We start from the raw sequence: 144179 nt of genomic DNA on the forward strand, positions 1-144179 counted from the left end.
TCTGGCTCTTAATCACCCTGAAACTAGGGGCTGACTGAAATCCCTCCCTTTGGAACATTGTTAAATCTTGGCACACCCTTAACAACTGGGACTTATCAAGTATAAATCAGGCTGTTCAGATAGTCACAAAGGTTCAAGACAACTAAATGCTTGGACAGGGTTGAATGACAGGGGGTTTGGGAGGTATAAAAAAATGGATGAAACTTGCAATTACAAAATAAATAAGCCCTAGGGATGTAATAAATGACACATTAATAACTATAGGCAGTAATATTCGGGTATATGCTTGAAAGCTGCCAAGAGAGTAAATCTTAAAATTCTCATCACGAGAAAAAAAAGTGTAGTTTTTTTTGGTGATGGATGGTAATTAGACTTATTATAGTGATCATTTTGTAATATATAAAATATTGAAGCATTATACTGTACACCTGAAACTAATATAATGTTACATGTCAATTATACCACAATAAATAAATAAATAAATAAATAAATACTCCTTTGCTCAAATATATTTGAGAAATAATTCATCCTATCTTCTCCTCTCAGAAATTCATAATTAATCAATTAAAGATTCTTAATCCATGAGAGGCAATTGAATCATTAGAAGCTCAGAGAAGAAATCCTGTCATGTAGAACACTGATTAATTAACTGTTGATTTCCACATTCCCTGAAACTATGTTACTTCTAATCCCTCCCATCTTAAACATTAAATCCTATCAACATCCTTGGATTATCACTTGAGTAGCTGTGTGATCATGGGTGAGTCACTTAAATTCTTTGTACTGAAATTTCCTCACCTGAAAAATGGGATATCAGTCCCTATCTCATAGGTGTAGTGAGGTTGAAATGAGCTAACGTCTGTCATACACATAATAATAGTGCCTGGGACAGTGTGTTAGTTACTCTTGGAACTCATTTTGGAAAATGAAAAGCCTTCTTCCAATCATTCACTTAAGCAGAGGGAGACAAACCATAAATGACTCTTAATCTCACAAAACAAACTGGGGGTTGCTGGGGGGAGGTGGGATTGGGAGAGGGGGAGCGGGCTATGGACATTGGGGAGGGGAGGCGAACCATAAGAGACTATGGACTCTGAAAAACAACCTGAGGGTTTTGAAGGGTCAGGGGTGGGAGGTTGGGGGAACAGGTGGTGGGTGATGGGGAGGGCACGTTTTGCATGGAGCACTGGGTGTTGTGCAAAAAGAATGAATACTGTTACGCTGAAAAAATTAATAAAAAGGGAAAAAAAAAAAAGAAAAAAAAATAAAATTCCCCATACCAGAAAAAAAAAAAAAAAAAAAAAAGAAATTCAAGATGAATATTATTGTCTTTACATCCCTGGAAAATGAGAGGGTAGTGAGTGACTCTTAATGAAGAAGCTGCTCAAATGATCTGTACATGAAGCAATGCACAATGATGCTCTAGAGAGGAAATTAAACTTCTATTGATGCCCCAGCCCTCAGGTTTACTGACTCTGCAATCTGGGAAGTCATTTGATGTCTTTAGACCTCAGCTTACCTTCATCTTAATAGAAAGTGGCTGATAGAGGCAGAAAGCAGAGTAATGATTGTTCGGGGCTGACAAAATGGGGAGTGGAACTGTTCAGTGGGTACATGGTCTGTTTGGGGGAGGTGATGATAGTGATCAGGATCAGATAGTGGTATTGGTTGTACAACAATGTGAATGTACTAAATCCTGAATTCTACAATTTAAAATAAAATAGTAAATTTTGTTTTATGAGCTTTTTATCTCATTAAAAAATGTATGGTTGTATTAGATGATATTCAAGATCCCTTATAGTTTGTTCATTCATTCATTTAGTCAATAAATTTCTATTAAGCCTTCACTATATAAGAGGCAATATGTTCTACTCTGACGACACAATAATGAACAAAAGACCTATGAAAACTGTATCTTTAGGGGTTTTCTTCCTAAACATGACCCCAGTTTTGGATATTATGCTTTGTTCTCTTTATGTCAGTGGATAGTTTGAGAAGCTAGAAAGCTTGCTAAGGGTTTGATGCCATGACATGAGTTATTTGATATTATAGACAGAAAGATAAAAGGGAAGGGACTCCCATTTACTCAATGCCAAATGCTAACCACTGTGGACTTGGCTGGGTTTATCTCATTTAGTCTTTACAAGATTCATGTAAAGTAGGTCTTATCATGCATGTTGTACAGATAAACTAAGCCTTAAGGGAGTTAAGTGAATCTTGCTTCGATTGTAGATTTTATAAGTAGTATAGCAAGGAGTTGAAATGCATAACCCCACGGATTTCATATAATACTACATTTGCTCTCATAATATAATTTTATAAACCTAATATTATTTATATAAAATGTAAAGTACATGTGTCATTAAGATGTACAATGTTTCCTGTGAAGTTTTGCCTCACTTGACAAATGCCAGCAAACAGAGTTAATAAGGTGAAGAAAACTAATTAGAGGCTAAAGAGCCAGTGATGCCTAGAGAAATATTCTTTGTGCTATTTACATGTTCAAGATGATTGTTAATATTCAGAACCATTGTTTAGGGTGGGTTTTGTTGTTATTTGCTTCTAAGGAAGGGCAGTTGTTACAAAATTTCTTGTGCTACTCTTAAAAGGCTCTACTGATATAGAAGTCTCATGCTCATTGTACTCTTTAAACAGATACTGGGCATATTATAAGAAAAAGATGACCCTAAGAAGGCATGTCCCTGCAATCATTTACAGTATGCATGCACACATCAAGTAACTACTGAATGCAACTGCAAGAAAATCGAACACAGATTGGATTGTAAAAGATATTGAAGAAAACAAACAGAGACCATTTACTTTGGTTAGTAATTCATTAACAAACTATTGCCACATTTAAGTTGTATTATCAACTGGGGTGTTGGGTGCATTGAAATAGTTGCTTTAATTAGCATCTCAATTGATAGAAAAACTGGATTAATTCTTCTCAATACAATCAGCTGTTTAGTAGCCAAAAAGGAAATTTTGCAGGCAAAGCATCGACTGTTACTATTTTTACAATTCTTATTTCTTCTATTTTATTTTGAATTGTTTTGCTTCAGTTGCCATTATAATGTCAAATAATAGTGACATTAGAAAGCACATTGTTTCTGACTTTAAAGAAGTGCTTCTTATGTTTTAGTGCCACATAAGATATTTCTTTAGGTTTATTGAAAGAAACCCAAGTTTGCTAAGGAATTTTCCTGAATGAGTGTTAACTTTTATCTAACAACTTTATGATACTGAGATTTCTCTTTTATGGTTAAAAATTGTGTGTTATATTAATATAATTTTGGAGATCAAACCATCCTCACATTCCTGGTGTAATGCTGGCCCTCACTTATCTCTCCAATCTCACTTCTTGCCAATTACCTAATGATCACAACCAATAGTTTGTTCTATTTGAACCTCCTTCCATTCTTTGAATGAATTTACTTTCACACATCTACATATTTATTCTCTCCAGTGTGGCCTTCTGGACTTCACTCTCCCAATATGCCAACTTGGTTAAATTATTTTCTACTACTTTTAGCTTAAACAGCACTTTTTTGGAGAAAGTCTATCTTGAAACTTTCTGCTCTACCACTCCCTACCATAGCATTACTTGTTTTTTGATAACACTTTATTAAGTTGTAGTGATCTGTTTAATTTTCTTTCTTCCTAATATATGGGACACTGCATGGAAGAAGATACTAGGCAATTTTTTCATAAAACTACCTCTATGCCCCACAGAGGACCTGGAACAACATAAGAAATTAATAAATACTGAAAAGAGAGAGAGAGATAGTGGCGGTTGGGAGAGTGAGAAAATATCTTCAATTTTAACTATCTGAGGTGACTCAATGAATGAAAAAGCTTTTTTTCCCTTTAATTAGCCTCAAAGTTTTCTGTACATTCATTCAAATCATGCTGTATATATAGCAAAGCATGAAAAGAAAATGTGTTTTTGAGGCTATGGGCCACCATGAAGAAACAACGTTGATGGAGAATGGAGAAAAAGCAGGTCTGTGGAGAATATATATATCTTAATGTTCTCTCATGTAAAGAATTGCAAGACATTGATTCATGTTTCGGATTTGAAAAGTATCATTAATAAACCCTACCAGCTGTGATATACAAACACTTCAACTTGGGTATTCAGATATTGAAATGCCAGTGGCTCTGTGATTGCCACAGAAGGTTCCTAAGCAATAATAGGTCAAGGGGACAAAATGACAGAAGAGAAACGAACAGAACAATTAGTTCTAGGACAACCTTTGTGAGAGTAAAAACCAAGGTGTTAAAAGTAAGTAAAAGATCAAACGTAGATGAGCTTGATTTTTTTATCTTTTCTAGATTAATTGAATTCTATTTTAGTGCTGATTTCCTTTCCCTTTCCATTCCATTCTCACTTCTCACCTCTTGGTTTATACTTTCATCAGTTTATACCTCTGTCCTTGCCATCAATCTCTTGCTGTTCCCACCTATTCGTCTTTCTAGGAATACTGCTGTGTCCATTTATTTCCCCACTTCATTCAGATACATCTGTTTGTCATGCCTGTAATGCCATCAGGCTTGAGGGTCTGTCCATGACATAGCAGGAAGGATATCAAATATTCTTGGTTGAACCATTGCATTGCTTCAACTTCAGACTTCTTTCTTGCTAAGAAGAGGTGGGATTGAGAGTTGCCACATTCGTGTAGTCCAGTCTTCTTTCTGATCACATTGGGTCCACCTCCTTTCCTGGGTTTCTAAGTACCAGGCTAATCTCTGTGGATTTTCTGGGTCATCTCTATTCCTCCCACTCTTGCCATCTACCTGGTTACCAATGTAGTGACCAGATGTCAAATTTCCCTACCTGTTCATCACCTTGAACATGGAACTTAAATTATCCCAGTCTTTTCATTCATCCCAGAAATTGTCTTGACCTTATTTGTTTTGCAAACACCTTAATTTCTTTCAGCAATCAGGAAGGTCTTCAGAAATCAGAAAGTTCACATATAGATAAATAAATAAACAAGAGTCAATAAGGAGACAGAATGGGACAGACTCTGTTTCTATTGCATTCATGTTGATTCAGAGTTAAACTACTTGTTGTTGACTCTTACTTTCCTGACTGGAAAGTAAGGACCTTGACCCACATTTGACCTCCCAGCCACCTTTTCTTTTCTCTAGCTACCACTCACAGTCTGCAGCATCCATATGCATTTGTTGTCATAAAGACCTGCTTTTATCATTTTCTCTCCTCTCCACATAAGAATCTACAAAATTCATTGCTTACTGCATTGGCTCTCAAATTATGCTTCTTTCTCACTAGTGCCAGGTGTTCCATGGCAGACTACAAAGAATGGGAATATTTGTAGCAAAAAATTAAATGAATGGATTGAATTTTCTCATTTTAATGTCTTCTATTAGTCATAGTACACAGCAAAAGCCTAAACACTCAATAGACCAGTGAATAAATATTCGTTGATTTGACTTTACCAAGGTTTGTAGTTTGGAATTTATATGAAATTAAAAGTAGGTTCCTAAGGACTAAAGGGTTTTGGGGATTTTTATGGTTATACTGTGGTCTCTTGACAATTTGGGAATATGATGAAATTATGACATAACATGTCAAACAGATATCCACTATCCATATCTGTACTACATATCTACTATATTACATACATTATATATGATTACTCTAAGTATATTTGTACTTATGGTTATGTGTATATATATATGTATATATATATATACACACAAAGTAAAAATAAATATGTCCACACACATGCACATGCACACACTCACACACACACATACAGAGTTATCACTAATGGTGTGACTCCTGCTTGTAAATATCCAAAATGTTTTCCTTTGTAATGAAAGTGATAATATTCTCCATGTTTCCTTAATCCTTTTCCCTTTACCTCTTCTTGCTTTTTAGTTTTTGAAATATAAAGACTGTATGTTTCTGATTAAAATAAAAATTCTCTTTCTGTTAATAATCAGAATTAATTTCAGACAAAGCTAAGACTAGAGTTCCTTTGGAAATATGCCTAGGAGACCTCATGAGTGTCTGGTAACACTTAAACCTTCACCAAGTATCCTATTATATATTTATCATATAACATATCTGTTTATATCAAGCTTTACAATAACTCACTCTCATGCATTAGGCAGACATATGGATTATTTAATGACATTGGCATGTCTTCTGTCTCCAGAGCAGTTTCCTGCCATGGCATCCACACACTATAAGGAAATTATAGATGCATTTTTTTAAGCAAGAAATGAATTTTGGAATGACAGCCTGGCTCTGCTCCATGATCTAAAAAAAATGAGTGATAAAGCTTTTTCAAAAACTGTGGTTAAAAAAAATAATTCAAAAATACTGATTTACAAAGATCCCTGAATCTGCTTTAGTTACTGGAAATTTAGTAACACTGGTAACTTATTCTGGTAATCTAGATGACTCTCACTATTCTATTTGCTGCTTTTCTAAACCAGTAATCTGGGGAGACATTTATAATAACTGTTTTCCTTAATCCCCACTGCACTGATAAAGGTGATTTTCTGAAATTTCTGGAGGAAAAAGGCATTCCAAGTAATCACTGATGGACAGACTACAGATATCTAAAAATAGAAGGACACTGGTTCCCCTACTCTCACAAAAAGAATCTGATGTCAGCAGTGTCAGGAAATGCAACCTAACCAGAGTGAAAACACCCCATGGGGTTATATAACTCACCGGAGTCATTTTCAGATTCTGCATGTAAATTGTATAAAACTCCCAACAATATAATCCTCAGGATATGGGGATGATTGGCAGGCTGCAAAGCTTTTTCTTTAGACTCAAACAGTTCTTTGATACAAACAATATTTTTCATTTCAAAGGTAATTGTTGGTAGCCAATAGGCACTGATAGTCCCATGTGGGTAGCACAATAAGTACATTGCCTTTCAAAAAACAGTATTGCTTTTCATGTGATAGAGACCATTTGTGCAATTGAAAACCCATTCAGAAAGCACACTGATAGACAGACCCTTTAAAATTCCAAGATGTAAATGTATTGAAGTGCACTATCAGACAGGCTCTCACACAAAAGCTCCTTGAAAATAATTTAATATATATATTCAACCATCACTGTATTTACTTTTTTGGCAATAATTCCTTTCCCCTTATTTTCCACTACACTTAGCAGAAAACCTCAGCTGTGTCTCAGCTGAAACAAAGACAAGCCACAGTTCCAAATTTCAGTTTTTATCATTGTCTCAATTACTGTTTCCCACTGTCCCATTTTTGTTTCTTACCAGAAATTTATAAAACCTACAGGACTCAGAGATGATAAATGATTTCATAGCCTATCCATGCCCAAAAATGTCCAGGAAAGTAGATTTTTTCAAGTTAATCTTGTAAATTGTCTCTTTTTATCTCCTAGGGTGAGTTTATCTTATACCAAATAGCAAATCGTCTTTATCTTTTCATTTTATTTGAACTAATACTTTTCAGTCAGAGAACAGGACAGTGAAAGAGATCTTCAGGCTGTTTGATATTTGTACTTATTGACAGAGCTAGAGAAAACATGTCATAAGAGAGTGTAACAAAGTGAACTATTCGACAGAAAGCCAAGAATAAAAGATTCTGCATTACTATTCATCAAGAGATTAACCGTAATCCTATTAAGAAATCAAAGTACAGTTCTGAAAGATTTCCACATTCAAAATTCTGAGTGATCAGTTGTCTGAAAGAAAATTGATTCTTACATCAAGAACAATCTTTTATGAATCTCTACATAACTATTGATAGCATACAATTAAGATAATAAAAGTTCAGTGACAATCTTGAGTCATTATTTAATCAATTCCTAGGAAATGAAAAATGAAAAGCTTATTTAGCTGGGTCCTGCTCCCTGAGAAGAATTAGGTCACAATATAAAATTGGTATGGGAATCAAGAGACACAGTTCATCTTTTCTCTGCATTGAGTCACTGTGGAACCTTCAACCAGTTGCTTAATCCCTCTGTTTCGTTTTTACCTTGTGTGAATCAACAGAGATGCCAGAAGGACTGAAGACATTGTTTTCCTTAAAGTACCCATAGCCATTGTGAAACACAGATCCATACACTATAATTAAAAACCTATATTTCAAAGTCAGTGCTTTTACTGAACAACGCACTAGGAAGGCTGGATACTCTCTACCACAAATGTAGAGATTTCAAATGCTATTTTTTAATGAATGTCTTTAGGCTTTTTCAGTTTTTCTAGTATGGCTTGTAGCTAATCTAGGGTCTCCTGGGCTGTATTTGCTGTACCAAAGTCATCATCATCAAATATCAAGATTCTTTGGCAAAACTCCAGAATGCTTGTTAATGACAACGCTGATATATGTATACCGATTTGCACTTTACAGTCTAATTTACATAATGCTCTCTTGGTTAGTAAACAATTCTGTTTTAAGGGTGATGGTACAGTTACTAGGACTTTGGTCCTTTTGAAGTAGGGAGTTGGTGGTTTGTCATCCAGAGATGGGATATTTCTGGGATTTCGCCACTTAAGCCAAACTATATGATTCACCAGTGTGATCTTCATCACTGGATATGATAACACACATTTGGCTCTAGCAGGAAGTGAACACCAGTGCTCACAGGTCAAGATATGTAAAATGAGTCAAGGGATGCTGGTGTTGTTGAGACAGCAGGGAGGGCTAAAGGCTCTGTCCCGCTGGAGATTCAGTTCTGATAGCTGCCATGTGTCAACTCAAGCTCTGCAAAATGAAAGAAAAACATGAAATATGTAGAAAAACATAAAATCTGTAGACATCTGTGTAAGATATCCCAATTCTTAAAAATAGTAATCAAAGTGTTTTTGAGAACTCTGAGAGACACCTCTGTGCTATGACATCATAATTGTGCCCTTGGAAGTCTCGCATTATCACAAAGGTCATTATAAAAACAGTTGTTTCAACAGGAAATGGAGATTAAAGGTGTAAGACTTTCAGACTCTCTGTAACATGTCTTTATGATGTAGGAATTTCACAGGAATGTGATTTTTATCATTATGTACGTGTAGAGCTATAGTACCTAAACATCATGGAGTGTTGACTTCCTACACACTTTTGCGCAAGAGCAGACTCTTCTGCTCTTCTCACTGACACCACATTCTCACTGACACAGCACTTCTTACATTTCTGTCACTCTCCTCATCACTGTTAAGATAAACACGTCGTGAAATCACTCAAACAAAGAGATGGGTTATAAACACATCTACATTGGTCGCTTCTGATTTCTGTCTTATTAAAACCTAAAATATACGTACTATACTGTTCACCAAAAAAGTGGTCTTCTTGTGGTTATCTCACTCTGAGATACCCATTCCTGCAGGAAAAAAGTACTTCTAAGCTTGCCAGTTACAGTATCTCAGGCCCTTTCAGTTTAAAATCATTTCTTGGGGCGCCTGGGTGGCTCAGTGGGTTAAAGCCTCTGCCTTTGGCTCAGGTCATATTCTCAGGGTCCTGGGATCGAGCCCCGCATCGGGCTCTCTGCTTGGCAGGGAGCCTGCTTCCTCCTCTCTCTCTCTCTCTGCCTGCCTCTCTCCCTACTTGTGATCTCTATCTGTCAAATAAATAAATAAAATCTTTTTTTTTTTTTTTTTTTTTTTTTTTTTTTTTTTTTTTTAGATTTATTTATTTGACAGATAGAGACTACAAGTAGGCAGAGAGGCAGGCAGAGAGAGAGAGAGAGGAGGAAGCAGGCTCCTCGCTAAGCAGAGAGCCCGATGCGGGGCTCGATCCCAGGATCCTGGAATCATGACCCGAGCTGAAGGCAGAGGCTTTAAACCGCTGAGCCACCCAGGTGCCCCCAATAAATAAAATCTTTAAAAAAAAATAAAATCATTTCTTTTGGTTTGAATAGTCTTGTTTCAGAAATTATTAAGGCATCTCAAAATTCAATTCCAATTTAATTTTCTTCTTTCTTTCCACTCCCCAAGGCAGCTTCTGGTTTCAAGGCTTACTTCTCTATCCTGACAGTGGAGTAGTTGAGGTCCAGGGTCCTCATACTCTTTTCTGGCTCTCTATTGACCACTTGTGGTGGTCTGGTGCCCAATAACGAAGAGCTCACTTACTGAAATTCATAGTCTGTTCCTTTGGCATGTATGAAGCTTATTGAGTGTTCCACTGGGGAGTTAGCCATCACTCCCTGCTGACAAGGCCCTACATTTACGCCTATTATATTACTATCATCATCATCATCATCATCAATCTTATGGTAAAATACACATATCATAAAATTTACCATTTTAACCAAAGTGTACAGTCAGGTGGCATTAAGTATATTTATAATACTGTGCAACCATCACCACTCTCTAGGTTGGGAAGTTTTTCATCACCCCAAATGGAAACCACAGACTCAATAACCATTGCCTCTCCCCCACAGCTTCTCACAACAACCAATGTATTTCTGGTCTCTATGAAGAGAGAATAGACCGAATTTGTTCTGAATATATCAGATAATAGAATCATAAAACATGTGGTCTTTAGTGTCTGGATTATTTCACTCAGCATAATGTTCTCAAAATTCAGCTATACAGTTGCATGTGCTAATACTTCATTCCTTTTTTATGGCTGAATAATATTCCATTTTAATGGATATATCACGTTTTGTTCATCCATTTCTCTCTTAATGGAAATTTGGGTTATTTTTACCTTTTGGCCATAGTGAATAGAGCTGCTATAAATGATTGTGCACAGATTTCTATTTGAAGACTTGCTTATAATTCTTTTTGGTCTACAGCAAAGAATGGAGTTACTAGGTTATGTGGCAATTGTGTTTACCTTCTTCCACTCTTGCTGGCCAACAGGTCCTTTCATTCTCAGCCATGTCTTCACCTCACTCTTAGTTTCTACTCAGGGAACACTTTGCCTATTATTACAGAAACTCCTGGAAGGCCTGAAAGCTTGCAACTGAGCCTCCTGGATGGGGAAAAACACTCTGAATTCTGAATCCTTCATGTGCCACATATGCACAAATGAAACTCTGAGGCTCATCCCTCACATTCTCTCTTTTATGCCATTTTGCCACTCATGAGCCTTGTTGGAAGTGCTGGAAAAATGAAACATCTACTTGAAAACTTCTTCGCCCATCTCTCTTAGAATTTTAATAGGTAATTTTTTTGGTCTTATTACTCTCCTCCATCAGCCGTATACACACACACACACCCATAAACTGCCTGGGTGTTTCTATTCTTCCTGCCTGGTAGGTTGTTTCAGTTCTGAAGAGGACAGGACATTCCCTTCTACTTGTTATCCTTTCTTTTCAATCTCCTTCTCTCCTCCTGTAACTGGAAACACTTCCGCTTCTTGACTGGTGGGGACTTTCACTGCATCACATTTTATTCTTTCTTGGAACTATAATGGCAGAAGAGCTGCAGGGCAATATAATTAAGGGGGACATGAATACATATCAGTTTAGTATTCTTAATATTAAATTATCCTCTTCATGTCTAAAGCAGTCTATGTAATGAAACTCATATTCCTCAATTTTTTTATATTCACTCTTATTTTTAGAATTCATATACTATAAGAAAAAATTGTATGTAAATTTAGACATTTCTGGAAAATAAAGATCTTTGGGAAAATTTTCTCTGGGTCCACATGCCCCATACTCACAAACTCCAGGTTACTTATTCTTCCCATGGCTTCATTCTTGATGACTCCTTGATGAGTTCTCAGGACCTTTGACTACCATCCATTTGACTCTGTGGAAGACTCATCCCCCAAAGCTGTGCTTGAGCTCTGATTTTATCCAAGGTTTGCAGCCACAAGCTTATCCAGCAGTAACTCTCTAACTTGGCCTGGATCCCAAAATCTATGTATTACTTTGTTTGGAAGGTTGATAAAATGCCACCAAGAAAAGAGGGTGTGTGTCAAGGGTGGAGGAAGTTTTAAGAGGAAGAAACTATTAGTAACATTAAAAGCTGAAGTGAGTTCAGGTAAGATGAGGTAAGAAATGTGTCTTAGTGACTTAATGAGGAAAATTTCATCAGAGCAGCAGGTGAACAGCTGATAACTTCCAAAATGTTTCTTTACCCTTCTCTTCTTTGTAGCACTCATTCCAAATGTAATTCATTTTGTAAAGAGTAGTTTGGTGTCAGTTTTCCTCCATGATGATAAGCTCCACGAATAAAGAGACACATTGAACATAATTCTGGGCCCAGAGAAAATGCTGAATATATAATTGTAGAATTAAAGCAAATTCAGGACAAATGTAAAGACACAACATTTTTTAGATATTGAGGGTGTCAGTGAAAATTCCAGGAGGTGTGGGTTCTAGTTCCAGCCCTGTCATCAGTAAGCTTATCATTAAATTTCCCTCATTCTCAGTTTCCTCTTCTAATAAAGGGATTAGGTTTGCTGAGGATCTTTTCATGATTGGTGCCTTTTTACTAAATTCAGCCTTATTTTTCATTTGTGAAATGAAAAGTTTTAACTTTATCTTCTTTATAGCCATAGAATGTATTCATAGCTCCAGGCGATTTATTGCCTGAAATTTAGCTTGATTGAGTGAAGATATTGAGGAGCTATCATATTTGCTTTAACTTTTTGTCTCATTATCCAGTTTTAAGGATTCTAACTTGCTTCATTTTGCTCTCAAATTTAGGTCCCCTTCAGTCTTATTTATTTCTTCTTCTGGTTTCTGCTCACTTTTACCCCCTTCATGATAAGAGAAGAAACAAAAAGGGAAAACAGAGGAGGCCAAATGCTTTAGTCAGCAGTGTGATTCTTTCATGATGATATTTTTCCAATTAGGAAAGATTTATCCTCTAAGAACCACACTACCATTTTTTTATGTTCAAACAGCATTCATATATATACCTTATTAAGAACTCATTTGCACTAACTGGCTCTTTGTTGAACCTCTGTATGGATTTGCCTCTGTGTGTGTGTGTGTGTGTGTCTGTACCTGGGTTTGTGCCACAACTTCCACTTCCATAAAGGATGAACTCTTTTTTTCACTCTGACTCTACAAAAACATCAAAATTAAACACAAGCAATAACATTTAGGAAAAAAAAACAGAATCATGATCCAGATATACAATATCATTTCAGAGATAAATGGTTTCTAATATTTAAGTGTGGAGATTGATTTTATTTGATCATATCAGCGCATTGTGTACCATCATCCCCATGGTTTCTTAGCCACTAGAGAAACCCAATATCCAATAGGAACCAGATTCAAGAAGCTTAAAAGCAGGGTAAGCTTAATATGCAATCCAGTTTTCTAGTCTCCAATATAGGACATACATGAAATAAGGCTCTGAAAGGATTCAAATGGAAGATTCCAATTCTTATTAGAAAATCATGCAATTAGGGAAAAAGTGCGTTTAAGGAAAAAAAACCTTGAGCTGTTGTTAAATTAATTATGTGAATTGAATCAAAGAAGTTTGAGTTAAAATGATTTTTATAGCTTCAGTCTTCTTTCCTTGGATGGAAGCATTAGAAGGTTGTACGTGGGAAATCTGTAATAGAAGATAGGGAGAGATTTGCAAGGGAAGACATGCTTATTTTCTCCTTGTAGTTCCATAACTCTTAATTCTTTTAAGTTTTCCTGTAGGGGAACATTATTTTCCATTGTAAAAGTGCCCTAAGTTCTTGCCAATAAAAAGCCCCTATATTTTATAGTCTATTGAATCAAGACTGATATATGATAAGTAATTTACAGAGAGATGCATTGAGGCCAATCCCCAAAAGGCATGCTATCATTTCTTGCAAAAGTGACTCAAGAGTAAAATTAACTCTTAGAAATGTTATCCTTTCACTGGTCAACTCCTGTCATCCTATAGCTGGGACCTAAAGTTGATGGGCTCAAAGGTGGGAGGTTACTACTGGAGCTGTGTTTCTAAATATAGGGAGTTACTTTTCTTATAAATACTAAGAGGACATTCCAACATTTAAGCTTTTTCTTTGGGATTTTTGTCTGCATCAAAGAATTAAAGATACAACTTGTATTGAAATGAAACTGCTACCAGAGGGAATTCTCCCCCCCCCCAGATTTTTATTCATGAAATATTAAGAATTCCTCTATTTTTCTAAAATACAGTGATGGATGCATTTTGGCAAAGTGAAAATTTGAATGTAAAATGTTATGATGAATTATAAATACAGATATATTTCATTCTCTCATCTCAATACTTTGCATTAAATATGAGTGTTGTATTTCTTTCAAGTGACTGGGTTAATTTTGTCTGAGAAAATAATAAAAATGATCATTCATTTCAGAAAGGCCTTTTGGAAAAGTTTACACTCATTTCCTTTCTGTTTTTACATACATATATAACCTACTCTTGAAGAGCCAAGTAAATGCTTTACACATCTCATGAACTCCATCAAGTGGAAAAGAACTTAAAGCAAATATTGACATAGAGTAGTGACTTACCGCATTACCTGGTGAGGAGAAATTTAAATTAGCTTCTTGAAAGATGAATCAACAAAACTCAATGGTAAGTGAAGTCTGCATTGATCTTTGAGAAAGCTCGCACTCTGAAGTAGACCCTGGAAATTTTAGTGAAGCTGAAATGGAAAATGAGGTGAGAAGTAGTTTACAAATCATCCATGGTTATGTGAAAGTGGTGTGTGTGTGTGTACAGATAAAAGGTATATAGGGGAAACTGCAGAAATCAGAGTGTGTATCACTTATAACTTAATTTCAATAAATCCATGTGGTAAAGTAAAATAGTAATGAAATAAAATAATCAACAAAATAAAAGATGACACAAATGTAACAACACTGCAAACATGATATCTTCATGTTTCATGTTTCAATACAAGATATTCAGAAGAGTCAGAAAACTAGTTTTGCCTTTCATAGCCACTATATGTAAATGTGTAAATTTTCTCCTTGCGTGTTTGAGGATTCTATAAAGAATTCATAAAGGTGCTTATCCCGGTAAAAGTCACTAAGATTTTACAGTTCCCTACAGAGAACAGAATAGCTTATTGTTTTTTACTCTTCAAACTGTTCTGTCATGCAAATCTCTTCATATTTACAATCACAGAAGATAAATGATTGAAAGAATATTTTCTTAAAAAATCACTGGGTCAAATCATCATGTGTTCAAAAAATTTTTCACCAGTCATATTCCTGGAGGGTTTTAAGAAGTAAATTCAAGATTAAAAAAAATTAAGAGTAAATGGGGGCAAAAAATAACTAACAGTAAAGTAAAATTAAGCTAAGATTTAGATTAGTACTAACAACCCATACTATAGGGAAAGGACCACAGATCTGGCTCTGAATTTATTTTCTTTTTTTTAAGAGGAAGAAAACGAGAGTGAGAGTGAAAAGATAGAGGAAGGGCAGAAGGAGAGAGAGAGAGATCTTAAGTAGGCTTTAGCCCAGAGTGGAGCCTGACCTGTGTCTCCATCTCATGACCCTGAAATCATGCACGACCTGAGCCAAACTCAAGAGCTGACACTTAACCAACTGGGCCACCTAGGTTCCCCTGGCTCTGAAATTTCTAATTAATAGTTGAAAGAAAAAATAGGACAAATTAGATGATAATTCAAAAATGTCTATTATTTCCATTAGGAGAGAGGAAGGTCAAATCTTCCCAGTACTCAGACCCAGGAGAAGTTTCTCCCAAGACTTAAGGAGATGCACTCTATGATATGTTGTGAATGCAGTCTTCAACAGCATCTTGAGATGCTCCAATTTTAGTCTTAGAAAGCCATATGGAGATCATAGTGGCATGGTCCTGGAAGTGTCTTTTGCATTGATAAATATACTATTTAGGATAACTTCACTGATTGATTTTTGTTTATATGGGAAGGAATTTAAATTTATAGAAATGTATACAGTTTAATGGTACTATAACAAACACCTATGTTACAAGCCCTCAGTTTAATTATAGCTTAATATTTTTGCTATGCATGCATTATATTCTTTTAAAATGAAATAACACATAGACTTGAACTCTCCCCTCCCCCCACCAACTCCTCCCAAACCCATTACCACTCTCTTTCTCCAGAAGTAACCAAAACTAGGATTTTGATATTCATTATGCCCATGGATTAAGCAAATTTAATTGTTTAAATACAATTTAAATGCAATTCTACAATTGTGTAGAAGTGTATAAATGTCAAGTGTACAGCTCAATTAATTTTTACAAAGTGAAGAGGTTCATGTGAACACTTCCCAGTTTAGGAGGTAGAACATTAGCTCCCGAGTTGTCTACTCCCTGCCCAAATTTGTACCTCTTAACAACCACTGTCCCTTACCCTTCTTTTCAAAACCTAACCAGTATTCTGTCATCTACCACCATAAGTCAGTTCTGCCTGTTTTTGAACTTAATATGTTATCAAACTGTATGACACATTGTGTTTGGTTTCTTTTGCTCAAAATGATGTTTGTGATATTCATCTTGTTGCAAGTCACTTTGATTGCTCATTTTTGTTGCTTTGAAATTTTTGTACCAATATATTATATCAATTTTTCAACATACTAGAATTGATTCAATCACTCCATTGCTGATACCATTTGCATTGTGTCCAGTCTCCAAATATTAATAATGCTGCTATGCACATTCTTCTCCATAGAATTCTGTTTGGTATATATCCAAAAAAGGATATTGTGGAATTAATAGATAATGTCAGTTTCCAAAGCGATTTAATAAACTCTCCTAGCAACAGTGTATGAGCTTGCCATTGTTCTGCATCCTTGTCAGTATTTGGAACTATCAGTTTTTTCATTTAGCCATTTGATGAAGATTAAGTGTTATTGTGATTTTATTTGCATTTCCCTGATGACTAATAAGGTTCCACACTTTTCTGAAGTATAAGAAAAGTGGTCCATTTAGGTGATTTTTTATTCAGTGTCTTGTCCAATATTTGATTAGGTTGTCTGTTTTTTCTTTTATTGATTTGTAGAAATTCTTTATTATGTACATGAACCTTTTGGGAAATTATGTATGTTAGAAATATATTCCCTAACTTGACTTTTTCATTCATATAATTTTCTATTTGACAAATAGAAGTTCTTAATTTTAATGTGTACAATTTATATTTTCCTTTATGGATATGGCTTCTTTATATTACTTAAAAAATATTCCCCTCCTCAAAGTCATGAAGATATTCTCTCATGTTTTTTTCCAAAATCTCTATTGCTTTTCTTTTTACATTGAGATCTTCAAACTACTTAGAATTGATTTTTGTGTATGATGTGTGGTAGGAATATAATTTCATTTCCCCCCATTTGGTCATCTGGTGTTTTGATCAGTAACACTTATCAAAAAGGCCATTATTTAGCTAGTGCTTTTTAGTGTGTTTGTCAAAAATAATAGATGAGAAGACTTGCTTTCTTTATTCTGAACCATTTGTCTATCTTTTTGTTCATGCCACGTTGTTTAATTAGCTACTGTAGCCTTATACCTTGCAATCTTATAGCCTTGGGACCTGTGAGAGAGATTTCTTCATCTTATTTTTCTTGAACAAGAGAAAAAGATGGTGTACCTTACTCTTCATGAGTGTTTTGGCTATTCTTAGCACTTGGAATTTCTATATACATTTTAGACTATCCCTATCAATTTCCATACCTGCACCTCCCCCTCCATCTCCACCCCCCCCCAAATCTGTTAAAATTTCATTTGGAACAAATTGGTGTACTGAGGACAATTTAAATTTTTATAACACTGAGCATTCTAATTAATGATCGTGATACACTTTTATCCATTTAGGTCTTTAATTTTTCTAAAGTTTTCTGAATTTTCTGTGCACAGATATCTTACATATTTCATTAAGTTAGTACAGATGACTTCCATTTACTCCTCACCCAGATTTACCAATTGTTAGTACTTTTCAGACACACACACAGACATATGCATTTATGTGTAGTCTATCTGTTATCTCTAATCTTTCCTTCTCAGTGCATTACATCTGAAGGCACATGTTTAAGTTTTTCCCATTTTTGTAATGTTTACTTTGATCACTTGATCATCATTTATTTCTATTTATCATTGATTTCCATTTTTAGTTATATAAACTAAAGAGAGAGACTTCGAGATTAAGTAAATTTCCTATTCCTCTTTAAACATTCATCCAGAGGTTAAAATATTCATTCATGAGTCCTATGTAAATTAATGTATAGTCATTATACTATAAAAAAGAGCTTTCAATCTTCCTTTATGTAGTTGTTTACCTACTTTCAGCATGGACTCATGGATTATTATTTTATTCAGTGGTAATACTGTCATTGTTCATTTTGAGACTGAACCTGCCTCTAGTATGGCCAGCCTCATGGAGTTAGCTCTGTATCATTTTGACATGTCCTTTTCATTTTTGGAACTCTTCTTTATTTTTTGACATAACAAATGTTCCAGGCTCATCTTTTATTTTTATTGCAATGACTTTGGAGTTAGCCAAATTTTTAAGAAGATCTGTTTTCTTTTAACTTGTTAAATTCACTTTTTTTATTCTGACATCATTTTTTTTAAAGATTTTATTTATTTATTTGACACAGAGAGATCACAGGTAGATAGAGAGGCAGTCAGAGAGAGAGAGAGGGAAGCAGGCTCCCTGCTGAGCAGAGAGCCTGATGCGGGACTCGATCCCAGGACCCCGAGATCATGACCTGAGCCGAAGGCAGTGGCTTAACCCACTGAGCCACCCAGGCACCCCTTATTCTGACATAATTATAGATTCTTTTGGATTTTAATAAACATTAATCATGAAATCTGCTAATAAGTAACAGTGGTTTTATATATTTTTTACAATCCCTTTATCATTTTTTTCTCTTATGACATTGGGTAGGACTTCCCAATGCTAAATAAAAAAGTGATATTGGTCATCCTTGTCTCTTGTCTGATTTCAGAGAGAAAGCTTTCAACACCTCACTTTAAGGATGATGTTTATACTATACTCTTTGTAGATACCCTCTTAAGTTAATTCCTTTCTTTTCCTAATTGCTAAGCTTTTAAAAAAAATCCTAAATGATAATATATTAGTTTCATATTGCTGTTGTAACAAATTGTCACAGAGTAGTGGCTTAACAACAGTACAGATTGATTTTTTGCAGATCTAGAGGTTAGAAGCCCCAAATGGGTCAGCAAAGTTGCATTCCTTTTCAGGGCTCTATGGGAGATTGTGTTTCCTTATGTCTTCCAGTTTCCATAGGCTTTCCTCATTCCTTGGTTCTTGGCCATTCCAAACTCTGTTTTTGTTGTTGTTGTTTTGTTTTGTTTGGTAACATCTTCTCTGACACTGACTTCCTGCCTTGTTTTTATAAAGACTCTTGTGATTACCTTGGCCCAATCAGAGTAATCCAGGATAGTATGCCCATATCAGGATCCTTAGATTAATCACATGTACAAAGTCCCTCTTGTCATGTAAGGCATCATATTCATGGGTTCTGGTGACTAAGGCACATACATCTTTGGGGGGCAATTTTCAGCCTACCACAGATAATAAATGCTACTAAATAAATTTTCTGCATTGAGATGATCATAATATGTTCTCCTTTATGCTGTACATACAGTGACTTCACATCCAATGTTCCATGTTAAACAACCTTGCATTCCTGGAATAAGTCAGATTCTTTGTGATGTCCTTCATTTTTGTGTTGCCAGATTTCATTTGCATTCTAGCTTAAGTAAAACTGACCTGTATTTTTTTCTCTTTTGACATCTTAGTTGTTGTTTTGGTGGTGTTTTTTTTTTTACATTTTATTTATTTATTTTAGAGAGAGAGTGAGCCTGGGGGGAGGGACAGAGAGAGAGGGGGAAAAAGCAGGCTCCCTGCTGAGTGCAGAGTCTTATGTGGGGCTCAATCCCATGACTGAGATCATGAATTGAGCTAAAATCAATTAAGAGTTAGATGCTTAACTGACTGAGCCACCCAGAAGCCCAGTTTTTTGGGGTTTTTTGTTTGTTTGTTTTTGTTTTTGTTTTTTAGTTGCTGTGATTTGGGCCTCAAATAATGAGTTGAACAGTGCTTTTCTTTTTTCTGGTTTCATTAAAATTTCTGCTTTTGTCAATATTATTTCCTTTCTTGTGTTTTCTATAAATTTAGTTGTTCTAACTTCTTTAAATGGGTGTTTAGCTTATAGATGTTCACCTTTCTTTCTTTTCTGATATACATATTTAATGCTAAAAATGTTCCTCTGACATGACTTTAGTTGCAGCAAACAAGTTTTGATATACAATCTTTTTACTGTCATTAATTCAAAATATAGTAATATATTCTACTTTTCTTTTTGTTTTTTTTCTTTGACCCACAATATCTCACCTGCTCTTGTAAAAAATATATATACATACATACAGGTTTTTTCTGTGGGTGTATTTATCCAAATTGCTAGTTTGTCATTATCAACAGTGGTATTCTCTCTTTGACTATTTCTATGTATGCATGGATCCATAAACAGTGCATGCTATTTCTCTGTTTGCATCAAATTTGTATTTGTATATATAAATTTGTTTTTTTTTAATTTTTTTTCCATTTTATTTATTTTTTCAGCGTAACAGTATTCATTCTTTTTGCACAACACCCAGTGCTCCATGCAAAACGTGCCCTCCCCATTACCCACCACCTGTTCCCCCAACCTCCCACCCCTGACCCTTCAAAACCCTCAGGTTGTTTTTCAGAGTCCATAGTCTCTTATGGTTCGCCTCCCCTTCCAAATTTTGTTTTTTTTTTTTAATAAACATATAATGTATTTTTATCCCCAGGGGTACAGGTCTGTGAATCGCCAGGTTTACACACTTCACAGCACTCACTATAGCACTTACCCTCCCCAATGTCCATAGCCCCCTCCCCCTCTCCAAATTTGTATTTATAAAAATGCCATATAAACATTAACAAAAGGAAAACTGGTAGGGAATTATTAATATCTGTTAAAACAGAACTTAAGGCAAGAAGAACTGAATGGAGACAGAAAATAAAGATGAACTCACAAGAAATATTTAAGAACAGTGAGTGTTTGTGAAACTAAAAATATAGGTTTACCTGTATAAAACAAGACTGACAGAATTTAAATTTCACAAACTAACAATCATATGGTATATTTTAAGTCTATAAGACTCCATAGACCAAGTGGCCAAAAGTAAAGTAGTATGGATGTAGACAATTTAAAAAAAGATTTATGTATTTGAGAGAGTAGGAGGGAGGGACTGAGGGAGAAGGAGAGAGAGAATCTCAAGCAAACTCCCTGCTGAATATGGAACCTCTCATGGGGCTCTATCTCGGAACTCTGAGATCTTACCTGCAACCAAAATCAGAAGTTGGATCCCTAACCCACTGAGCCACCCAGGCTCCCCAGAATATAGACATTTTGAATGAAACACTTAGAAATTCAAAATGGGGGAGGGAGGGAAAAAGAATTTTATACCAAAGATGGAAAATACACCTTCATTTCAAATATACAAAAAACATTTATTAAAATTGAGCTCAAAAAACTCTGAATCTCACAAAACAAACTGAGGTCTGCCAGGAAGGAGGGGGAGGGAGAGGGTGGTTGGGTTGTGGACACTGGGGAAGGTATGTACTATGGTGAGTGCTATGAAGTGTGTAAACCTGGTGATTCACAGGCCTGTACCCCTGGGGCTAATAATATATTATATGTTAATAAAAAAATAAAAAATAAAAAAATGAGCTCAAACATTCCACAGTCTATCTGACTAAAATAAAAATAAATTAATAATTCAATAATAGGGATGCCTGGGTGGCTCAGTGGTTAAACGTCTTCAGCTCAGGTCATGATCCCAGTCCTGGGATTGAGTCTCACACTGGGCTCCTTGATCAGTGGGGAGCCTGCTTCTTCCTCTGCCCTTGGCTCCCCCTGTTTGTGCGTTCTCGTGCTCAATCTCTCTCTGAGAGATAAATAGAATCTTTTAAAAGAAAATTCAAAAATAAATTGATGACTTAAATTATAAAAACTAGAAATTCATGAAGACATTTCTAAATTTCTAATAGAAATTTTAAAATATTGAGATTCTTAGATACTATAAATTTTTAGTATTAAATAATAAAAATTTATAGTATCTAAGAATCTCAGAATAAATTTATAGTTTTAAGTTCCTTTATTAAAAACAAACAAGAATATTTGAGAATGAGTGTCACTTTCAACTCATGAAGCTAAGAAAGTCCCAAAGAACAGACTTTTAATTAGAGAGAAGAAAATTTCAAAAATAAGGCAAAAAATTAATGTAAAATGAATCAAAGAAACAAAAGAGATGAACAAAACATAAGTTCTTTAATGAACTAATAAAGTAGTCACATTTCAAACAAGAGGCATCAAGAAAAACAAAAAAACTTAAGATATTTGAAGTAAAGGGACACAATCACAGAAATTGTATTGATTTTTAAAACCATAAGAGAATATTATAACAAAAAATTTGAAAACATTGATTAAGTATAAATATTTCTAGAAAAATGTTGTACAATCTTTTAAAAAACAACAGAGAAGTGTGATAAACCAGTAGCTTTTAAATGAATTTAACTTATAATCAAAATTATTGTCTTCATTCTTATTATCCTTTCTTCTAAGAAAACACAAAACACACAAAAAAAAACACAAAAAACGGACAATTTTCAAGGTGAATTTTTCTAACCTTAAAAAACTAACAAATACATGCAAAACGTGCCCTCCCCATCACCCACCACCTGTTCCCCCAACCTCCCACCCCTGACCCTTCAAAACTGGGTGTTGTGCAAAAAGAATGAATACTGTTATGCTGAAAAAAAAAATATATTATTAGTATATTAAAAAAAAAAACAACTAACAAATACAAAATGACAAAATGAGAAAAGAGGGAAAGTCAGTCACAACTCATTTTATAAGACAAGTAATAATCTGAAAATCAAAACCAGACAAGGGCAGAAAAAGAAAGTGAAATTATGAACATAAATACAAAGTTTCTAAATAAAATACAAGACAAAGAAATTAAATGATTTAATATACATGTCATAGTCAATTAATATCTGTCCAATAAATCAAGAACAGTTCAGCTTTAAAAGAATTCCTTAGAAAATGGGGAAATAATCTGAAAAGTTAATGCACTAGAGAAAACCTAAAACGCAGTAATAGATATTAAACCTCACAACACCAAGACAAAAATGAAAGACATTGTTATAGGCATTGAGCTGGTAAAATTTAAGAAGTCTGACAATATTAATATTGACAAAAACAGAAAGAAGCTTGGAAAGTTTAGCATTTCCTTCTTGAGTGGGAGTATAAATTGCTACAACTACAAACCCTTTGTTTAGCAATTGGGTTACATCCAATACATGGACAAAGTGTATAGCTAATGATGCCACAATTCTTCTTTAGACATATCTGGAAAAAAATCTTGCAGAAATGTACAAAATGGCAGATGCAATGTATAAACTGTAGCATTGTTTCAAAGAGCCCTAAAATTAGAAATAACCTAAAAAGCTTTCTAAAATTGAATGGGTAAATTATTAGTTATTGCAGTTATTGTTAATATCAAACAATAGTGTATAAGTAGTAAGCATGGAAATTTAAATGAATGAGCTAGAGCTATATATGTCAAGGTTAATAAGTCCCTTTCACTGAAAAAATAAAATAAAGTTAAAAAAAGATTAAAAAGTCCCTAAAACATAAGGCTAAGTGAAAAAGTTATAGAATGGCACAATATTTTATATATATATATGATTTATAATTTATGAGTTACCTATCTTCTTATTTTTAATTTCTCAAGGTAGTTTTGTCTTAGATGAATTTTGTTTTCTAACCATAATTTAGTAAATCACAATCTTTCGGTAATTGTTAGCTTTGTTAAATGTTAAATCTCTTACATTTACTATATTTATTGTTCAATTTAGTCTTACTTCTATCATTTTATTTTGTGTTTTCTGTTTACATCTTTTTCTCTTGTTCCTTTTTCTCTTGTTTTCTTTTCAAATAACAAAAATTTTAATAGTCTTTTATTTTCCTATACAGTCTTAGAAGTGCTAATTGTATTATTATTTTACTAGGTGTTCTGGAATTTTATTTTTATTTTTATTTTATTTTTTTATTTATTTCTTTTCAGTGTAACAGAATTCATTGTTTATGCTGGAATTAAAAAAAACATATATAACAACTTTTATTTTTTTATTTTTTATTTTTTTATTCGTTTATTTGTTTATTTACAGCATAACAGTGTTCATTGTTTTGGCATCACACCCAGTGCTCCATGCAAAAGGTGCCCTCCCCATTACCCACCACCTGTTCCCCCCACCTGTTCCCCTTCAAAACCCTCAGGTTGCCCCAACCTCCCACCCCTGACCCTTCAAAACCCTCAGGTTGTTTTTCAGAGTCCATAGTCCCTTATGGTTCGCCTCCCCTCCCCAATGTCCATAGCCCGCTCCCCTTCTCCCAATCCCACCTCCCCCCAGGAACCCCCAGTTTGTTTTGTGAGATTAAGAGTCATTTATGGTTTGTCTCCCTCCCAATCCCATCTTGTTCCATTTATTCTTCTCCTATCCCCCTAACCCCCCATGTTGCTTCTCCATGTCCTCATATCAGGGAGATCATATGATAGTTGTCTTTCTCCAATTGACTTATTTCACTAAGCATGATACGCTCTAGTTCCATCCACGTCGTCGCAAATGGCAAGATTTCATTTTTGATGGCTGCATAGTATTCCATTGTGTATATATACCACATCTTCTTTATCCATTCATCTGTTGATGGACATCTAGGTTCTTTCCATAGTCTGGCTATTGTAGACATTGCTGCTATAAACATTCGGGTACACGTGCCCCTTCGGATCACTATGTTTGTATCTTTAGGGTAAATACCCAGTAGTGCAATTGCTGGGTCATAGGGTAGTTCTATTTTCAACATTTTGAGGAACCTCCATGCTGTTTTCCAGAGTGGTTGCACCAGCTTGCATTCCCACCAACAGTGGAGGAGGGTTCCCCTTTCTCCACATCCTCTCCAGCATCTGTCATTTCCTGACTTGTTAATTTTAGCCATTCTGACTGGTGTGAGGTGATATCTCATTGTGGTTTTGATTTGTATTTCCCTGATGCTGAGTGACGTGGAGCACTTTTTCATGTGTCTGTTGGTCATCTGGATGTCTTCTTTGCAGAAATGTCTGTTCATGTCCTCTGCCCATTTCTTGATTGGATTGTTTGTTCTTTGGGTGTTGAGTTTGCTAAGTTCCTTATAGATTTTGGATACTAGCCCTTTATCTGATATGTCATTTGCAAATATCTTCTCCCATTCTGTCAGTTGTCTTTTGGTTTTGTGAACTGTTTCCTTTGCTGTGCAAAAGCTTTGGATCTTGATGAAATCCCAATAGTTCATTTTTGCCCTTGCTTCCCTTGCCTTTGCCGTTGTTCCTAGGAAGATGTTGCTACGGCTGAGGTTGAACAACTTTTATTTTTAAACAAATTCTACAACTATGTGACATTTCCCCCCTTCTCTCATGCATAACACAGAATGTATCATACTACAACTATACATTAATCATTTTAATCTACCATCTCATTTTTTTCAGTAGAGTTATATTTTACATTTCCAAAAATATGTGAAGCTGTTAGTGGATTTTGCAGTCAGTAAACGACTAAATTTAGTGATATATTATCAATTTCTGAGTTTGCTTCTCCACTTGACAGTTTCTATTTTTTTCAAACAGATTATCTATAGTAGTTAACAGTCTTCATGTTTATATGCTTGAAAATGTTTTCATTTTGCTTTTACTCTTATAGTTTAACTGGGTATAAAATTCTAGCTCACAGTTATTGTCTTCAGCACCTTAAACATATAACTCCACTGTCTTCTGGGGTTTCTTATTGCTAAAGAGAAATCTGACTGTTTAAATGGCATTTTCTGCAGATAATATTTTACCTCCAGCTTTTAGGATTATTATTTAAGGTTAGGATTCTTAAATATTTCAGTTCTATCTTTATGCTTATCTTGCACACTCCTCAGAACTTAACAGTTTGCTACGAACATGTTTTTCTTACCTTCTGGAAAATTCACAATTATATCTGTTCCCATATTGTTTTTTCCCCACTCCTTCTATTCTCATATTCTGGAGCCTCTCAAATCAGCCATCCATATTTCTCACCTGCTTTTTGTTATTTTTTAAAAGTTTGTTTTGTTCTTTGTGATATATTCTTTGTGAATTCTTGGTATAACTGTCAAATTCATTAACTCTTTTTTTTTTCTATGCTGTTACTTCATCTTTAGCATTGTTTCATCTCATGGGTATTTTTTTAGTCTTTAATTTTAATGGTTATATTTTTCATTTCCAGTCTGTGGTGTAGTCTGTCTCATCTCCCCTTGGGCTTATATCATTTATGTATATTTATGTTTTATAGATTCTTGCTCTTGATATATAGGAATTATTCTTTCATTTGAGAGTGTGTCCTTGTCTTGTCCCCCATCATTCCTATATGCTATAGTTCCAGGTATAAGTCAACATTACTTGCCTGCTCCCCAGTTCCAAACCCAATGCACAGCCTTATTTTTTACAAGCAGGATCACTCTACCCTAGCCTCTATTTTCTGGTAATGATTCTCATTTTGGTACTAATATCTAGAATTCAAATTTTAACTTTCTGTCAGTAACTGCTACATACAACCTGAATCTGGACTCATGGATTCAGTTTTGCTTACCAATTTGCTTCTCTATTCTTTTTCTCATCTCTATGAGGATTTATCTTGGCAAACCTCAGTATGACATTTGTAATGCCTACTATTGTATTTTATCTCTTATTACTATGATTTTGGAACTCTTCATGTGGTAAAAATGGAAGCATGTTTCCTTTTGTGTGTATCTGGAAATTTGTAATTAGATTGAGTCATAACTATATACCTATTTCAAATATGGTAGAAAGTACATTGTGTCTCCAGATAAAGTAGTGGGGAATATCTCTGAGCAACTAACCAAGAATTCTTGGTAACAATGGCGTCATTTAGAATGGAAATAAGGAAACCTTATTGCCACTGAGATTTCTACAAGTGGAGTAAGCCAGTCTTGGAATGATACCTGTGACCCTCAAGTTATCTGTCAAATAGGATTTGTTGTAGATATATAAAATGAATAAATTTCAAACACTGTGGACTCAAAAATTCTGATTTAATATCTCTTATTTCTAAAATTATAGAATTCCATGGAATAAGAATATATTTTATAAAAATAAAACAAACTTTCTTTGATTAGATAAGCTTGATTTTTCTGGTTAAATAAGGGGAAGCAGGTTTGTTTACTACTAGAATTCTCAGAACTTTTAATGTGCTAATAGTTAGGAGTCTTCTTGAATGAGCCATCCATGCAACCTTTCAAATGTTGACCTTGACATGTAAAGTCAACAGGCAACATGCAAGTGTTAATCTAGAACCTTTCCCTCCTTTGTTTTTCAAGGATTCCTTTTTTGAGAATTGGCGCTCTATGAGACAAATGTTTAAAATTCAGTATCTGAATTTCTGTTTTTAAGTTAGAATGTGCTTTTAAGAAGAGAACTTATAAACTACAGCTGACCATCATCTTAATTTTGATGGAACTAATTGGGTCAAGGCATGAACTCATAGAACAACAACAATAGTGAAAAAAATCTGCCCAGAATTTCAGCCCATTATTTAACCTCATTAGCAACCTACTCTAACCACTTACAGAATTAAAGGTAAAAGGAAACTTGAATGGGACCTACCACATATTCAGGGTCAGGATCCTTAGGCTTGGAAAGAGAAAAATCAGCCAGCTAAGGAGAACAGCTTCATGGGACGATGCTAATGGGCCCTGAAGTGCTAGCTCCTGTTTTTATGGATGGCTACTCTAACCAGTTAATTAGGTTTGATGAAGCCAGGAACTCTATTTCTTAAAAGGGAACAGATGTCATTTGCCTATTTTTATCCAACATGATGATAAGTAACCTGGACTACAAAGAGTTTTCAAATAGCACTAGTCAGCAATCTCTGTAATTATAGGATTTGGGGAAAGATTTTTTAAATGGAAATGTACCAGATCAAAAATATGTGTATTAGTGAATATATATTTAGTCATAGAACAAGACACATTGTACAAAGCACTAATGAAGTGTAGTTAGTATATTTGCATATATATCTATCCTTGTAAACTGAGAGTGAGCATGGTAGTATTACTTAAATTAATATTTTTATGTCACTTGCATTTTTCTTATAAGCTTTTGTCTGGCTGGTCTCCTGAGTTCTATAATGCACTTTCCTGAAATTTGAAATCATTTCTGAGAAGCCCACTATTTGCTATGAAGTGAGCTCTAAGAACAAAGAGATGTTGCAACACAAGCTGAGACTTGAGTTATTAATTCCTCCTTTAGAGATACTTCCCCTCTGGCAATTCCTCAGACTAGAGAAAAAAAAAGCAAGGTCATAATATTGGAATTTTGCAACTGTTAGAAGCGACCCCAGAGTTCATTGACTTAATATTTATGCTTTCTGATTGTAATCCCTTAAAATTATTTCAAAGATGCTTATAGCATATATCATTATTTCTCATGACTTCTAAATACAACAAGCAATATCCTAATTAATTAATTTCCATAATATTTATATTCCTAGATTTTGCATCATTTCTCTCCAGACATCAGGAAATGGTGTTTAAAAAAAACCAAAAACCTCACAGTTGTATAAAGTCATTTATTTAGTTCTTAGTTGTTTGACGTGCTCTGCCCACTCCCGCCTTCTTCAAAAAAAAGAGGAACTTAAGTTGACTTAGGGAAGAATGGCTCCCTAACAAGAGCTAAATTAAGTTCACACATCAAGCCCCCATGATTGGGCTCTAGTCTACTCTTCCAACTTCAACTCTTATGATTTGTGGTATCAAAATTTATATTCATTCTAGCAACACTTAACCTAATGGGACGGGCTCATTGTTGTTTCTTATTGCTCCATCCAACAGGAATGATTGTCCTTCCTGCCCATGGTCTTCCTGTCCTCCTGGTGAAATTTTATTTTTCCTCTAAAACTCCCTAAGCAAGGCTTCACCAACTGTCTTGGATTGATCAGTGTCTTTTTTCTGGGCTTTCATTATATCTCATGCAAAAATTCGCCTTTGCAATTTCTATAATGTATTATGTGTATAGGTTCTCCATGCTTGAAGGGAATGGCTGCAGGTTGTTCTTTGTTTTACCAGTGTGTAGCACAGTTGGTGTCCAATTAGTGTTCACTGGGCTCCCGAGTGCCATGTGTGATATTTATACATTAAAATATTTTGAAGTTGGGTAGGTAAATCCCACAAAAATAAGGATTAAAAAACAAAGCTGCATAAAGTAATGAAGAAGGTTTGAAGGATTGACGACAGAAATTTCTGAGACTTTGGTGTGGGATAATTGCTCTCTTGCATTAATGAGGTATTGAAGTGTTCTATATAAATGAATTTATCATATATGACACAATGGATAAGTTACATGCAAGCAGGATTAGGTAGTTGGCTCTATTTTTGTGCTGTTTACACCAATCTGCATGCTTTCATGATTTTCAGCTGTATTCGTCATCACAAATATAGTTTCTTTTTGCTTGCATATATTTTCAGGGTATGCCCTGCTATGCAAATTCTCCGGCTTACACATTGGTTTGGAAAGTGGACATACTATAAGGATAAATTACATTCTGAATATGATGATGGAAAAGGACCAATGACAGATTTTGAAAATTTACCATTTTCTCTGAGTTGACCTTAGAAATAGGCCAGATTTCAGACTCTCTGCTCTAAGCCCCTTCATTGCAGGGACTGAGTTTTATTAGTCTTAGCCCTATTAGACTGTTCTCAGCATAAATGTTCAATGACTAATATGCTCATCCAACAATTCATACATCAAAGAATAATTTGTTAAATATTATTACAATGATCTCTATATTTTCTGACTCAGAAGTTCCAAGTGTTTCTAATAAACATATTTATAGATATAAAATGTTTTGCTGGTGATAGTATTTTGTTCAAAGATAAAAGTTATATTCATCCAAATTAATTACAGAAAACCAAGAGAGTCAAGTGGGGCTTTAAAAATTCTCTCACTTCCCTTCCAAACACTTTGGTATTAAAGTATAATGCCATCCATAATCATAATTTTTAATCCACCAAGTGAAAATATCAGTATTTTAGTAGGCTCATGTGGGAAGCACCTCTGGAGGTGAAAGGGAATTGGGGGATATAAGAAGGCAGGAATATAATCCGGATCTCCAGTCTAGAAGTCTCTCCAAACTCTCATGTTCAAGTCCTTACTTCTTACTTCACCTTTCTACTTAGATGTCTAATTGTTGTTAAAATTTTACCATATCTAAAATGAAACTCTTCTTCTTCCCCACTTCAATGGCTTCTGATCCTGTATCTTCGCTCAGCTCATCAGCAACAGCTCCATTGGTCTATTTGGCCAAAATCTTTACTCTTCCTTTACCTCCATCTTCTCTCAAAACCATTTCTAAACCATCAGCAAGCTCTGCAGCTTCTGCCTTCAAATCCAATGAAAATCTGGCCCTTTCTTATTCCTCTATAGCCATCGTTCTTAGCTGAGCCACCCAAACCCCTCCGCTGGACCACCGCAGTGGCTCCAGGAAAGTTTCCTTGCTTCACCTTTCCCTTGACTGTCTGTTCTCTATGCAGAATCCCAAGAATCCTTTCAAAATGGAAGTCAAATCATGCCAAGTCTCTCCTCAAAACCTCTATTAGTTTTCCACCTCACTCAGAGTAAAGTTAGAAGTCCTTACCATAGTATAACAGCCATTCCTGGATCCCATCTTCTACCATGTCACTCGGGTCTTCTTTCTGTTCCCCAGGTGCAATAAGTCCACACCTTCTCCTGGGCCTTTGCATTACTTTTATCTCTTCTGGAATGCTGTTCTTCAGATGGCTCCCTATCTCACTCCCTAATTTGCTTCATGTCTCAGATGTTAATACATTATTGAGGTTTTCTCTAACTAATCTACCTAAAATAACAACCCTTCACCTCCATCACTCCCTGTCACCTTTACACTGCTTTTAAAAATTTCCTTTTATCACCTGTCATACAATATATTTAATTGCATTTTAACTTTTCACTTTATATTTCCCTCCTCCAGAATATAAATTCCATTTGGCAATGCTTTATTTTTTTATTTATTTATTTATTTATTTATTTATTTATTTATTTACTCAGTGCTCTATTCTTATGTCTAAGGTAGTATCAGAAACATAGTGGAGCCCAGTAAACATCTGTTGGTCAAAGAAATGAGCTTGTAAGTCCTTAACAACAAAGAATATTATCATGAAATCACTTTTCCCTTCCACAAATCCATGATGATAGTGGGTCAGGAATTTTAGTTCCGTGGTAGAAAAATAAAAGTCAAGGCTTCAAGGAGTATTTTAGGACTCTTGTGGTCACAGGTAACAAAAATCTTAAAAAAAAAAGATAAAACTCTAGCACTAAGACATAGGAGGTCTCATAGAACCAGAAGGTAGGTGTGCAGGCAAATCTTAGGTATGATCTAAATGAAGACTGTGAGATAGAAATGCTGCCAAGATGACATTCCCTCCTTCCCTATGTTAGGTTAAGAAGCATTAAGATTCAGCTTTCCTTTCCTTATTTGTTCTTCTCTTCCTTTCTACCATGTTATTTTCTTCCTGCAGATAGCTTCTCCTGCTTTGTTCACATGGCAGAAAGGAGCTTTTCACAGCTTACCTTTTATCAGCTCTGCTGGGGGAGAAAATCTGATGAATAAAATCCAATTAGCTATAGATAAGAAATATGCAGACAAGACAGGCATGGCTTCCCAGAGAAGTGGGAACCATTTAGAGCTGGTCAGATACTCTTAAAACTATCTACTAAAAAGTAGGAAAGATATTTTCCCAAAGTAAGACATCTAAGGAGGGGCAGAGGTTGGGCTTGTCTAGGGTCTTTTGTTCTGTATCTTGGGCTTCTCAAATTTCCCCATACGTATGCTCTAGTCAGTTACCGTGAAGCTTTTATATCCCGTTGATGACTATAAGCAAGAGTAGTTACATTTAGAAAAAGGGTAAAATAAAATTAAAGGGGTTATGGGAAGAAATAAATCAGCATATAAAGAGGGGGACTTTGATGTACTGAGAATCCAACCCCATCCGCCATGCTGCTAGAAAGATGGCTGCTGCAGCCAGACAGTCTGCTCAGACTGTTGACTTATATATGTGGTACTGGAGAGTTTGGGGCTAGGGAAGAATTTGTTTCATATGTGGTTCCAGAAATTGTGCCCAGCAGAGCATCAAGGGCATTGATCTGGCATAATTCCACCACTGGTGAGCACGGGCCTGCTCTGTAAAATATTTATTTTGTCAAATTTATTTCAACTTCATTCCTTTCTGAAAAAGGAAGGGAGGTAGCTCAGTACTGCTATTGGCTTATAAAAAATGTAATTTACTTTTGCCCCATTGTGTCCTTGCCCCAAGTTCATGGAAATGTGACTTCACTACAGAAGAATCCATGTAAAGATTGTACATTATACTTTAATGTCGGAAAGGTGGATGAGTTGACATCATATAATGGAGAGTGTATCACCCTCTTACCAAGAGATGTAATAGCAGAAACAGTCTTGACTGTGGAACTGCCATAATAACTGCTATGCTCATTTTTTATTGATGATGGATAAAAATTCTCATAATACTGAAGCACACTAACTTGCTGGAATATAGCTTCAGGCTGCCCCTGGGGCAGACTTTATTTATGCATTCCTACTTTCACTATTTGTAATGATAATAATAATAATATTAATATTACTAATAATAAATATTAGTACTTTCTGAATTACAACAGGAAATAGAAGTTTCAGCTATTTCCCCCTCGACCTACCCTGCTGAATCTTCTTTTAAAGATGTAATGCACAAAAAACCATTATAACCCTCACCATTGTTCTAGTTATTAATAGACCTATGCTAGCAATTTGGAACAGAAAGTGAAATCTGCCCACTGTGGGTTTTGCTGGTTTTGCAACTATTATTGTAGGCTTTTTAAAAATTATTAATTTATAAAGTGCCCTGAGCCTTACAGAATATAAGCTACTGGCTTGGCAAATAAAGTTACACAAATCACTATTAAGTTAGTAGCACAAACCACAGTGACCCTATGATGGCTCAATATAGTAGCTTTGGGAGAAGAGGCACAATCAGGAATTTTCAAAATTTAAAAAAGAAAGTCCATTTCAAAATAAGTGTATTTGTCTGAATATTTATAATAGAGGTGTCAAATGGAAATTAATAAAGATTCCAAAGAATCCGGAAAAAATACAATCAGATCAGGATTGTGTATAAAATTCTTGTATACTTTGGTATTTTGATGACTCTAGATTTCTTCATGAAACAATCAAAATCTAGTCAACATAAAAAGGACAATGCATAATTGACAAAATGCTTTCCTGAGCTGGGCTTACCCAGACGGGAAATTCATCCCTGGATTTCTTGTTTGAACGCTGATGAGGAAAGCTGTTCAAAATACCGTGCACCAAGTAACTTTGACAGGCACAATGGGAGAAATTCCTGTCTGCTCTTAACACCAGAAACAGTGTACTTCCTCTGAGTAATGGGTTTGTTTTTCTCTAATGGGCCATCGGAGCTGTGTAACTGACCAGGCTTCCTTTGACAGAGAGCCAATTTCTCTTGTATAGTCTTCTTATGGCAATGCGTATGTCCTTCTAGGATATGTTTTGTTATCATTTCTGAATCCATCTTATGTTCCCATAAGGTTTTATCATATATTATATAACTGCAATATATTATAGTTAGTTAGCTTTATACATCCGGTTACCTGCCTTACCTAAATCCTTATTGGGAAAAATGTGAGGGGGTAGGGAGGAAAGAGAAATAGGAAGAAAATTGAATTGTTAGAACTTAGACATAAATATAATCTTCTAATGACAAATTACAAAATCTAATTTTTCTGTATTTGCAAAAGAGGTAACTATATTCCTCTTAAGAGATCCATATCCCTAATGCTAAGTAGCTCTGACAGTAAATAGTTTTAATTTGTATCATGTTCATGCAGGTAACCATATTAATCCATAATGAATATTACCTCATCATTTAATACTATGAGATCCCTGTTAGCTTTCTTAATCTCTCTTTCAATTTATTCATCTATAACATGGTGGTAATTGCACATACCTTGAACAAATATTAAACTTCTTCCACCTCAGTTTTCTCATCTGTCAAATGGGTATAAAATAGTACCTATATTACAAGTAGGTTGTGAAGATTAAATAAGCAGGTATATCTAACACATTAAGGAAAATTCTCTGCACAGTATAAATGTAATTATATTATTATTATTCCTCATATGTTTATTATACAAAGGTTTTATGATTATCCAATATTAATTTCCCCAACTTAAGGGCTGGAAATATAGGTTTACTGAAATCAGTACTATATCGGGCTGAAAATTACCATTAACAAAAATTCATGGTCTGCCATTGCCTCCATGGGGTTCTTTGTTCATATTGATCCTAAATACCACAAAAATTAGCTGCTATAGGGCAGTAGTTCTCAACCAGGTCATTTTGCACCCCCTCATCCCTGGGGACATTTGGCGTTGTCTAAAGTTATTTTTTGTTGTCACAGCTGGGGAGGAGTGTGCTAATGGCTTCTAGTGAATAGAGGCCAGAGAGGCTACTAAACATCCTATAATGCACAAGATAGGCCCTACAACAAAGAATGATATAGTCCCATTTGTACCCTGGTTGAAAAATCCTGGTATAGAGTTTCGTGACCAAAAGGGGATTAACAGAAGGAAATAAAAATCTTTTTTACTCAGTTACTGCTGTTTCTGTACATTTTTAAATTTTAGCTTTCACTTTTGTCAGAAGCTTAATAAATACGGTAAAAAAATGTGACATCATATAGTTTAAAGAGTCCCAGAGACTGTCATTACCCACCTGCCTTTAAATTCACAAATAATTCTATATTTTCAAAGTCACTTAGATCCAAACTAAGAATATCAAAGAAATCCATCAGAGTCTTCATCTAACATACATCCTAGAGAAACTTTTATGCAAATGAGTCTACAACATCATTGGTAATGGTAAAAATTAAGATACAATCTAAATACCCCTGGGAAAAAAGCTGGGGGGAGGTGGGATTGGGAGAGGGGGAGGGGGCTATGGACATTGGGGAGGGTAAGTGCTATCGTGAGTGCTGTGAAGTGTGTAAACCTGGCGATTCACAGACCTGTACCCCTGGGGATAAAAATACATTATATGTTTATTAAAAAAAAAATTTGGAAGGGGAGGCGAACCATAAGAGACTATGGACTCTGAAAAACAACCCGAGGGTTTTGAAGGGTCAGGGGTGGGAGGTTGGGGGAACAGGTGGTGGGTAATGGGGAGGGCACGTTTTGCATGGAGTACTGGGTGTTGTGCAAAAAGAATGAATACTGTTACGCTGAAAAAATAAATAAAATGGAAGATTGAAATTAAAAAATAAATAAATAAATAAATTTTAAAAAAAGTGGGTGGAAAAATAAATTTAAAAGTAAATAAACTATATTTATGTATCACGTGGATAAAGAGTGAACATAATTTGAGTGAAAAAAACAGATTGTTAAGGTAATATCATTTCTATAAAAATCTTAAAAACAAAATAATACATTAGCAGTTAAGATTGTGTTTGACTGCATTAAAAGAAATGTAATGACAGTGGCTTAACTAAAATGGCAGTTTATAATTTTGTCCTCTAAGAGTTCAGTTGAAGGTGATCCAGATGAAGTGGCTCCAAGGTGCCATCAGTCAAGTCCCACAAAGTGAGAGATAGGACACTTGTACAATTAACCAGGTCTGGTCCAAAAGGAGAACAGGCTATGTACATGTCTAAATACATTTAATTAGTCCATCTTTGCCGGAGGACTCAAAAAAATATTTTCAGAGGGGCTCAAACCTGAAGTCAGTGTCATTTTTTTCAAGGCTTGTTGCTCATTCTATCTCCCTCTCTTCCATTCCCAAGATGACGAGTGATAGCTTCCATGCCACACATTGCATCCATGCCTCAGAGCTGAGTCTGAATGTATCCTCTTTACCAAGAAAACAATGGTTTTCCTAGAAACCTCACTTTCTGACCTTCTGTGTAAAGCTTCTTGACCCAAAGTAGGTCACATTCTTTCCTACCTATCCCTTCACTCCTTAGCTACACCACAGACTAATGTGTGTGTGTGTGTGTGTGTGTGTGTGTACCTTCCTGACCCACTGCTTCCAGGCTTCTTGTAGAATGGTAGAAGGCAATGTGACAGTGATTAAGTGGACAGTTAGAATTATCTGCTTCATATATTATATCATATTTAAAGATACATATTAAAGATATAAAAATGTGGACTGGGAGATTATATCCCAAATTTATGAAAGCGTGTGCCTCTAGAGAGAGAGAGAAAGAAGAATGCAACTGAGTAGGAGTACAAAGAGGATTTTTATTTAATCGTCACTTTGTTTATATGTTTAACATGAGAAAATTGAAAGCAAATGTGGCAAAATATTAAAATTATTTTGTGCTAGATGCACACATCTTATCCTCAGTTGTTTTACGTGATTTTTCTAAATTAAGGAAAAATCTTAAAAAACTTTTGTTAACCTTCAATATACTGGGGTTAGTGGTCGATATTCTTTTGCCTTGGGAGAAGAGAGAAATGAAAGTATCTGGCCAAATAATGAAACAGGAGAGTTCTGAGATGAAATTTCTGGGGAACTACATTCCCACTGGCCACTAAGCTGGACAATTTTTGGAAGTTCCAATGCACAAACCCATATTGTATACAGCATCTCCCAGGTGCATATTCTGAAACAATTAAATGAGGATTCAAGCAGAACCATGGGGAAAGAATTTTAAGTATTCATGATTCATCTTGTTCTCACTGAAAGTCAGCATAAAAGCTTGCACGTACAGTGTTTCCAAATAGCTGACTGTCCTAACATTTTCTTTCATAAGAGATAGGTCATGCAGGATACTCATGCAAGAGGTGCTTTTATGAAGGGTACTTTATCCACCCCACCACCAAAAAAAAAAAAAAAAAAGTATAATGAATTATTTTCTAAAGCTGATGATTTCAGAGCATTCATTTTTATGAAAGTCAAAGTCACCCCCACTCAGTAATGAATTCCTTTTGGATGCAATTCAGACTTTCCAAGGTTACCAATACAAATTTTACAGAAAAAAAAAAAATCCTACCAGTCTGACAAGAGATATCCATGAGAGGCTGAGGGACAAAAAGTTAAGGAAGCCAAAAACAGGATGAGATGACTGGGCATTTAATGGGTACTTGAAGAACTTACTTTTATGCCAAAGGAAAGAAACCAGTTTAGGATGAGTTTTAATTTATGCAAATAAAGAAGTCAGAGAAAGAAAAGAAAGAAAGACTTACTGTTTCCTTTTACTTTTACCTGCTGTAGAGTCCTATCCTTGTGACCTAAAGTACTCTTGTGAAAGGGAAGAGCCTGGAAGGCGAGGGAAGGGAGAAGTCTGTCAAGGAAATGACAAAGGTCTTCTGTAAATGAACCCTACATCTTCCCTGTCACTATGCCTTTCCTTTATTATCTTACTTGTTTTAGAAAATATGGAAAGGGTTTCTGTGTGGGGAAAAGGAAAATTGAGTTTTATTTTTCCCAGCTCCGTTAAATATAGAAAAGGAGACAATCAAAAGAAAACATCAGACATAATTAATCCCAGTACCACAGAAACAACAACAACCGTTGTCTTTGAACGAATATACACAATACCAGTCTCTCTTTGGGAAGCGGCAGTCACATTACTTGAATACTCCTGAGGATGGAAGCTGCTGGGAGCAAACCAGTTTAGGGACTGAAGAAACAGAGTCACAATTTAATCCGTTCTGATTATGCTGACAGATATTGTCATCTATGGATGCATGGCTTTGGACCCACTCCCTGGGACATTAGAACAATATTGCTGGTCAAAGCTAGTTTTGGAAAATTTCAGACCAATTGGAAAAGCAAATCTATTAGATTTTTAAGTTGATTTATGGGCAGGGCTGCTTACTGTTGGAATAGAATCATTTCACAAAGCTTACTGGCCTGGGAATCAGAACCTTTGGATACGAGCCCCTGTGCAGACCCCAAATCCTGACCTTTGCAAGTGTTCTAGCCATTCTGACTGCTCATTTCCTCATTTGTTTAAGGCAAAAAAAAAAAAGTTTCTAGAGCAGTTGTGAGGTTCAAAACAACTGATGTGAAAACATTGTGTAAACTCTAAAATGTTGGGCAGGCAAGATTATGTTTAGGTTATTATAGATACTCAGTGTTATTAGATCACTAAACATGATTAATTTTTTGTTTTGTTGTATATTTTTGTTTGTATTTTGCTTTTTTTGTACAGGTCACTTTGATCTAAAATTTCCCATTCACTAGTGTATATATAGGACGACCCTGCTCTTCTTCCAGCTTTTATTTCTTCACTTTTTTTTTTTTCATTTCTTCACTTTCAAAGAAGTAAGGAGATCTAAGATCAGTTCAAGCTCAAACACTCCAAAGGTATGTGACTCAAAGCACAAATATAGAGCGGAATTTGTCTTGAGTAAAATCCTGTGTGGACAACATCTGAAAGGAAGTCAAAAGGATGACACTAAGTGAGGCACTTGAAACTAAAATATAGAACTTTTAATAGTTGGTGTTTGCTTTGGCTTCTCCAAGAAAGTTGGAGAAAAGAGGTCTGGATTCTTTGGAAGATTCTGATTGAAAACAGGATTTTTATTAAGTTTTAGAAAAGCCATAAGGCGAGGATGAATTCTCTGATAGCCGTTCAAATATTTCCTGAACATTATCCCTTTCGAGGGATTGGAGCTTTGATGAATGTGGCTGTCACCCCCAGAGATGACATGTATTGTATAATAAATGGATCCGCGCCTGGGTGTTTAGTCTTCTATGGAAGAACACAGAATACAAAGATTCGAGAGTAAGCTTATTTTGCTTGGTGCTGATTTTACATCTGTGAAGATAGGTGTGCAATTTTAAAACACAAATTACCAGGATGCTATAGATCTCCAGCAGTCGGGCCGTGAAGAGGCACATGTGTGCAGAAGAACCAGAGATGTCTGTGAGTTCAGTCAGGTCTGACTCAACAGTCTCAAAAGTAGAAGCTATAGCAGATCCAGAAATACCAGCCATTGCCCACTCATGGCTGCTGACTCTCAAGCCAAAATAAACTGGGCTGACTGAACTTTTTTGTCACATCTGATTCAGCAGCATGCAGCTTAATGGGCTGCTTCCCCCAAAGAGAAAAGTGGTGGACATCTGCTCTTAAAAATGACTGACATGTTCTCCAAGCTAGCATTTTCTCTAAGGCTTTCATGCCATGTATTGCTTCAGTAAAATTTAAAACTGTTTGAAAAGTATTTTTCAAAAACTTAAGAAGAGATTATGCTCTTCGAGTGTAGAGCAGGCATGTTTTCCTTCCAAGACTGTTTTTGCTGTAATTGGGATTGCTAGGATGTGATCGCCCCAAGTGTTCTTCCTTTCAGGCCAGTGGATGTATAAAAATAAACCTCTCTCCTCCCTTACATGTAACAAATGAGCATCTTCTGCCTTGGACATCTGCTAGGAATACACTTTAGATTATCCTGAAGGTCCACATGATGCTTTTAAGTCTCCCATGGTGCTTTCACATGAATGGTGTCCCACCACTTTGAGCCTAGAAATATGGCTGGGTTCAGACAGAAACCTCTGCAGAATGGCTGCATCCTGTGAAAAGAAGGCAGCAGATTACAGCCAAAATCATTATATGACCACGATGAGCTCTTGCAATGTTTGAGGGATCCCACGGTGGCCATCCTACAGTGATCAAGGGCCATGAAACTACAAAATATGTTTTCAGAAAACAAACAATGTTCATTCCTTTTAAGCCTGTTCTCTCAGATCTCCTCTCTTTTTTGCATCCACTTTCACATATCAAAGTGCATGTTGGGAGCAAGGCCAAGGACTTCAGGTTCTACACAAAACCCACAGAGAACCAAAAGGAACCCTTCACAGGCATGAAGATTGGTGGGAGGGAGTGAAGTTTATGGAGGTTATAGTGGCATTTTTTGGGAAAGATTATGGGTATAAATTTCCTCAATAGCAAGGGAAATGTCTTATTCATGTGTGTATCTCACACATAACTAGCAGTGGCTTGTGTATAGTAGGTATTAAAAGATATTTGTTGATGCCATTGATCATTCACAGAGCAAAAAATTGTTCCATGAGAGTCGCCATGGGGCATAAAAAGATGAATAAAATAAGGTCCCAATTCCAGAGTTTACCACAGGGCACCATTTGGTCCAGGCTTCAAATTCACGAAAGGCCTAAAGTGTGGACATTTTTCATTTTTGAACATAAGATTATATATGCCTTCCTAGAGGTAAAACTGACAAGACTGAGGACTGAAATTGTTCATCATACAGATTTAAATGAAGCCACAATTTTTTGCAACTCCTTCTATGGTTTTTATTTTAAAGATTTAATTAGCCTATTATCTTATTTATATAAACTTGTTTATGTATCCAAATATTGTCTATCATTTTTCTATCTGAAATAAAAGATTAACAGAAAGTTGGCTTTTATTAATGATGGCATTATTAATGGTGAACATTGTAGTTAGGGGGTTGCTGTACCTTGTGATTTTTACCTTCTTTTTTGTTTTCTAAACGTTTGAAACATTACATGGAACACATATGACTTATATAATCAGAGAAGAGCAATAAAATTATACTCCTTATGCAAAACAAAAAAAGATTCAGCAAATGTGTGAATGAGGAAAGTCAATCAAAGATGACAACTTAGTTCGAGCTAAAATGGCTGGAAGTATCATGGTTCTATTAACAGAAATAGAAAGTTCAAGAAAAGGAACTGATTTGGAAGAGGGCATGTTTTGATTCAATCATGGACATGTTGATCTGGAAATAGCAGAAGAGCATCTACATGGAAATGTGGAAGAGAAGCTTGGGGAAAAGCTGGCAATAGAGGCTTAAGGGATCATTGATGAGAGCAAAATTGCAAAGGTAGGGTTGAGCCCAGATGGACAAGATAGAGCTTATACATTTAGAGAGTGCAAGAACCAACAGACCCATGGATGAGAAGGAACAAACAATGAGAGAATATGAGACTCAGAGGTGGGGGTCTCACATCACAACAGGAGTGGAGGAAGCCACAAGGAAGCGGCATTCCACAACACCAAAGGCAAAGTGTCAAGGAGGAGGGTGGTTGGGAAAGCCTATGGTGGTTTCATTAGGTTTTTTTCCTTTCTTTCTTTTTTGTCTTTCTCTTTTTTAAAAGATTTTATTCATTTGTTTGAGAGAGGGAGAGAGCACAAGAATGGGGGATGGAGAGGGGCAGAGGGAGAGGGAGAAGCAGACTCCTGGCTGAGCAAGGAGCCCAATGTGGGGCTCCATTCCAGGATCTTGGCATCATGACCTGAGCCGAAGGCAGATACTTGACTGACTGAGCCACACAGGTGCCCTGGGTGATTAGGTTTTTTTCTACATTCACCGAGAGGAGTGGGTAAACATTATGTTCTCAAAGAATAGTTAACTTTAGGAAAAGCTCAAGAAATGATAATAAATGAACAAAGTAGAATGTATACATAAATTGTATGATTTTAGTTTCATAAAAGAATTAAAGATATAAATAAGCACAGAAAAAATAATGCACTCTACAGTAGTTTCTGAGCAGCTACTTACCATGTGCTAGCCTCTGGGACACAGAGGTGAACAAGACAGATACTTGACCTTTATATTTTCATTACAGGTAGGATAGACAGTAAATAAATTTATAAAGTAAAGATAATTTCACCTAGTGAAAAATGCTAGGAAAAAAATAAAAATTGATGTGATGGGGATGACTGAGGGAGGTAGAAAGTGATGGTCTCTTTGAGGACCTTGCATTTAAGCCGGAATCCAAATAAAAAGAAAGAGTCAGGGTGAGGGTTGCTGGAAGCACCAGCAAGAACTAAGTTCCCAAAACAGAAAAAAAACTTGTTGTCTGGGAACAGACAAAATTTCAGTATGTCTGGAGCTGTGTGGTTTTATGATAGACTATAAGAGATAGCCTACGCCCCCAAACAGCTCAGAGGCATGGGAGAGACAGACACATAAAGAAATCATTACATACATTATGATAAACACTGGGACAGAGGCAAGTACAAAGTGCTATGAATACACAGGAAGGAAGAGAGTCACTCCGTTCTGGAAGCTGTGAAGACGTGTGAAGAAAGGAGGAAAACATTCTGAGAGTCATTGGCCTGCTGCCTCTCCTATAACCTCTAGTCTGGGACCATGATAATTGATGAATCCCCCAGTTCTACACAGCGTTGTTTCTTTGTAGGAAACCCTAGAAATCAGAGACCTGAGACTAGAGCATTCTCTACTCTCCAATAATACTTGTGTTCACTCTCCTAGAGTTCCTACAGCATGCAGAACAATCTTGGCCAATGGGATTGTTTCTCCTCTCCTTAGCTATCAACTCTGGATGGTGAAATGGGTCACCCAAGAGAGATGAGGGCTGAGTAGACAAAGAATCACTAATAGACTAGTAGTAATGAAGTGCATCACTGAAAAGAGAAATAGCAAAGTGTGCCAACTTTACATTGTTATGTAAAAGATAATGACATGTTTAGGGGAGCATGAGTACTATGTTACAGCGGAAGGGGTGTGTGTGTGTGTGTGTGTGCACACGCATGTGTGTGCACACACACATACATGGTGATGGGAAACGAAGTTGAAAAGTCAAGTTAGGGTCAGCTTATGAAAGGTCTTCAGGGATTTTCCTGGGACTTTATATTTGATCCTGTTGGCAATGAGGCACCATCATTTTAAATAGAAGAGATACATGATCCATTGTGCATTTTGGAACAGCTCTAAATGCAATTTGAAATATTTATGGGGGATTAACCAGGAGGTTGGAGGGCCAGTCGGGAAATGACAACAGTCACTGATGCAAGAAATGATGAGATGCTAAAAGAGGACAGAAGCTGTTGAAAAAGAGAGGGCAGGTTAAAGATTTAACGAAATTATGAACAGCATAACTGAAAAAATGAAGCGATTACTTGGGTAGGAAAGATAAGAAGGAAGAGCAGAAGGTCAAGGATATCTCCAGATTTAGTGTGGGTGCCTGTGTGGCTGGTGATGCTGCTAGACATTACATGGAACATAGGGAAGAGAGTTTATTGGTAGTAGAGTGTGTCAGATATGTATTCTATATAGACTGAGTGTGAGATGCTTACAGAGCAGCTGAGGGAGATGCAAATCCAGGCATGGAGTTCAGGAAAGAGGTTGAAGTTAAATACCAAAAAATCCCACAAGTTACAGAAGTTAGTTGAAACCAAGAGAGCTGATGATATAATTATAGCTTTTGACCCAGCTGTTAGCTGTCATTCAGGTCATATGGGAACCTTTGAATAATAGGGAAGAACATTCTTTGCCAGAAGGTAGAAACAATCCCCAAGATCCCAGAACCACAACCATCTGAATTCTCCAGCTATGCACTTGGCAGACACTGAACAACAGCATCCACAGAGAAAACATATTTTGTCTTGTAGATTCAAATTTCCTTGCCCAAAATTCTTAGTTTGGATACAAAGACTATACGATATCTGACATATGGTTGGTTTAGGAATTTTTGTTTTCCTCAATAATGTGATCAGATTTGCATATGATCCATTTGATCACTTACACAATCAATTTTAAGTTTAGTAAATATTTGACAAAAATCTGAAAAGCTTATAGACACAAGTTAGATGGACTATGAATATGGACTTGAGGACAGATGCACAGATTCCTTCTGACTTCTCTTTCAGGGCTCCTTCAGCTCTCCGTCTCTCCTGGGAAAATCAGTTTGACTCTGTAATTCAATTGGGAAATTCCTCTGTGGTTTGTTTTGGTGGCTTCAAAAATGTAAGGAGGTGTGAAAGTATCAGACTGGCCATTGCAAAGTAGTCTTCGTGGTACCCATCAAGAACCAGTGAATCATTTTGGTCAGTTTGTTTTTTCTGTGGTCTTATAAGTCTATTCATTACTTAATTACCAAAGGTTTGATGCTTCATAAGGCAAGCAGAATCTGACATGGTTTTAACTGTCGATTCACCTAAAGAGTCTAAAGATTGTTCTTAGTTATAATGGCAAAGTCTATGTTTTCTTTAGTGAAAATGATTGATGTGCTTTTGCTCTATTTGCAAAATGATATCAGAGTGTCTGTACATGGCAAAAGGCTCTGTAAGTTGGTGAGGTTTCTTTTTATTAATAATTATTTTTAAAATCACTAAAGTAATGAATACTTAAGACTTTCAAACTATGAAAAGTATAAAAGCTTAAATAACTTCAGGAAAGGTGGGAATGTCTATGATCATCAGAAACTTGGGGATCATTTTCTACGTTTACCAGCCACTTGTAAAGGTATGAATAACATTTATAAAAATAGTGACATACTCACCTCATGGTTTGATCCCTTGATGTTACTTAACAAAATTTTAAAGTGGTTTTTCCTTATCAGCACTTACGGATCTACTTTATTCCCTTAAAAAGGTACACACTATTATGCAGTATGGATATTTCACAATTTAATAATGACCCTATGGATGGACACTGTGCTGCCGCTACAGAAAATACTGCTTTGATCAGTCTTTTTTTGTTTGTTTGTTTATTTTCAGCGTAACAGTGTTCATTGTTTTTGCACCACACCCAGTGCTCCATGCAGTACGTGCCCTCCCTATTACCCACCACCTGGTTCCTCGACCTCCCAGCGCCCCCCCCCCGCCCCTTCAAAACCCTCTGGTTGTTTTTCAGAGTTCATAGTCTCTCATGGTTCATCTCCCCTTCCAGTTTCCCTCAACTCCCTCTCCTCTCCATCTCCCCATGTCCACTGTGTTCTTTGTTATGCTCCACAAATAAGTGAGACCATATGATACTTGACTCTCTCTGCTTGACTTATTTCACTCAGCACAATCTCTTCCAGTCCCGTCCATGTTGCTACAAAAGTTAGGTATTCATCCTTTCTGATGGAGACATAATACTCCATTGTGTATATGGGCCACATCTTCCTTATCCATTCGTCCGTGAAGGGCATCTTGGTTCTTTCCACAGTTTGGCGACCGTGGCCATTGCTGCAATAAACATTGGGGTACAGATGGCTCTTCTTTTCACTACATCTGTATCTTTGGGGTAAATACCCAGCAGTGCAATTGCTTTCATCAGTCTTATACACACATTCTTGTGCACATTGTCTGTAGAATACTTCCTTAGAAGTTGAGTTGCTGGGTCAGATGACAAATGTATTTTTAATTCAGACTGTTACTGCCAAATCATCTTCCAAGTTATATCCTCACTAGCATTGAGTAAGAATTCCTACTTCCCTAGAGCCCCTCTAATGCAGCATCCTAAAACATTTTTGAATCTTTGCCAAGCTGATAATTGAAAAATGGTATCTTGTGGTTTCATCTGCATTTGAAAAATGGTATTTCATTGTGGTTTGATTTGCATTTCCTTGACTATTCCTTTCACATCGAACCATGTATCTTTGGCTTGTTTTTCCAAAGGATTTTTCTTTTTTCTTATTTGTAAGAGCTCTTTGCTCATTAAGAAAACTAATGCTTTGTTACATTTGTTGAAAGAGTAGTTACCCAGTTCATTGTTCAATTTTTGAATTCACTTATGGTATTTTCATGATGCTAAAACTTTTTAATTTTACAAGTTGAAATGTATTCATTGCCTATGGTTTCTGGTTTTGTATCTTGCTTAGAAAACGTTCTCATCATTGCAGTTATTTTTTTTTTAATTTGAGTGTTTAATTCTTTGGTCCATCTGGAAATATTTTGGACATAAATGTTGAGGTAGGTATTTAATTTGATATTTTAAAAACCTTAAGGCATTTACAATACTTTATCTCTCCCCACTCATGATTTATCATATATCAAAATCCCTATGTACTTCAGTTTATTTCTTGACCTTACTCTGTTCCATTTTCTGCCTGACAGAATTGAATTCTCTTGGTTATTGTAGATCTATAGTATATTTAAATATCCTTAAAGCTCTTTCTCATTTTTTTCTTTACTTTTAATATTTCCCAGGTATTCTTTCATGTTTATTTTGTCATAAAATCTTTAGAATTAACATGGTTCATCTTTAAAAATGAAAATCTTGTTGCTGTCATTGTGGAGATTGTGTTAAATTTGTAGATCAATTTAGGAGAAATTAATACTTTTAAAAATACCAAGGCATCTAACCATTCCCCAATAGAAATGTAACCTTCAGTTTGTTAAATTATCCACTGATGCTTTTCAAAATCATTTTGAAGTTTTTTTCACATGGATCTTGCACATTTACTAAGTCTATTCTTACATATTTTATGGTTCTAATTTATATTACAATGGAATTCTCTCCTTCAAATATCTTATGTAATCGTTGTTTATATATAGAAAAGCATTGATTTTGGCATGATTTTAGATTATTATTTTTAACAGTTTCTTATGTCTTTATGTGCTTTTCTTGGATGTTCAAGTTTCAATCTTCCACAATTAAGTGATAAATTTGACTCCTTTCTAACTTCTATAACTCTCATTTCTCTTGTATAACTGCACTGACACCATTCCCTGGAAAGGAGAGTAATAGATATATTTATGACACCTTTGGCCATTTAGAAATTTTAAACCTTTATGTAGGAAAATCTGTCTATCTTTTCTCTCAGAGCTTCTGGGTTTCACGTCTTGCTTTGGAAGATCTTTTCCATTCCCCGAATGCTAAAGACACATCCTGTATTTTCTTCTAATATTTTATAGTTTTCACTTTTATATTTAGTTCTTTAATCCATCTGGAATTTATTTCTATATATTGCGTGAGATAAAAATCTAACTTTATTTTTTCCAGATGGTTCACAAATTCCCCAACATCATTTATAAAGTTGGTCAGCCTTTCCTTGCTAGTTTGAAATGCCACTTTAGTCACATTCTAAATAGATCTGTTTTTTAAAATCAAAGCTTAAAAATGAAATGAAATGAATGACAGTAGAGAACAAAGACAAGAAATGCAGACAAAAAACAGACATCAAGATAATGTTGTACACAAACTCTTTAATGTATATAATAAAATACAAAGGTCATTCGTAGTAAAATAGTATTGATATAAATAATTTGGAGAAAATATTCTCACAAAATATTTTAGAAAGGACTTAGTGGATGGACATGCGTAAGATATAAGGCTGCAGCCGTTGATTATTTGAACACTGTTTAAAGTTCCTCCCATCATATGGAACGTTATTTGAAGCCTCAGGGCTATAAATGTCCTCCAGCTGCCGAGTTTTACCCCCAAATAGGATATTTGCGAGAGTGGATCAGAATGGCCCAAAGTACAAAGAAATTAGCAAAACCAAACCAAAACAAAAACCTCAAACAAAACAAAAAAGTAACAGTCTCTTCTTATAATTCAAGATTTTTTGTGTGTACATCGTTAAGTCTCTGCAATATATTTCAGCATTTCACTTTCCTGTCGCCAAAGCAGAGTGAAGATGGACAGACACTTGGCCTTCTACAATTCTCTCTCTCTTAACCAGAGAATAGATTAAGAATTGAAACTAAGTGCGAAAGGGAATAGATGTCAGTGCTGAAATCTGAAACCCTGGAGGAAACTTAAACCATGAGCACCTATAATGCATGCTTTTCCAGAACTTTGGAAGCTTTCTATTAAGTCACAAATCCACAATTAATATTACAGTAGAGAATCCCAATGCTTCTTGGTTGTGTTTTTCTGGTTTTACAGGGCCTGAAGTGCTGCGACATATTAGCGGAAGCACTACAGGTCCGACCGGTAAATTTGTGTAAGAGTCTTCATTTTGGAAGATTAGCTAGAATGTTATTGGTCAATACAAATTTTTATTTTCCTATGTTAGCAGTTCCAGCTGAAATAAAAATTCACAGAATAATGAAAGATAAAGACAGTTTAAGGATCTTGCAATGGGAAGTCATGTCCTTTGGGACTCATCTAGTCAGGGTCAAAAGAAAACCCATGCCATGGTTCTGTTTCCAAGCAACATCATTAAAACATGTACCCTGTAGTTCCATCCACGTCGTCGCAAATGGCAAGATTTCATTTCTTTTGATGGCTGCATAGTATTCCATTGTGTATATATACCACATCTTCTTTATCCATTCATCTGTTGATGGACATCTAGGTTCTTTCCATAGTCTGGCTATTGTAGACATTGCTGCTATAAACATTCGGGTACACGTGCCCCTTCGGATCACTATGTTTGTATCTTTAGGGTAAATACCCAGTAGTGCAATTGCTGGGTCATAGGGTAGTTCTATTTTCAACATTTTGAGGAACCTCCATGCTGTTTTCCAGAGTGGTTGCACCAGCTTGCATTCCCACCAACAGTGGAGGAGTGTTCCCCTTTCTCCACATCCTCGCCAGCATCTGTCATTTCCTGACTTGTTAATTTTAGCCATTCTGACTGGTGTGAGGTGATATCTCATTGTGGTTTTGATTTGTATTTCCCTGATGCCGAGTGACGTGGAGCACTTTTTCATGTGTCTGTTGGCCATCTGGATGTCTTCTTTGCAGAAATGTCTGTTCATGTCCTCTGCCCATTTCTTGATTGGATTGTTTGTTCTTTGGGTGTTGAGTTTGCTAAGTTCCTTATAGATTTTGGATACTAGCCCTTTATCTGATATGTCGTTTGCAAATATCTTCTCCCATTCTGTCAGCTGTCTTTTGGTTTTGTTAACTGTTTCCTTTGCTGTGCAAAAGCTTGTGATCTTGATGAAATCCCAATAGTTCATTTTTGCCCTTGCTTCCCTTGCCTTTGCCGTTGTTCCTAGGAAGATGTTGCTGCGGCTGAGGTCGAAGAGGTTGCTGCCTGCATTCTCCTCAAGGATTTTGATGGATTCCTTTCTCACATTGAGGTCCTTCATCCATTTGGAGTCTATTTTCGTGTGTGGTGTAAGGAAGTGGTCCAATTTCATTTTTCTGCATGTGGCTGTCCAATTTTCCCAGCACCATTTATTGAAGAGGCTGTCTTTTTTCCATTGGACATTCTTTCCTGCTTTGTCGAAGATGAGTTGGCCATAGAGTTGAGGGTCGATTTCTGGGCTCTCTATTCTGTTCCACTGATCTATGTGTCTGTTTTTGTGCCAGTACCATGCTGTCTTGATGATGACAGCTTTGTAATAGAGCTTGAAGTCCATGCTTAGTGAAATAAGTCAATCGGAGAAAGACAACTATCATATGATCTCCCTGATATGAGGACATGGAGAAGCAACATGGGGGGGTAGGGGGATAGGAGAAGAATAAATGAAACAAGATGGGATTGGGAGGGAGACAAACCATAAATGACTCTTAATCTCACAAAACAAACTGGGGGTTGCTGGGGGGAGGTGGGATTGGGAGAGGGGGAGCGGGCTATGGACATTGGGGAGGGGAGGCGAACCATAAGAGACTATGGACTCTGAAAAACAACCTGAGGGTTTTGAAGGGTCAGGGGTGGGAGGTTGGGGGAACAGGTGGTGGGTAATGGGGAGGGCACGTTTTGCATGGAGCACTGGGTGTTGTGCAAAAAGAATGAATACTGTTACGCTGAAAAAATAAATAAAATGGAAAAAAAAAAAAAAAAAAAAAAAAAAAAAAAAAAAAAAAAAAAAAAACATGTACCCTGTGTTTCCTCATGAGTAGAATGATATGTTTTTAGGAAAGACATTTCACTGAACTTCGATCAAGCAATTAGGTAACAACAACCACAACAATAACACCACCACCACAAAGGAGCCACTCTCCTCATTGGCTGGGGATTGGTGTGTTGTGGGTCTGTGAGGGATCGTAGAGAGGTATGGCTTGCGACATATCGTACAGATGATCTGAACAGTTATCAGCTTACACATACCACAGAAGCAGGTCCTGGGTTGTCAATCTACGCATGGTAACTGCTGCTCTAATCACTTTATAGGAAATGCTGGACTGTTTTCAAACACTACAACATTTAGCAATCTAGAATAAAAACAATTACTGAATACAAGTTTAACTCTTTCATCAGCGGTCTTAGATATACAACCTGGATTTAGATTTTGTTTTTAAATGAACTAAATGACTATAAAAATAGTCCATGAGAGTAGAGGTTCCCGCGGTTAACAAATGCTGCCCTTCACAGATTTTCCTGGAAAACCTTGTGGAGCGTGTGTCTATTTCTGCCACCATTCATTGCCGAGATGGTCCTCCATGCCCTTTGCCTTCCTGGAACGCTAAGTAAAGCCAGACTCTGGACTTCCCATTTCCCAGGCCTTTGGAGGAGTGCTAATTACAAAATACTTTACTGCAACTAGGAACTCATTCACGAAGCCAAGCCAAGTCTCAGATTTGAAAACGTTTAAAAATATCCTTGCAACAGCCGTACTACTTTATAGTTTATCTATTTTTAGATGCTCAATGTTTGTTTTGCTGGAAGAAAAAAATTAAAACATGAAAAGTATGCCATGAGCAAATCTGCAATAATAAGCAGCACATACATGTTGTAGAAGAAAACATTCAACATAAAATAGTCAACAGAAAAACAGATTCTGCTGAGGCGTTTTTATAAATAGTAACACTTATTATTTTGCTTCCAATTGCTAAGCATTTTAAATAACATGCCCTTAAAAGTTGTCAAGTTCTTTTCTTTATATAAATATAATTTCCTGATCTTAACGTTCATAAAATTATTATGAAAATTATAAATGTATTCCACTTGTCTCATGTGTAATTTTACAATCATCATACTGTTAAAATTAGAAACACAAGGAAGAAAAGGATGAAATAAAAACAGGCTATCAGGCACTGAAAAAGCCAAGGAGTGGAAAATATTAATTTCTCTGTATAAAAATAGAATTTGCCTATGAAACGTTGAATCAAATATTTTGAACAGATATCCTGTCACACAGATTTATAGATAAAATTGTCCCCAGTGGTTGTCAAACAGTCACACCCAATTTAAGGTCATACTCCAGTCTTATCTTTCATGTCCCTTTGAATTCCTCAGCATAACAACAAGGAGGAATTACGCTTTGAACCCTAAAAGAGCAGTTTCGTAACTGCTCGCCTCAAATGTAATCATTGCTATACAGTCAGGTAAATTTTCACACTGTATCTTTAAAAGCAAAAATCATTTAAAAATGTTCTGAATGACCTCCATCTGCAAAGTACAGAGGTGTGTAAGGGGAAAGAACGTCTATTTCAACACCGGGGAGGTGAATTCTTAATGCAGGCAAGAAAAGCAAATTTCCTGATTTCCACAACGCCGTGGCGTGGCATACTCTGCACCCGGTCACCAGTCAAGGGCTGCTGGCTGCGTGTCGGGCTGATGCAAGCCTCCATCCCCAACACCTTACCAAAGACCAAAGGCCAACTCAGGCTCCTATAGTGGCAGTTAGGAGGGGTTCCGTCTACCTCTGGCTGACTCCAGAAACTATGGTAACACTTAAAGGGCCTGAAACACCTTTACTCCCTGTTTCAGTGCTTCCTTGCATCAACCCACATAATTCGACTTGGCAATACAGAAAATGGCAACGTAGAGTTAAGAAAAATACTGACGAATACTGCAAATCATGTCTCAGAGTGGAAATTGTGACTTTGCTAGCATTACCAGTATTTCCTGCCTCACAACCGAAATGGCTTGCTGTGAATTTTGCAGTGCCCAAGCCAAAAGCAATAAAATTTCTGTAAGAGCATATGCACCATGACAGAATACCACATCAGCCCAGAAAAATGATTTTCCTGGGAAGGTCTGTGCAGCAATGGAGAGGGCTCTCAATGCTAGGGAAGCTGGGCAGAGATTTTCACTGCTTCCAGCTCACAGTGAGGTAATTTTAAAAGCACTTTTCCCTTCATTTGCTCTGCATTCACTGAATGTACATTTTTTTTTATGTCAGGGACGTTGCAGGAAAGATCAGATGAGATAGTCTGACAATGAAGCCGAAGTTCAAAGCTTCTCTATTTTCAGGTAACAGCCGTGACAGTTTGTCTGCACTAAATCTTTTGAGGGCATGTCACTGTAACCCTGTCCACAGCTTTTCAAACAGTTCAAGACAAACAAATCACTTAGTCGTTGAACAACGGTAACATCTGATACCATCGCACCGACGTTGTAGCGATAGCCACTAATCAAAGTTCTTTCCATTCAGTTGAAAAAAGAAAATTCCTCAGCTTTGGTTTAAGATCACTTTTTATGTTGTTCTTTTGAAAATTATTATATGCCAAAGTTAAAAAAGAGGGAGAGAGAGGAGATTCTGTCCGTAAGAAGGACCAGGAAGTCAAACGTTCTAGCGTCTGCCTTCTGTCAGTAAGGAGCTATGGGTGGCCTGAGAGTCCTCAGGGGTGACTGGCAAGGCCTGCAAGGGGACCCCCAAGTCGCCCTTAGAGCCGCTCTCTGGGTCTCCAGGTAAGATCCCACTTGCAGTGGGTTCACACGGGCAGTGGTGTTTTGCTTTCAGGCTTCCGGGCTGCTGTAGCAAGGATGCGCGGACATCCATCGCCAGCACCACCAGGCGGTAGAGCTGTAACACCACCACAAGGAAATTCTTGGCGGCAAAGAACACCAGCATCTGGTTTATGACTTTGAAGTAGGTCATCAGTATGAGACGCACGATGAGGAAGGGGCCGTCTTGTATGAAGATGCTGATCCCAATGTTCCAAAGATCAGCGCTGTATTGGCAAAAGAAGAAGCTGGGGAACCCCCTCATTGCTGTGGACAAGGGGCAGACCACATGCTGTACTGAGAACACAAGACAGACCAATTAGTGCACCTCTGAAATGTGTAAGACAGAATGAAATGGGGACAAGTCATCAACGATGGGGGCTGTACTACTTAACAGTTGGGACTGATTCTATAGTTTAATTCTAGGGGGAATGAGTGAGCTCACCCTTAACACTGAACACCACGTTTAGCCACCCCTTAACCACTTAACAGCCATGGTCATTTCATGTTTAAAATCAGTTGTCTGTTGTTATTTCAATAAAACACACAAAAGAAAGCCAGTCCTCAGCTTTGCATCCATATCACAAATTTTAGATCACCTTCTAGTCCCCATCCTGGGGACACCACACCACCTTTTCAGTCCCTAGGGTCTGCAGTGTTGAGAGACAGCACAGCAGGGCATTTTAGGCCTCAAGACAGATAGCCTGGCTGCCTTGGTTTTTTTCTTAGTAAGATCCAGCCAAGTTACTTAACCTTCCTGGCCCCAGTTTTTTCCTTAGAAAACCAAGGAAACAACGATGTCTGTGACGAGAGGGGCCCCTATCCCTTGGTTCTTTTTATTTCCATGAGAGTAACACCCTAGGCTCCTCTCTGATTTATCACTTCTCTCTTTCCCTTGGGATAATGAATGACTTAGCTGATGCTGAGTTTGGGATCCTTCTGCATCCTCCCTTTGGGATTTACCTGTTTCCTGGTTGACTCACTTAGCCACACGTGTAAATTATGTTGTGGAAATGCAAGTGTTTATAATTCAAATTCAAACCTAATTCATGTTAAACATATTTTCCTAATGGTGGGTGGACAAAAGCCCAAAATAAATGCCATTGTTATTTTATTTTGTCTAATGCCGTATGGTTTCATTTCACGGTTTATAAGAAACACTGGATATAATTACTGATTTTCCAGTTGAACAAAAGGAGGCCCAATCAACAGATGAACCTTTTTGTTTTAATTTCTAAAATGCTAATTTAATTCAAGGTCAAGGGCATAAAATAATCCTTTATAATAATGAAGCCTTCCATTTGGAATTTTCAAACAAAGAATGCCTTCGTCTACTGGAGCCTGCAAATATTATGAAGCTCCTTTGATATGGGTGAACATAATGTACTGTTTGTTGGAAAATACAATAGTGATTTAGTCAGAAGTAACATTTGGTCTTTGTTTTTCAAACAGCTGCATAACATTATCACCCCTGAAAGTTTATACAATTTCTTTCCCAAATAAAAATTTTCTTAGCAAGGCTATAAACCACAAGATATAGGAGGGTGAGGAGGAACAGTGTGATTAAAAAAAGAAAAACCAACATAAGATCAATAGTGGCCTCTCTCTCTTTTTTAAAAAAAGATTTATTTATCTCTTTTAGAGGGTGAGGGGAGAGGAGGAGAGAGATGGGGAGAGAGAATCTCAAGCAGACTCCCCCTGCTGAGGGCAAAACCTACACAGGGCTTGATCCACAACACTGAGATCATGACCTGAGCCGAAAACAAGAGTCAGATGCTTAACTGACTGAGCCACCCAGGTGCCCCAACAGTGGCTTCTCTTAAGAAGTTAGGGTCAGGAAATGGTTCCAAGGGGACCTCCTAAGAGTGTTCTTCAACATCTAAAGTGATGGTACCAAATATTCTGTCAGGAAATACCACCTGATCAAGAGGTATACCTTGGGCACATTACAACAAAATGTGTGTGTGTGTGTGTGTGTGTGTGTGTGTGTGTGTTATTAGCATATATTTGTTTGTAATTATTAACCGGTAATTAGATTTTGGGTATTTCTAAAAATCCACTCCCATTCTTTCCATCTATTTTGATGACAGTTTTGTTTCAGAGAGTGTTTGCTAAATTCTAAAATGGTCTCTGAAAACTCTGGGCCTATTAAAGTAAGCCAAAAGAAGATGCAGAAAGATTAAATATCTCTGTTTTAGATTAATTTTAATCCTGAGGCCATCGAGTAGGGTGCCATAAAAAAAAAAAAAGAAGTCAGGCTTAAGGAAAATGTAATTATTAAATCCTAGAATTTCTTCAGGGTAAAGTAGCATCCTGGAGAATTCTCAAGTCAGAATTCCAGGTATCTTTCCTGGATTACTAGGGGATGACTCCAGATGAATGTCGTCCAATTGACCTTCCTGTGATGATAAAAAATGTTCTGCCTAACGCCTTGCCTGCTACAGCAGCCATACGTGGTAGCTGAGCACTTGAATTGTGGCTAATGTGACTGAGGAACTGAACTTTTAATTTTATTTCATTTCAATTAATTTAAATTTAAACAGCCACATGTGGCTAGTGGATGCTGTATGGGACAAGCAGCTCTAGATCATCATTAGTACGATATGCTTGGTAAACAGTTTCTTCTTACAAAGTCTTAGGAGTTGATGCATTTATTAATATGACCAATGGAATTCTAAGGGTCACTACTGAGGAAAATTTTAATTTTCCTTGTGGCCCCAAAACTGCTCTTACTCCCTGTGATATTCTAAGATATGGGTCTGACAAAAGAATGAAAACGAGGCCTGAAAATATCAAGAGGTAACATTTGTATCCCAGCAACTGTGCTAAGTACTTCACAAACTCCATCTTATTTAGTCATCACAAGAAATTTCAACTCTAGTTACTAGGATTAACAGTCCCATTTCATTGGTGAAAATTGAGGCACAAAGGTCTTACGTAATTTGTGGGAGATTTTACAATGCACATGTGATGGAACCACTTTTTGAAGTGAGTGTAAAGCTGTGCTCCAGTACATGAAACTCTCACAGGATCACCAGGTCCCAGAATGGATCCACTAGCGGTTTTCCTGAGTGTCAGTCAACTTTTCTTCCAAACTGAACCAGAACTAACACTGGGATATCAAAATGATTAAAAATGATAATCTTCTCAAATGCCTCCTTGATTATAGCTTGTAATCAGGAGTTATAATTTTCTGTTTCTTTGAGCAAATATCGAGACATTTACCTGCCAGGTCGAGTGGAAACTGCAGCATGCTCCAGGTCCATATGACAAGGATGGCATAGACTAGGGCAGGACTATTCCTAGAACACAGACAAAATTTTAAATTAGTAATAAAAATATGATCATTTTTAAAGAAATATTTTCTCTTTTTCCTCATATTTGAGCATACCTTAATAAACCTCTCAGGAGTTGTCAAAATATCTTGGTGATATAAGAAACCCATGAAAAAAATCGATTCATGATTATAGTGGAGTAATGAAGAAGTAAGAAAACTCCGAGACTTAAAATTCAACTTCCACATGTGCCAACATCTGTGTAAATTATGGCAAAGCCTCTTTGTCCCAAATTGTCGTCTTTAGTTTTACAAAATCATGGAAACATTATTGGAGATAGATGCTAGGAAAAATGTTAGACTTTGACTCAGAAATTCAGAGGGCTGACTTCAAGAATTTTCAAGGAGAAAATTAAAAAAATTTTTTCCTAAGATCATGATACGCTAACCTAAAGATACATCTCAAGGGGCGCCTGGATGGCTCAGCGGGTTAAAGCCTCTGCCTTCAGCTCAGGTCATGATCCCAGAGTCCTGGGATCGAGCCCCGCGTAGGGCTCTCTGGGAGCCTGCTTCCTTCTCTCTCTCTGCCTGCCTCTCTGCCTAATTGTGATCTCTATCTGTCAAATAAATAAATCTTAAAAAAAAAAGATACATCTCAAAAGGACTACATGATGCCCAAAAATTAAAAGTTCAATACATAAAAGAAAACTACCTTCAGCCGGGAAAAGAAAGTGGGAAGATAAATCCAATAATAAAAAATTTACACCAATTACTAGGATATAAGTCAGGAAATATGACAGTTTCATTCACTATTGAATCCCCAATGCCTGGAACAGCAAATAACAGAACCTCAACAAATATTTATGGAAGAAATTACTGAATGTACAAAAGAAGGGCCATACTTGGCAAATATACAAATATACAAACGTCACTGACCTATGAGAATGGTCTTGAAGACTGAAGTCAGAAAGAACAGATGTTATAAAAATACAAAGGATATTAAAGAAATATCAAAATTAGCAAAAATACAAAGGAAGGTAGCTATTTGAGGTTAGTGGTATAATTGCAGATTTTATTGCCAACTTCTTTGTCAAGAGAGATTTTCAGATTGGAGGGGGATAGAAAGGCATCAGGTTGAAACCAAATATAAATGAGGTGGTTGCAAGAGATATCTTTAAATGCTTCAAGTATTGAGGTCTGGAAAAATTGGATCTCAAAAACTATGAGAGAAATTGTAAATGACATTTCTAAGCCTCATTATCTTGGCAGTTGGTGGCAGAGACAAGGGTGATGACAAAAAATAATAAATAAATAAAGTCTTAATTTTCAAAATGAAGCAGAAGTGTAGCTTAAAGTACAAAATGCACATTTACAATTAATCCCTAGTTAGGTTATATAAGTGGTTATTTAAAAGATTTCTGAAAGCCCTTATAGAAGACAATAATTACTAGGCATTAGCACGGGTTACTTGGAACAATTACACTCAGCATACTAAGATTTCCTCTCTCTGTCTCTCTCTCCAATAGAGTTAGGATTACCAAGCAAGTAATGCTATATAAATTAATAAAAGACATTTGGGTTTAAATAAGGCTTGTGAAAAGGCCTCCCACAGTGTTCTTATTAACAAGATTAAGAAATGTTCTGGGTATAAGCACAGTTAGGTGGATTCTTAACTGTGTAAATGACTCCCCAAAGGGAGCTCTCTAAGGGTTGCTGCAGGCTCTGCCTTTGATTCGATTCCACTTCACATTTCACCAATGACTTGGTTGCCACATTGACGGAAGGCTTCTCATATGCACACATGACATCGAGGCTGGGTAGATAACAATTACCCCAGAAGACACAATCAGGATCTCAAAAGATCCTGACAAGATATAACCAGATGACCTAGAACAGGATAGAAGAGGTAGCATTATACAGCAGCTGCCATAAAAAAAGGCTCAAGGATTTTCCCTTACTATTATCTAATTATAAGTCCACAGTATGACATGGATTTACGACTTTCCAAAATTAAATGTAATCATAGGTCATTTCATAAGAAGTATAAAGTCTAGAATTTTAAGTGGAGATATCTAGGGAATGGAGTCTATAACTTTATTCCATCTTTGCAATGTCAATGTCTATACATAATAGACCTTCAATAAGTAGCTGACTTATTAAATAATTTTACTTACAATTTCTGAACTCATACTGTTTCAGGAAGTTTCTAATGATTTAACTATGATCATACTTAATCTTCATACCAATTTCACAAAATAATTATACTTGTCCCTATTTGACTAGTGAGGAAACTGAGGCATAGAGTTGTAGAGACTCTAGTTGTCCAAAGTAATGTGGTTATTTTAAGTGTGGGAAGCAGAAGTCAGAATTGGATAGCTTGTTTCAGCATCCACACTTTTAACCATGGTACTACACTATTTCCATAAAGGAAACAGAAAGTTTTAGCCCTGCTGTATCTATAATGTTCAGAATATATCAGAAATATTATATATTGTGCCTAATGTTTTAGGAGGAAAATTTATAAAGTTTTTGGTCTAAGGGAGAGAGGCTAGGATGGTGAGAGATCTCAGAGTCATGTTATATGTGGGATAGCTCAAGAAATTTTATATATTTAAAAGGCTATCATATGGGGGCGCCTGAGTGGCTCAGTGGGTTAAAGCCTCTGCTCAGGTCATAATCTCAGGGTCCTGGGATAGAGTCTGGCATCAGGCTCTCTGCTCAGCGGGGAGCGTACTTCCCCCTCTCTGCCTGCATCTCTGCCTACTTGTGATCTCTCTCTCCCTGTCAAATAAATGAATAAAATCTTAAAAAAAAAAAAAAACCAGAGGCTATCATATGGAAAAGGAATTAAACATTTCTTGTGACTTCAGAAGGCCAATTCAGATTCAAAGAACTTTAGTGGTGCCTATAAGAATGCAAATTTTATCACAATAGAGAAAAGGACTCTCTAATAATACCAACTCAAAATGGAATGAGTTGCCCTGAGGTTTAGTGAAAATTTTCAAAGAAAGTCTGGACAAAAATTTGTTGAGAAAATTCTGGAGAGGATTTTGCAACAGATGTAAAATAGATTGTTCAATAGATGGCTACTTTTGAAGTTTCTTCTAATCCCAAACTTCAATAATTCTACCAGAAACCCACATGCAATTTGTCTGCAAGGCAGCAGGAAGCAATGGTAAAGAACAAGGTCTGGTGCTAGGTTGCTGGAGTTCAAATACCAGCTCCAACCCTCACTAGAGAGCTAGGATGTGGGCCTTCAGTCCCAGATCCATATTTACTGATACATGAACATGAACAAGTAATTTCACATCTATATGCTTTAGTTTATCCATATTCCATGTGAGGATAACGATAATAATTTAATAGGTACTAGATTTTATATGATAATTACATTAAGTATATTATAAAAATGTATTAAACATATAAAGCTCTTAGAACAACACTTCAAACAGACTAATTATGCAGGTTAGGTTTTATTTTTTATTACCATATAACCTTGAGACCTTCTCAACTTCTCTTGTCTGCCACAGTTCAACTTATGAAATGGTGATAATGACAGTATCTACCTCATAGTGTATTGTAAAGACTAAATAACTTATCATAACTAAAACCCTAGAACAGTACTTGGAGAGCAGAGAGAGACAAACATTACCTAGTAGTAGTAGCAAGCGACAGCGGCAGCAGCAATGTTAGCAGCAGTATTTTTATTATGTGAACATATCTCTTAAATTTTTTGTTTTAATTCTATCATTTTACAAAATAAGGATAAATAATAAACAAACACTAGCTCTTAGTAAGCCAAATTCTAACCCTACAGTATAAACATATATCTTTTGCATATGCAGTATCTGAGCACACACAAAATATAGGAAACTCTGAGTGTTGAGAAACATATTACTAAAATTATCAAAAATAACTCTGGAAAAAATGGCCAGAAAAATTTTAAAGCAAACAAATTTGTACTAAGTCAGATAGTAAACATTACTCAGGAAGGTAAAGGAAAGTAAATAAATCACTGAGCTTAAATGGCAATCACTCAAACTGTGAAGGAATTTTGGAGCAAATTTATTCAACATTATTTCCATTGTGTAACTGTCTCCCCTAATTGTCTCACCCCATTTTCTCATTTGTAATGTCTTCATAAATGTCAACTGAGAAGCATGTAAGCAGACAATGGGCTCTATTTATAAAGAGACAAAGATCTTGACAAATACAATTATATATGTGAGTATCACTTCTCTACTTGGAAAATTAGGAGGATAAAAGACTGGAATTTGGTAGGTCAGTGCGCCCGATTTTTGGGGTTTGTAAAGTAAAAATAAAGTCATACATTGTTAATTTGCTTAACTGTTTCTTTTTGGACATGTAAATGTTCCTATAGATAAGAGATAACCAGTGGATAGAATTCACCTCATTTTTACTTTTTACTTTACTTTTTAAAAAATATTTATTTATTTTAGAGAATATGTGTGTGAGTGTGGGGAGAGGGGCAGAGGGACAGAGAAATTCAAGCAGACTCCACACTGATTGCAGAGCCCCAACATAGGACTCAATCTCACAGCCGTGAAATAATGACCTGAGCTGAAACCAAGATTTGGAATTTTGATTGTGCCACTCAGACTCCCCTAATTCACCTAGTTTTAGAAAATCATCAACCTCTTCAGAAAAGGGAAAAAAATAAAGAGAAACAGTAAATGAGAAATGAAGTATTAACTGACCTTAGAAGAAAAGCAAAAAGAGTTAAATGAAAAGAAAATACAGTGTAAACATAGGAAAATTCTCCTTTGTGTGGTCAAATACAGTGAGATAACAGTAATGTTATGAGAACAGACTTTTTCCTCTTTAACAAATGATCTGTGTTCAAAAAAAGACTGCACATTAAAAATTATCTCCAAATGTGTAAATAACCAGTTAGCTCTTCCTGGCAATGATATTGACATTCAGAATTGTTAAAAGTGTTGGAGGATGGCTGTAGCAGAATGAGAAGTTCAAAAACCTCTCTGCAACAAACATACTTGACAAATTGTCAAAAATAAACACTTCAGATCTCTAAAAAATCAACCAAAGGCAAAAAACAAATTGAATAACATTTATTTATGAGAAACTGGTAGAACTTCAGTTAAGAAGAGTGGGAGTTTGAGGCATTCTTTTCCATGGGATATTTTCACACCCCTCCAGCTTGGCTATGTTAAAGAAAAATTGCATCAGACAGAATTAAACAGGCAAGGAAGAATTTATTGTAGATTATTGCAAAAGGAGAGAAATACTGAGTTCACCCCTACTGAAACAAAAGGCAAGAGAGGTTTTAAGCACTGGAGTGAGCTAGTGCAAAGCTACTAAAGGACATTAGAGGGGGAGATTGGTCACCAGGATTAGACCATTTTTTTCGTGTGTGTGTTTGCTAATTGGCACTGATGTAAGTTACTGTTCTAACATCACAAAGAGACAAGAGAGATAGGAGTTCTATCTTTCTTGATGATCACATTTCAAAAGGATGACTCTTTCATCCATTAGAAATATTTCTGGGTAGTAAAATAAGAAAAAGGTTGGAAGAAGACTTAGTCTTGAAGGGGCAGAGAAATAACTTATAATTGCAAATTTTCTAAAGTAAATGCTATAAGGAAAGGGAAGTCAAAGGTCTATACTCATTAATAGATCTTTTTTTAACTTTTAAAATTCTATACCACCATCCTCATTTTATTTAAAAACTTTAAAAAATACTTCATTTTTTATTTTTATTTTTCATAAAACTTTTCTTTTTTTATGTTCAGTTAGCCAACATATAGTACATCATTGATTTTTGATGTTTTGTTCCAATGATTCATTAGTTGCAACAGATCTTTTGAAAGTTTAGCCAAACTGAGAGGAATGTTAAGGCTGTCTTGGTAGAATAGTAGTTTTACCAGGGAGGGTTTGACAATGGAAACCAGAGGGCCCTCATGGCTATAGTGTGCTGATTTGGCTTGGAGTGGATTGTGAGATCTTATCCTTAGAGATGTGGTCAGCAAGAGTAATAAACTTTGTTGGAAATGAATGGGAGAGACCACAGCCTTGCTATTTTATGGTTGCAATTCCAGTTGGGTTGAATGGTAGACTAACTTGAATTTTAATGGAGAGATTTTGAAAATAAGAGTCTTAGATGGGCTAGATAATATCTCCACATATGCCAGACATGTGTCAGGAAGATCCATGCAAATCCAGTGGAAATTGAAAACTGAGTATATATGAAAACTTTCTGATTTTAAATGTGCTATCCAACTCATACACAGATCCATTGGCAGACAGTATAGGTGATAAGGGCTTGAAGTGTTTGATCACAAATCCTGTCCAAATCATTGGCTAATCACAAGCTATGTAGTCATAGCTACAATCCTAATAGGCCATGCTAGAAACAAACAAGCAAAAGAAGGATTAGAAAAAATATTAAAAAGGCAGAGACATCAGTGGCTACAATCTTAGGGATGAGAGATTCCTTAGAATAAGTTCAGAAAATTTACTGAGACAACAAAAACAACACTCAGAAACCTAAAGTACCAGGGAAGCTTGAGGATAATACATTGCTAAAAAATATAATCTAAAATGTCCAGTTTCCACCAAAAATATAAAACATGCAAAAAAAAAAAATAGTGGCTGACCTATACTCAGGAAAAAACAAAAATCAATAGAAACTGACTCTAATGGGGTCCAGATGTTGGGCTTAATAGATGAAGGCACCAAAGCAACTATTATAAGTACGTTCAAAGAATAAAATAAAGCTATGTTCCACAAATTAAAGAAGAATATGATGACAATGACTCAACAAACAGATAATCTAAATAAAGATATATAAACTGTAAAAATAAGGAGAAATTCTATAGTTGAAAATACGAGACCCAAAATGAAAAATTCATAGGTATACTTTACAATTTGAGTCTGCATATAGATTTGAGATGGTAGAAGAAAGAATCAGTGATCTGGAAGGTAAATCAATGAAAGTTATACAAATTAATGAAAAGAGAGTAAAAAGGATGGGAGAAAAATCAGAGTGTCAGAAACCTATGGAACACACTTAAGCATATTATTTGTAATAGAAGACTCATAAGGAGGGCAAGAGAATAGGCCAGAAAATATGTTTGAATGGGCGATGACTGAAAATTCCTAAATTTGAGGAAAAACATAATTTACAGATCCAAGATCAACAATCAACAAAGTTGTAGTAAGGTTAAGGAAACAAGGAGAACTACAATGACATACATCACAGTCAAATATCCCATGCCAACAGTATCATAAGAGAATAGAGTACCTAAGTTCATATGAGACAAAATAGACTTTCAGACATATTACTAGAGCTATATTACTAGAGAAAGAGTGACATTTCATAATGAAAAATGGTTACTTCTTCAGGAGGATGTTTTAAAAAATTAACGTATGCACACCTAAAAACAGAGCCTCAAAATACTTGAAGCAAAAACTGACAGTATTGAGAAAGGAAATAGATAATTCAACACCTAGAGTTGAAGATTTCAATGTCCCACTCTCAAAAATTGATAGAACAACTACACAAAAAATCAGTAAGGATACAGAAGAATTAAATAGCCTAATAACCAACATGACACAACTGACATTTACAGAACACTTAACCAAAAAACAGATAAATACATATTTTTTTCAAGTATATGTACAATATTCTCCAGGATAAGCCATACACTAGGTCATAAGATAAGTGTCAATAGATTTTAAAAGATTAAAATAATTTAAAGACTACAGCAGAACTAAAATAGAAAACAACAGAAAGAAATTTAGGAAATCTCCATACGGAAATTAAATAGCTTACTTCTAAATAATCAATGTGCCAAAAGATAAATCACAGTGGAAAATATTTTGAACCATATTAAACAAAAAGATAACATATCAAAGCTTATGGGACACAGATAAAGCAACAGTTAGAGGGAAATATGTAGCTTTGAACGTCATGTTAGAAAAGCAGAAAGATCTCAAATCAATAATCTAAGCTTCCATCTTAAGACACTAGGGGAAAAAAGAGCAAATTAAATCCAAAGCAAACAGAAGGAAGGAAAAATTAAACATCAGAGCACAGTAATGAAATGGAGAACAGAGTAACAATAGAGAAAAATCAGTGAAGTCAAAAGTTGGTTATTTTAGAACATCAACAAAATTGATGAATCTAAAAAAAAAAAAAACAAAAACCCAGAAACAAAAAACAGAGAAGACACAAATGACCAACTCAGAATATAAAATGGGGCATAATAAGTGGCCCTATAGAAACGGACACAAGTTTAAGGGAGTAATATAAAAAAAACTAATATTAAAAACTTTATATGAAAAACTAGATAATTTATTTGAAATGGAAAAATTCTTAGGAATAAAAAAAGAAAAATGTAATCAAAATTTACTCAGGAAGAAATAGAATAACTGAGTAGGCTTATTGTGAAATAATTATGCTGAATTTGTAATAAAATATCTTCCCAAAAGTAAAATCTGGGTCCAGATGGTTTCATAGGTAAAGTCTATAAAATATTCAAAGAAAAAACAGTACCAATCCTTTACAAAGCTTTTGGAAAATAAAGAAAGAAGGGATGCTTCCTGAGGCATTCACTGAATCCAGTATTATCCTAATACTAAAACAACAAAAACATACCATTAGAAAATATTACTATAGATCAATATGCTCATGAGCATAGATATAAAAATTACTAATAAAATGTAAGCAAACCCATATCAGTGATCACTGAAACCATTATACACCATAATCAAGTTCGATTTATCCCAGGAAGTCAAAGTTGGTTTAGCATCTGAAAGTTGTAATATACCATAGTTATAGAATGAAAACAACCATGACATAACAATCCTGATAAAAATAGAAAAAGAATTTAACAAAATCCAATGTCCAAAAGAGAGAGGAAGGAAGGAAGGAAAGAAGGAAGGAAAGAAAGAAGGAAGAAAAGAAGGAAGGAAGGAAGGGACCCCCAGTAACCTAGAAATGAATAGGAATTTCCTCCAAATGATCAAGGGCATCTACAAAGTGTACCTGCGCACAACCTATACCTAACACATCATCCTTAATAGTGAAAGACAGAATGTTTATCCTTTGAGATTGAAATGCCCACTCTTACACTTCTATTTAACATTTTACTAGAAATCCTAGCCAGTGTAATAAAATAAGAAAAAAATAATTAAAATCATACAGACTAGAAAGAATGAAAGCTACCTTTACTTACAAATGGCATTATCCTGTAAGTCAAAAATACTAAGGAATATACAAAACTAATAATGAAGTTGACATTATTGCTGGGCCCAAGATCATCATACAAAAATCAATTGTATTTCTATGTAGTACCAATAAAAATATGAAAATGATATTATGAAATTAAGAAAATAATTCTATAGAAAAGAATAAAATACTTAAGAATAAGTTTAGGAAAAGCAGGACAAGACCTACATATTGAAAATTATAAAACATTGCTGAGATAAATTAAGGGATATCTGAATAAATGATGAGATAATTTATGTTCACACATTAAAGGACTTTAATTAAGATGTCATTTCTTCATAGTTTGCTGCTCAAATTTAATACAATCCTTATCAAGACTCCAGCAGGATTATTTTGTAGAATTTGACAAGCTGATCATAACTTAAACGGAAATACAGAGGACCTAGGACAGCCCCTCGCTCCCAAAAATTAAAAGAACAATGTTAGAAGATTTACAGCCACCCGGGTGCCCCTAAATAAAGAAATTTAAAAAGACTTTTTAAATGACAAAAATGAGGGCCGCCTGGGTGGCTCAGTTGGTTAAAGCCTCTGCCTTCGGCTCAGGTCATGATCCCAGAGTCCTGGGATCGAGCCCCGCATGGGGCTCTCTGCTCTGCAGGGAGCCTGCTTCTTCCTCTCTCTCTGCCTGCCTCTCTGCCTAGTTGTGATTTCTCTCTGTCAAATAAATAAAATATTTAAAAAAATGACAAAAATGAAAAGCAAGCTGTATACTGGGGAAAAAAATTCACATTTATGTATCTAATGAAGGACTTGTGTCCAGAATATAAAGAATATAAAGAACTCTTAGAATCTCTTACAATTCAACAACAAAAAATCAATCCAACCCCCAAAAATGGGCAAAAATTTGAACAGACACTTCACTGAAGGAAGATATAGGATTAGCTAATTAGCACATGAAAAGATGTTCATCTAGTCATTAGAGAAACAGAAATGAAAACTACAATATGATACACAAGAACCCAATAGAATGGTCATAATCAAAATATTGAAAAAAATAGTGAGGATGTGAAGGAATGGAATACAAAAAGGTACAGCCACTTCAGAAAACAGTTTGGGAGTTTCTTAATAAGTTAAACATGGAGGAGTCAAGATGGCGGAGAAGTAGCAGCCTGAGACTACATCAGGTAGCAGGAGATCAGCTCGATAGCTTATCTAAACATTGCAAACACCTACAAATCCAACGGGAGATCAAAGAGAAGAAGAACAGCAACTCTAGAAACAGAAAATCAACCACTTTCTGAAAGGTAGGACTGGCGGAGAAGTGAATCTAAAACGACGGGAAGATAGACCGCGGGGGGAGGGGCCGGCTCCCGGCAAGCGGCGGAGCAACAGAGCACAAAATCAGGACTTTTAAAAGTCTGTTCCACTGAGGGACATTGCTCCAGAGGCTAACCCAGGGTGAAGCCCACACGGGGTCAGCGTGGCCCCAGGCCCCGCAGGGTCACAGAAGGATCGGGGGTGTCGGAGTGTCGGAGAGCTCGCAGGTATTAGAACGGAGAAGCCGGCTACAGAGACAGAGCCGAGGACTGAACTCTCAGCTCGGGGTTACCTTGAACTGGTCGCGGGCTGGGTGAGCTCGGAGCGCGGCTAGAGGCTGGGGATACGGGAGTGATTGGGTGCTGTCCTCTGGGGGCGCACTGAGGAGTGGGGCCCCAGGCTCTCGGCTCCTCCGGGCCGGAGACTAGGAGGCCGCCATTTTCATTCCCGTCCTCCGGAACTCTATGGAAAGCATTCAGGGAACAGAAGCTCCCAAAAGCGGACCCGAGCCGATTACTTAGTCCGGCCCCCGGTAAGGGCGGTGCAATCCTGCCTCGGGCAAAGACACTTGAGAGTCACTACAACAGGCCCCTCCCCCAGAAGATCAACAAAATATCCAGCCAGGACGAAGTTCATCTATCAAGGAGAAAGCAGGTTCAATTCCCAAGACAGCAGAGCAATTCCAGAGGAGGAGAAAGCAAAGCACGGAACTCATGGCTTTCTCCCCATGATTCTTTAGTCTTGCGGCTACTTCAATTTTTTTTTTCTTTTTTCATTTTTTTTCTTTTTTCTTTTTTCTTCTTCTGCTAAATTTTTTAAAACTTTTACCCTTTTCTTTTTTAACGTTTTTTGACTAGTTCATCTAAATATATATATTTTTTCTTTCTTTTTTATATTTTTTTATTTGTTTTATTTTTTAAATTTTTTTCTTTTTTTTTCCTTTTTTTTTTTCTTTTCTTTTTTTTTCAGAACCTGTTTTTATCCCCTTTCTCCCCCCCACAATTAGGGGTCTCTTCTGATTTGGTTACAGCGCATTTTTCTGGGGTCTTTGCCACCCTTTTAGTAGTTAATTTGCTCCTTCATATCCTCTTATCTGGACAAAATGACAAGGCGGAAAAAATCACCACAAACAAAAGAACAAGAGACAGTACCGAAGGCTAGGGACCTAATCAACACAGATATTGGTAATATGTCAGATCAAGAGTTCAGAATGACGATTCTGAACATTCTAGCCGGGCTCGAAAAAGGCATGGAAGATATTAGAGAAACCCTCTCTGGAGATATTAAAGCCCTTTCTGGAGAAATTAAAGAACTAAAATCTAACCAAGTTGAAATCAAAAAAGCTATTAATGAGGTGCAATCAAAAATGGAGGCTCTCACTGCTAGGATAAATGAGGCAGAAGAAAGAATTAGTGATATAGAAGACCAAATGACAGAGAATAAGGAAGCCGAGCAAAAGAGGGACAAACAGCTACTGGACCATGAGGGGAGAATTCGAGAGATAAGTGACACCATAAGACGAAACAACATTAGAATAATTGGGGTTCCAGAAGAAGAAGAAACAGAGAGGGGAGCAGAAGGTCTATTGAAGAGAATCATTGGAGAGAATTTCCCTAATATGGCAAAGGGAACAAGCATCAAAATCCAGGAGATGCAGAGAACCCCCCTCAAAGTCAACAAGAATAGGTCCACACCCCATCACCTAATAGTAAAATTAACAAGTCTTAGTGACAAAGAGAAAATCCTGAAAGCAGCCCAAGAAAAGAAGTCTGTAACATACAATGGTAAAAATATTAGATTGGCGGCAGACTTATCCACAGAGACCTGGCAGGCCAGAAAGAGCTGGCATGATATATTCAGAGCACTCAACGAGAAAAACATGCAGCCAAGAATACTCTATCCAGCTAGGCTATCATTGAAAATAGAAGGAGAGATCAAAAGCTTCCAGGACAAACAAAAACTGAAAGAATTTGCAAACACCAAACCAGCTCTACAGGAAATATTGAAAGGGTCCTCTAAGCAAAGAGAGAGCCTAAAAGTAGTAGATCAGAAAGGTACAGAGACCATATACAGTAACAGTCACCTTACAGGCTAATAATGGCACTAAATTCATATCTCTCAATAGTTACCCTGAATGTTAATGGGCTAAATGCACCAATCAAAAGACACAGGGTATCAGAATGGATAAAAAAACAAAACCCATCAGTATGTTGCCTACAAGAAACTCATTTTAGACGCGAAGACACCTCCAGATTTAAAGTGAGGGGATGGAAAACAATTTACCATGCTAATGGGCATCAGAAGAAAGCTGGGGTGGCAATCCTTATATCAGATCAATTAGATTTTAAGCCAAAGACTATAATAAGAGATGAGGAAGGACACTATATCCTACTCAAAGGGTCTGTCCAACAAGAAGATCTAACAATTTTAAATATCTATGCCCCTAACGTGGGAGCAGCCAACTATATCAACCAATTAATAACAAAATCAAATAAACACATCAATAATAATACAATAATAGTAGGGGACTTGAACACTCCCCTCACTGAAATGGACAGATCATCCAAGCCAAAGATCAACAAGGAAATAAAGGCCTTAAATGACACACTGGACCAGATGGACATCACAGATATATTCAGAACATTTCATCCCAAAGCAACAGAATACACATTCTTCTCTAGTGCACATGGAACCTTCTCCAGAATAGATCACATCCTGGGTCACAAATCAGGTCTCAACCGGTATCAAAAGATTAGGATTATTCCCTGCATATTTTCAGACCACAATGCTCTGAAGCTAGAACTCAATCACAAGAGGAAAGCTGGAAAGAACCCAAATACATGGAGACTAAACAGCATCCTTCTAAAGAATGAATGGGTTAACCAGGAAATTAAAGAAGAATTGAAAAAATTCATGGAAACAAATGATAATGAAAACACAACAGTTCAAAATCTGTGGGACACAGCAAAGGCAGTCCTGAGAGGAAAATATATAGCGGTACAAGCCTTTCTCAAGAAACAAGAAAGGTCTCAAGTACACAACCTAACCCTACACGTAAAGGAGCTGGAGAAAGAACAAGAAAGAAACCCTAAACCCAGCAGGAGAAGAGAAATCATAAAGATCAGAGCAGAAATCAATGAAATAGAAACCAAAAAAACAATAGAAAAAAACCAATGAAACTAGGAGCTGGTTCTTTGAAAGAATCAATAAGATTGATTAACCCCTGGCCAGACTCATCAAAAAGAAAAGAGCAAGGACCCAAATAAATAAAATCATGAATGAAAGAGGAGAGATCACAACTAACACCAAAGAAATACAGACAATTATAAGAACATACTATGAGCAACTCTACGCCAACAAATTGGACAATCTGGAAGAAATGGATGTATTCCTAGAGACATATAAACTACCACAACTGAACCAGGAAGAAATAGAAAATCTGAACAGGCCCATAACCAGTAAGGAGATTGAAACAGTCATCAAAAATCTCCAAACAAACAAAAGCCCAGGGCCAGACGGCTTCCCAGGGGAATTCTACCAAACATTTAAAGAAGAACTCATTCCTATTCTCCTGAAACTGTTCCAAAAAATAGAAACGGAAGGAAAACTTCCAAACTCATTTTATGAGGCCAGCATCACCTTGATCCCAAAACCAGACAAGGATCCCACCAAAAAAGAGAACTACAGACCAATATCCTTGATGAACACAGACGCAAAAATTCTCGCCAAAATACTAGCCAATAGGATTCAACAGTACATTAAAAGGATTATTCACCACGATCAAGTGGGATTTATTCCAGGGCTGCAGGGTTGGTTCAACATCCGCAAATCAATCAATGTGATAGAACACATTAATAAAAGAAAGAACAAGAACCATATGATACTCTCAATAGATGCTGAAAAAGCATTTGACAAAGTACAGCATCCCTTCCTGATCAAAACTCTTCAAAGTGTGGGGATAGAGGGCACATACCTCGATATTATCAAAGCCATCTATGAAAAACCCAGCGCAAATATCATTCTCAATGGAGAAAAACTGAAAGCTTTTCCGTTAAGGTCAGGAACAGGAACACGGCAGGGATGTCCATTATCACCACTGCTATTCAACATAGTACTAGAAGTCCTAGCCTCAGCAATCAGACAACAAAAAGAAATTAAAGGCATCCAAATTGGTAAAGAAGAAGTCAAACTATCACTCTTCGCAGATGATATGATACTATATGTGGAAAACCCAAAAGACTCCACTCCAAAACTGCTAGAACTTGTACAGGAATTCAGTAAAGTGTCAGGATATAAAATCAATGCACAGAAATCAGTTGCATTTCTGTACACCAACAACAAGACTGAAGAAAGAGAAATTAAGGAGTCAACCCCATTTACAATTGTACCCAAAACTATAAGATACCTAGGAATAAACCTAACCAAAGAGACTAAGAATCTATACACAGAAAATTATAAAGTACTCATGAAAGAAATTGAGGAAGACACAAAAAAATGGAAAAATGTTCCATGCTCCTGGATTGGAAGAATAAATATTGTGAAAATGTCTATGCTACCTAAAGCAATCTACACATTTAATGCAATCCCTATCAAAATACCATCCATTTTTTTCAAAGAAATGGAACAAATAATCCTCAAATTTATATGGAACCAGAAAAGACCTCGAATAGCCAAAGGAATATTGAAAAAGAAAGCCAAAGTTGGTGGCGTCACAATTCCGGACTTCAAGCTCTATTACAAAGCTGTCATCATCAAGACAGCATGGTACTGGCACAAAAACAGACACATAGATCAGTGGAACAGAGTCGAGAGCCCAGAAATCGACCCTCAACTCTATGGTCAACTAATCTTCGACAAAGCAGGAAAGAATGTCCAATGGAAAAAAGACAGCCTCTTCAATAAATGGTGCTGGGAAAATTGGACAGCCACATGCAGAAAAATGAAATTGGACCACTTCCTTACACCACACACGAAAATAGACTCCAAATGGATGAAGGACCTCAATGTGAGAAAGGAATCCATCAAAATCCTTGAGGAGAATGCAGGCAGCAACCTCTTCGACCTCAGCGGTAGCAACATCTTCCTAGGAACAACGGCAAAGGCAAGGGAAGCAAGGGCAAAAATGAACTATTGGGATTTCATCAAGATCCAAAGCTTTTGCACAGCAAAGGAAACAGTTCACAAAACCAAAAGACAACTGACAGAATGGGAGAAGATATTTGCAAACGACATATCAGATAAAGGGCTAGTGTCCAAAATCTATAAGGAACTTAGCAAACTCAACACCCAATGAACAAACAATCCAATCAAGAAATGGGCAGAGGACATGAACAGACATTTCTGCAAAGAAGACATCCAGATGGCCAACAGACACATGAAAAAGTGCTCCACGTCACTCGGCATCAGGGAAATACAAATCAAAACCACAATGAGATAACACCTCACACCAGTCAGGATGGCTAAAATTAACAAGTCAGGAAATGACAGATGCTGGAAAGGATGTGGAGAAAGGGGAACCCTCCTCCACTGTTGGTGGGAATGCAAGCTGGTGCAACCACTCTGGAAAACAGCATGGAGGTTCCTCAAAATGTTGAAAATAGAACTACCCTATGACCCAGCAATTGCACTACTGGGTATTTACCCTAAAGATACAAACATAGTGATCCGAAGGGGCACGTGTACCCGAATGTTTATAGCAGCAATGTCTACAATAGCCAGACTATGGAAAGAACCTAGATGTCCATCAACAGATGAATGGATAAAGAAGATGTGGTATATATACACAATGGAATGCTATGCAGCCATCAAAAGAAATGAAATCATGCCATTTGCGACGACGTGGATGGAACTAGAGCCTATCATGCTTAGTGAAATAAGTCAATCGGAGAAAGACAACTATCATATGATCTCCCTGATATGAGGACATGGAGAAGCAACATGGGGGGTTAGGGGGATAGGAGAAGAATAAATGAAACAAGATGGGATTGGGAGGGAGACAAACCATAAATGACTCTTAATCTCACAAAACAAACTGGGGGTTGCTGGGGGGAGATGGGATTGGGAGAGGGAGAGGGGGCTATGGACATTGGGGAGGGTAAGTGCTATCGTGAGTGCTGTGAAGTGTGTAAACCTGGCGATTCACAGACCTGTACCCCTGGGGATAAAAATACATTATATGTTTATTAAAAAAAAATTTGGAAGGGGAGGCGAACCATAAGAGACTATGGACTCTGAAAAACAACCTGAGGGTTTTGAAGGGTCAGGGGTGGGAGGTTGGGGGAACAGGTGGTGGGTAATGGGGAGGGCACGTTTTGCATGGAGCACTGGGTGTTGTGCAAAAAGAATGAATACTGTTACGCTGAAAAAATAAGTAAAATGGGAAAAAAAAAAGTTAAACATGTACTTAGTATAAACCCATTCATTCTAATCCTAGGTATAGACCCAAGAAAAATGAAAACTGATCTATTCAAAGGATTTTATTGTACGTTTATAAGCAGCATCATTCTTTTTTTTTTAAAGATTTTATTTATTTATTTGACAGAGAGAGATCACAAGTAGACAGAAAGGCAGGCAGAGAGAGAGAGAGGGAAGCAGGCTCGCTGCTGAGCAGAGAGCCCGATGCGGGACTCGATCCCAGGACCCTGAGATCACGACCTGAGCCGAAGGCAGCGGCTTAACCCACTGAGCCACCCAGGCGCCCAAGCAGCATCATTCTTAATAGCAAGAAGATAGCCTACGCATGTATATCAACTATTGAATGAACAAATAACATGTGGTGTATGCATGTGGTATATGCATACTATTCAGCAATTAAAAAGGAGCTCACTACCAATACATGCAACAGTGTGAATGAATCCTAAAAGCATGCTAAGTGAAAAAGCCATACACAAAATTCTACATATTTTATGATCCCATTTACACAAAATTTCTGGAAAAGGAGACTCAGTACAGAAAGAAAGCACATCAGGGGTTGCTTAGGGTTGGTCATGGGAGGAATGAGAATTGACTCCAACCAGCTACAAGGAATGTAGGATCTCACGATGGTGGCACATCAATACATTTACTAAATATCACTGAACCACAGAATAGTTGAATTTTACGGTGGGTAAAGTCAAGCTCTTAAGAAAAATTTGTAGCATCTCACAAGTCCATGTAAATTCATAAGAATTAGTCAAATGAACTTAAAGTGGGCATATGGAAAGAAATGGACTTAAGTTAAAAAAATGGATTTGAGGTATTTAGCAAGGATACAGGAAAGAGAAGTAGACATCATTTCAGTGTATGCATTATTGAAGATTTTCTTCTAAATCTTTTAGCCCAAATTATGGAATAAAATAAAAGAGAAAATAAAATGTTATAAAAATAGGTAAATGCTAAGCGTGTTATAATGAAGAAGCCAAACAAGTGAACAACTTTTATGAGTACATTATATTTATTTTTCATGATTGTCTTTTTTGAATCTAAAGGGGAAAGCTCTGCCTCAGTGTGAGTTTGTCTGTCCTTTGAAGAGACAGATATTTGCTGTGTCAATTCTTACAGTATAGATGAAACCAGTGACAAAATTACGAGTCAGAAGGTGAGTTTTAAGAGGGAGAAAAAAATTCTATGTTCTTTCTGGGCCTCGACTTTGGAACGATGGAGACATGTGGGAGTGGAGACTACATACACACTGACACAATGCAGTTATATTAAAAATAAAATGACTTCAGTCTGAGACCATGAAGCCTGAAAAGAAATTTTAAAACAATAACCATGGCGTACTTTATTTGATCCCTTCTCAGAATATAATGCAAGTTTAAAATGAGAAAGAGATTTTTGAAACATATCTGAGGGTTTTGAAGGGTCAGGGGTGGGAGGTTGGGGGAACAGGTGGTGGGTAATGGGGAGGGCACGTTTTGCATGGAGCCTTGGGTGTTGTGCAAAAAGAATGAATACTGTTACACTGAAAAAATAAATAAAATGGAAAAAAAAAACCAAAATGATTGGTTTAAACCACAAAAAAAAAAATATGATTAATTTGTATGTGACAGAATAAATTGCTGAATTGAAATCACCTATGTTGGGAGAAGACAGTGTGTCCAGAATTTCTCTCACCACTTACCATTTGCTCCCAGTCTCCACCTAGCACATTGCCTGGTACATACTAGATAATCAATCTGCAGTAGATGAATTAATGAATGCCTCATTCTTTTTGAAGATTTTTTTCTGGGAAGTTAAGATTTTATTGATTAACTTACTGAATATTTAACATCTATTGGCAAATACTGATCTATAAAATGCATGTTGGTGTTATTTGTGGATGGGCCTAATAAACAGACCATTTAAAGTAGCCAAGTTTGGCATTTCTCACATTTATATTACAAGACATATCCCTCCTGATTACTCCATTTCCTAACCCATATCCCTCTCATCTCCCTAGATATTAAGCATGTATGTGTTTATTTCTATATAGGTATAGCTGGTCATATTTATTGTTTTATGTCCTTGTCACTGTGCCCGTAGTTATTTATTGTTTTTATCTTCTTGGTTATGATTTCTTCATGTTTTTCTTGTAACTCCATTGTATTACAAGCGTTTTAAAGTATCCGAGAATTTGTTATACAATGTACAGCACTGACCAAATATAAGGTATTAAATTAACAAAATTAACATCAATATTTTGAGGACAACAGATCAACTTAATTTGGATTCTTTTTAAAATTCTATGTCTACTTAATAAAGCATAAGAAAAATTAGTATAACTGAAACAGGAAATGATCATGTAAAGGTAACCCCTGGTTACAGGTATACTTTGTGCTATAATTGGGATATTAAGTTTACTCAGTAAGTTAGTGTATTTTGCTCAGCTTTATGTTTCATTATTTGAGAAACACAGCATAAAGTAAACTGTAGCATTAAAAGCCAGCTTCATTGCAATTTATTTTTATAGCATAGTGCAAAACAACCCAAGCTGAAAGTACATTCAGGCAGTGAGACTTAAATCCCTAAAGGTAAGAAAGTGGTTCCATAAACAGATGTGATCATGGATTCTGAGTTTATTTGCTTGTGGCAAAAATAAAAGTACCAACTCAATAAGTTTTAATTTATAGGCATCTACACCAGAAGGCCTTTAGGCACTTTGAACAAAACTGACTAAAAATAAAATTTAGTAAAATAAACCTAATCTGCCCCATTCTCCATTCACACCAGGGTATATAAATTCCCAGCTAGGTAGAGAGGAGAGATTTCTCTATGTCTTTTCTAGGTGCTTTCCTGGAATTGTAGCTATGCTATGCTCTAGAAGAGAATTTTTATGATTGGCTGCATTTCAGGACACTTGAGAACATGAGAGAGGAACTACTGATAATCATTCCACCTCCTGAAGGTTTTCTAACAACCATGGCCCCACCTAACACATGGTCACGCAGAAGTATAGAGCTTTTCTGTTCTCACCCAAAGGAAATATTACTTGCCCTTTTTCTTCAGCAGGAAGTTCAAATATATATATATATATAGCACACACACTGGCTGGTACCTAATATATATCTGAACATTAGGAAATTCTATGATTCTATCATTGGACATATAATAGACTGAAAATCTTATTTGTGTAGAATATAAATACATATATTTATATTCATATAATAGACTGAAATAGACATATAATAGACTGAAAATCCTTATTTGTGTAGAATATAAATAGACAAGTATGGGGGTCCTGACCTTGTAGGCCTGCTTACCTCACATTTTGTTCTTCCAGGGTCTCACTTGTAAATTCCAGTATGTCAGCAGCTGTCCCCACAAACATAAGGAGAAGTTGAGAGAGTTGGTCCCGAGTGATCCCTCCTCCGATGGGTAGAAGCCATCTTCCAATTATGAGCATTAACAAGAATGTCTGATGGAGTCCCAAAGTCCAAACTTTCTCACATACTGTAGATAAGTTATTTACAAAAACTTGGGCCTGTGTAACAAAAATGTCATACAGGGAGAAGACTGTGAGCTACCACCTTGGAGAGATAGGCCTCCTTCACCATGGCTTTCAATCAAGAGTTAGCTTTTGTGGAAGGTCATTTTCAGAAAAATGATTTCTCACTTACTAAAGAAAATAAAAGTCCTTTCAACTGGACATTCTGGGGGGAAAAAGAGGCTAAGATGGTCCATAAAAAGGGGCAGCCTTATAACAAGAAATAATTTAAACCTCACACTTGCTAGTAGGATTGTAACATTTGATACTTAGAGAGCCAATTTGATGATGTTTTAAAGATCATTTCTCATTTTACTCTTCTCCATAACAAAGTATTGCACACAGCAAAACTGTTTAAATACCATATTAAAATCACACACAAAAAAATTCCATATTTTTCTTTCAGGGATTTCAAGTCTGAATTTACTAATCTGGGAATATTTTAACATAGTACAGATATCTTGTTTTTTATTGGTTTAGAGCACTACTACATCAAATAAGAAAATGCATAATAATGTTTATTCATTACCTAAATGCAAAGAAAGAGATTAACTGTAGTTATTATTTTTATTCTGAATATTTAACATACTATTGAAAAATCCATAACCTAGCAACCAAATTTTATTCTGCCCTTAATCTTGAACTCAGAGAAAAATTTACATCCCTTTCATGGATTCTGAATGATATCTCTTGCCCATTTAATTTCCAAATAAGTTTTAAAATATATTATTGGCCCTAAAGTCTATAATCTTTATTTTTAAAGATTTTATTTATTTATTTATTTGACAGAGAGAGATCACAAGTAGGCAGAGAGGCAGGCAGAGAGAGAGGGGGAAGCAGGCTCCCTGCCAAGCAGAGAGCTCGATGCAGGACTCGATCCCAGGACCCTGAGATCATGACCTGAGCTGAAGGCAGAGGCTTAACCCACTGAGCCACCCAGGTGCCCCTAAAGTCTATAATCTTTTAAAGACTATGGGATTGTAGGTCTCCAGTGGCTTGGATAATTGATTCCAACTGATTTATATAAGTAACTTAGCTATGTCTATGCAAAACCTATTTATTACCCCTATTGATTACTTACTGATGTTGAGTGTAGAGGTAGAGGAGGATAAAGGACAAGGCAGGATGCTAACCTGATTGAAGCCATGCGTGAAGATCAGTGATTTTTCATTTACACAGTGTTTCATATTTTTTCTATTGAACTTCACATACATCCTACTTGATTCTCACAGGAAGCATACTAGGCAGGGTGAATATTAATATTTTCAATTAGATGAAAAACTGAGATACAGAGTGATTAACTGACTTGTTCAAAGTGGTATCAGTCAGTTGTGATTGGAGCTTGAATTAGAATCCGAAGCTAATTCAATTTAACCTTTTAGAATCAATATCTATCGTATTGTTGAAAATGTGACTTATTGGTAGGGAGGGGTCTGGGCCTTGAGTCTCTCCCATATACCATTTTATTTTTTTCTATTTTTTATTTTTTTAAAATATTTATTTGACAGAGAGAGATCACAACTAGGCAGAGAGGCAGGCAGAGAGAGAGGAGGAAGCAGGCTCCCCGCGGAGCAGAGAGCCCGATGCGGGGCTTGATCCCAGGACCCTGGGATCATGACCTGAGCCAAAGGCAGAGGCTTTAACCCACTGAGCCACCCAGGCACCCCTCCTATATACCGTTTTATAATAGGCCATGGTTTGTTGACAAATATCAGGCAAGTGAAGAACAAAAAACTGATTCATTCTGACTGGAAATCTTCCCTATTTTGTTAATATACACTCTTAAAAATATATAGGTCAGGTCCATAACTTTTAAGTATATCATTCATTCACAAATAATATGTATCTCACCTTGTGCATATAATATTTGACCTGTTAAAGGCTACTTAATGCTGCAAGTTAAATATATCTATTAGCATATATAAGATATATGTGACTATTATGTGTATTAAATGTGTTTAATAAATACATATACAATTATTTCATAAATTCCTGAGCCAAATGATTAAAAAACTGTCAAATTTCTTTAGGGAAGAATGAGCTGAAAGGTATAGAGCATGTTATCCTCTGAATGAAAAGTGATTTCCTAGATACTTTAAAATACAGTGGAAAAATCACTCACCGTCCTAATGAGATCATCTGCTCCATTGTCTTGGTCACTTGATATCAGAGTTTGATTGACGTTTTCTTTGCTACTGGAATTTTGTGATGTTCCTTCAGATTGGCTACTGCAATACTAAGAATTTGGTACAAAGCCAATACGTTAAAAAAAAAAACCACAGTATGTAGAATTTAAAATGGCTTCAATTATCTAAGAGATTATGAGTAGATATGTGTATTTACACAATATGCACAAATATTTCAAGTTATAGTCTTAAAATAGAAAACCACTTTTTAATTAATATGAGATGAAAATCAACTATACACGTTTTATTTTCCCACAAGTCTATGAGGATGTAGTCTCCAAGTTTGTTGTACAGAGCTGTAGAATTTTTTAAGTTCTTATTTCAATTTCAGTTAGTACACATAGAGTATTATATTAGTTTCAGGTTACAATATAGAGACTCAACGATTCCATACATCACTTGGTGGTGATCATAACAAGGCACTGCTTAATCTCCGTCACCAGTTTCCCCCACTCCTCCACCCACCTCCACTCTGGTGAATATCAGTTTGTTCTCTATAGTTTGTTTCTTCATTTGTCTTTTATTTTTTCCCTTTGATCACCTGTTTTCTTTCTTAAACTCCATGAGTGAAATCAATGGTATTTGTCTTTCTCTGAATAACTTATGCAACTTAACATTATACTCTCTAGTTTCATCCATGTCCTTGAAAATGGCAAATAGCAAGACTTCATTCTTTTCTGTGGCTGAGTATATATACTCATATATATATATACATATACATATGTATAAATATATATATGTATGTATGCATGCATGCCACATCTTCTTTATCCATTCTTCTGTCAGTGGATGCTTTGGGCTGCTTCCATATCTTGGCTATTGTAAATAATGCTGCTATAAATATAGGGGTGTATGTATCCCTTTGAATTAGTGTTTTTTTAATTCTTTGGGTAAATACCCAGTAGTGTAATTGCTGGATCATAAGGTAGATCTATTTCTAACTTCTTGAGGAGGCGCCATACTGCTTTTTACATTGGCTGTACCAGTTTGCATTCCCATCAACAGTGCACAGTGGTTTCTTTCTCTCCACATCTTCACCAACACCTGTCATTTCTTGTGTTGTTGATTTTAGCCCTTCTGATAGGTGTGAGGTGATATCTCATTGTAGTTTTGATCTGTAATCTCCTGATTGTAAGTGATGATGAACATCTTTTCATAGATCTATTGGCTATCTGGATGTCTTCTTTGGAAAAATGTCTGTTTATGTCTTCTACCCATTTCTTTTTCCACATTCACATAACTTTTATTATAGTACATTATTTAACTGTTCTATTTTATTATTAGCTATTGTTAATCTCTTGCTGTGCTTAATTTATAAAGTAAACTTTATCATAAGTATATACATATAGGAAAAAACAGTGTATATTGACTTTGATACTATACACATTTTTAGGCATTCACTGGGGAAACTTAGAACTTATCCCTCGTGGATAAGTGGGGGACAATGTATTTCTTCAGCTGAGAATTAAGATCTATCATTCACTTTCTTTATGCTATCCAATGTATTTTTATTTCTCTATCTATCTATCTATCTATCTATCTATCTATCTATCATCTATCTATCTACCTATCACCTTAGATAGCCTATGTGAGCAGAGTGGGGAAGGGGCACTGGGAAAGGAAGAGAGAATCCTAAGCAGGCTCCAGGAGGCTCAGCATGGAGCCTGAAGCGGGGCTTGATCTCAAGAGCCTGAGATCATGCACTGAGCCAAAATCAAGAGTCGATCACATAACTGACTGAGCCACCTAGGCACCCCGATCCAATGCATTTTAAAGCAGTTATCTAAATGTGCAGTCACTGAATTCCTCTTAACTTTCATAGTTAGTACTTAATGACTGCATTTGGACTGTACCCTGAGGCTTTGTTTCCAATGATTGACCACAAATTATAATGAATAAGACATTTAGGTCTGGTGCTAAAATATATGCCATTTAGGATTCCTTCTTAAAATTCAAATGAAATTGTCCTGTCATTTTGCTATCCATTTTTTTAATTGGAATATTTGTTTTTTGGGTATTGAATTTTCTAAGTTCTTCACATATTTTGGATACTAACCCTTTAACAGATATGTCATTTGCAAATATCTCCTCCCATTCCATACATTGGCTATTTAGTTTATTGATTGTATCCTTAACTGTGCAGATCTTTTTATTTTGATGTAATCCCCATAGTTTATTTTTGTTTCTGTTTCTGTTTCCCTTGCCTTACGAGACATAACTAGAAAAAGTTGCTATGGCTGATGTCAAACAATTTAGTGTCTGTTGTAGGATTTAATGGTTTCAGGTCTCATATGTAGGTCTTTACTCCATTTTGAATTTGTTTTTGTGAGAAAGTGGTCCCGTTTCCTCCTTCTGTAAGTTACTGTTCAGTTTTCCCAGCACCAGGTGTTGAAGAGACTGCTTTTTCCCATTGGAAAAATTTTTTCCGGTTTTGTTGAAGATTAACTGATGATATAATTATGGGTTTACTTCTGGGTTTTCTATTCTGTTCTATTGATCTATGTATCCTGTTTTGTTCCAGTAGCATACTGTTCTGATTACTACAGTTCTGTAATATAACACGAAGTCTGGAATTGTAATGCCTCCAGCTTTACTTTCCTTTTTCAAGATTGCTTAGCCTATTCAGAGTCTGGTTCCATGCAAATTTTAGGATTGTTTGTTTTGGTTCTGTGAAAAATGCTGTTGGTATTTGAGAGCTGTACAATTCACAGAGTAATAACTGGGGTTCCTTTTTTGAACCCTGGACCAGTTGTAGAACAAACAAATCAATAATGACAACATGAAAACATGTGTGATCTGGTCAGAACATCCATTCTAAGAGTTTATTTCTTGTCCAGAAGGATATTTATCTAAAATAACATTTGCTTAAGTAGGTAATCCAATTATTTTCAATCTTGCCTGTTAAACACTGAGACAACCAAAAAAATTAACAAGTTCCTCTATTAAAATAGGTATTTTAGTGTCAGTTTGGAGGTCAACTTAGGTTTATGGAAACTTTGACAAAGACCCAAGCTTGATGTTTTTCCCTTTTTGTTCCTTCATTTTGCATGTAAATTTCTACAAGTTAACTGTGCATGATTTTTATCCAGATGCTAGGAATTTGAGGTAGAGAAAAAATATGTAAGAGAGAAAAAGAGTGGTACTTGAAAATATAAGTGTAGCTAATGATTATTTCACAAATTAAAAAAGAGTTGATTTTTTTCAAACACCTGCAAGGCTAATGTACTTTTGAAACATACACATACATATACACACGTCACTACCATTATCATCACCACCGCATAACCACAGTCACATATTTGGACTTAGAAAGTATTTTTTTTAAATGCTAATGCTGTAAGAAGTGTATTTTTCTTAATTAGTCTAGATACTACATCAATCAATCTATAAGCTACTTGGAAAAATAAAAGAAAGTCTGTCAAAAAGCTATTTTTTTCTACTCCCCATCAAAACAACTAGTGTTATGGGTGAATGACAAAAATACTTAGGAAAGATGGCCACGTGCCATATCTCTAGGAGCAAAAATCCAGCTGTTTGCACACTTTTTTTTTTTCTGTGCAGCTGACTCCATGGAAAGATAATGAAGATAAAAAATTAAATCTTTGAACCAAGCAACAAATCCTCATTGCAGAGTACCTTTGTGAGAATCAAAAGGGCAAGAGGAAATAATTTTGACCACTTTATTCCATAGACATGAAATCTATTTATTAAAAGTGGTGACCTTGATATGTTTTTTTTTTCATCCCTAGCACCAAAACTCCATAGACATCTGATTATTACAAAACAACAAAACAAAACAAAACTTCCATCTGCCCTGCAGTGGCCAATAGCTTGTAGTCCATATTATGATATTGCAACCTGAGTCCCATTCCATTCTTGTAATTCTACTTGTTACAATTCGATGAAATTTTTCCTTTAAGTGACAGCTGCATAGGACTGCAAAGATCAACGTTTGATTCCTACAACCTAACCTGGCTTGTATTGTTTTTATGGTAATATTATTTCCATTTAGCATTGTACAGGTGAGTTCATTTAGATGATCTGGGTACAAACAAGCCATTTTTCATGGGTCTTAAAAACTCTTATTAGCTTCAAGAATATTCCTTTGTGTCAACCAGACCCTAACCCCATCAAGACCAGAAAGTTTCCATTGCTTTAATTCTGCCACTTCATAAATAGACCTAAGAATTATGGTCATAACTGTTGTCATAATCATCTTGTTTCTAGTCATGTGGACCTAGGCAGATGCAGAAATGAAGGTACAGAGCTGATCACCTAGGAGGAATGTCTTCATGAGATAGGTCAGAATGTTTTCCTAATGCCAAGACATAGGTTAGAACATTTAGGATGTAGAATACATGGAAAATGTGAAAAGAAATTAAATCACTCTCCTGTCATGAAAAAAAAATCAGGTAATTTTGATAACTCCTCTAAAACATAGAATACATAACTGAGAAAGGCAGGGTGGTTTAACAGAATAGGGGTTAAGACCTAGGTGCTAAGTCCAGGACTGTTATTGACTAGCTGTGTAACCTTGAGAAAATTACTTAACATTTCTATTTTTTTTTAATATTTTATTTATTTATTGACAGAGAGAGAGGTCACAAGTAGGCAGAGAGGCAGGCAGAGAGAGAGGGAGAAACAGGCTCCCCACTGAGCAGAGAGCCCGATGCGGAGCTCGATCCCAGGACCCTGAGATCATGACCTGAGCCGAAGGCAGAGGCTTAAACCACTGAGCCACCCAGGCACCCCTACTTAACATTTCTGAGTCTCGGCATCCTCCTCTGTAAAGTAGAAATATATATAACATTCTTAATTCATGGAGTTGATGAGTTCACAAAGGAGAAAATGTATTTGAAAATATTTTGAAAGGAAGGACTACATAAAGAAGAGTGGTTATTATCACAACCAAATTTTTTTAAATGAATGGACTAAGAGAATTGCTGTACCTTCCTTTATTCTGCTATTTCTTGTTTCTTTAAATGCAATTCCAATACTGTTTGGCCTCCCTTACGCTTACTTTTTTCTACTTCCATCTCTGCCCTCCCTGCCCAATTCAATCTTTGGGCATTCATTTTAATTCTTAGTGTCAAAATGAGTCAAATCCATTACTACTAAAGGTCCAATTTCTTTTGTAGTATGAAAATTAGAGAGGTACTGCCTGGGGCTCAAAAATCTTTTTTTTATTAAAAAGAGAGCTTTTGGTTGCATGCTATTTGTTGTAATGGGATTTGACCTGTATATCAATTAACTGTGCAACGCATTTATATTATAAAAGCATTTGAGGAAATGAATTGTTATTGTGGATGATAGTCATGTTATAGAATTGGATGTGAAAGAAAGAAATGATTAAAATCACCAGAGCTTATTTCCATACCCCTGAAAGTAGTAAGTAGTAAGGAAATTGAAACAGTCCCCTAACTCCTTATGGTATGGTTTTTAAAAACCATGATAACTTGAGCCAGCCAATCTAGTGCTACAAAAATACTTTGCTACAATCCTTATATCAGATCAATTAGATTTTAAGCCAAAGACTATAATAAGAGATGAGGAAGGACACTATATCCTCCTCAAAGGGTCTGTCCAACAAGAAGATCTAACAATTTTCAATATCTATGCCCCTAACGTGGGAGCAGCCAACTATATCAACCAATTAATAGCAAAATCAAATAAACACATCAATAATAATACAATAATAGTAGGGGACTTGAACACTCCCCTCACTGAAATGGACAGATCAACCAAGAAAAAGATCAACAAGGAAATAAAGGCCTTAAATGACACACTGGACCAGATGGACATCACAGATATATTCAGAACATTTCATCCCAAAGCAACAGAATACACATTCTTCTCTAGTGCATATGGAACATTCTCCAGAATAGATCACATCCTGGGTCACAAATCAGGTCTCAACCAGTATCAAAAGATTGGGATCATTCCCTGCATATTTTCAGACCACAATGCTCTGAAGCTAGAACTCAATCACAAGAGGAAAGCTGGAAAGAACCCAAATACATGGAGACTAAACAGCATCTTTCTAAAGAATGAATGGGTCAACCAGGAAATTAAAGAAGAATTGAAAAAATTCATGGAAACAAACGATAACAAAAACACAATGGTTCAAAATCTGTGGGACACAGCAAAGGCAGTCCTGAGAGGAAAATATATAGCTGTACAAGCCTTTCTCAAGAAACAAGAAAGGTCTCAAGTACACAACCTAACCCTACACGTAAAGGAGCTGGAGAAAGAACAAGAAAGAAACCCTAAACCCAGCAGGAGAAGAGAAATCATAAAGATCAGAGCAGAAATCAATGAAATAGAAACCAAAAAAACAATAGAAAAAACCAATGAAACTAGGAGCTGGTTCTTTGAAAGAATCAATAAGATTGATAAACCCCTGGCCAGACTCATCAAAAAGAAAAGAGAAAGGACCCAAATAAATAAAATCATGAATGAAAGAGGAGAGATCACAACTAACACCAAAGAAATACAGACAATTATAAGAACATACTATGAGCAACTCTATGCCAACAAATTTGACAATCTGGAAGAAATGGATGCATTCCTAGAGACATATAAACTACCACAACTGAACCAGGAAGAAATAGAAAATCTGAACAGGCCCATAACCAGTAAGGAGATTGAAACAGTCATCAAAAATCTCCAAACAAACAAAAGCCCAGGGCCAGACGGCTTCCCAGGGGAATTCTACCAAACATTTAAAGAAGAACTCATTCCTATTCTCCTGAAACTGTTCCAAAAAATAGAAACGGAAGGAAAACTTCCAAACTCATTTTATGAGGCCAGCATCACCTTGATCCCAAAACCAGACAAGGATCCCACCAAAAAAGAGAACTACAGACCAATATCCTTGATGAACACAGACGCAAAAATTCTCGCCAAAATACTAGCCAATAGGATTCAACAGTACATTAAAAGGATTATTCACCACGATCAAGTGGGATTTATTCCAGGGCTGCAGGGTTGGTTCAACATCCGCAAATCAATCAATGTGATAGAACACATTAATAAAAGAAAGAACAAGAACCATATGATACTCTCAATAGATGCTGAAAAAGCATTTGACAAAGTACAGCATCCCTTCCTGATCAAAACTCTTCAAAGTGTAGGGATAGAAGGCACATACCTCGATATTATCAAAGCCATCTATGAAAAACCCAGCGCAAATATCATTCTCAATGGAGAAAAACTGAAAGCTTTTCCGTTAAGGTCAGGAACAGGAACACGGCAGGGATGTCCATTATCACCACTGCTATTCAACATAGTACTAGAAGTCCTAGCCTCAGCAATCAGACAACAAAAAGAAATTAAAGGCATCCAAATTGGTAAAGAAGAAGTCAAACTATCACTCTTCACAGGTGATATGATACTAAATGTGGAAAACCCAAAAGACTCCACTCCAAAACTGCTAGAACTTGTACAGGAATTCAGTAAAGTGTCAGGATATAAAATCAATGCACAGAAATCAGTTGCATTTCTGTACACCAACAACAAGACTGAAGAAAGAGAAATTAAGGAGTCAATCCCATTTACAATTGCACCCAAAACTATAAGATACCTAGGAATAAACCTAACCACAGAGGCTAAGAATCTATATGCAGAAAACTATAAAGTACGCATGAAAGAAATGGAGGAAGACACAAAGAAATGGAAAAATGTTCCATGCTCCTGGATTGGAAGAATAAATATTGTGAAAATGTCTATGCTACCTAAAGCAATCTACACATTTAATGCAATCCCTATCAAAATACCATCCATTTTTTCCAAAGAAATAGAACAAATAATCCTAAAATTTATATAGAACCAGAAAAGACATCGAATAGCCAAAGGGATATTGAAAAAGGAAGCCAAAGTTGGTGGCATCAATTCCGGACTTCAAGCTCTATTACAAAGCTGTCATCATCAAGACAGCATGGTACTGGCACAAAAACAGACACATAGATCAATGGAACAGAATAGAGAGCCCAGAAATAGACCCTCAACTCTATGGTCAACTAATCTTTGACAAAGCAGGAAAGAATGTCCAATGGAAAAAAGACAGCCTCTTCAATAAATGGTGCTGGGAAAATTGGACAGCCACATGCAGAAAAATGAAATTGGACCACTTCCTTACCCCACACATGAAAATAGACTCAAAATGGATGAAGGACCTCAATGTGAGAAAGGAATCCATCAAAATCCTTGAGGAGAACACAGGCAGCAACCTCTTCGACCTCAGCCGCAGCAACATCTTCCTACGAACATCGGCAAAGGCAAGGGAAGCAAGGGCAAAAATGAACTATTGGGATTTCATCAAGATCAAAAGCTTTTGCACAGCAAAGGAAACAGTTAACAAAACCAAAAGACAACTGACAGAATGGGAGAAGATATTTGCAAACGACATATCAGATAAAGGGCTAGTGTCCAAAATCTATAAGGAACTTAGCGAACTCAACACCCAAAGAACAAACAATCCAATCAAGAAATGGGCAGAGGACATGAACAGACATTTCTGCAAAGAAGACATCCAGATGGCCAACAGACACATGAAAAAGTGCTCCACGTCACTCGGCATCAGGGAAATACAAATCAAAACCACAATGAGATATCACCTCACACCAGTCAGGATGGCTAAAATTAACAAGTCAGGAAATGACAGATGCTGGCGAGGATGTGGAGAAAGGGGAAACCTCCTCCACTGTTGGTGGGAATGCAAGCTGGTGCAACCACTCTGGAAAACAGCATGGAGGTTCCTCAAAATGTTGAAAATAGAACTACCCTATGACCCAGCAATTGCACTACTGGGTATTTACCCTAAAGATACAAACATAGTGATCCAAAGGGGCACGTGCACCCGAATGTTTATAACAGCAATGTCTACAATGTCTAGTTTCCAAACTATGGAAAGTACCTAGATGTCCATCAACAGATGAATGGATAAAGAAGAAGTGGTATATATACACAATGGAATGCTATGCAGCCATCAAAAGAAATGAAATCTTGTCATTTGCGACAACGTGGATGGAACTAGAGGGTATCATGCTTAGTGAAATAAGTCAATCGGAGAAAGACAACTACCATATGATCTCTCTGATATGAGGACGTGGAGATGCAACATGGGGGGTTAGGGGGATAGGAGAAGAATAAATGAAACAAGATGGGATTGGGAGGGAGACAAACCATATGTGACTCTTAATCTCACAAAACAAACCGGGGGTTGCTGGGGGGAGGTGGGGTTGGGAGAGGGGGAGAGAAGTTATGGACATTGGGGAGGGTATGTGCTATGGTGAGTGCTGTGAAGTGTGTAAACCTGGCGATTCACAGACCTGTATCCCTGGGGATAAAAATACATTATATGTTTATAAAAAAATAAGAAATAAATAAAAAATTAAAAAAAATACTTTGCTACAGTCATAGAAATAGCCTATGACTTTAACATTTTTAAACAGGGGATTTAAAGCAGATAAATGTTTTCCTCATGCCAATTTTATTGGTATGTGCTTGTGGAATTCTTCAGAAATAGTCCACAGAGCTAAATTCCCCTGTGTGTGCCTAAAATTTAGAGCAAGCATTTTCCAGACAAGGTTTGGATATCTGAAATATACATCAGAGGCTTAACTTTACTATAAAATGACCAACTGCAGCAAAGTAATCTATAGGGGCAAATTCTTATCTTGAATAATGCACTGTATCAGTGAAAGTACTATAATAATATTATATCATAACTACAGCTTATCTATAACATAGCCCTATAACCTGACCCAGATGATGTGAAGTCCAGGCTGGCATCTGCTGGAGTCTGCCTTTCACAGTGTGGTACAGGAGCATTAATAGCAATAGATTGTGAATCTAATCTGGATCCTGATACCTGGGGCTGCCACTCACTGAAAAGTCAGTGGCTCTTTCTCTCTGTATAGATTAGGGACTCTTATTGGAAGCCATTGTTTATTTTTTAAGTCAGTCCTTATACATGTAGCACACCTCTCCCAATGGTAGATCTCATACTCCTCTTTTTAACTCTTCATATCTGGCTCCAGAATAGAATACCTGTTTCACTAAAACAGCTCATGGGACCCTCAAAAAGGAATCTTTTGTAATCTGTAAGGCCTGTATTTTAAGACAGACTGTTTTTAGTAGCCCCTCCAAGTTTGATTGCATTTACATAACAGAGTCTAGACAATGGGGTTTGTTTTTAATTTCTGCTACGTTTATTTTATAGGATGCTAGATTATTGAGCCCTGCCCATTTTCAGTACAATATAGGAATTCATTGAATCTGCGAAGTTTAAAGCCAAATTTTTACACACAACCCTCCCGTACCCCATGTAAAAAACTCTAGCATATTTGAGGTCAGGAGTGCTTAAGAACAAGATCTTTAATGTAAGTTGTTAATTAATTATATAATCTTAACTCTTAGCTGTAACATTTTTATTGATTTTGATAGATCATGAATTCACTTTCTTTTGCTAATGGCCTCTTACTTTTTCAATTCTTGATAACTCCAACTCCTTTGAGAAGTGCATTTCTGAAATAAATTATAGTATGAAAGTAGTTTACTGATAAATATTCCACTTTCCGACTTTCCAAAGGGACATACCTGGGTCTCATCATGCATTTCAAGAAGCCATAATGATGGAACAATGCTAATCAGATATAAAAATATGGTTGGTGAAAACCTGTAAAAGAGAGGGGAAAAGTTCAGTTTTTACCAAAAAAAAAACCACCTTTTTTTTTAATTAAAGAAAAACAAATACACATACCCTGATCACATTGAGTTAAACCTTTTTATCTCGTGTTTATTTCAATGGGGATAAAAGCATTATGTGATTTCTGCCATATGGATTGTAGAGAAACAAAGTAACTGCAAAAGGCACTAGCAGCTGTCATTCTCACTGAATTACTAATCCAATTAATAGAAGTTAATTTTAATATGGCTTAATGGGACACTGCCAACTAGTTTCAGGCACAAAACTGGATATTTTGTATTTAATATGTTTTACAACAAGCAAATACAGCAATAGTAAATCTTCTTGGATTTTTTCAACATTGCAATTTCAAGAAGATTAGCTACATTTTTAAATATTAACCTGGAATTCTGAAAGCTTGAATAGTAACATCCTATTAGAACACAAAAATCAGGGCGCCTGGGTGGCTCAGTGGGTTAAGCCGCTGCCTTCGGCTCAGGTCATGATCTCGGGGTCCTGGGATCGAGTCCCGCATCAGGCTCTCTGCTCAGCAGGGAGCCTGCTTCCCTCTCTCTCTCTCTCTGCCTGCCTCTCTACTTGTGATCTCTCTCTGTGAAATAAATAAATAAATAATTTAAAAGAAAAACACACAAAAATCATATGATAATGAAAAGGAACGAACAAAATCAACTGACTTTGTGATATCTGATAAACCTAGTAAAAATTAAAATGCAAAGAAACAACAACAGATGAAGTGTTTGGTATTGTTTTAAAAGGCTATCTATATTCATTATTTGCTGGCTTAAAATTCAGAGGGTAGTCCAAAGAGGGGGCTTTTATGCAAACATAGTTAGGTTCAAATACCAGTGGCTCTGTCTGCTTCTTAGTCCACAAAATGGAGACAGTCACTGTAATAGTCATCATATCAATATACCACAGACTGGGTAGCTTAAACATCAGATAGATATTTTCTCATGGTTCTGGAGGTTGGAAGCGTGGTGAGGTCTCCCTTCCTGGTTTATAGATAGCCACTCTCTTGCTGTATCCTGGCCTTACACGGCCTTTCCTCGGGGCATGCACATCACAAGCAGAGAGAGACAGAGATCATTCTCTTCTCCTTTTAAAAGTTGACCAATCTTATTGGATTAAGATCCTACCCTTATGACCTCATTTACCCTTAATAACTTCCTAAAAGCTATATCTCAAAATAGAGTCACACTGGGGGTTAGGGCTTCAGCATACAAATTTTTGGGAAACACAGTTTAGTCCAGAGTGGTCCCATTTATCTCACAGAGGTCTTTATTACACTTTCTGTAAAGCAGTGCATGGCAGAGGTGGGTATTCCATAATAGATAACTACTATTAGTATTTTTATAGGACATCATATAATGAAAATATGCCCTTAGAAATTCAAAATAAGATAAAAGTAACATACTTTCCAAATTTATTTCTTAAAATTGCACTTCATTTTAGAAAGGACTATTGCTTTATATGCCATCTCAAAGAAAAAAATTGTGAGTTAATATAATTTTATTAAAATATTTTAAGTATATGCCTATGATGGTTTAAAATGGTTTGAAAAACAGAAATGTTAATTGCTCAACAAATAGAATTACTTGAGATGAAATGGTATTAAAACCATATTATCACAATCCAGGAGAGAAAAGTGAGCAAACCTAAATGGAAGACAGCATCTAGAATGGGCTTTTTCAAGACTGTTAACAATTTCACTAGTACTGCCTTTCAGCTTTTGGAAAGAAGGAAGAAAGGACAAAAGAAAGTGAGGTCTTTTAAAAAAATCAATATTTCATATAGATACTCTTCCACCTTTGATTTCCTGCAAAGAACCAATTTTGAAACAAAAGGTTATGGCTCATGATATTATTGAAATCTTACTTGGAAGCTGGCTGGTGACAGAGAGATAGCAAATGGCCCTATGTTGAACATACTCTTAAAAGAATAGGAAAAACTTGGTGTGCCTGGGTGGTTCAGTCGTTAAGCCTTCTGCTCAGGTCATGATCCCAAGGTCCTGGGATTGAGCCCTGCATCAGGCTCCCTCTTCAGCGGGAAGCCTGCTTCTCCCTCACCCACTCTCACTTGTGTTCCCTCTCTCGTGTTGTGTTTATGTCAAATAAGTAAATAAAATCTTTAAAAAAAATAAGGAAAATTTATTCCTTGACCTTACATATCAAAGGAAACATCAGGAGAGAGTATTTCCTTTGTGAGATTGAGAAAGGAAATGAATTCCAATTGCAAGGACAGTTGGAATATGTAAATGTTTGTTCGGCTATGTCAAATGTTGACTGGATTGCAATTTTGTTGACTCTCTAGGAATTAATTTTGGGATTGTCTCCCCTAAAAATATCATAACAATAATATCCATGGAAACCATGGACTGAACATATAGTAACTCTTGAAAGAGGTTCAACATGAAACAAACAACCCTTAACATTTTGTATGCATAAGAATGATTTCTATAATTGGAAAAAAAATACTATACTATTTCAAGGTATTTCCTCTAATTAGGAATCTAGTTATGTAAAAAACAAAAACAAAAACAAACCTAAAAAACAAAAACAACAACAAACTTTAAGATCCGAGATTGTCTACATCACCTGCCACAGAACATCTAAATTCCATAATCGGACATTCAAAGCCTCCCTTTTCTAGTTTTTCCACTTCCTGTTTCTCTTCCTGCACTACATCCTCAAAACAAAACATTTTCTACAAAGTTCCCCTCACTTCAATATGTCTTCATAATCTTTTTCGGCATAAGTGAGAAGGGGGTAGAAAGAAGATATCATGCTGAGAGCCTAGGAATTTACCATATTCAACTCAGTCCGTAGTGTTTCTCCCCATATGTTCCACCCTCCTAACCCTATACCAGAGAGGATTTGCTGGAATTTCGAGAGGCTTCCAGGAAGAGTTACTGGTGATGTGGATAGCAGCTAAGTGATCAACAGCAAATCACCATCTAGAGCTTCCTCCTGTCCTTCCTCTCTAACTCCCCTGCAGTCAGCTGTGGTAGTTGTACAGCTGAAATTAAAAACAACAAACCTTATGGAGAAAATAGAAGTCTCTCTTATCTAGGGAAGTATTAAAACATGTCTAAATATATTTTATTTTTTGGATACGAGGAAATCATTTCAGCCACATATAGCATATGTTTTGTTTGACCGTTCGTCCCTGTTAAGAACAAAGTGCTCCATGCTCCGTCAGCTTGATTAATCTGAGAAGAGAGATTCTGAAATGACTTTAGAGGAAACATCCCTCCAAATTATGATTGTCCGCTTTGGAATGCTCTTTTCTTGCCTCTCTAGCCATCAACATCCTACCTGTATTTCAGAGGCATAGTAGGAATTAATCTTAGCTTATATTTCTCTTGTGACCTAACACATTCTCCACTATTTCATGATTATGTGTATATTAGCCTTAGCTTTCCTAATATAGGCTCCTTGAAGGCAGATTCTGTCTTATTTATATTTATCTCCCTCCCTTCTTTCTTCTCATTCATCGTTCCTTCTCAGTGATATCAGGAGTCTTACTAAGTCTTTAATAAACGCTTATTAAGAAAATGCTTAAATGCTTGAGTGCCTGAATTTATTAATAAAATGGAGGGCATGGACGGTACTGGCATCTACAAAGACCTTTTTTATTCCCATTTCAGGAGATCCAGTAGCAAGTACACCCCTGGAGTTGTGGCCTGTGAAGAATTACTACACAAACCTAGGAGACCCAGATTTGAATCACCTGTTCCAAGGCACATCTTCCAAGGTAGTAGAAATTTGCTACCTTCCCTATGAGTCAATGTCCTCATCTATAAAATGGAGATAAAATATCCAGGTCATAGGATGGTTGCGAGGATGAGAAGAGAGAGTGTGTGTCATGGGCCTGATAGTGTATGGCTCAACACATGTGCATTGCTGCCTTACCCAGGCTCAGCTCTGCAAGTAAACTCATACCTACATATTCAAGACCTACACCTAAAGAGGACCAGAGGATACCAAGTTAGAAGGCTGTTTCTTCAAATAACTCACAATCAATCCTATTGTCAAACTACAATTTCCCAAATGAAACCTGTTTAAGACCTCTTGAATCAGAGGAAATTGTTTGCACTGCTAAAGACATCATTATCCTTAACTCCACATTTGATGTTAAGACAAATCCTGTCATCCAGTCATGGTTTGCACGGGCCATTTGTCCATAATGGCCTACAGAATGCTGCACAGTCAGGGCCCTGCCTACCTCTTGGGCTTTGTTGCTTGCCATTTTTCCTCACTGTGCTCCCATAACATTGTTTTTCATTCAGTTCTGAAGAAAACCTATGTACCTTCCTAACTCAGGACTTCACACATGTGTTTCTCTCTTGAAACATCTCTTTACCCCCACTCTTCACCTGATTATTTCCTTCTCATAGTTCATGTCAGGTGTATGAGACCCTGTGAAAGAACCTTTCTGGTCCTCCAGTCTAAATTAGATCTCCTTGTTATACTTGTCCTATAGCACTCTTCATTTTTACCCTATAGATCTTCAAAATTTATTATTATATATGTGCACATGTGTGTGTGTTCGCTGGCACTTAACTGTCTCCCAGCAACTATAAGTAGTATAAGCACAAAAGTTGTGTGTTCATCCTTATATCCTCAGTGCTTCCCACGGTACTTGGCTGTGTGTTCTCCACAAATATTTGTTGACATGTAAGGTCCTGGTTGATTTAAAATTTCTATTTTCTTGACACTCTGTTGCCTGTTTGACTAGAAACCTCTTCTTGATATATCACATTAGTTGATTCTTATCAAAAGTTTTTCAAGGGAAACTAATTATTCTGTTCTTACATGAATTTAATATTGTTTTGCTACTATGAAAGATTTAATATTCCAAGGTGACATTCTAGCCATTACTTATTAGTTGGAAGGCTTGCCATATTCTTGATCATGTGTTGTCTGTGCCATTCAGTTTCAGAATCTGAAACTGAGACTCTGAATCTCATTCAGATTCAGGAGAATCTGAACTCTAACAATTAAAAACTATGCCTGATCCTACCTTTTTCTGTGTAATTAATCAGATTGCATGCCTTTTCTTAGCAGCTACAAAATAATTTTACTCCAAACTTTATGTCAACAGCATTAGAAGTAAGTCAATGCCAAGCATTTTGTATAAAGTCTAAAACCATAGAGGGGGCTAGCCAATCCAGAAATAAATTATGTTTCTGGATACTTGTTTATGAAAATAAGATATACTATTTATTAATAAGCTAACAAAAACTGATAAACATGATAAATTCATAAGACATGTTCAAGTGGGAAATTTTTAGAAAATGTGTAACACCTTATTACTAATCAGTTATTTGGCCTTAGAGGCTTAAATATACTATGTTACAAATTACTACTATCCTGTCAGAAGACAAAAGGTTCCCAACATTAATAGTTTAATGATAAATTTTGTTGCTTAGGTTTTTTTAATTAAAAACTTTCAAAAGATACTCTTTCTTTCCAAGAAGTTTGGTGTTTTTGTTTTGTTGTTCATTTATTTATAAAAATTTTTTAAAGACTGTATTTATTTATTTGATTGAGAGAGTGCACACACACAAAGAGCTATAGGCAGAGAGAAGGAGAAGCAGTCTCCCCACTGAGCAGAGAGGCTGATGAAGGACTTGATGCCAGAACCCTGAGATCATAACCTGAGCCAAAGGCAGGTGTTTAAACAACTGAGTCACCCAGGCACCCCTTGTTTTGGTTTTTAAACCACAGTCCTTATCCAACCCACTAGTTTTCTCTAAAGTACATGGCAGAAGCAATGTCTTAAAGGATTTTTTCTCTATTTGTTTATGTATTCATTTGTTTACTAATCAAATGTGTTAAAGGTCTTGCTACCTGCTAGACACTGCCCTGAGCTCTTAAAGAGATATCCTCATGTTTTTGTTTGTTTCATCCAAAAATAAAGTATTATTAATCATACAAAGTTGTCATTTCAACAAATTACAGTTTTTCACAAAATGATTATGCCATGACATTTAGCAATTTAGCTCTACAAGATATCTTATTTACTTTATCTCATCATTAGTCTAAAGTTAGAGTTCCATTTTCTTTTTTCAAAAAATGACAGTTACCATTTTCTTATTGGGAAGTAACCTTTGATCCTTTTAGAAACGTATTATAATATATATCAGCAAAGAGAAAAATTAACCATAATATCCCCACGACCCTGTATGGCTTTTCTCTTTGCAAACAGTGAGGATTCTAGTCTTCTAACCATACGCATAGATCTGGAAATAGATAATATTTAAGAGAAACAAAACTACGGTTCCAAGATTACTTCGGTGTGGATCACGATTTTATCAGTATTTCCTAAGCTAGAAAGGCAGACTGGAGTTGTAAGGATACCAGACCCAAGTTTCACAGTATCATATTAAATTGCCTTGAGTGTCCTCAATAAAATTTCCAGAGCACTTTATAATAATAGGCCTATTTTCATAGATTCGAGAAACTAGGTCAAGATACCCTTTCATGAGCCCCCAAACGGTGTCTAGCTGTTTAAGGATTGTCTGTCCTCCTTTCACCAGACTACTTTGTCTAAGTGGGCCTTAACATCCACAATTTCCATTTGGGCTGTTCAGCAGTGGCGTGGTGTCAGTCCACGCTGGGAAGAGCAGCCAGTATGACAGCCTCCACACACAGCGGAAGATATTCTTGCAGAACACAGAACCCTGCACACCTGGGAAGACACGGATCCAACCCCAGATACCTCCCCATCTGTCTTCTTAAGCAGCTCACCCTCCCACAGCCTTTGCCTGTGCCTGCCCATTAGGTAGGGGAGGAGGCTGCACCAAAGGGCCATACGCTCATGAGAACTCCCTCCGAAAGGAACACTGAGTAAGGGTTGAGCATGCTTTTAATTGGTGCCCAAATCAGATGACTGGTTTGTGTTCTCCGTGATCTTCTGGGAGAACAGGTGAAGTACAAGATCACAGGAGACTGGAGAAATTTCATGTGGGCTGGGCATACCCCTTCTTTATGCTTTGAAAGCCCTTCGCAAACGTCCACATTTGGGTTTACCAAGAGAATACTTCTTCTGGAGGGGAATAGTAGGGCTCTTCGTTGTAATTTTCACTGTTATTGCTAGTTGTTTTTCTAATAAAGTCATATTCCCAAATTATGATATAAACTGGTGGCAAAATTAGTACTAGATACTTCACTTAAAACTTTCCCAAAGTAGGGGTGCCTGGGTGGCCCGGTGGGTTAAAGCCTCTGCCTTCGGCTCAGGTCATGATCCCGGGGTCCTGGGATCGAGCCCAGCATCGAGTTCTCTGCTCGGCAGATAGCCTGCTTCCCTCTCTCTCTCTGCCTGTTTCTCTGCCTACTTGTGATCTGTCTGTCAAATAAATAAATTAAAAAAAAATTTTTTTTTAAATTTCCCAAAGTATATTTAAAACAAGAACAAATTTTATTAAATTTGAAGCTATTCACATTCAAAACTCAGCAGTATGCTTCAGTATGACTAAACAATTTATAGGGAAAAAATATGCATCAATTTTTAGATCTATGTACTATTTTTCTCGTAAAATCTCTGAGGCAAAGAAAATCACAACACCTTCTTAAACGAATTGGTTCCAACTAAAACCCTAAGTGCTGCCGTCATGATATCCCCTCAACCTGAAAAACCTTTCTCTATTTCCTGCACTCTTGTAAAACCCCCAGCTATTACAATCACTTACCTGAGAAGTTTCCCTTGTCTAACAAGCCTACTCTAATGATCATATCTTTGTTCTGCAAACATTCTTCAGTCTTGGACTTAATTTGTGGAAAATTATTTGGTTTTTCAGGGTGTTGTTTTTTTCCTGTTCTCATATAACTGCATGTATTTTATATTCCTTCAAGAACATCATTATAGCACTTAGTACAATAACTGATTGTTTAATGATTAAGTGAACCTAAGTGCTAATGACTACAGGAATTTTAATGGTCTCTGAGAGGATAAAATGCATGATGGATGTTATTTATGTAATGCTGTAACTCATCTCATTCTGTAGAAGACAGTGGTATTTATTTCTGTTCTGTAGAAGAGCTTATTTCTTCACCTTAGGAACAAAAATACAGGCGCTCGAGGATTTTCCCCCTCTTCTGTTTTGTTTTACATCCTGTGTTGGCTTTCCAAGCATGTCTACTTGTGCAAGAGTGTCTCTGAGCCATGTTCATGTGTAGCCTGGACTTTTCTACATTCCATTCTAAGAAAGTCATCCCACTGCTCATTTTCAAGACACCCCAATTTTGAAAAAGACAAAATACTTTGACCCTTTGCCCGCTATCGGGAATCCTTGATCCTAAAAATCTATGTAGTTGTATTTTCCACAGATAAAACCCAGTCTCCTTATTGAATGCAGAGCACAAGAAATCAGCTGATGGCATTCAGAGCTGGGTTGAGGATGCCTCTGAGCCTTTGCTTCCTCCTGCGCAGGTAGAAGCAAGAATAGTGCCTCCAGGGCTCTAGTGAGGACCGAATAAGGTAATGTGGGCAATGTACATCCTGGCTCAATAAATGTGAGCGCTCTCTCCCTTCTCTTTTATAATGCACTTTCTGAAATTGAAATAAAACATGCAAACAGAAAAAAAAATAAATGGGAGCACTAACCTGATGCTAGGAATTGTTCTGTGATTTAGTATAATTAGTTATGACCTTAGACAAGAGGAGGAGCCTTGCTGAGCAGCAGCATCCTCCTCATCAAATGGTAATAAAGAGAAAAGCTCTCTTCTAGGCTCCTCGTGAGGATCACTGACATAATGGATGGGAAGTAGGCTTAGAGCATTGTCGGTACTCAGTAACTGATAACTGTTTCCACCCCCATTGTCACCATCACCATCACCTTCATCATCATGCTCATCACTACTAGTAACGGACTGTCAGAAAATGGCACAGCCAATTTATTAGGAGGCTGCTCGAGGCAGATTAAAACAGGTGTGTGAGACAGGAAGCTCAATCAGGGACCTACAAGAGCAAAGGAATACTGGAAGGACCCAACCAGGACTGGCAGCAAGGCTGATAGAGAGGACTCCTCCCCCTAAAGAAGACTAATTTTTATTCTAATAAGCATACAACATTAAGTCAGTTGTACATCCACGGTCTTTTTAAAATCAGTCGGACAAACTGAAGATAAAATACAACACACTTCCCTAAACAATTACTGTAGGTTTGTATTCGGAGAAAAGAAGCCAAATCAATCCCACCCTGGCATTTGATATTAACAATCTGTGTGTCCTTAATATCACTTCAGTGTGACTTTCAAAGAAAGTTCAATTTTCAATACCTGTATATAAAAACCCCTGTTTTGTTTAAAAAACAAAACAGTGTTTTGTTTTTTAAACAAAACTTATATCCCCTAAGTCTAACCCTCCTGATACCTGTACTCCAGAGAAACTTCTGGAGTAATAAGGATCATGCACATGAGGAGAAGAAACCTTGAGAGAAAGGTGAATTTTCCATTGTTGGAAAAGAAGTTAAACTATTCAGATTTGTCCTAATGGTGTATGCAAATAATGGCACTGCATGAGAAGGAGAAATGCATGAAATTGCAGAGGAAGGATATATTTATACCAGCTCATGGGAGCTGCCCACATCAATTTGCACTTTGTTTTTCTCCCTGTCAAGTATAAGAAGTTACAAAATACTAGAACCTTAATTTTTAGTTCTAAATGTCTATGTTGAACATACTCTTGAAAAAAGCATGGACATCACCTAATGATTCAGTTTCCTGGGGTTCCCATTCTAAATGCAGACATAATTATTGCTTTGATCCCAAGTCCATTGCAAAATAAAAGAAGAAAATATGACAGTTTCTTAGGAGTGAAGCATTTTACTAATTCAAGTTAAGGTAAGACTCTTCTTCCTAAACCGTGAGTCAGATCACTAAAAACAAAATCATTTGCTGATAACATTCAATGTGTGCTTCCCAAACAGATGCAAACCTAAGTCATCCTTGTGCAATGAACTCAAGGCTCAGGATATAAAACACATACACACAACCTGTGAAGACAATGAATATTATAAAACTCTGGATACACACTTCAGACAGGGCTGATAAATCCAAAGCACAGTGGAAAGTGTTCCTAGAATAACTAAAAAGCTAAAGAGATATTTCAAGAAATCTGGACAGCAAGTGCGAACAATAAAAGAAATAGTCTATCTGCTGGGAGAATTTCCATTGCCCAAGTTGGCCATATGGAAATCACAGGGTCTCCTTCTAAATCTCTCCATTTCATCGTCCCTAATATCTGAAAAGATCAGCAAGAGAAGAGTGCTTTTATTTCCCAACTTTCTCACTGGCTAAACAATTTTGATGAAGGAAGATACACATTGTCAAGTACTACAGAATGACAAAGATTACCCTACACTACCCAAGACTTGTTCAAGGTTAGGCTTCACATGGTTTCTGTCAAGTCTGGGTTTCCACTTCTGCTGTTGAACCTTCTAAATATAATTCAGTATTCGGAACAGACAACATTGAGGGTTTTTGTTTGGTTGGTCTTTTTTTGTTTGGTTGGTCTTTTTTTTTTTTACAAGATGGGTTTGAATTTGAAATCCGTTTAGGATAGAATCTCTTCTGACTCCCCATTTGTCTTTCCTGTTTGTAGTTGGGAGCCACTCATATATTGTCGAACACATAGTGTCTCAAATGAGATATGGTAACAATATAAAATTTAAAAGGAATTTTTCACTTAGAGGCAAAGGACCTGGGGAAGAGTAGAGACCTGGAAGAAGAGAAAAGAAACGCAGTTTTATCTGTCTTCTGGGGAGTATGTCAGAAATGTCCCAGGGCACACTTGACCTTTCTCTCTCCCTCTTTTCATTGCCCTGGCTATTCCCACATTGACTCCTTCTCCTCTCTAAACAGACAAGCCTCAGATGTCTCCTCTCAGCCAGGCTTCTCTAACTACCCAGTGGGAACCCTCCCCCTGCTCCTTTATCCCTCTGTGACTGCTACCACTTAGGCCTCCAGAGTTGAGATCCCTCTTTGTTATTTATTAGCTCCCTTGTTTCTTACTGACTTCTTTATTTTCTGAGTCCCTGGATTAAAATGTGAGTTCCTTCAGGGAAGAATTTTACCTGGTTTTTTCACCCTCCATATTCTTGACACTCAGTGTCTAATACCTATTAGCTATTCCACATACATTCATTGAATGAAGACTGATAAGGCTTTCCAGAGAAATCTGCTCAAGGTTTCCTACACTCACCTCCCTCAGGACATCCTTTAACTACACAGCCTTTGCACCCCTGTCTCTTACCCATATCTCCTGTTCCAGCTCAAATGCCATGACGGCCCTTCTCCCTGCTCACCCCACCCCCATACATTTCATCACATCCCTTCTCCCCTAAATAGCTGGACTCTTGATACCCCGCTCCTTCAATTGCCAGCTAAGTAATCGTGAATAAAATGACTTCATAGCTCTGTGCCTCAGTTTCCTCATCTAAAAATGGGGAAAAACAGAGAAACAGAAAATCATTCGGCTGCTGTCAGGATCACATGGACCAATCTGTGTAGGATGAAAGAGCCTGATCATCAACAAATGCTAAATAGTCATAATTATTCCTACATATTTGAGCATTTAATCAGAATGCTACCCTTAAATTTAAAATCTCAAATATTTGGTTTTCTGTTCTTTCTGCCTATTCACACAGAGTCTAGCATAGTATCATATGTACTTATTGGGTAATTCAACAAATAGACATTTGGTTAAGCTCAATAAAGGAAATAGGAAAGAGATATAATGAAGAAAGGTGACCAAGTAGGTAAGGTATTTTATTAACTCAATTATATTTACCTTATATTCTTGAAATTCTGATGAGGAAATCTCAGGGCTTAATCAGTATTTTTGCCAATAAATTCAACTTAGATTTCTATTTATTTGCCGATACTGCCTCCTTTCAAGTAAACTGGCTTCAAACTTTTCACAATCTTGGTCATTTTTCTTACTTCTGAGAAATATTTTATTGGTATTGGCAAATAAGCAACAGAAACATTGTCTTGTGTTTGACTTTACCTAAATGGTAATTCATAGATTTATTAGACTGTTACCTGGATAATAGAAAATAAAAGCAAGAAAACAAAAAAGCAATCAATACTAATCTCCATCGTATAGGAATGTCAGTGACTGTTCATGTGAAATTAATAAATACCAGGTGAAAAGGAGCAAATGACACCAGCACACATTTATTGGGCTTAACAAGGGATGTGTCATTGGTTTACCCTCTCTATCCTATAGGATTCCAACAAATTAAACTTCTCCAACTGAAAGTTATGTGTTGACGTAATGTGGCTGTCCCTGGACAGCTGAGCTCAGCAGCACTAGTTCATGTTTCCTTTCCAAAGGAGAGCTAAAGAAACATTCTTTTGACAAGTGTAATATGTTTGCTATGTTTCAGGAATTTTTGTCACATTTTCCTCTATAGCTCAATGTATCATTCCATGATTTCTGTGGGTTTGATTTATGTGGGGTCAGGTGCAAAAGTTAGTAAAAAGCACAATGTTCAGAATGGACCAGAGTAATCTAAATGAGAGTCATAGATTTGATGCTCCGGAAAAGAAATTTTCACCTCCTGTATGTATGGAGCTTCATCTACCATTCAGGCATTATTTGACTGGTTGATTGATTTTAAGTATGGGAAGGTTTCACCTTATTCTTCTTCTTAACTTGTAAATGGATAATATATCCAACTGATACAAAGGATAATTCTTTGACAACTCCTTAAAAAAAATTAACCCATAGTATACATAATTCTGTAACTTTATTTTCCTGACAACATGTCATAGGCATCTTTCTAGGTCAATAGTTAAACCAACAAAATATACACAGTATGGGTATATTAACAATTTTCAACCAGTCTATTGATGGTTAACCAGGTTGTTTTTAGGTTTATTTTTTACTTACAAGATGGAAATTAATATTTTCATATGTATGTCTTTACATAGGACCACCTTGGGTTCTATAGGGTAGATTCCAAATTATAAGACCAATGGATCAAAAGGTACATAATATGTAGATCTGTACATAAATCTATATATTTACATTTTTCTATAGAAAGATCTAGATACTGTCATATTTACTTAGTTTTTTTTTTACTTCATCAGATTTAATTTCCTGATGGAAATTGTTTTTTTTAATCACACAAAAATAACAAAAATCATGCCTTGCCTTACTCAGAAAACTTCAACCCAGCAATGAAATATGTCTCAAATCAAATACTTTTTAATTGTTACCATGTTATACATGGATAATTGTCTATATTTTTTTCAGCATCATAACTTCTGATTTTTCCCCCTCAAACTTACTCACAATAGTGTGTAAGCTTTGTCCACCACAAAAATGGCCACATTTTCAGGCTCAGCAGAACAAAGCATTTAGTAATATCAGTAGAACAAAGCATTATTAATTACATTTTTATTTAGATCATTTACAAAGACTCAGTTGTTCTTGAAATTTTATAAGTCAAATCTACTATTTTCTTTGCTTATTTTCACATATTAGTCTAGATATTGAGCCAGCACAACTTTTTCAATAAATGCTAAAATATACGGTACACATCATGGCTTGCTCTGAAATAAAGGTGAGAAATTTTTTCTACTTTTTGATTCTGAGCCAATGGTTTATTGGCCAGTCCCTCAAGTAAAGATGTTGGACTTGTCCAATTGACTCATAATATTTTTTAATAAGAAGTAGAAAAGAGAAAAATCCTAGTATTTAAAAAATAATTCCTTTTTTATTCATCAACCATAAAATATATTATTTCATTTACTTTATAATGACCTATAAGTATTTATAGATTAGGAAACCGAGGCTCAGAAAGGTTCAGTAACATGCCCAATGCCTCAGAGCAAATAAGTATTGCTCCATTCATTGCTCCATTTTCCTTCTGATTTTGAGACCACACTACCCATGAATAGGACCCCAGTTCCCTATTTAATTCTACACATTGATCACCTATTTTTGCCCCAATCATTTTTCCTCTCATAGTCGTAATCAGCTGCCAGTAATGGTATAGACATGAAGGTAAAGTTTCAATGGGCTACAGTATTTCTACATAACTGGAGGGGAATTCTGACTTAACATGAATGAAGGCCTCTGGTCTACTCTTGGAGCACAAGAGAGAATATTTCACGGACTATTGGGTTGGTCCCCCTTTTAAGGCTGACCTTTCTCCCAGAGGCTGTGGTGGTTGGTGACAGAACTATGTTCCATGGAACACTTTTTAGCCTCAGATCACAGGGTCCTGCTACTGAAGATATTTTCTACCCTAGCACCTCAAAGCTACTCAGTAAAAATGAAATAAATCTCATACAACATGCTGGGTGATCATTCTTCTCCCCTTCTGTTTTTTTAACCCTAAGGCTTATTGGGGAAGCTAATGACAATTTTCTTTGAGGTTTGTAAAGGACACATTGGAAAGTACTTCAAATCTCTCCTCCTTAATAAGCTGATCATAGGGTGGGGGGAGGGGTTGTTAACATTTCCATCCTTATTGTATCACATTAGGATTCTACCTGAATAATTTTTTCACTGATAATTCTGGTAATTTTTAAAAGTGGAAAATTTAAGCAAGATTCACATCATCTTAAGAGATGGAACAACACATTCTCACCCTTGGACTGTCACAAAATACAAAGCTTTTTGCAGTTTAATATGCAAAATTGTAGACAGGGGGTTTTGTCCCCCCCTTAATATGGTGGCTGACTATAATGCCATTGTGTATGTAATTCTTTGATTTGACTAATAATATTTTCTTCCAGCATAAAGTATTTTTAAAACTACTGACATATGTGAAAATATTGCCTTACTATTTTTTAAACTAATGTATAGTATAATTTTACTGAATTTTTATGTGACTGTAGTCTTACTGTTTTTAAAAATTAATGCAGGAAGAGACCTAGCTTGGAGAAGTTTGGATAAGAATCTACTGGGAGTGGAGGGATGGAGGTAGAAACTCTTTGTAAATGGCAAGAGACTCTTTTTCTCAACTCTTCTATTGCCAGTCAAGTCTTCCGGGAGGAAATAAAATTTCACACAGAGCCTGTAGTTCGTGCAGGTTGAGGTTAAGTTTGAACCTTCCTTGCTAGTCCCTCCACCAGCGTGGCAACCCTTCTCTGACAAGGTGAATTTCCATTCACCAAGCTCCCACGGAACCAACCTGCGGCACCTGAAGCTGATGAGCCGCACAGAAGTGCTTCGAGGGGCTTCTTGCCCTAGGCGACTGTTCTATGCACACAAGCTCTTACAAAAGTCTTGTGTTCAGCGAAAGGCATCCCCCCCACCTGCAGGCACAGAGTAACGAGTGCACACCCACACACCCCAAGTTCAGGAAGCAGGGCACATGGACATCCCCCCGCCCCACGACTCCCCCGCTCTGGAGGACCTTCTGCAGAGAAGGCAAGCGTTTCCCTTCTTTTTTCACAACTTCCAAGTTCCCAAACCTGGGACTGAGTGACACGGGGCAGAGACTGAGCCTTCCCTGTGTTGCCCGGGGACAGGAAGGACCCTGAGGTACTGCGGCGTGTCCCAGAGATGCGCAAGCATCTCGCGCTGCTTGGAAGCTCCCGGCGAGGACAAAGAGGGTCAGAATCCGAGTAAGAAATGGGCGGGCTGCGGGGCGACTGGCTCTTGGGCTGCTGGCGAATGCCATAGGGTAGAGTGCCCAGGGACTCCGCGCGCCCTCCCTTTCCCGGGGTGCGCTCACCATTTGTAGCCTCTGCCGCGCTTGAACTTGAGGGTGAGCCCAGTCTCCAGAACGAGCAAGAGGTTGAGCAGCGCGAGCAGCCAGTACCGCGGCTCCTTCTTCACCTCGGTCACTCGCCAGACCCCAACCAGAGAGTGCAGCACGAACAGCAGCCGGGTGGCCAGAGCGTTGAGCAGGACCAGTCCCTCCATGCCGGCCCGCGCGCTCTGCCCGCCACCCCCAGACCCCCGCCTGCGCCCCCACGGGCCCCCTCGGGAGCCCCGGAGCCCGCCCGTGGGCGGGAACCTGACAGCTCGAGACCCGCCGCTGCTGCCGTCCCTCCTCAGCCTCCCCAGCAGGGAGAGCGGGAGACAGCGGCTCGCCCCTCCCCCAAACTTCCTGACAACTCTCAAAGAGGGGAGAATCTAAACGCAGCCTGTCTAGACGGCTGGGCTTTCCAGGGAGTCTGGGGCTGCGCCTCCGGGATCTCCGGGGCGTTATTCCCCAGCGCTGCCCATCTCCCTCTCAATCCCGGGAGCCAGGCTCCAACTCTGCAATCTACCCCATCCCACCCCCGCAGGGTGTCCTCCAGAACTTCCCGACTCCCGGAGATAGGGTGGAGTGAGGGTCGAGGTGCTAGATAGCCTGAGAGGGGGGAGGAGGACGCATCTGTGGCATCTCCTCCCTGGCTTTTCCAGCGAAGTAGTTTGATTCACTCGCACTTCTTATGGGAACAAGCTGTCATAGTGACTCTAAGCTGGAATGGAGGAGAGCCAAAGAATCCGCTGTCTCAGCAATTTTGGAAACGCTGTTTCTGCGCGGTTTGAAGAATGAAACTTCACAGGACTAGAGGAAATCAGATGGGGGTTTTCTGAGAGCCGTCCCTGCACCTCATTTAAGGAGTGGGTAGCCCCGTCACTTCCACTCTTTGGTCAATGCGTTATCAAAGCCAAGAGATGTTCTTTATTATGTCGTCCCTACTCTCACGACCCACCCCCACCTCCCACCTCTAGGAATTTTTTCTGAAAGTTGGAGGTTAGCAAGGCAGGAAGGCAGGAAGGCAGAGGGGAGACAGAGGAAGGAAGGAGAGGACAAAGCCAGGGATTGGACTTGTGGGAGCAATTCATGCAGCTGGGAAGGCACCCTTGAGGTTAATGACCAATGAATTCAACTCTGGTCTTTCCAGCATCCAAGGTGAAGAGGAAACTGAAGTCAGGGTTTCCTAAAACACCTTCATGATTTCTGTTCCCTTGTTTCCCTACTGCCTGTACCGCTATTTATTTGACACTTTTCTTTAAATGAACTCAAATTTTTACTGAAATAATTTTTAAATGAAACTATATCACTTACAAATGGAAAAACCAGTATAGTAGGCCAGAGATAGAAGGTATGACAAAAACAAATAAAATAAAATGAAACTAAGTTATTGAAATCTCAATAGATATTAATTATTGCCTTCTAAGACTGTACCTCAGCCCCCTTCTTTCTGGGGAGATAAAGAAATGCCAGGGGGCGCCTGGGTGGCTCAGTGGGTTAAGCCTCTGCCTTCCCCTCAGGTCATGATCCCGGGGTCCTGTGATCAAGCCCTGCATAGTGGTCTCTGCTCAGCAGGGAGCCTGCTTCCCTCTCTCTCTGTCTACTTCTCTGCCTACTTGTGATCTCTGTCAAATAAATAAAAAAATAAAATCTTTAAAAAAAAAAGAAATGCCAGTCATATTACTACTAAACAGGGATGTTCTCTTGACCACATTAGTATAACAGAGAAAACCACAAAAGGAGTATCTTGGTTAGGTTTATTCAACTTATGATCATCCCTTACCTTTCTTAAAATTAAGTTGAAAACTCTGAGTTATATGATTAGTGTGTTCATGAAGTGAAAAAAATCCAGTTGCTTAGAAGCTCAGTTACTTCTGATACTGTTATCAGGAAGTTTTTCTTTTCCCCGTGGGTGTGTATTCTTCCATATCTTTCAGGAAACCCAGCAGTGATTTCCTGGGACTGCTTATCATAGTGCTTTTCATTGTGGGGTGATGGCATAGTGACCAGTGACCTCACGCTATTCAGTGACACACAAGAGCACAGTGTACCAGTGCAGAGAGAGGCAGGGTGGTGTGGACGCTGGAGCCTAGAGCCAGGCCAGCTGGCTGCCTTAGAGTCCTGGTGCAGCCACTTAGTAGTGTTATAACCTTTGTACCTCAGTTTCCTTATTAAGCCGATTAACTTAGAGGGCCATTGTGAGGATCAAATGAGTTCATCTATATAAAGCACCTGGCAGGTAATAAGTACTTGGTAACACTGGTGATTATTGCCTGGACCAAAAAAGTTAGTTCCATGAACCGCTCTTTGATGATCTGTGACAAGTAACACTAGGAGTGGAGCAGAGAAACATAAGAGCCATCAAAGCCTCAGGCTGAACACATCAGGAATACATCTGTTGCTGAACAAGTTGGGTTTACTGGTCTTTTGGGGAGAAAGAGCACACTCCAGGGAGAACTGTGGGCATCTCAGGAAGAAGATATTAGAAGGATTAGAGAGAACTTACTAAAAAGGATATGGGCTTGTGTTAGGTGCTCTAAGGAGGACTAAGAAAGTGGGGCTTGACTTTAATTGGATGCTCTCAGGAAGTGGGGTTAATTCTGTAATGGGCTGTCTTAATAAAGCTTACTTAGATAGGGGACTGTTTGGACAGTTAGGACAATGTTCATGTTTTGTTTGAGTTCAGACACAATTACAGAGTGATCCTGTCTTTATCTTGATCCATCAGGCTCACAAAATGGCTTTGCTTGATACTCATACTCTGTGAAAGTTTTGTATTTAACAGGAGAATGGCAAGGCCTGACTGCTGGGCAGACCAGTTTCCTGCTGTCAGGGTTTGCTTCTCTCTTTTTCAGACTTCCTAGGAAGAGCTCCAGGAGAAGGGTTTAACAAGAAAGGAAGAAAGCAGTCTAACAGTTTCCAAACATCTTTGCTGCTCTCTGTTTTGAAGGTTTAAGTCAGTATAGGTTCTATTTCCTCTGGGTCTGTAAAACAAAACTGTCATTAAATGGAACTTTGAGGTTATTTAAAAAAAAAAATTCTCCTAAGCTCATTTTAGAAGACTGGAGGTTGGGATACCTGGGTGGCTCAGTCAGTTAGATGTCTGACCTTGGTTTCCACTCAGGTCATGATCTCAGAGTCATGATCTCAGGATCGTGACATTGAGCCCTGCCTCAGGCTGTACGCTCAGCACAGAGTGTGCTTAAGATCTTATCTCTCCCTCTATCCCTCCTCCCACTCATGTATGTGCTCTCTCTTTCTCTCTAATATAAATAAATAAATTTATCTATCTATCTTTCATCTATCTATCTATCTATCTAAAAGAAGACTGGAGGCTTTGAGGACTATCTTGAGATCTCCAATCCAATAGAGCAGCAAGCTTTTAAAAATAAAAAAATTAAGCAGTTTTTTTTTAAACTACTCTTCTCAAAAAATCAATTTCAGCCTCATGCAGCCAGTTCTTGTGGTATAGGATTGGGTTGCACAAAGTGAAGCTCACCTTATTGTCCCAGGGGACAGTAGTCACCAGGCCTCTCTTGCCTTCTGAATGCAAAGTGAAACCCTTGTCAAGCATTTCTTTCATTTACAGTGATTTTGGTTGCATGCAAGAGTCTGTCTCAAGCTAATTCAAGTAAAAGGAGTAGTTATTAGAAGGGCACATATGGCCTTATAGGAGATGGAACCCCTTGGAAATCAAGCACAGGCATTACAGTAGAGCTTTGGGCTGGAATCGTAAGACAGCTGTGGACTTGAGTGACTCTGGGATCTCATGGTTACAGTTTGTAGATCTTTTCATAGCAGCTCTCTGACCCTGTCCACCTCCAGGCAAGCCTTTCCACATTCTGAGTTCAAATTCCTAAGAAAAGGAATTCACCGAAATCTTTCAACTCTAGTTACCAGGTCACATTATGGACAGTGAGTAGGCTATTTAATGGCTGTAATCTGGTCCCTGATCATCCCTAAGGGAAGACCAACACTGATGCTACTTTGTCATCTTTCAACATAGCATTCTGGGTAGGGCAGTATGAGCAGGGGAGGAAGGGTCATAGCAGGCACATTGACTAACATCTAGGACCATTCACTACTCGACTGATATGCACACATCCTATGCCTACAGTCCTAGAGATGTCTCTCTCTGAAAATACTTAAACATTGTACATGCAGTTATGGACTCACCTATGACCTCCCAACAGCAATGCAATCCAAAATCAGCTTCATCCTGAGGTCACCAAAGCTGCAGTGGATCTCAAAAGCTACAGCTTGCTAGTAATTTTCATGCCTCCCTTGGCTCCATTTTGATGCTATTCAGACATCATTCTTTTAAAATTATTTATTTATTGTTATTTATTTATTTATTTGAGAGGGTGAGAATGTGTGTGTGTGTGTGTGTGTGTGTGTGTGTACAAGTGGGGGAGGGGGTGAGTGCAGAGTCCAACATGGGGCTCTATCTCATGACCCTCATGAGATCATGACATGAGCTGAAACCAAGAGTTAGAAGCTCAACTGACTGAGCCACCCTGGCATGCCCAGACATCATTCTTATACATACACACACATATATATATATGTGTCTGTATACACAATATAATGTATGGTAAAAATCATATGGTATAGGAAAGTACATTTCTACTCCTCAGAGAAATTATTCATAATTAATACCTTCCTTTTGTATTTATCCTGATAGTTACAATTATATTTTTTAAAATATACCTTCTGCTTCTCCATTTCTTAATTTGTCAACTTACAAAATTATTGACTTCTCAGTTTAAAAGCTGGGAAAACAAATACTTCCACAATATTTTCTTTCTTCTGTACTCCACCTCCACTACCCAAATTTTGTTAATGATGATGCTATCTATAGCAACAACACTTTGTTCTCCCCATATAATTAAGTATACTGTGCTGATACTAAAAATTGAGAATCAACAAAAAATATTTAAAATATGTAATTATTATTCAATGCATTTTTCATATGCAATGTATGTTTCCCCTGACCTTTGAAGACATCCATTATCTTCTGGAATCCAGTATTACTGACAGGAATTCTCATGTACATCTCATTGTCTTCTCTTTGTAGATAAGAGCTTTTTAAATCTCTGGACTTTAGAATTTTTTTCAAACCTTGGAAGGCTTATCATTTGAATGTGCATAGATATTGGAATTTTTCCATATACTCTACCCGACATGGCTGTCATGTGTCTTTACACAGGGAAGTTAAAACTTCTGTTCTTTATTTGATAACTTCATTTCTATTGTTTCTGTTTTCTCCTTCTGGAATGCCTTATATTTTTCTTCTTTGTCTTTTTGATCTATGTCCTAGTAGACTTTCTAACCTTATCTTCTCTATGTCTAACTTAATCTACAGATGATTTTATTTTATTGTTTAACTCTATCAATGATTCTTTTGGCCAATTTATTTTGTAACAAGACTTTCTTATTAATTGATTAGCTAATTGGTATCTCAATTTTTTTCACAACAGCTTGTTCTTATTTCATGGATGCAATAGCTTTTAAAATTCCTCTAAGAATATTACTTCTAACTTTAAATTTTCTCTATCTTGAATTATTTCTGCTTTTACCTTATCGATTGCTCAGTTTATTCCATTCTTTCTTTCACTTTTAGGGTTTTATAATCTGGTAATCCTCAAATAATCAAATGATCCCTTGTTGTCTATTTATATTTGCAAATAATGAACTAGGTTGGCCAGAAGAACGTATTTGGTATCGGTGTTCTGAGTTGCTGTCTACTATGGGAGAGTTGGTTATGGTCCTAAGGACTAGGGCAGGATACCCTTAACAGGCCGGCTTTCCTGTCGGATTCAATTAGGAGAAGCAGGCTGTGTCAAGGTAAGGAAGGTTCCTCCCACAGATGGTGCTAAGTGCACTTCATTCTGTCCTTGGTAGGGCTTCCTTGATTTATCTTCTCTACTTCATCCCCCAGCCTGGCTATTGTGCATATCCACACCCCCCAAGGATGCTCTGATTCTTTTTATACTTTTACTAGGAGTCTTAGCCCATTCCTATCTATGTCCAAAGAACAGCTCCTAGATTTAGCTGGAAATCATTGATGACCCTGAGTAAGGAAGCAGACAAGATCTTCAATCATTTCTGCTGTCCTGAATACAGTGATTTCACAGACCCCTTAAGCACGACTTCTCTTTGCTCTCGCTGGTAGGACTTCTGCATCTTGCGGGCTCTCACAGAAGAATCATGCTCGCCTCTGCTAGCTTTGGCTATTTTCCTTTGCTCTGGTTTCACCATGGACTCCAACCCTGTCTGTCCAATGCTATATTCCTGGAAGTCCTCGACATTTTGGGTCCACCTCTTCATTCTTCCTAGTACTGGTTTTATTGCATACTCTTTGGTTTCAAAAATTATTTCTAACATTTCAAAGATGAAGTCTTAGTTTCTAGAAAAAAATTGGAATCAGAAGACTCACAGATTTCTTTGTTCTTGTGAAATATGTGGATTAAATAGGAAAAGCAACTGCAACTCTTGTACGTTATGTATGACAGTGGAGGAAAGCAGAGCTTTATTAAGTTAGCATTAACAGTAATGATTACTCTTCTTTTAAAAAAGAAACTAAAGGTCAGTGGAGTGATCAAGTTTCAGAGCTAGCAAGGAAGTTCCAGAGCTAACAAGGAAGTTCCAAAGCTAGCAAGGAAGAGAAGTCTAAAGTGCCAGTGAAGGAACAGGAGTGAGGTTTCCTTTTTCAAATTGCCTTCTTGGGCCCTGGTTTCACTTCCTAAGCGATGCAACTATAGGTCACAAATTCCTTAACCTCCTTGAGCCTTGGTTTCCCATCAGTAAGGTAAGAATGATAGTATCTTCGTGTCTACTGTAAGGATTAAATTGGATGATGTTTCAAAAGTGCTTATAAAAATGCCTGAAATATAGAGGCACTCAGTAAATATTTGTTGAATAAGAAGATATGAGTGAGGGTTGAATAAACAACATCTGAAAACAGAAATGTGTTACGCTCCAGCTGGTACCATCACTGAGTCTTCTTCTAAGACCAGCCGCTTGTACATGATAGGGGAAGTAATAAAGCCGGTAAATGTCATTGGTCTGAGCTCAAGGCCTCATTCCTGGAGGAGATCCCAAAGAGATCACAGATAAGGAGAGACACTGCATGTTTGCTGGTGATGATAAGCACGTCTAAACAATGCTGGTGATTTTACTACCCTGAGTAGTGTGAGACTCATCTCCCAGTAGAGCTGAGTTGTTATGAGTAGTTAGGATTTTGACTTTGGAGTCATACAGCTTGGGTTTGAATCACAGCTCCTACTATGGACTGACTTATGTTCCCCCAGACGCACATGTTAAATCCTAACTTTTAGTGCCTCAGAATGTAACCAGATTTTAAGATAAGGTTTTTAAATAAGCAATTAAATAAAAATGCAGCCATTAGGGTGGGTCCTAATCCAATTTGACTAGTGTCTTTCTAAAAAGAAGAAATTTGGGCACACAAAGAGATATCAGGGATGCACCAGCACAGAAGAAAGACCATGTGAAGACACAGCAGGAAGGCCGCCATCTGCAAGACAAGGAGGGAAGCTTCAGAAGAAATCAAACCTGCCACCACCTTCATCTTGGACTTCCTGTGATCCAGGTTGAGAGAAAGTAAATGCCTATGGTTTCAGCAACCCCATCTGTGCTGATTTGTTACAGTAGTCGGAGCAAACTAAAGCTTCAGATCTCAGTAAAGGTGGGTAGGTTTCGCTCTCTCTCAGAGCCTCAGTTAACTCACTGGCAGAATGAAGATATTAGCAGGACTTAATCCACAGATTTTTGAGGATGAAATGAGGTTGACATTTAACACAAAGTCTGCCTCACAGTAAGAGTCAAACATGTTAGCTATCATTATTATTATTATTGCTATAAACAGTGATAGTTATTATTGTTGTTATTAATGTCTTCAGAGGGTACAGTTATCAGACACCTTCCCTGTGTGGTTGGAAAGTGAGCAGCACGGTTACACACCCAAAATAGTGCATCTTTTTCTTGTAATCACAACCCTATTTTACAGATGCGAAAATAACCTTCTTTTGAATGATTTTTGGGGTCTGGTAAGAAGGCCTGAATATTTAACAAAATAAAGTATGATTATAAAACACAAAATAATCAGTTTGAAAAAGAAAGTTTATCCGAAACGGGAATTTAAATCACGATGCTTAGTTCATGTAGTTCATGTGCACCATTAGGTAAATGGACATTTTGATCCATTTTGAATTTGTTAAATTAGCCAAGGGTTATAGCTATCGTTTGAAGATACTACATGTCATTTAATCATGAAAATTCTCATTCTAAGTTTTTTTTTAATGTGTAGTTGACATACAATATTATATTAGTCTTAGGTGTGCAGCATAGTGGTTCAATAGATATATACATTACTTGATGTTCACTATGATCAGTATAGTTATCATCTGTTACCATACAGTTATTACAATATTATTGATAATATTCCCTATGCTGTACTTCCCATTGCAATGACTTATTTATTTTATAACTGGAATTTTGTTCTTCTTTCTCCACTTTATCTATTTCACCCATCCCCCTATACCCCTCCCTCTAGCAGTCACTAGTTTTTTCTCTTTAATGGTGAGTCTATTTCTACTTTTTTGTGTTGGTTCATTTGCTTTGTTTCTTAGATTCTACACGTAAGTGAAATTATGTGGTATTTTTTTTCCTGTCTGATTTATTTCACTTAACATAGTATCTTGTAGATCCATCTGTGTTGTTGTGAATGGCAAGATTTCATTTCCGTTTTATGGCTGAGTAATATTCCATTGTGTTTATATACCACATCATTTTACCCACTTATCCATTGGTGAATAGTGAGATTGCTTGCATATTTTGGCTATTGTAAATAATGTTGCTTTAAACATAGAGGCGCATATATCTTCTTGATTTACTGTTTTTGTTTTTGTTAGTAAATACCGAAGTGGAATTACTGGTTCATATTAATTGTGAAAATTCTTAACCACAGGAGCACTAAAATGAATTTACACTGGAAACCATAGTAAGATGCTGCTTCCTATAAATGCTTCTTTTAGGTTTGATTTGCAAGAAGTGGTCAGGGCGCAAAGAAGAGATTAATGGGGTAACAGTCATAATGCCTTAGTTCTAGCTCTGTTTCAGGATCTCCCTTTGTAAAGTGGAGCTGAAAGGGCCAGTATTGTACACGCCATGATCCTTTAAAGAATCACATGAGGTAATGATTATGAAAATGCTCTGTGAAAATACATCAAGGTCAAGGTTAACATACTAGTGCTGAGTCGTGTCCATAGATACCCTTGATATGATGTGATGAGAATGGCACTTTATCTCTGTGATCTTACTCCCCCAAACCCATAACCCTAATCTAACCATGAGACAAATTTAAATCGGTGACATTCTACAAGATACCCTACCAGCACTTCTCTAAACTGTCATGGTTATGAAAAACAAGCAAAAGACTAAGAAACTCTCACAGACTGGAGGAAATTAAATAGACATGATGACTAAGTGTATTGTGGTATCTTGGATGGGGTCCTGGAAGACAAAAAGGATACTAGCTGGAAAACAAGTGAAATCTAAATAAGATCTACAGTTGTTGGTAGTAATATACCAATGTTGGGTCTATAGTGGTGACTAATTTAATTAATGTGATGATATGAGAAGAAGGAAACTGGGTGGGGGGTTATGGGAACTCTGAATTATCTTTGCAAATTTTATGAAAAAGCTATGATAGAATTAAAAAGTTTATTTTAAAATGCATATATATTTTATTTGGTTATTTAATTAGATTTGAAAATGGCTTAAAAATTCAAACACTCAATTTAAAAATGTTAGGGAAAGGAATTATGTGATATTGTGAGAATATTTTCAGAATAGAAGAGTCAATTATTCTTTTCCTGTTTCCCATGAATAGAGTTTCCCCTTTATCATTGTCATCTACAAAATTATCCCAGTGCTAAAGAGACCAGAGAGTTTGTCATCCTCCTTACCTTGCATACTGAGTCCCAGAATGGGCAGGTGACTTGTCCAAAGTCACAATTCATTTAGCTTTTGGCAGTGCTAAGAATGTGAAAGAAAAGATTTTTTAAATTGGACACAAAGTATTAAAAATATGGATATATATGTGTGTATTTGTGTAGAACTATGTACACACACAAAACATATATCATATATTGCGTTATGTATATAATCTTCCTTTTTAATAGAAATGAAAGCACAAGACAGTCTCTTTAGTGGGTCTATTAGTCTGCTGGATTTTGTTTTGTTTTGGTTTGGTTTGGTTTTGGTCTAGATTATAAAGGAAACACATCCAGCTCAGTTAAGGAAGGAAGTTTGAGAACAAAAACAAATAAAACTCTGTCCCTGTGACAGGCCTGTATGAAACATTAAGGATTTAAAGGGGTGCAGATCTGGTCTCTAATCTTGATGACCTCACAGACTGGTCTACAAAACAAACACTGAAGCAGCTTTCCATTAGAACCTCGAAAGCCCAGGGGCAGCCATAAGCGCTGAGAAACCACAGAGGAGAGACACCTGACCCAACTACAATATCAGCTTTAAAGACCCATTCATGGAAGAGTGACCACCAGAGATGTCTTAAAAGATGACTGAAGAGTTAGCCAAATGAAGAGAGAGGAGGAAGGGATTCCAGACAGAAGAGACTTGTCCTTTGTGATTGCAAGCAAGGAAGGAAGAGTGTGAGTTTAGATAAGGCAGGGGATGAAGGGCCACCGGAAGTCAACTGAGATCAGGCTTGAGGACGCCACTCATCACAGTGAAGTAGGATATGAAGCCATGTGCTGAGAGCGAGGGGTGGGCACTGGGTGGGCAACTTGGAGAGAGAGGTAAAGATTTGGCCCTGTGTCTGGGGGAAAAGAGAGTAAAATGTAAGCAAAGGTAAATGAAGGGCTAATGAACAATTCTGAGCTGGCATTAGTACAAACATATGGGAACATGAAATTTCCTCTGGCAGCATCTGTCCAAGTGTAGAGAAATTACGGAGGAAGTGGACTGTAGCGTTCATTTTGGGTTCAGTATTCCCAGGCAGGGCTGGCAGAGTCTAGGGATCTAAGGGAACCAAGAATGGCTGATGTCATCTGTTACAGACATCAGCTATGAAGCCCAGGATGGGCAGGGCAAAAAGGAAAATTGAGGAAGTCAAGAGACTAGAAGAAAATCAAGGTAGTAGGACATATGATGTCTCCATAGGGATAAGGGAAAGTAAAACTCTCTTACAACTAAATTTGGTAGAAGACTAATCCATGTGTGGAGCTCCTGAGTAAATGAAATGAGATGCCCAGATGGCGGAGAGAGGGGAAATGGGCATTCAATCCAGGTGACTTCAACAGAGGATGACACTTACCTGAGGGTAGAAACTGGGTGCGGTGCCAGGAGAATGCATCCCAGGTGTCAGGGTTTTCAGGGGTGCAGAATAGCAAAGCAGTAAGGGAAATGCTGCAAGGAAAGGACATGGTTAGAGACGGCTTCTGTTTAGGGACCAAGGATCACAGATATGGGAGGAAAAGCTAGAATGATTTGTTTCGAATATAGCCAAGAGGGAAACAGTTCATGTAGAAGGAGTGGGCCTTGGGATCAGGCCAACATACCTGTGTAACTACAGGCAAGTCCATTAACTCCCTAAGCCTCCCTTTCCTCACTTGTAAGACCTCTGCTCTAGGAGGCTGTCATGGCCCCAGAGAAGGCCATGCGCCCCTACCTCAGTGTGTGGGAGATACATAGTAAATGAGAGCCAGTGGGTTTTTTTCTCCATTTGACTGTGGCTGGGAGTCCCGGGGTGTCTGGCCTGTCTGAGCAAGACCTGCACACAGTGGATAGAGAGCCCTAGCTGCTACCCTGGTCCCAGGCAGGCAGAGTAACAGTGACAGGTTCTGACAGAACTGAAGGCTCTGCCTTAAAAACCAGTAGCTAGAAAGAGTTCAATATTAAAGTCTATTTTGAGATACAAAAGATGGGAAAAGCCAACATCCCAAATCACTTCTGCAGATACGTGTTCTAAAACCAACTCCCACTGGGGCCCCGATTGTTCTCCAAAGGGCTAGTCTTTTGTTCCTAGGTAAGGAGGAGGCATAGACACAGCAGAAAATAAGGAGAGGGGGAGAGGAATCGAGGAAGGAGCAGGAACAAAGAGACGAGAAAAACCTGTAGAGAGGCAACACTGCGAAGTGAACTCGGTCGAATTCCATGGCTCTGGGCTCAGGTTGTATTTATAAGGAAAGGGACATTCACAAGATCTATGGGGTCTTTAATTCTCATTATATATAACATGTTGGTTATATTTATAAAATAGAATAATAACTACATCTGGAAACTTTACACAGAAATTAAGGTTGACGTATGTGCCGGATTGATTTATATTCCCTGATAAGATGGTAAAGTAAAGATTTATTTTACTTTGCACTCTTACAGCTTGGATTATTATTCATACTTTATTTCACAAATTGGTGGTAACCCAACTGCAGCCAAATCAAGAGTTCACATGCCAAGTTTTGGTCTGAAAAAGTCTTTGCATCCAATATATATTTGGCCACAAAAATAAGGAGATCAAATAATAGAAGAGAGAAGAAAGTGCTTTATGTACTCTGGAGCTCAAAAACAGATGTGAATAAAGTTCTCATGGAGTGTGGCTAGCTAACATCTGGTAATCCCTAATGCATTTCACTGTCTATTTGTAAGTTTCCCCCAATGTTTAATATCAATAGCTATACAGGAACATAGTGACTTGCACAAAGAAAAAAATTTATAGATATCAAGGACAAAGCCAGAAAATTACTCTGTTCTTGGCATCCATCCTTCCTGGGCAAGGACTTTGTATTTTCTTTCTGTTGATGCTATGTTTAATAAAGCTATGTGATTGGTTAGATTTTGATTGAGCTGAACATGTTTTGTTTTGTTTCTTTTTTATGACTCAGTGACAAAAGAACATTAAACCTTCTGCTTACTTTAATCACAGACCTCAGGTTTCTTCTATGTAATCTGAAGAAGAGCTGAGAAAACATCCCCAGAAGAACTAGTTGTACCTACAGAGGGGGAGGAGGGTGAGAAAGAGAGAGGGAGGAAGGTGAATAATTTAGCTTATTTTCTTCTTTTGGCATGCAATCTGTTTGATTTCTTGCTCCCTTTCAAATAACTCTCTTCTGCAAAGACAACTCCCATTTGTAAGGAAATTTGCAGATGAGAGCAGATACCTCTGTGTCCCTGACCACAAAGGTTAAAAAGGCTGAGTGATGTGCAGCAAAGCTGAAAAAGAAGTTATGATTCTCATGGTTAAATTCAGTCAGTAGCTGAGATTAGATATATGTTCTCTACCTCATCCACAGATCCATATTGCCTTACATAAATTAACAGTAATCTACACATTCCTTTGACAGAACAGGCTGGCCCACAGAATTGATGGATTAGTAACAAACTCAGAGATGACAACAAGGTATCAACTTGTGTGCCTACTTAGGTCCACTGGTAGCGGCTGCCAGGAATAGGAAGCATTAGAAGAATCCAAAAGCTCTTTATAAACTCAGTGGGAAAGTGCCTAGCTAGTAGGTTTTGGATATTTGTCAGGGGAGGGGGCAGAGAGAGTAGCAGCCCATGAGCTACTTAGTTACTGTCCCTGGTTTAACCAGGAAAGTTTGTCATTGTATCTGTTTCCAAAGGTTGGGAATTTTTATTTTAAGGTCAACCCACAGTAACAAATGCATATGTGTATTATGCAGTAATAGTAATAAATCCAGTCATATGATGATGCTTTCTGTCTTCAGAAAAACTTTCATATGTATCATCTCATGAGATTCTAAAGTGATTTCATGAGATAGAAAGGGGATGTATTTGTATACCCATTTCCAAATAAGGAACTGAATTTCAGAAAAGATAAGTAATTCATGCTCGGTCATGTAGCTGGTAAGTTAGAGAATTTAGGAAATATTATGTAGTCATTTGAATATTTTGCAATCACTGCAGGAACTATGTCTAGGATTTTCTGACTCTTAAATTGTGCAACAACAAACTGTAAAGTTGACTACATGGGAGACATTTACAGTAAATGTGTGCATACGTGATTACGTGACAAGTCAGAGATAGCCAACCTTTGAAAGGAATGGATGATTGTATTAGTCAAGTCCAGAAAAAAATACATAAATAGATTTATCATAAATGATTTGTCCATATGATTATGGAGGCTGGGAAATGAAAATCTGAAGAATGGCAGGCTGCTATAGAACCAGGAATAACAGATGTTTCAGTTTGAAGGCCATGAGGCAGGAGAATTCACTCTTACTTGGGGAAGGGTTTGGCTTTTGTTCTAGGCAGGCCTTCAACTGATCGGATAAGGCTCACCTGCATTATGGAGAGCAATCTGCTTTACTCCGTCTACCAATTTAAATGTTAATCTCATTCAACAACACCCTTACAGAGAAACCCAGAATAATGTTTGACTGAATATCTGGGCCCATTCAAGTGGACACATAAAATTAATCATCACTAGTCTACTCCTTGTCAATTTGTCACCCATACACTTCTCCTTAAACTGTACTTAATCTCAAAATAAAGCAAATAGCAAGCTCACCTAACATGATACAACTAGCCTGTGTTCAGCCAAAATACAGTAACCCTTTTCCCAGAAAAGGAAACAAAGTCCTTGAGTGATATTTACTCTTCTATTTGATATCTCATAACTTAAGTACTATGAGAGTAAGATGTTATGGACTGAATTGTGTCCCCTCTCAAAATTCCTATACTGAAACCTTAATCTCCAGTGTGACTGTACTCAGAGATAAGGCTTTAAAGAAGATAATGTTAAACGAGGTCCTAATGGTAGGACTCTAATCCAATAGGAGTGGTGTCTTGTAAGAAGAGACACCAGATGTCTCTCTCTCTCTCTCAGTCTGCATGTGCACACAGGAAAGGCGATGTAAGCACAGAGCAAGAGGGTGGCCATTTGCAAAGCAGGAAGAGAGGTCTCATCAAAAATCAACCCCGTGGGCTCCTTGTTCTCGGACTTTCCGCCTCCAGAACTTGAGAAAATAAATCTCTGTTATGTAAGCCACCCAGTGTGTGTATCTTGTCATGGCAGCCTGAACCGACCAATACAATGACCAAAGCCCCACCTGAGATATTTGTTACTATCACAGAAGAGGGAAGTTATTTGAAGTATATCAGTCCAACAATTATCTGCATGTGTTAAACCATTCCATTAAACTTCTAGGCTGGGTATAAACCCCAAATGAAGCTTTTTAATAAAGCGTCTCTGAAGACATACTTTCCTGGTATTTTGAGGGCTGGATTATAACTTATAAACTGCAAGTCTTTTCACATTTTCTCAAAAGCAGCATGGTGAAATTTCCAGCTGTAGGAGGAATGACTGGGAAAGAGAGGAGGCAGTTCTACTGAGTGTTTACCATACACTGAGCCTCATAGATGCAATGAGGAAAAGATACACATTGTCCCTACCCTCAGGTACTCTTCTAGTGCTGCCCTAGGTTCCAGGGTGGGATAGAGTGTTTCTTCCTCTGAATCTGTAAGGTGGTCATGGAAAAAAAAAAAAGATTTTAAAAAGTTTATTTGGAGAGTCTAGCAGGAAGCCCACCTATGCATAGAGGCTTAACTGGATGTTATTCCTTCCTGGCTGGGGGAAGTGTTTGCTTTTTCACTTATCATCGTGGGCTATCAGTGGGAGTAGCACCTTCTTTAGCCTGGTCACCTTGACACCTTGACATTGTGCTACCAGCTGGGTTATAAAAACCTTGATTTCAGTCTGAAGAGTTTGTAGGTTTGCAGAAAGGTGTGTATGTGTGTCTCGTGTTTTTAACTATACTTACGGAGCCAACTTCTAATTTATTGCAAGGCCCATGTTTGTATGGAGGTGGTTTTCATTCTTTGGGATATTTTTTGACAAAGTTGAAGAGAGCTCTTCAAATATTTTCAATGTTAATATAACACCTTTATGCAGTACATCTTAAAGAAAAGCCAAATAAAGTCTGGTCTGTAACAACACTAGGTGTTTCAAATTTTCACTCTGCTGCATTCATAGATTTTGGAGATGGCCTATGAAACTGTAAATAAAAGCAATACAATTTTTCTGTGAAACAATTTCTAAACTCTCCAATAGATACAATGTGAGATTCATTTAATAGATTGGTACAGACTTTCCTTGGAGAAACTAAAGGGTTTTTTTTTTTTTCCCTTCTTTCTGTAGCAAAAGTTGATAATGCAGAAATATTGCACCAATGCCATGACTACAGCATCTTTTCTTTTTACTGAACAGCAGTTGTAACTTGAAAAGTAACAGTCTTCAGAAAATTGTGGAGACTTCACAGCAACGGCTAAAGCTATTTGGACTTGCCAAATTACCTAATGGAATAGGTAAGCTTTATGTCTTTAAAATGAGCCACTTTTTTTCTTTGAAGCCTCTGGTACAGAAGTTTTCAGCCTATAATATTCTGTATTGAGTATGAAATTGACTGCAATTCTTAGTTTTTCATCTTTTCAAAACTGCCAATACAGAAAAAAAGTTGTAATTTTTTAACAACCCAAGATCTAAGAATTACATGTGCTACCTTTGTTTCCCACAGAGCCTTCAGAAAAGTCATATATCAACATGGCTCCTGGCTCCTTCTACGTTTCTAACTTCTATCAACCTCTGCAACAACTATGACAACACATTCCCAAAGCTGTGGTGGTAAAATGAGTGATGAATGTTGAATGGAAACAGTAGGGAGCAGATTAATGGACAGTGGTACTTTTTATAAGAAATCTAAGAAACTTCAAAAATAGTCTCTCATGAACCATCCCAATCCAATTTAGAGTCAAAGGCCTTTAAGACAATTTTTATCATTTTCTAAAACAAAGAATTGAACATTTAGTCACAGATAAAGATATCCTCAGTGGAATTAGCTAAACATGGATTATAATAAAAGAGAATGTCCATATGGCTGATCACATAAACCTCTCAAGGAATTTAGAGGTCAGAGTTGAAGCTTGAACATGTTAGCATTAGAGGAAGATGACAGGTCCCTTGGCCCCACACTGCAGACTCCCTTTCTACCCTTTTGCCTCCCTGCCTCCTCCCCACTTCTAGTCTCATCCCAAATGGAGCTAAGGAAACTTGCTCTCCTGCCTTCAGAGAGAAAGAGGCTGTTTATTCTTCCCTTACTACCCTACTCCCATTCTGCACCCTCCACACAAGTAGACCTAGCCATGCCCCCAGGCTTGGGGTGGTTGGAGGACCCATAAGTCTCAAAGAACTTGAATTCCATCTGCAGCAGGGATATAGTCTAATGGGGCATGGGCAAATAATGGGAGACAGATTGTAGGAGAGCCATTGCAAGGAGGACCCCTAAGAGAAATCATTCACCAAAACTGAAAAAGGTTCTGGCTCTGTGAGTCAAACTCACATGAGTAGCCTTAGCAGAAGAGGAAAGAGTAGTCTATTGTGCTCTGTGAGGTGGTTCTCTAACTCATCCATGACTGAGTCACCTGCTGCTTTGGGTGAGTGTTGCAATGAGCCATGACCAAGGAAACAAGCCACTCCACCATGGGACATCACCTGTAAGCATAAAGTGTGAGAAGGGAAAGGCATTTTCCTACTGTCTTACAGGAAAGAACCAGATTCAAGGGCAAGTGGCGATGGAACTCCAAGGGCAGTGTGGACTTGATGATGCTCCAGAGGAAGCAGTCATGGATAACCAACACCATTACATGAGCAGTCACAGCAGGACCCTCAGTCTGGCACTTCTGGAGAAGATCTGTCTGAAAGGCACTGACACTCAATAGAGTATCAGTTATATGCAGGGCAACCATCTACCCTCCGGGACTTGAGGGAAGACTTTTGGTGACTTCACCTACAAGCCGGAAAGACCAGGGAATATTTGAGTTACTTATGCCTTAAAACACATTAGATCAAAACTTGTTTATGATTATAAAGCAAACCACAGTTAGTTTAAGAATCTATATTAGGCCCTATACTGCTACTCTGATGGACAATCTGCTCCCATTATCTTTTGTTTTTCATTTGGCTTGCTTAATTTTTAGTCAAAAAAAGACAGAAGTGCATCTATTTAATTTTTAATTCTACACATTTTCATCTTGTTTTAAATTCTACACTTTTAATCAAATATTGTTCCTGTGAATTAAGACTTGTGCTTTGAGATCAGAACTCACAGTAGCATAAAGGCAATAGTTCAATTCTGAAAATAGAATGTAAGAAGAAAGAGTAGATGGTTGAGGGCTCAGTCTTTGGTAATGCTTGCAGTTAGGCAGTGAATGAGCCTGGGAGAAGCAAGAGCTCAAAGTCAGTTGCCTTATGCAAGGATCAACCAGCCCAGTTGTCTACAGTAACCAGTAAAAATATTGATGTTTGCATGTACTTTTAATACAGAAGAAAGTTGACTTATATGTACCTATATACATGTATATACATATGTATATATATATATATGAATGAGGAATTTCTTTCTCTGTATAAATCTATAGATAGAAGATAGATGTGTCAATAGATATATCAATGGACGTATGTCTATCATAGATGCATATATGTGAGGTAACAGCAGGAAGCAGGAGAAAATAAAAGAAGGAGAATTTATTCTTCTAATTCCTTCCTGTTCCACTCCATTTCTGCCAGTGACTGCTTCCTGGGTTTACTGCTTCAACCTGACGGACTCTGTTTCATGGCTCAGTGTGCTCTCTAGGCTGCTTGCCCCGTTCCTGCATATAGGCTTGAAGGAGGTAATACCTTCCTAATGTTACCAATCCCTGGGTGCTTCAGTATTCTGTACTGGTTTCTTAATTTTACCCAAATCTTTGTGACTGCTTCTCATTAAACCTGTCTCACTTTTTGAAGGTGCCAGCTGGCCCATGATGAGATCCTGAGTGTGATAGGATCCATGTCCTTGTTGATTTTCCTATAAGACCTCCAAGTGAAGATATACATAGGCAAACAAAAATGAGTCTGGAGAAACCCTAAGCCTGGGAAAGTTTGGGCGAGGGAAAATAATAGTAAAAATCTTCAGGATACAGATGGAGAAGAGAGTAGTTATGACCTTTTGCTCTTTAGGAAAGCAATCCTCTCCTTTCAATGAACTACCCACCATCTTGAATTACCATCTCATTGGATTCAAGGCAGTCTTGGACTGCCCCATCCTCACATTCAGGAAGCCTGAGATCTAGGATTAAAGCCTAAACTACTTTCCTTTTTCTTAGTGTCTATCGAGACCAATATCCCCTTGCCTAATATCACTGTTCACCTTGGTTATGAACAGAAGCCCAACTTCCCAGACATCCATTAAGGCCAAGACTTTCATCTCCTTACTGCTGTGTAAGTCCCCTAATATGAACTAATTTCTCCTCCTCCTCCTTCTTCTTCAAAATTTTGTACTTTAAGCAATTGTAGATTCTTAATCATATATCTAGTCTATATCCATTATAGACTATTCAAAAAATGGCTAACATTTGTCCAAGAAGAGCACAAAACAAATACACTTAAACCATTTCTTTATAATTACAATAGACACAATGTACTTCATCATTGAACAAACTCCATGATAAACATTTGTCCAATGGAGACAATGAGCCAAATTATACTGATCATTTCTTTACTATTTTGGGTTTGCACTGACATACATGGCCATAGACAGTTAATTGGATCTATAAATACTCCCAGTTAAGTTTAATTAGTTTTCTGTGTAGAATCTAAGGTTGTGATAGCTCTGGTGATAATTTTGAGTAATGTTTTTTTTAATTTCAAGAGACGTTTGTTTTAAAAAGTGACCTAGAATGTGTTCTGAGAGAAAAAAAATGAAAAGAAATTGGATAAAGGAGTGAGAAATAAGAGTATGAAAAGATTAGTTACTCTATAAAAAAGCCAATATGATTGTAGAAGTATTAAAATCCCTGTAGGAGATTTACAGAGAAGTCTGCCCTGGATTAGAATTTGATATCAAATAACTTTAACTGAAGTCATACAATTTCTGTGCCATTTGTAGTTGAGTTAATAGCATATGTTCCTGGAGGATTACAGCCAATGATTAAGGAAATTAGGTTTTGTTTGAATTTAATTTAGTTATATAAAGCTGCTACTATAATTTACAGCTTTGATATTTAATATTTAATAACCCAGATCTTAGAAGAATACTAGATATAGCTGTGTCGTTATGCCTTGAAATATTATTCCCATAAGTCATTTATATTTGCTGGCTGATAAAGATGTTCATCAACTAGATGGACTCAACAGGAGTCCACTGATAAAGCCAATGCAGTTTTACAGTTTGCTGAGCTCCTTGTACGTTTCCACTCCATTTCCCACACCTGTAACTTACTGAATCATAATTTATCTGGCTGGTCAATTGTCATAATAAAGAAACATTGCAGCCTTTACTTCAGCAGCCAGTTGTGGGAACGAGTCAACTCTGCCTTTCTCTCACATTTTATGTATCTGTGTCATTAAAAACCATAGGAATTTCTCTGAGAATATTGCTCCCTCAATATTTTTCTTTCTTGTTTTTCTTTCATTTCTTTACTATACTTTTTCCCTATCCATCTCCTTGACTTTTTGCTTTTTTCCTTCATTTTTCAGAGGCTCTGTAGTAATAATTTCTATTTCTTTCCTGTATATATCTGTACTGTATCTGTATTTTTCTTCTGATTTATAAATATTAATTTGAAATTTCTGCTCCTACAGATTAACTTTTATTTCTAAACATTCCTAATTTTTCACTCCCTTTATAAGAATATTTATACTACTTCAACTGCTTTTCTCCATCAGGATTTATGACTAAAGTCTTTTTTCTCTTTTAGTCACATGTCTTTTACTGTCCTTACAACTACCGAGAATCCTTCCCATCATTGTTCTGGTTAGTCAATTGACTAGTCTTAGTCAATTTTACTTCTTAGTTTGGACTACCTTCAAAGATAGGTCAAGTCAGTTCTTCAGAAATTTCCCAAGGTACAATCTCTAATCTCAAAGATTTTAGAGGTCTAAACAGAGAATTTACTCAAGAATACCTGGCCTAACAATTTATTATATGTATATAATATAATTAATATAATACAACAATTTATTATATGTATATAATATAATATATATAATATAATAATATATATAAATATAATATATGATATAATGATATAATACAGTATATTACATGTACATATATATGTATATACATATACATATGTATATATATTCTCTACATAGAAAGCAAAGAGTAGAAATTAATAAAAATGAAATATTTAAAGTTGGCGAACACTTAAACATGAAAGTTAAAACAACAGGAATTTGTTGGAAGAGAAGAAAGAAATGCATTAATGGATTCTAAGAAATGAGTTTTTTTATGCTTTCTTGACAGCCCTCTAAAAATTTCAACTTGGTGAGCACAATTAATGAGAATAATAACAATGTTGGCAAAGTTGTGTAAAATGTATAAAATACCTAGAATCCTGTGTTGGATATAGTAAACACTTAATAATTGTTAGGTATTGTTGTTTACTATATTTTTGTTATTGCTACCCCAAAATAAAGCATCAATTAGTAGGAAATCAAAGAACATTAAGAAACAAGCATCAAGGCAATAATTGTAGAGTCATTTACCTAATCTATATCTTTTGATACTCTATTCCTGGAGTTAAAAATTCTTATGCATTCTTTGGAGTTGCTCCCAAATAACACAAACTAAGCCATCAGTCCAATATCAGCAGTTGCTCTTCCTGGCTCAGAATCAATCTGCATGTGTTGAAGAAAAATCCTGCATCAACATACTTGAGATGCAAAATCTTTTTCTTTTTTTAAACTTTTTTAACTTCTAATTTTTGGCGCCTGAAGATAGTGAGTTGCTTCAAATCCTGCAAAGCTTGAAGATCTGGTGGTTGTTAAAAATTTCAACACAAGAACTACAGAAATAGTATATTTGCACTACTGTAAAAAAAAAAAAAAAAAAAACAACACAGAACCATAAGGTAACACCCAGAACTAGATCAAAAGATCCCACGACTCAGGTTAGAATTCCCTAATTTATTGGAAGAGAGTTCATAGAGCATCCACTGAGTGCTGGTTATAGAGAAATCACTGGCCTTCCCCCCAGTAAGGAAGTTAAAAACAGATGAGAAGGTGACTGGAACAAGTTTTAATCCTAAAATCTAATACAAAGGAGAGAACAGAGTTTGTTGTGTTCTGGTAAGTCATGAAATAAACCAGAACGCTCCATGAAAGAAAGAAAATTTAGATTGATTCAGGAGAGAAACAAGATTGACTTCCTCTAGCTGTATTTTTATATATTCACAAACTGGACCCAAGAGAATACTAGAAGGAGTAAAAATCTGCATAATGACTAATACCAAATAAAACATCTTCAGCTAATGGGGTTCAGGCAGAATCTACAAGATATAGAAATATAGCAGCAGGGGCTATTAAGAGATATTTTAAGTTATTAAGGGGCAAGACGCTAATGATGGGTATTCCTGGAAACAGATTGCCAGCAATAAAACATAAGGCAGTAGAACCAAAGACCAATAGTTTATAAAGTTTTAGGAATTGCCAATAGTTCTGAATCAGAAAATTGGAGTGTCTCATCCATGCTATTTATTAGCTTTCCAATTTTGAGCAATCATTAAGCTTGCAGAGCCTCATAGTTTCCACAAGGAAAACAGAAATAACAGTATCTACACTCTCCTACCTTATAGGTTTCGTTTTGCTTTGTTTTAGAGAGGAAGGGAGCGAGTGGAGGGGAAAGGGCAGAGGGAGAAACAGGATTTTAAGCAGACTGCACACCCAGAATGCAGCCCGATGCAGGGCTTAATCTCACAACCCTGAGAGCATGGCCTGAGCTGAAATCAAGTCAGACGCTTAACTGACTAAAGCACCCAGACACCCATCCCACACACACTTTATAGGGTTTTAAGAGTAGCCAAATGTAATTATACTCTAAAATTGTAAATATATAAAAGTATAAATTAGGTTTGTACTTTTTATACATAGATCCCTACAGGAATGTAAATTGATAATATCATTCAGCTTTTGCTTGATTTTTTATTGATGAAGATATTATGTATTTTATCATATTATTTATGACTTCTTAAAGGGAAATGTCTGTCTAATATATGGGAAAAAATCTAATTCCTACACTGTTCTTAGCTATATCCCCTGGTGCATCTCAATTAAACTTAATCAACTATCTAATGGTATTTCTTCAAATATTAAACAGTAATTATCATGATATCCTTTAAGCTTTGTATTCTGTATATTAAGAAAATTCAAGGATTGGCTCATCCAGTTGTCTATGACATCAGAGCTCTGGATTGTGCCTGATTCCATTATTTACTCAAAATATGATACAGCTTCCAGGCCCTGGAAACCCTGGTCATTTTTGTTTAGATTCCCTTGAATTTGTTAATATCCTTCTCAAAATGTGGTGCCTATACCCATGACAGACTCTCGCCTAGGTACACATCTCCATTCTGGTTGCCCCTTCTCTTTGTCAGCAGGGACAGATATTAAAGGGTGGTGCTGAAGAAAGGCACCCTCCCTCATTCTTACCCTCAAACCAAAAGGTGAATATTAATTAGTTTAAGCCAATCCTGGTAATTTTATTATCCTTCCACCTTTACAAGCATGTGATGCAGTCTTGGCCACTGAGATACAAAAGGAAGTCTTCAGGTCTTTTTAAAAAGTTCTGTCTTTAGAAAAGACCCGAGACCAGATTTCTGTCTGTGGAATGCTTACTTCTGAAGTTGTGAGGTTTGGACCGGCTACAGAGACCTTGGCATGATGCCAGGAGGACAGTCAAGATTATTGCAGAACCACCAAACCATGGCTCCTTATCCGTGAAGCCGCTGAACTCACAAACATTAATTTATCCCTTTTCCAGACATTCTTATGCAGGGAAATCAATTTTTGTCATTGCTTAACCTCCATTTAGATGTGTAGCAGATTCTGTTGATGCCCCAACCCATCCCTTTTGCCCACCTGATATGTCTGTTGCTGTAATAGCTAGTTGCCAGAACTCTGATGTTACTCAAAATATGATACAGTTTCTACCTCAGATGCCTATACCCCTTCTCTTCCTTAAGGTGCAGTGCTGAGAGGGGAGAAGAGGAGTTTAAGCCCCTTCATCCTAACCCTCTATCCATAGAGAATTGGGATTTAGTGGAGTTAGGGATCAAGCCTCCACACACTCTGGTGGGATATTTCTGAAATGCATTCCACACAGTTTGTCAGAGGAGCCCAACAGAGTCCTAGGAGCCTACAGCAGAAACCCACTTATTAACCTACTCTTTGCTGGCTTGTTCCCCTTCCATTTCTCACATTTCATCCCCTCAAGTTTGCTTTCCTTGACCTTGATAAATAAAAGTCTAAATAAACTTCATTGCTTGTCCCAGGGTCTGTTTTTGAGGAACCCAAACTAAGACAAATTGGAGGTATTGTATTACCTGCCGCTGTAAGCATTTTGATGCAAATGTGGTGGAGTAGTACTGTCCAACAGAACTTTCTGTGATGGTAGGAATGTTCCATATCTGCGTGGTCCAGTATGGTAGCCATGAGCCACATGTGGCTATAGAGTATATGAAATGTGGCTAATGTGACTGAGGGTCCAAATTTTTCATTTCATTTCATCCACTTAAACTTATTTATTTTTATTAACATAGAATGTATTATTTATTTCAGGGGTACAGGTCTGTGTTTCATCAGTCTTACACAATTTACAGCTCTCACCATAGCACATCCCCAATGTCCATCACCCAGACACCCCCTCCCATCCACCCCCCTCTACTGCAGCAACCCTCAGTGTGTTTCCATAGATCATCCATTTAAATTTAAATAGCTATGTGCTGCTAGTGGTTACCATATTTGTTAGTACCTCTCTAGATCCATCCCAATGAGGATCAAGTAAATGTAAGGATTCCCTCCTTGTTTTTTTTAAACACCAGAATCTTATTCCACAGCCATACATTTCATGCAACAAAGTATTGTATTGCCTAGGCTGTGAAAAATACAAAGATGAATAACATAAACAACTTCTGCCTTCCAAAACTCAATCCAGTCAGGAAAGCACACTAACATAGAAATGTATAAAAGCAGGATACATGTTGCAAGAGTGGTATAAACAAAGTACTATGGGAAATAAATGGATACATAATTAATTTCTTCTATGGAAATCCAAAAATATTTCACTGAGGTAATATTTGAGCTGAATCTTGAAGATGAATATAGTGTCTTTAGGGGGAACAGAGAGAAAATTGCATTTGTTAGATAGAGAGGAGACAAAGGAAAGCAGTACAAACAAGAAGGAGAATGCAAGTGGCAAAACAAAGCTATAGAACAGAATTCCAGGTGAGACTGAAAGTACACAGAGCTTTGAATTCCGTATTAAACACACTTAAATTTTACTCTATGAGTGAAAGATAGTCTTCAAAGTGTTTGAGCTCGGGTGGCCATCGCTGTTTTACCAGAGACATAATTGATGATAAATAGGATAATTGGAGACATAGGAATCAGTTAGAAGTCTACAACACTAGTCCACAAATGATGTTGATGTGAACTTTGTAGCACTGAGAATAGAAACAAAAGGCAGGTTCAGACACATTTAATAGGTAGTTGTGGTAGGTTCTGAACACAAACTGCAAGATGGCTGTGAGAGAAGAGTTGGAGATGGTCCCAAGAGACTAAGGCAGGACAGAGTTTGGGGGCAAAAGATAAAAAGACATGAAAGACAGTTCAGCAGACCATTGGAAGGACAAATGCCAGATGTTGGTAATCAGCTGTGTCAGAAGATGCAGAGGGGGGCAGGAAGAATGAGAGCAGGCTCCTGAAGTTTACTTCAGTTCAAGGAGGATGAAGAGTTTGGAAAAACCAGTGTGAAGCAAAGGAAAAGATGAACTTTTGTTTTGTTTCTTTAAGAACCACATCACGTTGTTAGCTAATGTTGGGTAAAAGATGACCATTTATTTTCGTTAAGCTCTCTTTTTGATTTGACTCATCATTCCAGGCTACTGACCTTATTTTTTGACTACCAGTTATTGCACAGAAAAGTTACTCCACTTTCCCAGTTGTCTGCTTTAGTGTTTTTAACCTGAAAGGGTTATTTAAGATATAAAAATAATTGAATAAAAGGAAATGCTAATCACTTTCCTAGGACAGGAAGGAGTATGGTAAAAATTGTGTAGTGGATGCCATGGTTCATCGCCCATACCCCCACTGGGGATCAAGGCTCTCATTTCCAGAGATTGAGAATATTGGCAACTGGCAGCTAACAGCTGCGTTTTTTTTCCAGGAACTCTCCTTGGCCTTGTCCATTACACTTCTTCCCTGGAGGCAGCCTGTAACCATTGGCTGGTTGATGTAGCCCTTTTGTTTCAATTCTGGTCAGTTGGAAGGATCACCTCAGCCCATAGCTCCCTAGGGGATGGGCTGAAGCCTGTGCTGCTACCCTTTCCCAGTTCACCTTCTCCTTTGGGTCCCTCACTCAGTCTCTCAGAGACATTCTTACCACAAGCACAACCTCATAAGCTACCTGCATACAAAAATTTCCCTCTCAATGTCTATTTCCGTGAGGAGCCAAGCCCAGCCAAGATGAGCTGCAGATCAAAATCTCAATATTTTTTTGACCTGTTAAAACCATTTTGGCCATCATTTAAAGTGTTAAGATTCTTTTTATGTTTGAAAAAGAAGATTAATGAGGGTGACTTTTTAAAAGTTATGTTAATTTAATCAGCACAGCACTGGTGCAACAATATGGAGACAAATGAATAGACGAGAACAGATAGCTCAGAAGCAGATCCTACTATATACGAGAATTTATTATATTATCAAAGTCATTGACATCACAAATATATGATAAAGATTAATGGCATAACATTTAAAGAGGAAAGGAAAGATTATTCACTACATGGTGCCAGAACAACTGGATAGGAAAAGTAAATTTAATTCTTATATTATGTATTTCAATAAATGGATGGACTTTAAATGGATGAATTAAAATTCTTAGTTCAGTTTCATTAATAATCAGGAAGCAAATTTAAACATCAATGGGGTATTATCTTTGACTTGTCATATTGATGAAAAGAACATATTGATGAAACTAAGAAGATAAAAGAGTACCCTTATATACTGTTAGTGGAAATATAAATTGCTGCAGCTTTTGAAGGGTAATCTGACATTTATTATGAAAAACTTTAAAAATGTATATCTTTTTAAGCTTTTTAAAAGATTTTCTTTATTTTTTTTTTTTTTTTTTTTTTTTTTTTTTTTTTCCCCCTTTTATTAATTTTTTCAGCGTAACAGTATTCATTCTTTTTGCACAACACCCAGTGCTCCATGCAAAACGTGCCCTCCCCATCACCCACCACCTGTTCCCCCAACCTCCCACCCCTGACCCTTCAAAACCCTCAGGTTGTTTTTCAGAGTCCATAGTCTCTTATGGTTCGCCTCCCCTCCCCAATGTCCATAGCCCGCTCCCCCTCTCCCAATCCCACCTCCCCCCAGCAACCCCCAGTTTGTTTTGTGAGATTAAGAGTCATTTATGGTTTGTCTCCCTCCCAATCCCATCTTGTTTCATTTATTCTTCTCCTATCCCCCTCCCCCCCCATGTTGCTTCTCCATGTCCTCATATCAGGGAGATCATATGATAGTTGTCTTTCTCCGATTGACTTATTTCACTAAGCATGATACGCTCTAGTTCCATCCACGTCGTCGCAAATGGCAAGATTTCATTTCTTTTGATGGCTGCATAGTATTCCATTGTGTATATATACCACATCTTCTTGATCCATTCATCTGTTGATGGACATCTAGGTTCTTTCCATAGTCTGGCTATTGTAGACATTGCTGCTATAAACATTCGGGTACACGTGCCCCTTCGGATCACAGAGAGAGAGAGATCACAAGTAGGCAGAGAGGCAGGCGGGTGGGGGGGGGGGAAGCAGGCTCCCTGCTGGGCAGAGATCCTGATGTGGGGCTCTATCCCAGGACCCTGAGATCATGACCTGAGCTGAAGGCAGAGGCTTAACCCACTGAGCCACCCAGGTGCCCCCAAAATGTATATCTTTGACTTAATTTATTAAACTTTTAAATTGGAGAAAAACATAAATACTAGGAATAGCATATGTGTATGTGATAAATTTTACAAAGCTTAAGAGTTTTTACAAATTTATTCACTTATGCACATGTAAAAGTAGATATGTACAATCACATAACCACCAACCGAATCAAAATAAAAATGCTTTGAGTGCTTTAGAAGTCTCTCTGGTGTTCTGTCTTGGATGATATTCCCTTCTAAATAAGTGAATAAGACAGACCATGTTCTCTCATGGAACTTATGGTCTACTGGGGGAGACAAATATTAAGTAAATAATTACACTCGTGGTTATTAACAATTTATGTCAATATTAGAGTGGAAAGTTTAAAGTGCAAAAAGGAAATATTATTTAGATTGGGGAAAGTAAGGGAAGACAAAGCAGAGGAAGTGATATTTACATGAAGGATGAGGAGGAGTTAGCCAGGGAAGGAAAGTGGGGCAGGAAGAACATCTCACTCACGGAAAGGGAATAGTATGTGTCCCGAGTTGGGAAAGAGCGTCCAGGGTCTGGAAAATAAAAACAGTTCTGGTAAACAGAAGAATCAAAGCAGGAAGTGGCAGAAACAGCAAACAATCCCTTCCTGACATTGTAAGATGGTTAAAGATACATATGTAGACCGAATTGTAATGGAAAGCCTCTCAATGATTTTCAAGAAGTACAAGTTAAAATGATCTTTGTGGGCCACTGTGAAGACAATGGGTTGTTGGGAAGACAGATTGGGTGCTGCTAGACTACTAATTAGACTATTGTAAGAACTGATGATGATCTGGACCAGAAAAGTGGCTGGGAAACAAAAAGAAGTAGAAAATTCAAAATGTGTTTTGAAAGTGCACTAACTGAGCTTCATGACTGAAAAGATGAGAAGGCCAAGGGCAATGGAGATTGTAAATTCATGTAAAAAAGAACTTTGAAGGATGTACATAAAAGTGCTGGATGTTATCTCTACTTCGGGTTGGATGAAGGCAAAGGATTGCAGTAGATTTTCACTTTCTATTCTGTATATTTTAAATGAAAATGGTAGTGATGGTGGTCATGATGGTGGTAGTCGTATCTTCAAGTTATTTACATAACCTCTGATTAATTGCCGTGTTTAATGGAAATAAAGAAAATGGTCACTAATTTGATTTCTTTAAATAATTTTTATTCTGTAAATGAAAGATAACATAATTCACATTAAAAGGTAAAGAATAAAACTGAAAGCAATATTACTACAAGTATAATAGTGGATTGAAATAATTTCTATATAAAAAGGTCAGACAGGGGCGCCTGGGTGGCTCAGTGGTTTAAGCCTCTGCCTTTGGCTCAGGTCATGATCTCAGGGTCCTGGGATCGAGCCCCACATCGGGCTCTCTGCTCAGTGGGGAGCCTGTTTCTCCCTCTCTCTCTGCCTGTCTCTCTGCCTACTTGTGACCTCTCTCTCTGTCAAATAAATAAATAAAATATTTTTTTAAGTATTTTAATATTATAGAATTTGTACTTTCTGCCCAACATCTCCCCTTTTCCCCAATCCCCAGCCCCTGATAACACCATTCTAGTTTCCTTCTATAGGTTAGGCTTTTTTAGAATCTACATATAAGTGATGTCATACCATATTTGTCTTTCTCTACCTGACTTATTTCACTTAATATAAACCCCATAAGCTCCGAGTATGTTGTGGCAAGGGGAAAGTTGTTCTTTCTCATGTCTGAGTAACAGTTCTGTTGTATAGATATATCACAACTTCTTTATTTATCCACCCATTGATGAACACTTGTGTTGTTTCCATATCTTGGCTATTTTTAATAATTCTGTAATGAACATGGGAGCTCAGATACCTTTTTGATATCCTGTTTTCATTTCATTTGGACGTATGCTTTAGAGGTTGGATTACTGGATCATATGGTAGATCTCCTTTTAATTTTTTGAGGAACCTCCATATTATTTTCCATAGTGGCTGTACCAAGTCACGTTTCCATCATATCCTAACAAACACTTTAATCTCTTGCCTTTGTGATAATAACCATTCTAACAGGTCTGACCTGATATATCACTGTGGTTTTGATTTTAATTTTCTTGATGATTAATGATGTTGAGCATCATTTCATTTATCTGCCATTTTTACGTCTTCTTTGGAAAATGTCTGTTCAGTTCCTCTGCCCATTTTTAAATCCCATTTTTCGCTGTTGATTTGCATGAGTTTTTTATGTATTTTGAATATTAATCAAACTGGGTTTGAGGAGTCAGAGGGGAGATAGAGGAAACAGTAAGAAGAGCCATCTCAAGCATCAGTGTTTTAGGTTAAATTGTTGTGAGTTTGGAAGGTGACACTACTATATATGTGTCATTAAAGTCTTCACATTCTTTGACTTGAACTCTTACCTCAGGGGCTCTATTCTTTTTTTGTTTGTTTGTTTATTTTTTTATTTGTTTATTTACAGCATAACAGTGTTCATTGTTTTGGCATCACACCCAGTGCTCCATGCAGTACATGCCCTCCCTATTACCCTCCACCTGGATCCTCAACCTCCCACCCCACCCCCACCCCTTCAAAACCCTTTGGTTGTTTTTCATAGTCCATAGTCTCTCATGGTTCATCTCCCCTTCCAGTTTCCCTCAACTCCCTCTCCTCTCCATCTCCCCATGTCCTCCATGTTATTTGTTATGCTCCACAAATAAGTGAGACCATATGATATTTGACTCTCTCTGCTTGACTTATTTTGCTCAGCATAATTTCTTCCAGTCCCGTCCATGTTGCTACAAAAGTTGGGTATTCATCCTTTCTGATGGAGGCATAATACTCCATTGTGTATATGGACCACATCTTCCTTATCCATTCATCCATTGAAGGGCATCTTGGTTCTTTCCACAGTTTGGCGACTGTGGCCATTGCTGCAATAAACATTGGGGTACAGATGGCCCTTCTTTTCACTACATCTGTATCTTTGGGGTAGATACCCAGCAGTGCAATTGCAGGGTCATAGGGAAGCTCTATTCTTAATTTCTTCAGGAATCTCCACACTGTTCTCCAAAGTGGCTGCACTAACTTGCATTCCCACCAACAGTGTAAGAGGGTTCCCCTTTCTCCACATCCTCTCAACACATGTTGTTTCCTGTCTTGCTAATTTTGGCCATTCTAACTGGTGTAAGGTGGTATCTCAATGTGGTTTTAATTTGAATTTCCCTGATGGCTAGTGATGATGAACATTTTTTCATGTGTCTGATAGCCATTTGTATGTCTTCATTGGAGAAGTGTCTGTTCATATCTTCTGCCCATTTTTTGATATGATTATCTGTTTTGTGTGTGTTGAGTTTGAGAAGTTCTTTATAGATCCTGGATATCAACCTTTTGTCTGTACTGTCATTTGCAAATATCTTCTCCCATTCCGTGGGTTGCCTTTTTTGTTTTGTTGACTGTTTCCTTTGCTGTGCAGAAGCTTTTGATCTTGATAAAGTCCCAAAAGTTCATTTTTGCTTTTGTTTCCTTGGCCTTTGGAGACATATCTTGAAAGAAGTTGCTGTGGCTGATATCGAAGAGGTTACTGCCTATGTTCTCCTCTAGGATTCTGATGGATTCCTGTCTCACGTTGAGGTCTTTTATCCATTTGGAGTTTATCTTTGTGTACGGTGTAAGAGAATGGTCGAGTTTCATTCTTCTACATATCGCTGTCCAGTTTTCCCAGCACCATTTATTGAAGAGACTGTCTTTTTTCCATTGAATATTTTTTCCTGTTTTGTCGAAGATTATTTCACCATAGAGTTGAGGGTCCATATCTGGGCTCTCCACTCTATTCCACTGGTCTATGTGTCTGTTTTTATGCCAGTACCATGGTGTCTTGGTGATCACAGCTTTGTAGTAAAGCTTGAAATCGGGTAACGTGATGCCGCCAGTTTTGTTTTTGTTTTTCAACATTTCCTTAGCAATTTGGGGTCTCTTCTGATTCCATACAAATTTTAGGATTATTTGCTCCAGCTCTTTGAAAAATATCGGTGGAATTTTGATCGGAATGGCATTAAAAGTATAGATTGCTCTAGGCAGTATAGACATTTTAACAATGTTTATTCTTCCAATCCAAGAGCATGGAACAGTCTTCCATCTTTTTGTGTCTTCTTCAATTTCTTTCATGAGTGTTTTGTAGTTCCTCAAGTACAGGTCCTTTACCTCTTTAGTTAGGTTTATTCCCAGGTATCTTACGGTTCTTGGTGCTATAGTAAATGGAATCGATTCTCTAATTTCCCTTTCTGTATTTTCATTGTTAGTGTATAAGAAACCCACTGATTTCTGTACACTGACTTTGTATCCTGCCACATTACTGAATTGCTGTATGAGTTCTAGTAGTTTGGGGGTGGAGTCTTTGGGGTTTTCCATATAAAGAATCATGTCATCTGCGAAGAGAGAGAGTTTGACTTCTTCCTTGCCAATTTGGATACATTTTATTCCTCTTTGTTGTCTGATTGCCATTGCTAGAACTTCTAATACTATGTTGAACAAGAGTGGTGAGAGTGGGCATCCTTGTCGTGTTCCTGATCTCAACGGGAAGGCTGCAAGCTTTTTCCCAATGAGGATGATATTTGCTGTGGGTCTTTCATAGATAGATTTTGTGAAGTTCAGGAATGTTCCCTCTATCCCTATACTTCGAAGCGTTTTCATCAGGAACGGATGCTGGATTTTGTCAAATGCTTTTTCTGCATCAATTGAGAGGACCATGTGGTTCTTCTCTCTTCTCTTATTGATTTGTTCTATCACATTGATTGATTTGCGAATGTTGAACCAACCTTGTAACCCAGGGATGAATCCCACCTGGTCATGGTGGATAATCTTTTTAATGTGCTGCTGGATCCTGTTTGCTAGGATCTTGTTGAGAATCTTTGCATCCATATTCATCAGTGATATTCGTCTGAAATTCTCCTTTTTGGTAGGGTCTTTGCCTGGTTTGGGGATCAGGGTAATGCTGGCTTCATAAAAAGAGTCTGGAAGTTTTCCTTCTGCTTCAATTTTTTGGAACAGCTTCAGGAGAATTGGTGTTATTTCTTCTTTGAAAGTTTGGTAGAATTCCCCAGGGAATCCGTCAGGTCCTGGGCTCTTGTTTTTTGGGAGGTTTTTGATCACTGCTTCAATCTCATTACTAGATATCGGCGTATTCAGGTTGTCAATTTCTTCCTGGTTCAATTTTGGGAGTTTGTAGCTTTCCAGGAATGCATCCATTTCATCTAGGTTGCTTAGCTTATTGGCATATAACTGTTGGTAATAATTTCTGATGATTGTTTCTATTTCCTTGGTGTTAGTTGTGATCTCTCCCTTTTCATTCATAATTTTATTAATTTGGGCTTTCTCTCTTTTCTTTTGGATTAGTGTGGCCAATGGTTTATCGATCTTATTGATTCTTTCAAAAAACCTCAGGGGCTCTATTCTAATGAAATAACACAAACATGATGAGATCTTTATGTATTCTCTGTAGCCATTATTTGTGATACAACATTGGAAACAATATAATGCATGAAAATGATGAATGGTACATCTATGATTATCATATAATCATTTAAATTTACATAGACAGCTATAATTTTAAATGAAAGCATACTTTTATGTCTGCTTGATGCATTACCCTTTTATGACACCCCTGCCTATGCAGACAACTATACATAGCCTTAGTCCTGTCGAGAGCAACAACCAGATTTTGCCACAGTGCAGCCATTCGATTTCAATCTTGGGCAGTCTTTGGCAGGCCCATTTACATCACTGTCTGCTTTATCTAGTCTCTCAGATCTCTAGCCACTCCATTTAAGGAGGATGGCATTTGCTGTCTGCAGGAAACCTACAACAGGATTCAGATACATTTGACTGCTGTAATAAAATTGACTTTATATATGAAATAACAAACACATTCCTGGAACAATAAATTATAAAGGTTAAACTAAGTCTATTAAAAATAAAAGGAGGGATGCTATAAAAGAAAAAAAGAAAGGATGTTGTAATGGTCAGTGTAGATAGAAGAGAACAATGGCCTCCATGAGGTTAGCAAAAAGGAGAGCTGAGAATTCATATTTGTCAGTGTATCCGTACTCTGCCCTGTTCCGGACACAGAGTCCAAATCTGTTAATGGCATTGTTCCAAGTTCATTTTGTCTTCCCACTGGAAGGCAAAGGATTTGAAGGTCTTTATCTGCTAACATACTTACATAGAAACTTGTATAGTGTTGAACCGTTTATATTCAAAAGTGTTTATTCTATTCCTAGAACAGTTAGCCCCGAGAGCAGTAGGCTGAGAAAGTGCAGACTGATTCATCTCTAGGGAATGGGATTTGGGAGGGGATAACAGAAGACACTTATTCTTTAGTTTATTTAAATCCTTCATATTATCATTTTTTAAAGATTTTATTTATTTATTTGACAGAGAGAGATCACAAGTAGGCAGAGAGGCAGGCAGAGAGAGAGAGGAGGAAGCAGGCTCCCTGATGAGCAGAGAGCCCGATGTGGGGCTCGATCCCAGGATCCTGAGATCATGACCTGAGCCAAAGGCAGAGGCTTAACCCACTGAGCCACCCAGATTCCCCATATTATCATTTTTTGACAATCTAAATAATTGATATTCATTGATTTTATTAAAATACATATATAAAAGCAGAATACCATGTTTTACATAATCGTTCATTATTCTTAATTATATAGGAGTTGAATATTGGAAGAATGTGTGTATGTAGTTTATATATATATTAATATTATTTAAGTCCAGGATGAGAGACAGCTGCTTGAAGCAAGGCCCAGAGAGGAGTAATGCTGTTAGTGGTCATCCTAGTAATTGTAGCAGAAAGTGTATTTGGAGCTATAGGAGTAGTAGCAGAACTTTCCATGTGTCCATTCAGCTCTGTAGATTTTTGTGACCTTCTTCATCACCTTTGTCCTAATAGATAGCACTGCAATATCATCATGCAATCATTCCCATTTAACTAAAGGGAAAAATGAGACCCAGAGTTTTTGCCTAACAAATTTTAGAAATAATACAAAATTCTGTCATTTGATTCCTAGACCTGTTATTTTCACCATTTGTCTAGGAACTTTCATATTCATCCTCCCTAGTCAATACAAAACAAATTGACACAAATATTTAGGCTAGTATATTATACACTCAAGTGCGTGGTATTTGTCAATATGAAAAATTTAATAATTTTTAATTATTTAATTGATTTATTCTAATCAATAAGCCTAATAGGATAGTAATGACTATAGGATCTTCTGATTTTATTTGTCTCATCATCAACAACCTTTTCCCAGAGAGGTAAAACTAGAGATGTATAAAAATGAAGTTCAGTGTGTCCTTGGGACACATTATCATTTTGAAATAGTTCTGAGTAGGAAATGATCTACTATAGTGGCTGAAAATGAAAATTGCTGCAAGGTCATCTGGCTTTCAAAAATTATTCTAATGAGTCCTAAGCTTAATATAAACTTAATGTGAATTATCACCCTATAGTAACTTGTGTTAACAGATGCCATCCCTAAATACTATCATTTGATGACAATTAATAAGCCTTATAAAAGTTTTGTTCCTGAGCAACTCACCTCCTGCTAAAGAAACTGTAAATCTTCACTTTACGCCGCAATTTCTGCTGAGACACACACTTCAGGAGTTAAATTGGTGACCATTTTAGAATTGTGAATTTTAGCATCCGTGAAGTCTGCCAGTTTGTTATTTTCATGTTGCTGTGAATCACTTGTGAACTGTCATTTCCTTTTACTTTTCCAGTCATTCCTAAAGCTTTGCCATAGCCTGATTCTCACAGGAATACTTAATATTCTGTTGTTTCTGTAGTGGCCAAGCCCTTTTTTCTGTGACATGGGAGTGTATGCATTCCTCCATCTCGACTACCGTTATCAAGCAAGAAATACCTGCCTCGCCCCTCTTCTGGAGCAGTATGGGTCAGGCCTGCTTCTTTCCTTGCAAAGGGACCATCCCTCTTGACGCGTGCAAATATTCTTCCTTTAAGTATTTCAATAGCAGTTGTATGTTTCTTTTTTGCATCATTGGGCTATATTTTCCATTTAGATTTTGATGAAGAAATAGGAAAATGAGGAAACTGGTGACATTGATGATTTTGAAATACCAACATTGTGTAGTGAGCATTTTACTGGGACTAAACATTTATGCCATGCACTTATTTTGAGCAGAAAGATGAGAAAGTGTGGCATCAAGAGAGAATACCATGACCAAGAATTCTTAAGAGTCCAGAAAGAATTTCCAGCACAAGGATTTTTCAGAAGGGAAACCTGAGATGAGAAAATATCTACCTTCTTTAACATACTCCAATATTGTGCTCCATGTTTTGGTCATTATATTTTCTTCTTAATCCAGCATTTTTTTTTTTTTTGGTGGGGAAGGAAGTTCATTATGTACCAAGAATGTGTCCAAGCATTTTACATGCAATATCTCGTATAACTGTTACAATAACTTTAAATACAAATATTATTACGTACATTTTATAGATTGGAAACAAAGTCTTAGATAATTTAAATACCCTATCCAAATCAAATAGTTGCTAAGAAGCCAAAGCTGAGGGGTGCCTGGGTGGCTCAGTGGGTTAAGCCTCTGCCTTAGGCTCAGGTTGATCTCAGGGTCCTGGGATCAAGCCCGGCATTGGGCTCTCTGCTCAGTGGGGAACCTGCTTCCCCCACTCTCTCTGCCTGCCTCTCTGCCTACTTGTAATCTCTCTCTCTGGCAAATAAATAAATAAAACTTAAAAAAATAAAGAAGCCAAAGCCAAGACTTAAACACCAACCTTTCTCTAAATAGAATTTAAACCTTTAGTCAATTTTAGGAAAAAAGGTACCAGAAACTTCTAATAGATTCACTATTTTTTTTTTGCTGGACATATTGCCTCTATTGTATTTGAATTATTTCACTCAGTAAACATATCTTAAGCACCTTTTGTGTACTGGGCATTATTTAAATATTGGCATTAAGTTTCTGGCATTCTAGATATAGAGAAAAATTAAACATAAAGGAAATTATACAGGATGAACTGTAAGGAAGTAAATGTCACAAATTATGGCATAAGATTGTGAAAGGCCTAGCTGTGCACAAAAATAGTGGAAATGATATGAGGCTTGTAGCAGATTGATTACAAGTGAAGGCGTCAGTCAGAAATACAATGCTGTTTGAAAATAACACAAAGACTTAACATGTAGTAACTGTGAAAATCTTCTATCTGTATTTAGCATTGGCTGAGCTTTTATGAGAACAAGTTGTGCCAGTGTGTCCACATTATAAGCAAAATATGGGAAACTTGGAGAGAGTCCAGAGGTCTATGAAGATAATTAAAATGTAAAATTAAAATGTAAAAAGGAAAATCCTTGAGGAAATATTTGAGGATTTGGGGCTATTTTGTCTGAGGAGAGAAAAATGTGCAAAGATGGCCTTCATAACTATTTCAAAATACAAAAAGAATTTTCAGAGGCTGGGAAATAGTTGCCCCCCTTAACACAAAAGACAGAACAAAAGTAATGTGTATTCCCCAGATGGTAACACCGTAAGAAACAATATTATCCTATTTAAGTAGTCATCTTAATTTTCCCTCTTGGGACTTGTAAATAGGCAACAACAAAAAGTATAAGATGGCCAGAGGACAGAAACTTCTTTTCTCACAGCTTTCCTGACCCACATAGCCTGAGAGTATCCATCTAGATATCAACCAAAGGCATAACTCTACGTCAATGTTGCTTCATGCACTGGGAAACATAGAGCATAGGCCAGGGGTCTGAAACTCTTTTGGTTGGCCACATATTTTATAAAATTGAATTATTTACCAAAATTTTAAAATGTGTATTTTATATAATAAATCTCTTATTTCTCAAATTTAAAAAAAAATCAGAATATTGGGCAAACATGGCACCCATTCTTACTGGACTGAAGATGTGTAGTGCTCCCCACATTCAATAGTCCCTGTGCTTTCTAGTGTGTGCAAGTCCCCACCATCCCCCATTATCTCTTATAGCACTCATACCTGGCCAGTTTCACTCCTTCTTCTTGCCCTTCTATCCCTTTACATGTTTGATTCTATAACCCTGGGTATAAGTTAAAAGGAACAGTGAAAGGGGGACCATTTAGTGACTTTGCCAAACCAAGCGAGCTTGCAGAGTTGCCCTCCACCCCCACCCACTGTTCTCTTTTGCTATCAGTTTATTTAGAGTCATGCAGCCGAGCCAAGGTTAGTAGTAGTATAGAGTCCCTGAGCAATGGTGCACAAAGAGGAGATACTAAAAAGAGAAAATCCACCTAGTCTTCCAAGGATTCTATAGGGCCAGGCTTCTCTGAGACTGGGATAGTGTAATAGAAGCCTCCTCAAGATACAAAGAATGGTAGCACTGGGTTTTCTTGGAGAATCATTTTTATTCAATGATAAGTCATTTAAAAAATGATTATTATACTAAAACAAAGTATTATATTATGCAGAATTCAAGAACATTTGCAAGAAAGCACAAAAGATAAAGCCATTTGTCACTAGTAACAGTGAACCAGGTTTGCATATTTCTGCCTTTGGTGGTAATTTTGTTGGCAGAGTTTGAGAAGCATGACGGATTTCTGCCAACTCCAAATCATTTTAACTTCTATTTCCTGTGGCCTCAGCGTCTCCTGAATTTCTTCTTGGAAGTCTGATAAGCTTAGGATATGTGTCCAAAGCATAAGTGAATCCTAATTAAAATTATTCCCACAAAAATTAAGCAACTTAAAAAAATATTTTATTTATTTATTTGTCAGAGAGAGAGAGCGCACAAATATGAGAGTGGCAGACAGAGGGAGAGGAGGGAGAAGCAGGCTTCCTCCTCAGCAAGGAGCCTGATATGGCTGCAAGACTTAATCCCAGGACCCTTGGATCATGGCCTGAGCCAAAGGCAGATGCTGAACTGCCTGAGCCACTCAGGCATCCCCCAAATTAAGCAACTCTTAATTTGAAATGTTATTTTAAAAAATTATCTCCACTTGAAGTACTATTTCAATAGAATGTCTTAAAGACACATTCTTGAGTCAGGTGGCCTGGGCTCCCTACCACTCAATAACTATGTGACTTTTAACAAGTAACGTTTTAACCTCTATGATCTTCAATTTCATTGGTCCTTCATAAGATTGTTATGAGATATAAATGTGTCAACCTTTATAAGGCATCTAGAAAAACACTTGGAATATAATCAGTAGTACAAAGCTTCTTGAAGGGGAAGTTTTATTTTTCCAACATTTTATTTATCACCTTACCTTGAGGTGGTAACCTTGGGTGGAACATATCTGCCGACTCTCCAGTGATCCAAACCTCAGTAGCATTAGAGGAGAAAGCAAGCGTCAAAAACATAGAACTTCTAACTCCAAAAACTAGTTAAGTGTGTGTGTGTGTGTTGTTGTTGTTTAATGAGAGGAGAGAGCATGAGAGGGAAGAGGTCAGAGGGAGAAGCAGACCCTCAGCTGAGCA

General features: G+C 37.1%; 1 protein-coding gene across 1 annotated transcript; it reads right to left on the reverse strand.

Annotated features, from left to right (window-relative positions):
* Positions 1-49536: 49536 nt before the first annotated feature.
* TMEM26 (transmembrane protein 26) lies at positions 49537-105299 on the reverse strand. Its single transcript, XM_046026182.1, has 6 exons — positions 104662-105299; positions 88854-88932; positions 78191-78304; positions 75845-76065; positions 55549-55625; positions 49537-52620 (listed from the first exon to the last, which is right to left on the reverse strand). The coding sequence occupies exons 1-6, from the start codon at positions 104850-104852 to the stop codon at positions 52169-52171; spliced, it is 1134 nt and encodes a 377-aa protein (XP_045882138.1). The 5' UTR covers positions 104853-105299; the 3' UTR covers positions 49537-52168.
* Positions 105300-144179: the final 38880 nt, after the last annotated feature.

The sequence above is a fragment of the Meles meles genome, chromosome 13, assembly GCF_922984935.1.
Source record: "Meles meles chromosome 13, mMelMel3.1 paternal haplotype, whole genome shotgun sequence".
Lineage (NCBI taxonomy): Eukaryota > Metazoa > Chordata > Mammalia > Carnivora > Mustelidae > Meles > Meles meles.

Coding starts and splice junctions, on each gene's coding strand:
- TMEM26 (XM_046026182.1), bottom strand. CDS start 104,852: ATGGAGGGACTGGTCCTGCTCAACGCTCTGGCCACCCGGCTGCTGTTC. Junction 55,626..75,844: donor CTGGAAGAACAAAATGTGAG/GTAAGCAGGCCT, acceptor TCTGTGTTCTAG/GAATAGTCCTGCCCTAGTCT. Junction 52,621..55,548: donor GTTTCCACTCGACCTGGCAG/GTAAATGTCTCG, acceptor TTGTGTTCTCAG/TACAGCATGTGGTCTGCCCC.